This window comes from Rutilus rutilus, assembly GCF_951802725.1.
Source record: "Rutilus rutilus genome assembly, chromosome: 9".
Lineage (NCBI taxonomy): Eukaryota > Metazoa > Chordata > Actinopteri > Cypriniformes > Leuciscidae > Rutilus > Rutilus rutilus.
In genome coordinates, this window is record NC_140223.1 from 41,733,906 (window position 1) to 41,848,890 (window position 114,985).

General features: G+C 43.0%; 5 protein-coding genes across 6 annotated transcripts in view; 2 read left to right on the forward strand and 3 right to left on the reverse strand.

The window, feature by feature from the left end:
- Positions 1-17,984, forward strand: part of smc4 (structural maintenance of chromosomes 4) — a 33,283-nt gene extending 15,299 nt beyond the window's left edge. For both annotated transcript variants that reach the window (XM_084419007.1, XM_084419008.1), the window contains exons 11-24: positions 395-628; positions 1,405-1,590; positions 3,251-3,412; positions 3,565-3,790; positions 5,200-5,279; positions 6,018-6,170; positions 6,246-6,372; positions 8,854-9,043; positions 13,417-13,561; positions 13,646-13,819; positions 14,840-15,022; positions 15,098-15,330; positions 17,076-17,259; positions 17,656-17,984. In XM_084419007.1, coding sequence (XP_084275133.1) covers positions 395-628; positions 1,405-1,590; positions 3,251-3,412; positions 3,565-3,790; positions 5,200-5,279; positions 6,018-6,170; positions 6,246-6,372; positions 8,854-9,043; positions 13,417-13,561; positions 13,646-13,819; positions 14,840-15,022; positions 15,098-15,330; positions 17,076-17,259; positions 17,656-17,814 — 2,436 coding nt within the window. In that variant the 3' untranslated portion in view covers positions 17,815-17,984. The remainder of the gene's footprint in view (positions 1-394; positions 629-1,404; positions 1,591-3,250; positions 3,413-3,564; positions 3,791-5,199; positions 5,280-6,017; positions 6,171-6,245; positions 6,373-8,853; positions 9,044-13,416; positions 13,562-13,645; positions 13,820-14,839; positions 15,023-15,097; positions 15,331-17,075; positions 17,260-17,655) is intronic.
- Positions 17,973-24,549, reverse strand: trim59 (tripartite motif containing 59). Its single transcript, XM_084419016.1, has 2 exons — positions 24,498-24,549; positions 17,973-20,467 (listed from the first exon to the last, which is right to left on the reverse strand). Exon 2 carries the CDS (start codon positions 20,451-20,453, stop codon positions 19,302-19,304), a length of 1,152 nt encoding a protein of 383 aa, XP_084275142.1. The 5' UTR covers positions 20,454-20,467; positions 24,498-24,549; the 3' UTR covers positions 17,973-19,301.
- Positions 24,550-43,271: 18,722 nt separating this feature from the next.
- LOC311297430 (uncharacterized protein) lies at positions 43,272-67,619 on the forward strand (the record flags this gene model as incomplete). Its single annotated transcript, XM_084419678.1, has 8 exons — positions 43,272-43,298; positions 64,040-64,063; positions 64,197-64,496; positions 64,662-64,967; positions 65,555-65,842; positions 66,073-66,393; positions 66,468-66,593; positions 67,435-67,619. Exons 1-8 carry the CDS (start codon positions 43,292-43,294, stop codon positions 67,617-67,619), a joined length of 1,557 nt encoding a protein of 518 aa, XP_084275804.1. The 5' UTR covers positions 43,272-43,291.
- On the reverse strand, positions 61,204-63,211 carry LOC311296364 (zinc finger BED domain-containing protein 5-like). The gene is made up of 2 exons (XM_084418066.1): positions 61,708-63,211; positions 61,204-61,603 (listed from the first exon to the last, which is right to left on the reverse strand). The coding sequence occupies exon 1, from the start codon at positions 63,181-63,183 to the stop codon at positions 61,708-61,710; it is 1,476 nt and encodes a 491-aa protein (XP_084274192.1). The 5' UTR covers positions 63,184-63,211; the 3' UTR covers positions 61,204-61,603.
- Positions 67,620-90,012: 22,393 nt separating the features above from the next.
- kpna4 (karyopherin alpha 4 (importin alpha 3)) lies at positions 90,013-109,166 on the reverse strand. Its single transcript, XM_084419820.1, has 17 exons — positions 108,712-109,166; positions 107,504-107,548; positions 107,311-107,400; positions 107,176-107,205; positions 105,933-105,985; positions 103,399-103,494; positions 103,212-103,297; positions 102,006-102,092; positions 98,682-98,851; positions 97,599-97,643; positions 97,391-97,522; positions 96,579-96,707; positions 95,209-95,313; positions 93,919-93,990; positions 93,676-93,838; positions 92,874-92,968; positions 90,013-91,804 (listed from the first exon to the last, which is right to left on the reverse strand). Exons 1-17 carry the CDS (start codon positions 108,778-108,780, stop codon positions 91,706-91,708), a joined length of 1,566 nt encoding a protein of 521 aa, XP_084275946.1. The 5' UTR covers positions 108,781-109,166; the 3' UTR covers positions 90,013-91,705.
- Between the last annotated feature and the right edge of the window lie 5,819 nt (positions 109,167-114,985).

A 114,985-nucleotide genomic window follows, 5' to 3' on the forward strand; every position in this document is an offset into this window, starting at 1 on the left:
GAACTGACCAGCACAGAGAATATGAAGAAACATTAGGAGGCTGTCCACGACAGTCCTTAATCAATCTGTTTGAGATCGAATTAACGCTAGACGTTTGCTATAAATTAAGCACATCTGAGGACTATTTCTCATCTTTCTCAGTTATTCTGCTTCATTTCCAGATTCAGTCATAGGCTCGTTCTTACACACTAGAGCTCGTTCACACGTGCACTCTTCAAAAACTACGCTTTAAATCTCTTGACAAACTAAAAGACGTAAATTACATTGTTTGCTAAATAAAAGACACAGGTTGTACTGAATGTCAGCTGCTTATTTGGCTCAAGATAAGGATTTAAAGATAAGTCCACATGTCATGCCTCAATGTTTGCTGTGTGTGTGTGTGGTGTCCCTGCAGAAGAAGGAGCAGGAGCTGCTGGAGCTCAGCAAGGCGGTGAACGAGACGCGCTCCCGGATGGACGTGGCCCAGTCTGAGCTGGACATCTACCTGAGTCAGCACAACAGCGCAGTGAGCCAGCTCAGCCAGGCCCAGAATGCCCTGCAGGAGGCCGTGACCACGCTGAGAGAGAGGAGAGCCGCCATCAAGGACCTGCACATCAAGATCCCCCCGTGTGAGGAGCAGCTCAAGAAGGTGACGCTCGGTTTGAAAGAGCTCTTGTAAAAAGGGTCGAGTGACTTGTAGTGTTGCACGATGTACCGGTACTAGTAAGGTATCGCGATACCCTGCTATTAATAACGGTATGAAATTAAATGTTATTAGTACCGGTACTTTAAGAGTGACAGCACTCTAAATAATAAGAGCAGGATTTCAGGAAGAGCAGGTGTGTGTGCAGAGCTCTGCTTCAGTGTTTACATTCACTGAACAACAGAAGCAGAACAGTGAAATATAGACGCGCATCAATATACGCGCAAACAATATTAAATTACTTGAAATAAGATTGGACATCCCAACCTGTTCAGAATTGTGAAAGGTTAGCGAATGTTAACATGATTGATGATAATGTCCATGTTGCAAACATCTCTGTAAGGACGTACACACTGGCATGTGATTATTATTATTTTGTTTAATAAAAGGGAGGGAATGGTCAAAAAGCAGGGCAGGAGCATGCTGGTCAAGTGAGGTTTTAGATTTGTAAAATTAATTTATAAAACAATTGTTTTCAATTACTTAAACTTTTAGTTTTTTCCCCGTGGCATCGATTCAGTATCGGTATCGAGGTAATTTTTATCTGGTATCGTATCGGAGTCATAATTTTGGTATTGTGACAACACTAGTGACTTGTAAGTATTTTGTGACCAACCCTAGGAAAGCTGATGAGACGGCTGCAGAAAAGCTGATGGATCTACGTGGCTTTGGTTGTAAACTGAAGCTGTGTGTGTGTGTGTGTGTGTGTGTGTGTGTTTCAGGACGAGCAGGAGCTGGAGCAGATCTCTGAGCAGGACCGGCAGAAGCGAGCGCAGGTTGGGGACCTGAGACAGAAGGTGTCTGAAGCCAAGAGCTCTCTGTCCAGCAACCGCAGCCGCAGCAAAGTCCTGGACGCCCTCATGCAGCAGAAGCACTCGGGCAAGATCACGGGCATCCTGGGACGGCTGGTACGTGCACTCGCGTTCACCTCAGCCAACCAGGGCTCGAAATTAACTTTCACTCGCCGGCCAATTTGGCTACTAAAGAAACTACTTCTAGCCAAAGAAAAAGAAGAAATTAACCACATATACCACATATATATATACAGTACCAGTCAAAAGTTTGGAAACACTACTATTTTTAATGCTTTTGCAAGAAGTCTCTTATGCTCATCAAGCCTGCAGTAAAAAAAAAAAAAAAAACAGTAATATTATGAAATATTATTACAATTTAAAATAATGTTTCTCTTTTTTAATATACTTTAAAATGTAATTTATTTTTGTGATGCAAAGCTGAATTTTCATCAGCAAGTACTCCAGTCTTTGGTGTCTTATGATCCTTCAGAAATCATTCTAATATGATGATTTGATACTCAGTTATTATCAATGATGGAAACAGTTGTGCTGTTTAATATATTTTTTTGGAATACTTTTTTCAGGATTCATTGATGAGTAAAACGTTAACAGCATTTATTCATAAAAACAGCATTTATTCAAAATAAAAACATTTCTAACAATATAAATCGTTATCATCACCTTTTATCAATTTAACGCATTCTTGTTGAATTAAAGTACTAATTTCTTTAAAAAAAAAATAGTTATTGTTCCCAAACTTTTGAACGGTAGTGTATATTGTTACAAAAGATTTCTATTCTAAATAAATAGTTCTTTTTAACTTTTTATTCATCAAATAATCCTGAAAAAAGTATCTCAGGTTATAAAAAAATATTAAGCAGCACAACTGTTTCCAACATTGATCATAAATCATCATATTAGAATGATTTCTGAAGGATCATAAGACACCAAAGACTGGAGTACTTGCTGATGAAAATTCAGCTTTGCATCACAAAAATAAATTACATTTTAAAGTATATTAAAAAAGAGAACCATTATTTTAAATTGTAATATTTCATAATATTATTTTTTTTTTCTTTTTTTTTTTTTTTTAACTGCAGGCTTGATGAGCATAAGAGACTTCTTTCAAAAGCATTAAAAATAGTAGTGTTTCCAAACTTTTGACTGGTTATATATATATATATATATATATATATATATATAGTTGCAATCGAAATTATTCAACCCCCATTGCAAATCAGGTTTATTGGACTTTTTTTACAGACTTTCAGCTGTTTTCAATGAACAAATCAAACAAAAGCAATTGAAATGGCTCAACATAACAAATGTTTCAAGTGGTTTCCCCAAATTTAACTGAAAATGTAACTTTTAAAGACTTCAAAATTATTCAACCCCTGAATAGAATCCCTCACAACAGCACAGATCTGCAGAACAGGTGTTGTCTCAAGCACACCGGATGCAAATAATCAAGGGCTTCATTAGTTGCACCAGGTGTGCTTGAGCTAGAACACATGAAATATCTGAACAGGCTAGGTCTAGGTTTGCTAAGTGTCACGTTTGACTGCAAGTTAGAAATATGGCTAAGTCAACAGAACGGTCCAAGAAGATAGGGAAGGCACTAAATGTTCCTAGAGACAGCGTTGGAAGCATAGTTTGCGAGTTCAAAGTCAGAGGAACAGTGGTACACTACACTACCATTTGGTGGGTGTTGATTTCAAACCCTGCAGCCACCTAATCATTTCATGCTGTTAAACCTGCCGGCGTCTCAACACAGGGTGATCTGGGAGCCATTGATGAGAAGTATGACGTCGCCATCTCCTCCAGCTGTGGCTCGCTGGATAATATTTTAGTGGACACCATTGACACGGCGCAGAAGTGCGTCACGTTTCTGAAGGCCCAGAACATCGGTGTGGCCACTTTCATCGGCCTGGACAAGGTGGGAAAATTGACGTGTGGCTGTGCTGTTTCCTTCTAAACCTCATCACTAAAATGTGCCAGTATCACATTGCAGAACCCCTTTATCTCACGGCACATGGGAAGTCATGTCCTGTGTGTCCAGTAGTGGTGATGTGTGGTGTTGTTGTGCAGATGAAAGTGTGGCAGCAGAGCATGGGCACCATCTCCACCCCGGAGAACATCCCTCGCCTGTTTGACATGGTGCGTGTGAAGGATGAGAGCGTGCGCCCGGCCTTCTACTTCGCCCTCAGGGACACGCTGGTGGCCAGAGACCTGGAGGAGGCCACGCGAGTGGCGTTCCAGAAGAACAAGCGCTGGAGGGTGGTCACGCTGCAGGGCCAGGTCATCGAGCAGGCCGGTGAGTTTACTCAGGGGTAAACACACACACACACACACACACATCCTGACAATCAGCCCACACGATCCGATACTGATCCTGTATTTACTTCATCATCGTAGAATATCTACACCTCAGAGTGTGTGGAACTGGTGATCAGTCTGTTATGTAGGGGTGCAGCGGATCGCAGTTGATCGTGATTCGTGACCTGCACGGTTCGGCACGCATGTGACTCGCAGATTAACTGCTAAATCTAACCGTCACAGAGTGAAAGTTTATCATTTGGACGCATTTTGTCTTGCCAATTTACAAAATCTGAATGTAGATTTAAATCTGGGGAAATGTTAATAAAAATAAAAGGTAATCAGGTAATTTAATCATAATACTATTGGTTTGCATTAATAATTGCATTTTCTAATAATATTACATGTTTATTTATCGGAAATGTGACGGTAAAGCACTGAACTTGAATTGAGATGTAGACAAAATTGCAGAAAATCTAATTTTTATAGGAATTTTTTTTAATATTCTACTCTTCTTAAATGTACCACACTGAACTGACCGACAGCTTCAGTGATTATTAAAGAAACATGTAATTCAGTCACAATTTGAAGTTTTTTTTTATATATATATATTTGAGACTTTGTGACTTTTCTTACTTTTCTCCTTATATTAGGGTGTGGAAATGGCTAATAAGTCAATAAGTGCTCCTCTGCCGCCATCTACTGGCTATAGTGACAATTTCACGTGTTTTTTTATGTTGTTTTTTTAAGTAAAAGTTTGTTTGCCAGGAAGTGTTAGTTTTACAAATCATCACATTCAAAATAACATTAAAATTGGGTCATATATAGAGATTTGAAGTGCTGGAAAAAGTGTGACGCACTTTATAAAGACATTGAAAAGTACTTGAATTTCACTCCCAAAAGTATGCATGAACCCTGAAATGAATAATGTAAAAACATTTGACTATTTCTGAGAGAATACCATGGTTACAGTTAGCGTTACTACATTATCTCCATGGTGAATGCTGGTGATTTGTGGACTAAAGAGCCTATGATATGCTCGTTCATGGCACAGTGTTTCTCCTGGTTTCCACATCAGGGCTGTTTGATCTGATATATGTGGTTTATAACCGAGAATTCTGTGCTGAATTTGAGCATTTCTCACTAGATGTGTAATATATCAAGTCACTTTCATCAGAGTAAGATGGCGGTTTACTTCCTCTTAATTACACAAAGGTTCATAAACTCTAGCTCTAGAAAATAAAAACCAAAGAAATGTGCATCAGGTGTGCTTTGCTTTACGACCTTTACGAGATGGCTTGAACGCACCAATATTTCTGTGACCGTTTCTTCAAGTTGCGCAGGTATGTGTGGATGAGCTCTCTCTGTCACTGTGGTGTGATGTGCTCATGTTTGTGATGTCCTCAGGCACCATGACCGGAGGAGGAGGGCGTGTGATGAAGGGCCGGATGGGCTCCTCTGTCTGTGCTGAAGTCACTCAGGAGCAGGTCAGACTAGAAGCGCTCACACCTAAACATTTAATAATGGTCTTTTGCTCCCCTTCACCAACCTGTCAGCTGTGTGGACACTAGGGATGTGTTAATCGGCGTGTAATAACACTGGTAATACCGGCATCACCGGCGGGGTTTTTTAAATCGCTCATTTGAAAGCGAAACTAAAATGGCACGTCCTCATGGGCATTCATAGCGGTGCGCAGCAGAGCGAGCGTTTACAATTCATTCTTACCATAGGAATGAACCAAAAACGCTGTCTCAGTTCTGCCGTGGACACGCTCCGTTACGAGTGCAGCTCTGTGCATTTTAGTTTCACTTTCAAATGAGTGCCAATTCAGGTGTGGATTGCTTGAAGAGTTTTGATTGATTGATTGAAGTTTATTTCGAGCAAAAGAAAAGAAAAGAATGAAAATATCAAATAATAACTATATACATATACACATGTGTACCTGTACACACACACACTACAATTTTGATACACGTATCCACATACATTATTTACACTAATAATAGTTGCTCGAAAGGGAGTGGAAAGAAGTATAACTTATTTGCTCCCACCCCCAATTCCTGTAAAGTGTAAATCATATACTGATGCTGAATTTGACACATTCTCGCTCGTAACTTCATAATACGTGCTCGGCGTGTGGAAAATGGCACATCGTTATTTACAGCAGATGCGTACGATTGAAATGAGTCCAGACTCAGGAGCTAGAGATGTGTGATTGTGTGCAGCTGGATAAGATGGAGAGCGCGCTGAGCAAGGAGGTGACGCAGCTGCAGGACTGGCAGCAGAGGAAACAGCAGCTGGAGGAGAAGGTGCACACTGCCCGATCTCAGCTGAGAGACATGAAGAACACGCTGGAGAAGTACACCGCCACCATCCAGGTCAGATCACAGAGCAGGCCCTCGAGTGATGAGACCGTGTGTGAGCCTTCTGTTAACCAGTCCTGTGCCTTACAGAGCCTGACCGAGCAAGAGCTCCATCTCAAGACTCAGATCAAACATCTGGAGGCCAACGTCATCTCTGCCGCTCCTGATAAAGCCAAGCAGAAGCAGATGGAGAAGAGCCTGGAGGGCTACAGGAAAGGTGCGTTCCTTACGCCGTCGTTGTTGTGGGTTCAAGCGCTGAAACCCTATTGTAATAGATACGATTTCCAAGCATCGGCATTCTCCCCTAGAAGTGATCGGGCGGACCGGGAAAAGTTCAAAATCACTCATAACTAATTTTTTGGGTATTTTTTTTGAAAAACCTACTTTTGCAAACAAGTCCTATATTTTTGTCCCGATCAGAATCTAACCAGTCCAACAAGATTCTCTGGAGGCCCTCTAAGGGATGCCAGAACAGCTGTAATTTGTGAACGGAACTCATCATGTGGTCGTGTGAAAACACGTGACGACTGGCGACGTGGTGGTGCATAATATGGAAAAAAAAAATGTAAAAATTGGCTATAACTACACATCCCTTAGCAAGTTAGCATGCGGTGTCGTCTTCCAAGGTGCCAAGACTGCCTTCGAGGACATTCGCGAATCTTGAAAACCATGTCCGCCATCGACCAATGAGGTTTGAGCAGCTGTTAGACAAGGTCAGCGGAGGTCAATTGAAACTAAACTTGCTGGACCTCTTCGACTCACGGCCGTAGACGCCTGTGAGAAATTCAAAAGAAACGGGCGCCATCAATCAAATCGTTAAATATTACCTAAGATTACTTACTTAGATCAGCCTTTCTCAAAGTGGGTGCCGCGGCACACTGGGGTGCCCCCTGACTGTGTCAGGGGTGCCGCCAAAAAATTTCGTAGGCTAAAAAAAAAAAATCGGACATTTCATATATAAATTTGAATTTACATAAATACATTCTTCTTCTTTTTAACCCTTTCGCACGTACGACCACACCGGTGTGATCAGTCTAGGCTGGTCCCTGGAGCACCGGTCAGTGCATGACGTGATCAACTGCTAAATTCAAATGTGCTTTCGCTCGTTGGCTGGAGCTGAGCCAGAGACAGGCGCGCTCAGAGCTGTCATATGTCACAACTTTTCAGTGTTTTCATCCACATAATGTTTGTTTTAGGTTTCAGACATAAGTACTAAAAAAACAATACATTTAGAGTTTGTAAAGTACACACTGATGTCAAAGGAAGAGGCAATAATAATCCTTTCCATTATAATTAGTTTTATTCATATCAGATACACATTGTGTAAGTAACTTTAAAATTTACTCTATTCTTCTCCCAGTTCACCTGCCACTTACTTTTATGTATTTCGGGAGAAGTGGATGAATTCACTTGTTGTAAATCCAACAGATCCGATTCTCTGACCTGCGTCTGCGGCACAAACTAAGATGGCGGTGCCCATCGCGCATACAGCTCAACTAACGCGATCGTTATAAAGGTGTTCAAAAAAACAAAACACTTCCACTTGCATATATTTGACAATCGGAATATCAGATATTTCATGCCATATCTAACAAATTTGTGAATATTTTGAATAAAAAAGGAAAAATGACATAAAAGCAGATCATCATTCATTCAGCTCTGTTGTTGCTGCGGTGTGTCACGTGACAAGCAATGACGTGTCACCATGGAAACCATAAAGTGACACATTCTAAATAACGGTCACCTTGAAAAACTCACGCTGGGGGGTCAGCCAGAATATTTTTTAATTATTAAATTTACGTGTGAAAGGGTTAAACATATGAACGGATTAATAAATTTTAGATTCATTTTAGATAATTTTTTTTTAAGTATTTTAAAGACAGTTTAAAGTATATACATATATATATAATTACCATTTACATTTGGGTTATGCAGTGTTTTTAAATTATATTTTACACTGGGGTGCCTTGAGATTTTATGCACTTTTGAAAGGTGCCCTGACGGAAAAAAGTTTGAGAAAGGCTGACTTAGATTACTAAGCTTCAGATTACTTCAAAAACCAACTTTGGCGAACTAGTTCTAGGTTTTTAGCTCAGCCTCGATTAAACCCCTGCGGAACAATTCTCGGGAATCTCTAGGGCAATAATTATCAAAAAGATGTTGACCTTTGGCCTTTGGATGGCTATAGGAGTGTGGTTTAGGAAATAGGCATGGCCAAGTCTACCCAAAAGCCTCTCATTCCTAAACAAAAACTCGAAAATAAGTGAGAACATGTGACATATGATTCCAAACAAGCATGCAAACTTGTATGGAGATCAGCCCATCGGTAGCTCTATAACTGTTAAAAAGCTTTAAAAAACATATTTCTTTAGTAAATTACACATATTGGCTGTAATATAGTTTTTCTCATCTATAATGTAAGTGGTGACATGCTTGCTAAATAAAACGATCCATTTTTACGCATTAAAGTGCTTAACCCCGATATATTTCTTTCACCCAAAATTGACTTTATTCAGTGGAAACCAAAGTGCTGCTGTGTCTGAATGCCATGAGTAGCTGTGTTAGTGATGACACCTGAGTGTTTAAGGGCTGCTTGTTTGTCTCAGTTCAGCTGAAAAGGCAGAACTTGATGTAGTTCCTCTGACAGACTGAGAGTTGGCTCATCAGTAGATGTAATGATGTGTGTTTTGTGCTGAAGACTTCGAGGCAGCGTCCAGTAAAGCGGGGAAGGTGGAGGCCGAGGTGAAGAGGCTGCACACGCTCATCGTGGACATCAACAGTCACAAGCTGAAGGCCCAGCAGGACAAACTGGACCAGATCAACACACAGCTGGACCAGTGCTCCTCAGCCGTCACCAAAGCCCAGGTGGCCATCAAGACCGCCGGACGGTCAGTCACTGATCATGGGCTTTACTAGTGACGGTTTTAAATGGTTCACTGTGAACATTTGGGCTGGGTATTGACACACATTTCCTGATTCAATTTCATTTCGATGGGATGTAGATCGGGTACAGTAAACATAACATTTTCTCAAAGAAAGGTTAGGGTTACTGGTCAATTTTGAGATTTTGGGATATTTGTCTTCAATAACATGTCTTCTTTCAGACTTGTGGTGGAAAAAAAAAAAAAAAGTCAGAAATACACATTTAGGTCTTTATTTTACTGCACTTCGTCTGTTTGCGTCTGTAGATTTCTCATAAATTCAACAAAAGTTGGCGTTCTTAATCATCACGCTGCTCCGCGATCTCTGTCTGCTCCCTGTCATCACACACACCGCTGGGAAGCTCTCTCTCTCCTGTACAATGCTGTCGGATCCAAATGTGGTCATTTCCTTTTTATCAGCAACCAATCGTGAAAGTAAAAGGGCTGAATGTGCAATCTCATTGGCTGATGATAAATCTTTAAAGCCCATTTTCTCAAAATGACTTTTCTCCATACTTTTCTCCATCTCCATCCAAGTCTGAAATCTCCACTGCAGTAGCACCTATATACACCACACTCTCCAGTCTTGTACCTAGTTATATTATGAAGACATTTACAGAGGGATTTGTAAATATATTATTCCTAGCCTGATTTATGTAACATTTTATTCCAAAAAACATGGTGAAAGTAATTTTTTTTAAGGCTATTGACAGTATATTCTGATATACAAAAGTAGATCTCCATAAATCCCCCTGTATTTTTTTTCCCATCTAATATGTGAACGCAATGAATTTTTTTTTTTAAATATATGCAAATTAGTGCATATTTAAGTAGATATTAGGGATGCACGATAATGCATTTTGGCCGATATTCGATATGCCGATATTTTCAAACTAATTTTGTCCGATGCCGATACCGATACCGATATATACACATTTTCCCCCTGATATATTTACACTTTAATTTTACTGAAGAGAAATCCAAGTCTCTCTCCTGTACTACCTTTACTGTATTACACTCATGTGTTGTAGATAAGGCAATTTACAAGACAAACAAAACAACATTTGATTCTACCATAAATGTATAATTTTACAAATGTAGACAGACATTCACCCCTGAAAAATAGGTAAATTATTTATGCCATTGCCACAGTTTATTTTTAAGTTTAGACATTAAACTTCAGTCCTTAGAAGTAAAATAAATAGAAAAAAAAAATCAAATAATTTTTTTTACATCTTCTACTTGAACAGGTCTACCAAATGCTCCCCTGTTTTCGGTGCTGATGCGGTGGTGACCCGTTCATGTACTGTAACATGTAAGGGTGGCGCTGGCAATAAAGCAGTGTTGGGAAAGTTCACTTTCTACATGAACTAGTTCAAAGTTCAGTTCACAAATTTTAAAATGAACTAGTTCAGTTCATAGTTCATATAGGCCTACTCAAAATTTTGAACTAAGTTCACAGTTCCAAAAATGAACTAGTTCATAGGTCTTTTTTTCCATGTTGTTGCGAGATATTATTTTTCAAAATGATTACCACAGCCCCCACAGACAATTATTTTATCAGTTTTAACACTGAAGATATGCGTCAGATTTTTTCCCATCTTCACATTTACATTTACATTTAGTCATTTAGCAGACGCTTTTATCCAAAGCGACTTACAAATCAGGACTAAATTAAGCGAGTCATCATGAAGAGGCAAAAGACAACAACAACGCAAGAAGTGTTCAGAATACGAAGTTCAGGCATTATTCAGAGTAGCATAAGCATGATAAGTGGGATTTTAAGGGAAAGGTTTTTTTTTTTTTTTTTTTTTTTTTTTTTTTATGAGTTTAGGTGCTTAGGTGCTCATGGAAGAGATGGGTTTTCAGCTGTTTTTTGAATCATCTTCACCGACCTTATCATAAAACTCGTTTAAATGATCATACGACGCCTCCTTGCTGCTTTTTGTTTTGATTTGTAACGTAAGTGATGAGTCGTTCATGAAAGACTCGAGGTGAAGTAATTATTTATGTTCCCTGTAAACGATTTTTGACTGCATTATAATGATTTCTTAATTCAGAATATGATCAAGATTGCGTAGGTGGATGTGTTCGGGGAATTTGCCAGTTAATAGTAACATTTAAAGCCCCTTAAATGAACGAAATGACTCGAAAAAAGATTTGTTCATTTTGATGCACGAGATTGAACAAGAGGTCGAACACGGGTGGCTGGTGTTGCCAGATTGGGTGTTTTTTCCGCTACATATTAAGGGCGGTTTACGGTGGGTTTTAGGTGGGTTTTCGCCTGGAAGGCTTTATAGAAATCTGGCATCCTACTGAACGAAGTTAAACTGAGAGAGCGTGGCGTTCACAGACACCAGAATAAACGAGTTCACAGTAACGTTCATCAGGCAGTAATGCGGTACGTTCAGTTCACGTTCGCCCAAAATATGAACGAGTTCATGAACTATCGTTCAATGAACGCGTTCAGGCACAACACTGCAATAAAGCAACTAAAAGTTGTCACAGAGAAGCGCAAAAGTAATGATTATGAATATGTCAAATATAGCAAGGAGACATTTTAATTGTTTATTAATAAACAAGTGTTTTCTGTGTCGGCTGCAAAGATGAAGTTGACTGACTCGCAAGTAGGCTCGCGAGTCAGTCAACTTCATCTTTGCAGCCGACACAGTGAACGCGCCAGGGAGAAATGCACATTTCGGATTACATAGTTTTCTTTCGTTTTGAATTGTTATGTTTAAAAAATATGATTTCAAACGTTCTGTAGATAATAGATATATTTATCAGGTCTGTGAGGCAAGTAAGCTATATGCTGAGTTTCGTTTCATTTATGAGACGAACTCCAGTTCACGCGCGCGCCTCTGTGTCGTGATATCTATTATCTGGTTTACTTATTATTTATTAGGCTAAATCCAGGCAATTGGTTGACGAAACATTTTTTAAAATTAAGATACAATTAATACAAAACGAAATTCACTTAGAAAGGCTTTGTGCTTTCTGTTTGAGGTCTCTGTGGAAGTTTTAAAGCAGTCTCTATCAGTGCCGCTTTCAGAGCGTTCACGTCTGTAACCGAGAACTGTCACTGTTTTTCCTCATAAATGCGAACACGAAAAATAAAATAAAATGAATATTTTATGCTCTGTGGAGAGCATAGTAGCTTGGAGAGTTTACATAAGTAAGCTACAGGACATCGTCTTTCGAAACATGACCTGCACGAAAGAAAAAAAAAATACTGCGGCATTCTACCCAGCACTTCAGAAAATGCACTTGCGAATGCGTCTCTGTCCCCAGCACATCTCAAACCAAACTGATGCTCATGCTAGAAATGCCTCCACATGTTGGAAGTTTAAGTTGCTGGCACTCATGCTATGTTCACGGTCGTCACGTGCACATAGGAAACACGCCACCCTATCGGCAAGGCTCATCGGCAGAAATATTCATATCGGCCGATGCCGATGATGGTCATTTAAAGCTTTTATCGGCCGATACCGATGTTGTGCCGATATCATCGTGCATCCCTAGTAGATATTGCCTAATTTGCATATTTAAACATTAAATTACAGAAAACTTGTAATACATTTTTTTTAATGTAGGTAATCAGCTGGGAAAGTTTCATGGTGATATCTGCTAGTTAACATTTTTACCCTATTCACCTGTAGTGTCTCGCCTTAAATCTTTGAATCATCTAGTCTTATAACTAATGGCTAAAGAGGGAGTTTGCAAATGTTTTGTTTATTGAATTGTTGTATCAAATCAATATGTAGTTAATATTATGTGACTTGCAGTTTTGTCAGATTTTGCTCTGTTTTGTCAACGAAAATAGTTTAAAACACACAATCACGGCTGAACCGCTGCACATCTCTGAGGAAACATGGGTGCTTCCTTTATGAATGAGTCTGTGTTATCAAACGAAGCTGGCGAGTCAGTGATTCAATGACCCATTCATTTAAGTTGATGAAAACATGATGCGATGCACTTACTGGATTCGTGATCGACTTTCACATGTGACTGGGTTTCATTTACTGCCACGGCCTTGTGGCGCAAATAATATCTGAAATTTATATACAACAGCACAGTTTACTCAAGGGGGCGTAAGTTTTAAAAGGGGGCGTGACCAAAAAAGTTTGAAAAACCTCTGAACTTTAAAGTAAAAAAGCAGATAAAAACATCTCAATTAATTCCAGTTCATGCAAGAAGAGAGTGCTTTTAATCACTTAATGAGCTCTACTGAAACTCACCCTCTTCATGTAAATCTGTGGGATGAGCTTGACTGAGAGGACTGGGTTTGTAGAGAGCCAGTTGATCCGTTTCAGCAGTGCTTCTGTCCTCTGTTGCGGCAGTAACCTGAAGAAGTCTGAGGAGAGCGTGTCTCAGCTGGAGAAGGAGATGGCGGAGAACGAGAAGCTGATGGAGGAGCTGACGGAGCAGCTGAAGAAGCTGGAGGAGCAGGCCGGAGAGATCATGCAGACCTACCAGCAGGCCGAGGTACTTACTGGTCCCATCCTCTGGCTCAGACTGTCAGCACGGCAAGGGCTGAGAGTGTGTGTGTGTGTGTATGTGTGTGTGTAGGAAGCTCTGCCGGAGGTCCAGGAGCAGCATCGCGGCGTCCTTCAGGAGATCAAGGCCCTCCAGGAGCAGGAGCACGCGCTGCAGAAAGAGTCTCTGAGTGTTCGGCTGAAGGTGGAGCACATCGACACGGCCATCGCCGAGTGCCACAACAAGATCCGGCACTGGGAGAAGGAGGTACTGAGCCCACACACACACCTCTGACAACACCTGCAGCAGCACTGGGAATGTGTGTGTTCAGATGTGTTTATATGCAATCTGAATCTCAGCTTATCAATGTCAGCTGCTAATCATTAAACCGGAGTTTCACTGGCCAGTGTAGACGGCATCATTCATCATAACGGGTGTTTTGGAGAAAGTAAAAGCTTCCTCTTCCTATTTTAATCTTGGTAATCAACATGATGAATCGCGATCACAATATCAAGGGCCATTGGCTTTTTTTTAGTGCTGGGCAACGATTAATCACATCCACAATAAAAGTTTGTGTTTACATAATATATGTGTGTGTGTGTGTGTACTGTGTATAATTATTTTGTGTATATATAAATACACACACACACACACACACACACACACACAGCATATACATGCAGATATATCAAATATATACATTCATGTGTGTGTATTTATATATACACAAAATAATATATAGACAAAATAATTACACACAGTACACACACATATATTATGTAAACAAACTTTTATTGTGGATGTGATTAATCGTTGCACAGCCCAGCTTTTATTATTTTGAAGCCACAACAATATGGATTCTCAGGGTCGATACCCATAATTCACCGCTCATGGCCTATACCGATATCTATCATTTTAGGTACCAATATATTGTGCGCTTCATAGTATAATCATAATTAAGTTCCCTAAACACAGTTTTCTTTAGACTAATTTCATAAGAGCTTTAACGCAGATATGTTAGTAACGATGTCTGATATCGAGTGTGTTTGTGTGAACACATGACCTCTGTGGTTTGTCTAGCATCTGTGCTTCTCTGCGTGTTTTAGCCCAGTCCCCTTGTTATCAGTTTATTTGCCCCTCCTCATGTCATCTCCCTGTGTGCTCGGTCTCGGTTGTGTTTCAGTTTGCTGTCGGTCCTGTGGATTCCTCCTCTTTTACCCATTATCGGGTGTAATATAGTGTTGTTTAAGGCGAGTAAAAGCCCGTCTGCCTCCTCTCTCGCCTCAGGCCGGCCGGCTGTCGCTGCACCCGCTGGATGGCTCGCCATCAGAAGAGCTGCCCGCCCTCAGCCCAGAGCAGCTGGCAGACATCGGCAACCCAGACGTCATCAAGAACGAGATCGCTCTGCTGGAGGACCGCTGCACCAACATGAAGCCCAACCTGGGGGCCATCGCGGAGTTCAAGAAGAAGGTGCGTGCTACTGTTCGCCCACCATAGTACTCACCATAGTAATAACAGTGAATGATTGTGTGTGTGTGTGTGTAGGAGGAACTGTACCTGCAGAGAGTGGCGGAGCTTGATGACATCACCACACAGAGAGACGGCTTCAAGAGAGGCTGTGAGGACCTTCGCAAGCAGAGGCTGCACGAGTTCATGGCCGGGTTCAACATCATCACCAATAAACTGAAGGAGAACTACCAGATGCTCACGCTGGGCGGAGACGCGGAGCTGGAGCTGGTGGACAGTCTGGATCCCTTCTCGGAGGGCATCATGTTCAGGTGTCACGTGCTGTAACGCCACACGCTCTACCAGCTAAACTGATGGTGCTGGCCATCACACACTGGCCAACTTTGTAAATGAAAAGAGAAAAGCTTGGCCAAACTCACACGGGTACATACACCTCCTTGCTACGAGACGCATGACAAATGAAAACGGTGCGTTCTAAAATAGGCTCAAAAAGTCAGACATGTTTGATGTCCTCTGACCCGGTGGATTCATAATCTGAAGGTCTGTGCCAAGTATACACACTCTGATTTTCTGTGAAATCCCTGAACTCTGCCCAGTATCTGCAGACTAGCTGTGACTTTCAGCAACTAGCGTCGACTCCTTCAAGAGTAGGGTCGGGAATCAAAAGCCTGAGGTCAGGAAATCGGATACGTGTTGTTAAACTATCGATTCCTTTGTGAGCATTTCAATATGACTTTAAACAGTTCAAGCGTGAGATGACCCGCGCGCTCACATCCTTAGCGCGCTCACAGAAAACGTTATCGTTAATGTTAATCTTGTTCAGAGCAGCGCCAGGACCGGTGTGATGAAAGCGAGGCTGTGAGGGACAGACGGACTGTGTTTTCAATGGGATTCGCTGTACAAAGCTGCTAGATCACTTATTTTCCACAGATCATGTTTGGAGTTTTTTATCTTAGATATTTCAGTAGTTCATCAGCAGATTGGGTAAGCCAGTGGGTAAGTTGTGTCAAAAGGGAGGCCCACTGTCTTAGACTTTGAAAACCTCTGGACTAGACGGTGTCGTGTTAGCGGCCCCTAAGTTAATAACTAATGATCTTCGCAACGGAAGTGAATCAATCAAACTAACTTTAGCTGGACAATAACTGTATTCTAGAGCTGCTGTAAAGACAAACAATCTGTTACTTTAACTTCCTATCATCACTGTAAAGCTGCTTTGAAACAGTCTATATTGCTAAAGCGCTGTATAAATGAAGGTGACTTGACTAAACGTAGGCTCAAAGATGAACTAGTCCTGAACACCAAAGATACATGCCAGTGAAAAACAAGAAACTGTTGATTTTGTGAGGAGAACAATCACGTTTATTTTCTAAAATAAAAATAAAACTGACACTTCAATATTGCAATAAATCAAAGTCGACACAACAACCTCTTAAAAACACTCAAGTGCTCAAGAAGGCCTTGAACCATTATCCTTCAGAAAGGCATCATCAGTATAACGGATAAAGAAAATAATGTTATGTAACATGAAATGGTCAAAGCCTACTTGCACTGGACGTGCTGGTTTCGGCCTCATCTCATATATGAGACGCCTGCGATTGAGCAACGACCCGCTAATGCACTCGCATTCGTGTACATCAGCTTGCTGACGAGTGAAGGCAAAGCACACAAGATATAGTTCCCTGATATCACTACTTATAAACTGCTGCAGAAAAGGTTAGTTGCCGGGCAGAATGTAATGTGTAACTGCATTACTCTTCACAAATGTATAGGAGTAAAGAGTACATTGTACAGTAAAAGTTGCTAATATCTTTGATGCGCAGTAAAACTACAAAGTAGCTAAAAAGATACTTAAGGACAGTAACTAATTACATTTACTCCAGTACTTTACACACCACTGCTGAAGAGATGCGTCCCTCTCAGCCTCACTTTCATCCCTGTCAATAATCTGTGAATAAGGTCTATTGGGTCATTTATCAGTGTGGATCTTCTCTGGTCCCGGTCGGTCCTCCACTGAGCGACGTGTTGACGGCTCTGCTGTTGTCCTGTGTGCTCCTAGTGTGCGTCCTCCTAAGAAGAGCTGGAAGAAGATCTACAACCTGTCGGGAGGAGAGAAGACGCTCAGCTCTCTGGCGCTGGTGTTCGCCCTGCACCACTTCAAGCCCACGCCGCTCTACTTCATGGACGAGATCGACGCCGCCCTCGACTTCAAGAACGTCTCCATCGTGGCCTGCTACATATACGTATGTGCACTCACCACACACACTGTCTTATAGCACGAGCATGATGTTCACTCAACACATCTGAGAGGGATTTCAGTGGGTGGGAGATGTACCAGTTTAAATGAAACACTACTAGAAGACTTTGACTGGTTTCTGCTAGTGTATTTACTGCAGGGCTAAAAACATTATAAAGCAGTTGCAGTGACAATATCGTCCGCATCCTTTCATTAGCCGTGTAGCATTCAGCGTCATCCTAAAAACTAAATTCAGTGCAAGCCTGAAAAAAGTGCGCACTCATCAATAATATGCAGAAAATGAATGCAACAGAATCACTGATTGTTCAGGAAAATCACCATCAGTTACACTGGAGATAAAAACTGACCGGTTGTAACTGTCGTCTTTCCCACATCGTTTCAGGAACAAACCAAGAATGCTCAGTTCATCATCATCTCCCTGAGGAACAACATGTTTGAGATGGCCGACCGTCTCATTGGCATCTATAAGACACACAACACCACCAAGAACGTGGCCATCAACCCCAAGACCATCGTCCTGCGCGAGATCGAGACGGCCTGAGAGATCGCTCCTCTCACAGGTCTATCCCTCATCTTTCTGCTCTCTCCTTTTAACCCCTTTTACATACAGTGACTTTTTACTCTAGTATAGTCCGTGTAACATGCAATGTTATCATGTTCTCACTGCACTGCAGGTGGATGTTTTAATAAACATTAAATTTACTGCTTTGAGTTCTGTGACACGTGTACGTCTTTTCCGCAACACAATGAGCACTTGATGGTTTTGTGACACTTCCTGTCTTAAATAACCAGAAGAAACCTCTCAGTACAGAAGAGTTTTATTCATCTTCAGCACTGAAACCACTGAACATAATCTGAGCGATCAAAGGGGTCAACGTTCATATTCGTATTTCTTTAGGTGACAATTAGTACTAAAAGCAAAGATTGAATGGAAAAATTAGGAATGTACAAACGGTTCATAAAAGTAGGATGAAAAGTAGGTCCCAAATATGTTGAAAGATGTATTCCGGCATCTCATTGTGCTCATGTAGTCAGTGAGGTCCATGCAGTGCCGTCTGATGCATCATGGGTAATGTAGTTTATGTGTGCTGCATGGTTACAGCAGACTGGAAAACGGTACAGCACATTAGCTGTCTGAGCAGCTGGTGTCAAAGGGGTCGTGCCATGAGGAATCAGGATTGCCCTGATCTTCTGAGAGGTCATTGCACTAGAAAAGAAGTTCAAGACTTCAAAAACACCATTTGTTGATGAGTGAATATTTGCACTTCCTCCACATTGTGATGCGTCACTGGAAGATGTTTGCGTCTGACTAGCTCCACACGCTAGCTTCAGCTCATCGCTCCTGTGACTGCCGGTTACTGCTGCTACATCGCAAAGCTGAACTGTAAACTCTTCCAGAATACTTTGTCTATAAATATTGGATTTATGTTTATAGTGGTTTTCAAAACATCCATAACTAATTTATTAAGTGATACTTTTTTAAACTTTGTTAAAAATTGGAGCCTCAAAGAACAAGTGAAGACATAAGCAATGCTGTGACCCCTCTTTCCCCTCCGTGGACTGAATTTTCTGGGTATCCGAGTTTCCTCTGTTACACAGTAGGGGGCGCTATTACACATCTAATGAAAGAGGACAGCATCTCCTGATCACAACACAGGAGAAGCAGAAACATGTGATATCATATTCGTGTGTAAAATAATGTGAACATCAAACATAAATCAACATATAAATCTGTTGTTACTGAACATACTGCCTAATGTTACTGAATGAAATGTCGACTCAGGACTGAAGCTTTGAGGTGTTGATGGACTCTGTGTTTTCATCATCTCTGAATCTGATCCACATGTAGTCTTTGACAAAAACATGATTTTCTCAGATTTTTTGCTCAAAATGTTGCTTTTTTTTTAATGAAACCCACAATGTTTTGTTTAAAAGCAGAGGCTCTGTTCTTTTGATCTACTGCATGTTCAGGTATGTATACAACAAAATGAAATGAGCAAAACAAATGTGTGCAAATGGTTTGTAAGGTCAAACCAGTGTGTTGAGAAAGCTGAGCAGATGCTGGTAGATGTTTCCTCCTAAAGTGTGTAGTGTCATGATGGTGTTGTGTATGGGACAGAAGAGGAGCGGTTCTTCAGCGTGACGGAGAGCGCAGTGATGAACACACAGGCCTGTGAGCAGCAGCATCACAATCATCATCAGGACCGCAGCCGATGGAGACGAGCGGAGACGCCGGCGCTGAGCTCGACCCGCGGCCGGAGCCTGACCGCAGATCTCCGGGACAGGCCCATCGCCCAGTCCTCTGACACTCAGGCCACACCAGTGCTCCTGGAGGAAGGGCTCGGCCCGCGGCGTCAGCGGGACACTGGGGATCTCCGGCAGCGGCGTCCGGATCAGAGCCTCCACTCGCTCCCTCAGCTCACACACCGCCTCCAGATACACCAGCGGACTCTCCTCGCGCTCCACGCCGGAGCTAAGCGCCATCACCGCGCCGTGCTCCTCCTGAAGCCGCTTCAGCTGCTCGATGAGCGGGTCGTACGCGCACGCCAGCCGAACGCTCGCCCGCTCCAGAGCCTGCAGGAACTCGTCCCTCTTCTGAGCCAAGATGAGGTCCAGGTTCTGGAAGAACTGGGCTGTGAACTCGCGGTCGTCCTGGATTAGCGCCTCGCTCCGCTGCTTCTCCAGCTGTAGGCGCTGTGCGAGCGCGCAGACGTCCTCCCAGCGCTCGCCGCTCAGTCGCTCCATCAGCCGGGCCTGTCCCGCGCGCTCCCTCGCGTACGCCGTCTGGAGGTCGTCGATGGCGTGTCCTCGGTGCCGGCCGACGGTGAGGCAGACGCCGCAGATGAGCTGCCGGTCCTGGACGCAGTAGACGTTGAGCGGCTGCGGAGGGTGTTCGGGGCACGCGGGTGAGCGGGGCCGCTGGTACTTCTCCACGATGGCGCTTAGGCACACGTTGGTGGGTAGCGCGTCCAGGCCGTTGGTGGGCAGCTCCGCCACGCTGCGGCAGCTCGGGCACTTGAGCGGCAGGCGCAGCGGACGCCAGACGGACACCTCCACGGACGCCTGCATCACGCTCTCCAGACAGCTCTTGCAGAAGGTGTGTGAGCAGGGCAAGACCCGCGGGTCTGTGAAGAGGCCGTAGCACACCGAACACGTCAGATCCTCCTCCAGATCCTCCATGACGGCGGCGGCTCCTGCGGAGGGATGGGGAAGCGGCATTAGTGCATGTGTTGGTCCTCAGGTTTCATCTGTGTCATGTTTATCTGTACGTTTGGCTGTTGAACTGTCAGTTAACGCTTGATTTTCTTTAAAGGGGTCCTATAATGACCTTTCACAAGATGTTTTCTGATGTCCCCATAGTGTGTATGTGAAATTTTTGCTCAAAATACCCCACAGATCATTTATTATAGCACGTTAAAATTAACTTTTTGAGGGTGAGCAAAAACCAGGGGCCGTATGTATAAAGCCACTCAGAGTAAAATTTTTGTCTCAAGTCTGTCAAAATTCTAAGAATGACGTCATTTTACTTTTATTCCTAGACTTAAGAATAAGTGTGATTCATAAAGGTTCCTAAGTGTCAAGACTAGGTCTCAGCTCCTAAATTATTTAAGAGAGCTGAAGAGGTCTCCTAACCTAGTTAGGAGTAACAAGATGGCAGCAGAGAGGAGGAGGCCTCGCACTTTTCAATGAAAATATGATGTATTGGAGTTACAGGAGTTGATTTTATAGCAATGAAATGAAAGGAAAGAAATAATTACATTGTTGCTGACTGGAAAAAAGCAGCAGTACACCCGATGATGACTTGAGCTCATCATTCCACAGTAAGCAGGCTCTTAATAGCACTATTGTGGCACTGACCAAGCCCAAACACATTAGTGGCTAAAAGTGATGTGCAGAGTTTTTTTTATTGTTTTTTATGACCCTACAAGTTTGCTTATGCTTTACAGTGATAACAGGAAAATAATGCAACAAAGTTAGTTTGGGCTGTACAGCAGCTCTATAAGAACATAGTGCCATTGTACAGCTTAAGTAAGTTCAATGATGATTCATTTCCATTGTAAAAGATCATTAGTTATCTATTTAGTTCATTATACAGCCGCTCTGAGAAAACAGTGATGTCATTGTTCAGCTCAGTTCAGTGACAATGGTGTCAATCAAGGCAGATCAATAATATTGATGAAAAAATGGCAAACTACAGCTACAGGTTTTCATACATTGTCTGCAACATAGTCAGTTATTAATATTTCATTGTCCTCTCTTGTTCATTTGTTTGCCTGCCTTGGCTAAAAATTATGTCTGTACAGTTTGACGTTTCACTGTGTTATCACAAATAAACAATTGACTCCAAGCACAACTACACAATACACGTACAAAATCTTTAACATATTTTTAATACTATTTGAATAAAGGGTGAGTCTGTCAATTTTCCTTGGCCTCACTTTTGGCCAATACTATGTGGCAGTTCTTTGACTTTCCAATTGATCTTCAAATCTCGCAGTAAAATAAAGCCACTTTATTGAGTATTTCGGGCTTTCCTGAGTTGTTGGATCCATTGATGGAACTCATGTTTGCATAATTGCTCCAACTGTAAATGAGGAGACACGCACCAATAGAAAAGGGTTTCCACAGCATAAATACTAATTTGTGATAATTTTGCACAATGCACTGCAAAGCATTTTTTTAAATAAAGTTAAATATTAAAGCTTCAGTGTCTTAATTAAAATTATTTTATTATAATTAGATTAAATGATTGGTGTCATGCTGCAGTGACCTCATCCTTGCAGGGCCAGGCTCACTATTGGCTGATTCAGTGGTTGAGGGCGGCCATTTTGGGTTGACATCATTGTAGTCCTTAGTTTACAACACTTAAGTCCCACTTCAGTCAGCACTTAAGAATCAGTCTTATACTTTACTGAAAGTTGCGTTTAGCTGCTTTATAAAAGTCTCCTACTCTTAGAAAAGTCCTACTCTTTACTAAGTATTTTCTGACACTTAAGTCAAAGCTTAAGACTATTCTTAAGAGCATTTCTTAGAAGTTTTATACATACGGGCCCAGCTGTTTTTGTGTCCCTTTAAATGCAAATGAGCTGCTGCTCCCTGCACAGGGGGCGGAGCTTCAAGAGCGTGCGTGTGTGTGTGTTAGCAGCTCCGATTACCTCGCACGCACTGAACATTTAAAAAAACTTTAAGCCTTTTGTGTTCAAACCGGAGTCAGACAATGATGGAGAGACTCGAGAAGAAGTGACAACATGTAGAAGCAACAGCACATTTCTGAATGGTTGGTGAATTTATGTAGCTGATGTGTAGTTATCTTCTAGTCATTGATTAGCATATTCTGTCATGATAATCTATAAATCCTGTTCCCATGGGCGGGGTTTATGTAAATTTTAGGGTCAGTGATGTCACTAACCCGTGCAAAAGGTCATTGTAGTCTCTACCAGCCGTTTGTTGTAGTCCTTAAAAAGCGATTTCTGTAAAAGAAAATATATCTCCCTTTGCTCTGAACTTTGAGTGGCGTAACTTTGCAGATGTTGTTTATGCTCAAACAGCAACACTAATTTTAAGTCACTTACATTTTAGACGCAATATTGACTCTTTTTGTTCTATTTCAGCAGCGAAAATAGTTCCGAACAAAGATCACAGCAGAACCATCACGCATCTCACAGCAACACCGTGTTTCATTACTGAGCCATTCACCGTTTTGAACGAATCGGTTGAGTCAAAGATTCAACGACCCATTCATAAACAACTGCCTCACTCTTGAATGAATCACCTGTTTGAATGAATCGTTTGAATAATGATTCAATGACTCACTCGTTAAGATGGTCATCTGTCGCCACCTACTGGCGGTTTAGTTTTGTGTTTAAAAGTATCATTCTTTCCAACATTGGTAACAGCCCTATAGTGTCTTATTATTCTAATTAAATTTAGCATAAATTTGAAGCATATATTTAAAATGATTAGGGAAAAATGGCCTTTATAAAGGTTAAGATATCATTATAATTTGTAGATTTAAATCTATGAAAGCTGACTGAACACTGATGAGAACATTGCTTCAGAATAAATTACATTTACAACACAAAGAAAAAAAAAATCAACATTTTCTCTGGATAAGCAAATGTTTTACTCGGACAAGTGATGACTGATTTACTTCTCCTAGGACAAGCACATGAAAGGCGTGATGTCGAGCTCTGAATAAGACTTCTGTTCATCTTCGAAGCGCAAACATGTTTTAATGAATCCTGAGAGATTTCTGTCCCTCCATTGAAAGTTCATTCACTCGAATCCTTGACAGGTTCATGAAGGGATGGTGAAAGTAATCCATATGAGGTGAGCGGCTTAATGCTAAAGTATGGTCAACGCAAGCTCAGGCTTCATTAATACCTTCATTTGTGTCTTGAAGATTAATGAAAGTCATATGGGTCTGGAACTACATGAGAGTGATTGATGACTGAATTTACATATTTTTTGATGAATATTCCTTTAACAAGATTTTCCTTTTTTGTTGGTTTTTAAACGGTCACATAAATTTTGTATTGAGTCTTTTTCAGCCATTTAAATACCTTATCCTGGCCAAAGAGTCTTGTTTATTAAAAAAAAAAAAGATTTTTATACTTTATTTTTTAACACTATCACTATCAGATATTTTATTCCTGTCATTTCCCTCACAGAATGAAGGGTGACGTGAGAGGTGGAGGAAATGACGCATCAATGTCCAAAATGTTAAACTAATTTAATTAGTGAGTGTGAATATTGTTTCAAGAGAGTTCAGTGTCAAAGTCTACATAAAGTATCCATAATTGAAGAATATAAAATGTCTTCTTACATCAGTGAGTTACTGCATGTTTATAAAGCACAATAACGGTGGAAATGTATATTTGTTTGTTTTACATCAACTCGAGATCATGATCAACTGCAGTGCAAAGTGACAACTTGCCCCGGTATGCCCTGCACAGCTGTGTTGAGAACGTGATACAACCGGAAGTCGTACACCGCTTAATACAAGCAAAACATCAATACAGTTACATATCAGAACTCTATGCATAACTTAATTTAACACGGGTACGATGTTTGATGTTGAAAATAACGTGACATTTGAAACAAAAACTAGCAAAAGTTCTTCAAACACCTTCAGCGCGCTATTTAGCATACACATATTAGGACTCTCAAAATGTAGAAACATTTGTATGTCTATTAAAACAGAAATAAGTGCTAATAACTGACCGTCATATACAGCACGAGCCCACCGAAATAAAAACACGACACGCGCATGCGCGTCCTCACTACTTTCCAGTTTCCACCAATCACATCTCTTGATTCAACACGTCTTGAATGCGACGCATGTTGCGTCTTGAGACGAGAAACGTGATTGGTGGAAAGTTGCTATTGAATCCCGCAGTCCGTTTTAAGTGTGTGTGTGTGAGAGAGAGAGAGAGATGAAACATTAATCAGGTATAGTTAATCCTTGCTGTATAATAATACGCCCTCTGGCCAAACTCGACATCACAGCTTTACTAATTCTAAAATATAAGGAATAACTGACTGGGTCTTTGAAAAAACAAAAACGTCCATTATTTTCAATTATTCAGACTTCCGGAATCTTCGGGGGTTTATCCTTAAAACATTTTTGCGTCTAGAACTAGTCTACTTTCTTACCTTGTTTAGAAACAAGGATTAGTGAAAGTGAAGGCTATAAGGTTGCATTCGTAAATTTAATTTGCATACTTAAGAGAAGCTTTGAAAACGTGAAAATCGCCTTTCAAGTGTAAGAAGAAACAAAAACATTTTTTTTGTTACGGTGTGATTGATGGACAGTGAAACTGCAGCTTCATGCTAATGCAAAATACATTTTATCTTTTGGTCTCGTATCTTATGTGTACACTACGAATACAGCGTAGCCACCAATAATTGAAATAAGCTCTGCGTTTTTTTTACTTTCGATAAGAAACAAAGTGTCATCTTTCAAATTATGGCCATTTTATCACGAAATTCAAACAAAAATTTGCGTTTTTTTTTTTTTTTGCTCTCTGACGTGGCGCGACAGATCACATTCGCCAGTTCAAGCGCGTTCACGATCATCTTTTCCTCTTCACTACTAGTTACAGAATAAACACGAATGAAAATATGAAGGTATGTTGAAAGATACGAACCAACTTACTGAAATGTATCTCGTGTGCTCAATCAGTGTTTAAACTGCAGACGTCAATAAAACATCTTGTAAATAATGTCACGTAGCATTTACCTCAGGCAAATCGTCCAGTGTCCACAGCTTGTTCGCCAGAGAAATCAACGCTTTTGCTAAATACATGTACAATATTAGTCTATATATTCATTATATTTTACTTAACCTATTAGTGATGTCTTGAGTTAAATTAAGTCAAGTTCACTCAAAGCCTGCCTTATATGTGCAGTTTACATGTTTGCATACAATGTGATATTTGAGTGTTGATTATTATATCTAAAAATAAATAGCAACTGAACTTAGACTTATATGGGCTCTGTTGTTAACCTTTAATATTATAGTAATGTGCAAGTAAGGGCCCCCTATATAGTTTACAGCATAAGCAGAGATCATTGTCCCTTTAAGAAACTTTTAATTATAATTTCATTCAAAGACGGAGACACACGATCAGTAAACTACTGTTTAATAAAAATAAAAAGGCGTTTTCTCCCACCGAACTGTGATTTCAAAACCGAGGTATGTACCGAACCCTCAGTTTTGTGTACCGTTACACCCCTACCTAGCTATTGATAGTATCCGGCACTATTGCCTAGCAACGTTCATCCCGGGATATCACAGAGAGGCACAAATCCTTCTCCAGAACATTTTCATTCCCTGTTCCTGGCTGGTGGAACGAGCTCCCACCTTCATCTGGAAAGCAGAATCCCAAAAGACAACTAAAACCTCATCTCTTCTGTAAGCACCTAACCTCATCTTCATCACACAAAACCTATGCTTTCACCTCTAATCCCTCAATAGCTTATGCTACTCTAAGCAATGTCTGAAACTTTGTATTTTAAGCACTTCTTGTGTTTATTTGCCTCCATTGTTTGAAATTAACATCCGCCAAATTATGTTTTATTAACAAAGTTTGGGAGGAGCACGTTCAGATAATTAACAGTTAACACGGGTGGAGAGCATTCAATTAATCAACGATAAGAGGTATATATACAACAGACCTACCTCCGTTAATTGACAGATTATCAGCATCTTGGCTCGCCGTTTTGCTATCATGTTGCAACTCCAAAGCTCTTCATCCGACGATGAAACGAACTTCCCCACGGATCCGCCGGCACCAGGACCCCTCCTTCTCCGCCTGACACCGCACCCGAGCCCCAGGACCACTCCTTCTCCGCCTGACACCGCACCCGAGCCCCAGGACCACTCCTTTTCCGCCTGACATCGCACCCGAGCCCCAGGACCACTCCTTCTCCGCCTGACACCGCACCCGGGCCCCAGGACTACTCCTTCTCCGCCTGACACCGCACCCGAGCCCCAGGACCACTCCTTCTCCGCCTGACACCGCACCCGAGCCCCAGGACCACTCCTTCTCCGCCTGACACCGCACCCGAGCCCCAGGACCACTCCTTCTCCGCCTGACACCGCACCCGAGCCCCAGGACCACTCCTTCTCCGCCTGACACCGCACCCGAGCCCCAAGACCACTCCTTCTCCGCCTGACACCGCACCCGAGCCCCAGGACCACTCCTTCTCCGCCTGACACCGCACCCGAGCCCCAAGACCACTCCTTCTCCGCCTGACACCGCACCCGAGCCCCAGGACCACTCCTTCTCCGCCTGACACCGCACCCGAGCCCCAAGACCACTCCTTCTCCGCCTGACACCGCACCCGAGCCCCAAGACCATTCCTTCTCCTTCTGCCACTGCACCCGAGCCCCAAGACCACTCCTTCTCCGCCTGACACCGCACCGCCTGACACCGCACCCGAGCCCCAGGACCACTCCTTCACCGCCTGACACCGCACCCAAGCCCCAAGACCACTCCTTCTCCGCCTGACATCGCACCCGAGCCCCAGGACCACTCCTTCTCCGCCTGACACCGCACCCGAGCCCCAGGACCACTCCTTCTCCGCCTGACACCGCACCCGAGCCCCAGGACCACTCCTTCACCGCCTGACACCACACCCGAGCCCCAGGACCACTCCTTCTCCGCCTGACACCGCACCCGAGCCCCAGGACCACTCCTTCACCGCCTGACACCGCACCCGAGCCCCAGGACCACTGCTTCTCCGCCTCACACCGCACCCGAGCCCCAGGACCACTCCTTCACCGCCTGACACCGCACCCGAGCCCCAGGACCACTCCTTCTCCGCCTGACACCGCACCCGAGCCCCAGGACCACTCCTTCTCCGCCTGACACCGCACCCGAGCCCCAGGACCACTCCTTCTCCGCCTGACACCGCACCCGAGCCCCAGGACCACTCCTTCTCCGCCTGACACCGCACCCGAGCCCCAAGACCACTCCTTCTCCTTCTGCCACCGCACCCGAGCCCCAAGACCACTCCTTCTCCGCCTGACACCGCACCCGAGCCCCAGGACCACTCCTTCTCCGCCTGACACCGCACCCGAGCCCCAAGACCACTCCTTCTCCACCTGACACCGCACCCGAGCCCCAGGACCACTCCTTCTCCGCCTGACACCGCACCCGAGCCCCAAGACCACTCCTTCTCCACCTGACACCGCACCCGAGCCCCAGGACCACTGCTTCTCCGCCTCACACCGCACCCGAGCCCCAGGACCACTCCTTCACCGCCTGACACCGCACCCGAGCCCCAGGACCACTCCTTCTCCGCCTGACACCGCACCCGAGCCCCAGGACCACTCCTTCTCCGCCTGACACCGCACCCGAGCCCCAGGACCACTCCTTCTCCGCCTGACACCGCACCCGAGCCCCAAGACCATTCCTTCTCCGCCTGCCACCGCACCCGAGCCCCAAGACCACTCCTTCTCCACCTGACACCGCACCCGAGCCCCAGGACCACTCCTTCTCCGCCTGACACCGCACCCGAGCCCCAAGACCACTCCTTCTCCACCTGACACCGCACCCGAGCCCCAGGACCACTCCTTCTCCGCCTGACACCGCACCCGAGCCCCAAGACCACTCCTTCTCCTTCTGCCACCGCACCCGAGCCCCAAGACCACTCCTTCTCCGCCTGACACCGCACCCGAGCCCCAGGACCACTCCTTCTCCGCCTGACACCGCACCCGAGCCCCAAGACCACTCCTTCTCCACCTGACACCGCACCCGAGCCCCAGGACCACTCCTTCTCCGCCTGACACCGCACCCGAGCCCCAAGACCACTCCTTCTCCACCTGACACCGCACCCGAGCCCCAGGACCACTGCTTCTCCGCCTCACACCGCACCCGAGCCCCAGGACCACTCCTTCACCGCCTGACACCGCACCCGAGCCCCAGGACCACTCCTTCTCCGCCTGACACCGCACCCGAGCCCCAGGACCACTCCTTCTCCGCCTGACACCGCACCCGAGCCCCAGGACCACTCCTTCTCCGCCTGACACCGCACCCGAGCCCCAGGACCACTCCTTCTCTGCCTGACACCGCACCCGAGCCCCAAGACCACTCCTTCTCCTTCTGCCACCGCACCCGAGCCCCAAGACCACTCCTTCTCCGCCTGACACCGCACCCGAGCCCCAGGACCACTCCTTCTCCGCCTGACACCGCACCCGAGCCCCAAGACCACTCCTTCTCCTTCTGCCACCGCACCCGAGCCCCAAGACCACTCCTTCTCCGCCTGACACCGCACCCGAGCCCCAGGACCACTCCTTCTCCGCCTGACACCGCACCCGAGCCCCAAGACCACTCCTTCTCCACCTGACACCGCACCCGAGCCCCAGGACCACTCCTTCTCCGCCTGACACCGCACCCGAGCCCCAAGACCACTCCTTCTCCACCTGACACCGCACCCGAGCCCCAGGACCACTCCTTCTCCGCCTGACACCGCACCCGAGCCCCAAGACCACTCCTTCTCCTTCTGCCACCGCACCCGAGCCCCAAGACCACTCCTTCTCCGCCTGACACCGCACCCGAGCCCCAGGACCACTCCTTCTCCGCCTGACACCGCACCCGAGCCCCAAGACCACTCCTTCTCCACCTGACACCGCACCCGAGCCCCAGGACCACTCCTTCTCCGCCTGACACCGCACCCGAGCCCCAAGACCACTCCTTCTCCACCTGACACCGCACCCGAGCCCCAGGACCACTGCTTCTCCGCCTCACACCGCACCCGAGCCCCAAGACCACTCCTTCTCCGCCTGACACCGCACCCGAGCCCCAAGACCATTCCTTCTCCTTCTGCCACCGCACCCGAGCCCCAGCCCCGGCTCATTTCTCTTCCAGCTCTCTCCTACAATCTAAATCACAACACTCTCTCTTCACAGCAACACCGATGCCCGTCCCGTCCAGCGCCGTCGCCATGGAACCGCCTCCCGTGTCTCCAAACATCCGCGCACAGATCCTCTCAGAAATGCAGGATGCTGGCTCCAGAGGCGGATCAATTCCCAACTCCAGTACCTCACTATTCAGAACTGATATTCCCATAACCCACCCGTTAAGATCTCTTCTCGACGCATCACTCGACACCATCCTCCAAGCAGTTTCCCCCAGAACCATCCAATCCTACTTGACAGCATGGAGATGCTTCAAAGCTTTCCATTTTTCATGTGACATGCAGTTTCCCAATTTCTCTCTCCTTTCAGTCTCATTTATCTCCTATCTCAACAGCGTTAAGGGCGGCCTCCAATTTTTCCACAAAGTGATTTACGGCGCCCCCTCCACAGAGATAAACAATTCACAAACCTCCCTTCTGATCAAAGGGATTCAATGATCCTAGCCCACCCGCCCTGACACCAGACAACCCATAACGCTAGACCTTTTCACAAAATGCGTTCAGGTTACCAGTCTCTCTATACCACCCGCACACTCGACACTATGTTTATCTTAGCCTTTTTCGGTTTTCTTAGATGCTCTGAGATCGCTATCACCTCAAAATTCGACCCAACCATTTCAGACCTATCAGTACTCGACAGCGAAACAATCTCATACTTAATCAAGCAAAGCAAAACAGACCAATCTCTCGTCTCCAGTCCAACCATAACAAACCGTCCTTGCATACATCCAATTCAGAAACTCACAAGCTAAATCTCCCTTTGAACCTCTTTTTATAGACGACTCCAACACGCTCTTGGTTCCAAAAACATCTCAAGTCCGTCCAAAGTTACATCGGAACCAACCGGTTCCACATCAAAAAAGCCCATCAAACCCTCATCGGCAAAACAACACCGTGAGTCTTGATCTCCCGTCGGACGCCGTGAGGACTCACAGGTTGAACATCTATGCTTTCCATCCGCCGGCGAGGCTTACCCATCCGGTGCCGTGAGTCTTGATCTCCCGTCGGACGCCGTCCTCTGCTCTTTAGCTTTATGGGGGAGTACTCTGGGTTCAATACTTTGGTACTGTTTTCACAAGTAAGGTGTACATTTTCAAAACTCTTAGAACTAATATCACAACAGATCATCAGAAGTGTACTTTTTTCAAACATTTCAGCACATTTTCAATTGTGTTAGTACAATAGACAATATCACAAAGTATCCATTTCACAACACAAAATAACTGTTTCATCTGTTTATAAACGTTTAATTCACACTGCCTTTCATAAAGCTCTTACTATCAAACATTTGATTTGCATCTCTCCTCGTCCAGTTGTCTATTATTTAATCCAACTGATCTTAATGGTTAATCAATGAATCATTTGGGACACCTATATGTTGGAACATATATATTCTATATGTATTGATTCTATAGACAGTTTCTACAGAACTTGTTTGCAATTTCCAGTATGGATTTCCAAATGTAATGCATTGTTTTTACACAAGTGATTTATACTAGATGATAACCACCACTATATTCAAAGTGTGTGTGTGTGTGTGTTTGAGAGTGAGTGAGAGAGAGAGAGAAATTTGCTCTTATACCCCTTTTCCACCAACAAGAACCGGGTGCTGGTTCAGAGCCAGAGCCAAAGCTGGTTCAGAGTTGGTTCGACTGACGAGCTTACTAAGAACCGGTTTGCCTTTCCACCGGCTAGAGAGCCACAACAGAGCCAGATCTTACGTCACTGTATACGTCTCATGTTGCCCAGCAACCGCTAGTGCGGTAGCGCCAAACACAAACACGCCAGGCTTGTTCGAGATGCATCGGCTTCTCGCAGATCGATCGCCGCATGACATCAAAGCACTGCGATAGCGATCTAAAAGCACAAGGAGTCGTATGCTCTCCAAACACTCCCGCAGCTCCGATCGGTCCTCGCCGCTCCGATGCATCTCGAACAAGCCATCAAAAATAACGGACGTTGCAATACTATGGATGCTCATGGGTTTGCAAAAATACATCGGAATCCAACGCGTTCGTGCAGCTCACCGTAACTTACATAGACGGATATTATAATCGAGCTGCTATTAGCTCGACTAGCTGCTATTTAACCCTTAATCGCTGTTTGGGGTCAAAATGACCCCAATGGACTTTTCCTTCATTTTTTAAAAGTGTTACCTTCATCTCAGGGGCATGAAACTCTGTGACTTTTCCTAAATAATCTATCTAAACATGCACAAAAAAACTGGGCTTGATTTGGTTGTTCTAAAGGTGTGTAAAAAAAAAAGTACCTTTTAAGCTGTTTGGGGTCAAAATGACCCCACATTGAAAATGAATGGGAAAATGAAAAAAATGACTTTTTCAAATTTTGTTTGTCAAAAAAATAAAAGTAAATCCATTATAAATCTGAAAATTTGTACAAATAAACCAAGGTCTGGTCCTAGAGCATAAATAAAAAGTAGAACAAACTTTCTATCTCATACACACACACTCACACAAACACACACATGTATGTGACTGCAACAGAGAGCATTTTTACAGAAATTGGCAAATAAAATAAACAAAACTGACATAAATCTAAAAAAAATTACATTTAAATAAAGGTCTGGTCCTAGAGCATAAACCCAAAGTGGAACGAACTTTCTATCTCATACACACACAGACAAACACACACAAACACACACGTATGTCACTGCAACAGAGAGCATTTTTATAGAAATTGGCAAATAAAATCAACTAAACTGGCATAAATCTGAAAAATGTCACATATGCAACATGGAACAAGCTTGCAACCCCCGCCCCCCACACCCACACACACACACACACACATTACAGTCATGTCATAGTGGTGACTTGTAATGTTACTGCAAATGTATGTATAATAATTTGCAAAAGCAAGATAATTCAAAATATATCAGAAAACAACAACAAATTATAACTCTGACAAAACTACATATTTTTTTATGTATTTCAAAATGTTTAAATAAATATTCAAAAAATATATATCATAAAGTTGTGAGGAGAAGTTTAAGTATCAAGAAAAATGAAGTGAAAATGAATGAGTCTCTATGGCCCTCTATTGGATATATGTGGTCATTGCAATTTCTTTCTTTAATTATAATTTCTAAAGTTTTTCCACAAACCAGCAGATGTCAGTATTCTATCCCTAACACATAGAGCAATGTCCAAAAACTATTTAGATTTAATTAAGATCATCATTTAAGTGATTTTTACTTTAAAAAATCTTTTTTCATGAGCCAATTTATGGCCTAGTTATGTAATTGTGCAGTAAATAGGTAAAAAACTTCAAAATTTCCACAAAAACACAGCATAAATGTATAGTTGAGAAGTAAATAAAAAAATGATATATAGTTTTCCATTTAAAAAATGTATATTTCCTTATGAAATCGCTCTTTAAAAGTTTGGGGTCAAAATGACCCCAAACATCTTAAGTGTTATCCTTTTTTAACAGCGATTAAGGGTTAAAAATGGCGGTCACAAGTTTCTATTCGTCTTGTTGGTCACGGTAACCCCGCCCCCAGCCCCTTACGCAAGCGGTTCTTTCTTGGCTCCGTTCTAGACCCTGCAATGATTTGGTGCTACTTAAGAACCAGTTTTACTGGTTCGGAGCTGGTGCTTTGGTGGTGGAAAAACAAAGAACCGATTTGAAACTAGGCTCTGGCTCCGAACCAGCACCAGCTCTGCCTTGGTGGAAAAGGGGTATTAGTGAACAGAGGGAGAGGGAGAGGAAAGTACAGTAACATCACATTGATCAGAGACGCATCAATAGAAGGGACACAGATGGCATCAAATCCTCTGGTTGTCATACTTCATCACCTTTTGATAACACACTAGAACATTATGGATTAAATTACATAAATTAGGTAATCTAAGTGTATTTTCTGATGTGGCAGCTGTAGCCTGTGTTACTGTAATTATTGCAACAACAAGGGTGAATTGAAACATGTATCTTGCCTCGTTTGCTGTTGAATGAACTGATTGTTGAAAGTACTAAACTGAAAGAAGATCATACTGTTGTGTTTCGGTGATTAAACCAAATGTTCTCATTACATATTACAATAATCTTGTGTTTGAAACAATGAGTTTGGATTTTTGTACTGAGAGTTTTGAAAATGTACACCTTACTTGTGAAAATAGTACCAAAGTGAATAAAAAAACTAAGAACATCAAGAGCGTTGCATGAAGTGGCCGTGGACCTACAGTCAGTGAAAGCAAATCAGAAGAGTTTTAACTCTTCTCGGCGCGGTTCCCTTCATCACATGCCTTTGAATGCAAAACTCTGCAGATTCACTTTATTTCACCATTGGTTAATTTGTATATATTACACAAACCCAAAGGACAGGCAATGATTTTCGGGCTACAGATGCCAGAAATAATGCTCGTCTCTTCCGTTTTTGTGGCAAAGATAGCCTATCTAATTACGATAATAATAGTCATTTAAATAAAAAAATATCAAAATAATGACGTTATTTTTACTTAAATTTACTAAAAACGAATTTTTTTTTTTTTATAGACCTATATATGATCTGAAGTAACTAGCTACACGAGTAGTTTTTTCATTGGATAATAGTAACTTTTAAGATTATTACTTTTACTTTGAGTAAATATTTCTATAAGTATTTGTACTTTTACTTGAGTATGGTGAATTGCCCTAATGTGGGACATTTTTTTGCACTTCAGACTTCTGTGACATATTGCGATGTGTAACCAAAACATTAAATCCACACCCAATACCACTTTAGAAACCCCAGGATGTGTCCTAATCAAATCAAAAGAGAAAATTCAGATAACCCATTCATAAGAGAAATTATAGACATATTAGTGCTCTTATTGCAAGTTGTCTGACACAGTCTGCAGCTTCCTAATGTGGGACAGTTGTGTCCCCAATGTGGGACACTGAAAAATCTACCATAAAAGACCAAAAATCACATTGTGGAATAGTAAAATCTTATTTTATTTTAGATTCTCTCTTAAATCTTAGTTAGTAATTCTCTTGGTTATGGATGGATGAAACATGGATAACTGAACATCATCAGACCGATAATACAATATTATCTAGTTCAGTTTACTTAACAACAAACACAGCTTGAACAAACTTTAATTCATAAACGTGCTGTTAACTGTTAAAAATCTGCATGAACAGTATTCTAATATTGCATTACAAGACTAAAACCATGTGAATAACCATGTCTGTCCCACAAAGCCATGCCCCACCACACATTTTTGACTCACTGAAGTACTGTCCCACATTAGGCTAATGATGCTGTCCCGGATTTGGAAACCACATCTCCTAATGTGGGACGCTAGGAAATTTGATAAAAATATAAAATATATAGTTTATACACACAAAGTTACACTATGGACAAACATTTCATATGCATATTAGGCTAAAAAGTAGCAGGATTGCTTTGTTTAAAATGTATTCAACTCCTTAATATCAAATTAGTTAAACCTCTACGTCACTGGCCTTCGGATGGTCTTCACACAAGGTGCCTCCTGTTGGATGATTGCGCCACCCTCAAATATGATTGGATATTTGATAAGTCATGTGATTTTGATCACATGACACCACAGCTTTGTCTAACCCATAGTTTCACTGTCATTCATGTATTTATGGGGGACGTACAAACCCTAGACCTTAGGTGTCCCACATTAGGGCAATTCACCCTACAGTTTGTGGAGACTCTTCCCATCTCTTGTACGTTTACACAACAACTATGTGCTAAAAACTAAAAAAAAAAAAAAAAATCTTTGAACAGATGACGACGTTATCAAAATGATCCCCGTTCACACGGATCCGTCAATCGACTAATAACGCTCTATTATGCATGCCAGGCAATAACTTTGTAACAAACTGTAAAGTACAGTAAAGACCTGTAAAATTATCTGTGAACTTTTCTGCCAGTATTTTACCTTTAATTTACAGGACAGTTTCTTACACCAAGGTTTGAAGCTGGTGTTGTGTTATAGAGCAGAGACACCCCAGCACAGCTGATCTAAACACACACTCGGTGTCAGTGATGCTGTTGTGAAGTGTGACTGAAATGAGGAATATGATGGGGGATCTTCACTTCATCATGCGCTTATGGGGCTAATTTTAGAGAAATTAATTCATTTACATTTACAGAAAATTATTTGTCATGTTAAAAATAGAGGACTTTCAAATGCTGCTTTTGCAATTTCTACTTCATTTTTCTAATGCATGTTTCGCTTCTGCATGTGGAGCGAGAAGCGGGTGTGTTGATAGTCAGAGTACCTGATCTTTCCCCACTATCTCTACTCTCTCCTCCTATGGGCTTCTTGGTGACACCCTAGGGTTCATTTGGGACTATATTTGTTGGTAGAGGAGACATGTACAAACTAACCAGTGGCATCTCTGGCTCTATATCACGTACTCGACCCAACATGAGGACACACACAAACATTTCATCTCAGCACAAAACACCAATAAAATGTTCATGTCATAAAAGTTCAAGAGGCCGTGAAACCGAATCAGAGAACATCACCAAAACCAGTCCAGCTCACACACACACTACAGCCAACAGCACGATAGATGCTGGAAGTGTTGCATTTATCACAATCTAATAGCAAACCAAGGAATCAACAAGTCCTCGTCATCAGTATTGCTTCTGCACATGGAAACAACGTTCTCCAAATCTCCCTCAGTAGTTATCAGAAACTACATGTTGCTGTTGGATTATTCCCGACACTGGATTAGCTGGAGTCCAATCCTGACGTCACATTGACAAACTGTGGGATCTGACTCCAGCTAATCCAATGTCGATCTGACGTCAAATTTTGGAAGAAAATGAAAAATGTCTAAATGTCTAAATAGCAATAGCAACTTTATTTATATTGCGAGGAGACCAGGGTAGGAGTAATGTGTTCATGTGTTTTTATCCCCATTAAAAATCTAGCAGCTGAATTTTGAACTTTTTGTAAACGAGAAATTTGTATATAGTCTATTAATGTACTAGCTATAGTTTATAAACTATTAATTAACTTTGGAAATATTTTATTACACTTTATTTATTATAAAGTGTTACCAAATCTCATAATTGACATGCTCTGAGTGAGTGTTTGTTGGTGAGGTGAGGTGTACACATGGACATTACTGCCTGTTCTGTCCACTCGTCTCGTCAGTAATTCTCCAATGTTTTCCACATGCGATTAAGATTTATACACTGTGGGGAAATGTTGCTGAGTCATTACAGGCTTCCCGACTCCACCTGTGACCCATGGCAGCTGCAGCAAGATGACGTTTTGCATAGTTGTTGCCAAAGCTGTTTTCCTGCTTACAACTGTTTAATAAATTAAACTCCATTCCGCCTTTTTAGCTCCAGCCTCGACCTCCTGCGTCCTCAAATCCATTCCACTCGGCTCATTCAGAGTCCATTTTAATTAAACTCCATTCCGTGTTTTCCAAGCGGCAACCTCCCTGTCTCTCTCCTGAAACCAACACGGAAGTGAATTAAACAGCAGCTCACCCACTGGCCGCTTGAGGCTGGCTGCAGAAGCCAGTCAAATCTGCATCTCCCGCATGCTGAAATGCCCAACTTTACAGCAGAGAAACACATGTTCACAGCCTGGAGCAAAAAGTGGCTTTGGTCTAATTTCATGACGACTGTGAGGGGGGTGAATTTTATAACTCATCCGTTTAAATTATATTAAGCCTTAAAGTTCTGCATAATTAAGGGTGTCGGAGGTCGATGTCCAGATATCGGATGTGTATCGGATTTAAAACCTCATTTGGAAGTGGCTCAGATCAGATGGATCTCGGATGTTGTGTGTGTGTGTGTGTGTTTACACGTGTGCAGCACACAGTGACCGGGTGTCAGATGCGCGTGAAAGATCAGATGCGTGTGTATTACCTGCAGGATGAGGAAGCGGTTGTGGTCCAGGTCGATGCCGTGGCTGCGCAGTAACACACCCACATCTTTGAAGGTGGCCTTCTTGCCGCTGATGTGGTAGGCGGAGGAGTTGTCTTTCCCAGCGGTTCTGGACACATAGAAGGAGCTGTTGGGGATGACATCGTAGTCGTCTCCTTCCTGAACACACAAGACCACAAACACTTTCAGTCCTGAGCGCACTGTGGAGACGGAGAACATCGGAGGATATGCCTTTTGTCTTTGATCTTCATAAGCAAGGCTTTTTTGGCGACACTAGGGCGGTCACGACAGCGAGCCCTCGATTAGAGTCGAGTCCAAGGGGGCAGGGATTTGTATTATTTTGAAGCACCCCCGGACGCCGCCATTGGCTAACGGAACCCCACCTGCAGTTAGCATCCCATTGACTCCCATTCATTTTTGCGTCACTTTGACAGCGAATAACTTCACATCTGAGGCGTTTAAAGACTCCATTTGTCCATTATTTATTTCTAAAGAAACACGAAAATGTATAAAAGGCTCCATTACCTTGTAGCTTACGTTATGGCCCTGTAGAAGCAGTTTTTGTAAAAGTAGGCTAACGATTGCGTCACAGCCACGCGACTCTCTGTCGCACAGTAGGAAATTACCGTATGGACAGGAAGAGAAGCTCGCGGGCAATCGGGGGGACGTCGAGGCAAAATGACAAAGTAATTAATCAGAACACCTACAAAAAGTTTCTCCTGCTCCAAGATCATGGACAGCTCCTCCTCACGCTCTCCGTCTCTGCGAGTTTCGGAAGGTAATGATTCAGATTGATCTTGGCACAGCCACTAGAAGACAGACGGTTTGCTCACGTCACATCTACGTCGTCGAGCTCAGTTTGAGTCTGCGCAGTACGCTGGACCCCCAGGAAGTAAAAGTTTCTAATGGGCTTCACTTTGTCTCCGTTGAATCCAATGGGGTCGCTGTGTCCATTTCTTTTACTGTCTATGGTCGAGTCCTGGAATTAGGGTGGTTGTGTACACACACTGCCAACACACATTTATGTTCAAACACCATATAGAAGTGAATTTTGCATAATAGGAGCCCTTTAAAAAAAATCCTCGATTGCAGTTTCCCCGTGTGGAGCAGGGACGTGCACAGGGGGGTTGCTCAGGTTGCCCGGGCAACTGCCCATATGCCCTTCTCGACTCACTTTGCCCTTCCGAGGGGGAAAAAATAAATAAATAAAAAGTGTTGCAGAAAAAAAAATGCAGAGTTTCACGTAGGCCTAGATAAAAAATAAAAAAAAATCGCAAAGCCTCATTCACTTCCATTCGGGCACCAAAAGTGAAAGTCAGTAGGGGAAGGGGAAGGGCAAACTCTGTTTACGTGGCTGCAGCGCTGCACGCGACCGGCACCTGAGCTGAGCCTGCATCAGCGGCCCTAGAAGGAGATTGTCGCGGTTGTCGGGTGAGACGACTCAACGTTGTCGGGAAAGGTGAGTTTGTGATGTATAACAAACGAACGATCATCATCAGGGTTCCAGACTGCGACCATTTTTTGAGAATGTGCGAGTTAAAAATGTATGTGGTCGCATTTGTGCGAGTGCATGGTCCTGTACTATTCAGTTAAATTCGCGCAATTTTCCTGCATTGAACTTGATTTAGCGCCCGCCAAAGTGATTTTTTGTCCCGCCAAAGTCTTATTTGATCGGTGAGTAACGTTAATGTAGAACTGCTGCGCTTGTGACAGCTTGGGCGCATGTTTAACTGAAAGAACGAGCAGAGAGAGAGAGAGAGAGACTCGGTCGCGCGCGCGCACTCTCTCTCTTCGGAGCCAGGCGAAAGTGTAAACAAGACTTCACCGTCTCCAAACTCAGCGCTGTCTTGCTCTCTCTCCCTCGCACATATTAATCAAAATAAATCGACACGGTCGGAAGTTTCATGTGGAGCATTCTGAGATTTTTTTTTTTCCTGAATTACCGCTGGGTGTGAATTGTGCTAAATAAGTTGCCTTATCTTCTCTGAAAAGCGTTCCGGACATTCAGCTGACATAAAACAAAACTTTAATTAAACGAAAAAAAAAACTATCCAGCAGTGATGAAATGTTTTCTGTGTTGACACAAATCTTGGACGTGTCCATGTCCTAACTGCTGGGATAATCACAACGCGCATGACACGTCCAATTCGCGAACTAATGACTCCTTTGAACCGATTCATTTTAATGAATGGTTAAAATGATCTTTCCAACAGTGAACTCAGTAGATGTATGAATCAGTGTATAACTAATCAGTAACACTTTACAATAAGGTTCTATTTATTACATAAATTACATAAAAAGTACAGTTTGCTTACTCAAGCTTTAAAATAAATAAAACCACTTTTTTTTTTTGAAAAGCATATGACTGTCTACATTTTTCCACACAGTGCTATCAAGAAGAATCGTTAAAGAATCGGATCGATAATCAGAATCGTCAGTGGCATTTTTATTGATAAAATCTGTGTTATTATTAGTAGTAGTTAAGGTGATTGAGTGCTGTATTTCAGTGTTTTACTTCTTTGTATATATATATTTTAATAAAGACCCTGTTATTCTCAGTCCTTCATAGCCCGTGAGTTTTTTCAGGGGTGCCCTTTTTTCAGGTCAGAGCAACTGCCCCTCAAAATTCCTGTGCACGTCCCTGGTGTGGAGTAACCGGCAAAACACCGGAAGCGGCGCGTTCAACAGACGAGAACACACGAGCCGCATTATTACAGGGTTTCCCATACATTCATTAATTTGAAATAAAATTAAAAATAAATTAACCCGGGAGTGACGCGCTGCCAAGATGGCGACGGTCGGCCACGCCCACTTTAGGCTTCAGAAACGGTCTTCAGAAACCTACGGGTGACGTCACGGACACTACGTCCATATTTACCAAGTCTATGGTGTTTTCACATATAAAAAAAATAATAATATCACTAGGCCTATATTAAGTGGGTTTTTTTATTTATTTTTTAGCACTTGTCAAGTCCATCAGTTTACAGGTCAAACTCCATCAGACATAAAACCTGACGGAGTTGACAAAACTGAATATTTTTCCACCTTAACCACGTGTTGGAGCAATTTTGTTTTGTTTTTCCCTCAGTTGTAGCTAAACATATAAAAAATGCCATGATTTATCCCACAACTACACTGCTCAAAAAAATAAAGGGAACACTTTTTAATTAGAGAATAGCATCAAGTCAGTTAAACTCCTGGGATATTGATCTGGTCAGTTAAGTAACAGAGGGGGTTGGTAATCAGTTTCAGCTGCTTTAGTGTTAATGACATTAACAGCAGGTGCTCTAGATGGGCAACAGTGAGACAACCCCCAAAACAGGAATGGTTTTACAGGTGGAGGCCACTGACATTTTTTCCCTACTCATCTTTTCGGACTGTTTTTCACCAGTTTTGCATTTGGCTAGGGTCAGTGTCACTACTGGTAGCATGAGGCGATACCTGGACCCTACAGAGGTTGCGCAGGCAGTCCAGCTCCTTCAGGATGGCTCATCAATACGTGCCATTGCCAGAAGGTTTGCTGTGTCTCCCAGCACAGTCTCAAGAGCATGGAGGAGATTCCAGGAAGACAGACAGCTACTCTAGGAGAGCTGGACAGGGCCGTAGAAGGTCCTTAACCCATCAGCAGGACCGGTATCTGCTCCTTTGTGCGAGGAGGAACATGATGAGCACTGCCAGAGCCCTACAAAATGACCTCCAGCAGGCCACTGGTGTGAATGTCTCTGACCAAACAATCAAAAACAGACTTCATGAGGGTGGCCTGAGGGCCCGACGGCCTCTAGTGGGCCCTGTGCTCACTGCCCAGCACCAGGGAGCTCGATTGGCATTTCCCATTGAACACCAGAATTGGCAGGTCCGCCACTGGTGCCCTGTGGTTTTCACAAATGAGAGCAGGTTCACCCTGAGCACGTGACAGACAGGAAAGGGTCTGGAGAAGCCGTGGAGAATGTTATGCTGCCTGTAACATCGTTCAGCATGACCGGTTTGGTGGTGGGTCAGTGATGGTCTGGGGAGGCATATCCATGGAGGGACGCACAGACCTCTGCAGGCTAGACAATGGCACCCTGACTGCCATTAGGTATCGGGATGAAATCCTTGGATCCATTGTCAGACCCTATGCTGGTGCAGTGGGTCCTGGGTTCCTCCTGGTGCACAACAATGCCCGGCCTCATGTGGCGAGAGCATGCAGGCAGTTCCTGGAGGATGAAGGAATGATACCATTGAAGGGCCACCACGCTCACCTGACCTACATCCAATAGAACACCTCTGGGACATTGTGTTTGGTCCATCTGACATCACCTGGTTGCACCTCAGACTGTCCAGGAGCTCAGTGATGCGCTGGTCCAGATCTGGGAGGAAATACCCCAGGACACCACCCGTCGTCTCATTAGGAGCATGTCCCGACGTTGTCAGGCATGCATACAAGCACGTGGGCGCCATACAAACTACTGAGTACCATTTTGAGTTGCTGCAATGAAATTTCAGCAAAATTGACAAGCCTGCTGCATCATTTTTTCACTCAGATTTCCGGGGTGTCTTTGAATTCAATCCTCTGTAGGTTGATCATTTTCATTTTCATCAAACGATGTGGCATCCTTTCGTTCATAACACATTACCCAGTCCATATTAGTATAGATATCCAGCATGATATTTTTCCCCATTGAGATCTGATGTGTTTTCAAAGTGTTCCTTTAATTTTTTTGAGCAGTGTATTTACAGAAACTATTACACCGGGATGACGGAGTTGACATGTTAAAGCTGTGACCGCAGAGACTTCAACTTCGTTTGTAAAAATGATAAAACCTTCAGGAATATTTTAACAGTTTCATTGTGTTTTGAGTTTATTTCATTGATGTGTTTGTTTCATGTGCTCTAGTTCAGTCTTAATCACCTAGTTAATCTCCTAGTTCCCTGTGTATTTATACCCCGTCTCTCTCAGGTCATTGTTGGTTCTCATAAGTGTAAGTGTGGTTTTTGCCTTTCAATTTAAATGAATATTTTTGAATTTGTTGCATTTTTTTTTTTTAACTCTTTGTTTGGCAGTTTTACATTGTTTGTGACCTCAAAGACATGTTAAATTACAGGTATTCTCCAAGTATAGAGCATGTATTTAAAATAATACTAAAGAAATTATTTTAAAATAAAAGCAACGAATGAACAGATTTCCTTTAGAACTTTTTAATTATTTTTATTTTGATGAATTTCTTTATTTTTAACATAGAAGGGCTTTTGCGTGTAGGACGTGTCTTGTCCCTTATCTCAAGAATCAGTGACGTGTGTGTACAGCTGCTTATTTTGAATTCAGATAGTAATCTGATCAACAACTATTTATATATAGTCTGCTAAATGTATAACTAAGAAGTTTAGGTAGTCTTTGGTAAAAGAATTAGATACTGATTCAAATTGGTGTCTTTTTATTGTGGAATATATATATATTTGGAATGCAAATCTTATCTCAAAGGAACATTTGCTGAGAAGACATTTTCATGGAGACAACGAAAATAGTCTGGGTAAAAAAAAAAAGGATGTTGCATTTTATTGTCTCAGAGCAATTTTTAATTGGTTTAAAAAGTGGAAGTGAATGAGTGTGTTCTGCAGTCTTGGTTTTATATGTCTTGAAAGGAACAGAGATATACATCTATACATCTTAAGTGCGTTTTGAAACAACACAAGGATCACAATGCCAAGACCTCTTCTCACTTTGATGTTGGGTAAATTAACCTTTCAAAATTTGCTCTTCCTATTTTAAATCACAGATCGAGTTTAAAGATTACCATTTCATTATGAAAAAATGTTTCCCTGCATGTCATGTTAAAAGATTAGGAACTGTATTGGCTGGTTTTGCCATCTTTACTCTACTTCTGAATGAAGTTTGTTAATCTGTCATCCCTCAGGTTTTCAGGGAGCTGAAACTAGTGGCTTATGTTTGCTGGTAACTTTAAACTGAGACACATTAATTATCAGGACGTTTGAGTGGGCATGGTTGATTTTGAAAAGACATTATGTAGATATACTGTATATGCAGTCATTATTTATCATTGCTCATTGTCTACACGGCGACAGAGTATGAGGGGGGTAATGGCAAACCTTAAGGAAAATGTGCTTTTAAGTTGCCATGTAATTTCTTGTCTTATAGGCACAAAAGCGGCTTGTACAGGACAGTTCAGCAGACTAAAAAGTAATAACTAAATACATACATACAATAATATACACCTATTAATGTGTTTATTCTTAAGGGCAGATCATATATGTTTAGTTTAATTATAAACACAAATTAGGGTAAGCTTGGAAAAATATATTTATATTTGTTGTATTAATATAACATTTAAGAAACAACAAAGCTGGCTTGGAGGTAAGTATAATTACAATATAAAGTTACTATGGCTGTTATTTTTTGTAAAGTTAGCTACATAAAGAGGAATGAGCTTAATAATTGGAAATGAGCTTGTCCAAACTCATTATGTTCAAATATGCATACTGTATATATTTTGGAGATGAAGGTATTATGTTTTCTTTTGCTTTGTTGTAAATTAAAATGATAATGATAAACTGCGTGATGCAGTCACTCCTACTAGCCACTTTGACGGGTTGAATTTTGTACCAATTTCGGTACTACAGCAAAATCTGTTGGAACTATTTTTCTATTTTTCAATGACTTTATTTATGACGGTAATCATAAGTAAATAATACATATAAGCATTAAAGGCTACATGCTGTTTAAACATAAATATTGCTTATAAAAAAATCCCATGGAGGCGTAGTTAAATCTACTGTACAGTAGCCAGTAGTACAGTAATTATTTCTGTTAATTTCTTCAAGTTAAACCGAACTTTTATTTTGACAGGTTGCCGTGAAGACCTTTGAGTTCCCTTTCGAGAGGTCTTTCCTATTGAGTAAGTAGCTTACGCTATGGGAAAACTCCTTTTCGTGCCCTGACACATCAGAGCCAGCCAGGATGGGTGTGGCCAGAGGCTAAAAAGAGCCCATCGTCCGTCAAAGTCTTTAGATAAAATCTCCTTCAGCGAACCTCCACTTCGCTGAATCACTGTATTACAAGCCATTCGCCGTCGTCGACGAGCATCCAGCGGAACAAGCCCCTGCTTCGCAGGTCTGAGGACACCGGCTTCCTTCGCCGCCTTCAGCCCGCTGTTCTGCTGAGCCATCCGGCGCGCTGTATCCTTTCTTTGCTGTGTGTTCGCCGTCACGACACATTTCTAAAAGAGAAATTTCCAGCGAGGCATTGTTTCAAATGCCTCGCACCAACTGTGCCTCGTGCAGAGGCCCTCTCGTCGGTGGAGACCGTCACATCCTCTGCGCTTCCTGTCTGGGCCGTTACCATGCAGAAGCTGCACTCGCTAAGGGCGGCTGCCCTGAGTATGACGAGATGGATCTCTCCACCCTGCGGGCTCGACTGGCTGATTTCGCCTATGACTACCCCGCTTCCCGCTCTCTCTCCCTTTGCTTGAGCCGCGCAAACTGCGCTGCGTCAGAGCGGACGGTCACGAGCAATGTTCAGCGCCCGCAGCTAGCTTTCTTTACGTTCAAGAAAGCTACCCCAGCCTTGCGCCCAGTTCGCGTGCGTCACTCACCGGCGAAAGGAGGAAAGAGAGTGTTTTAGTCCCGCCGAGGCCGGACCAACCTCCATTTCTCACACATTTCTCAGTCCCCTCTTTAGTTCAGGCGGCTGGAAATGTCAATATTGCAGCAAATGAGCCTGTTATAATACATGCATGCCTGCAAACAAACGCCAGCACAAAACATGATGACGCTCTCTTATCTGCTCACGCTAACTAAAAGCTTACGTCATTTCCCCCTGTGGCTCAGTGGTGAAATCTAAAGCATTCGCGCTAGAGACCCGTGTTCAAATCCCGGCTCTGGTGGCAGATATAAATTATGCTTTTCTCTTCTCTGAGCTTGCGGCCAGCTTTCTTACGTACAGAAAGCGAACCCGCCCCTCGCGCCCTCCCGTTCAAATGGCGGGGCTCGAGTATTTATGAGCGTTTTAAACATATACACTTTTACAGAGACAGACTTTATTCTCCTGTGTTTATCCACACCCCTTCTGTGGCTCAGTGGTGGAATCTGGGACTTTCACGCCAGAGACCAGAGTTCGAATCTCGGCTGCGCTTAATCTTTTCACCAAAGTGAACGAGCTCACGCCGCCCCCGCCCCCTCTTTGGCAGTGTCCGAAGACGGGGTTGGTCGGGCTCAACTTTGACCCCGCCTCCCATGTAATCCCAGCAATATATGCTCCCCTGCAAATATAAGCTGTTCCACATTCCCCAGTACTCTTCTCAGGTGGCTGGAAACGTCGATGTTGCAGTCAATGGGCCTGTTACAAAACACGCTCACCTGCAAACAGACGCCGGTTTTACGGTGACGCAAATAAAGCACAAAAAGGAGCTCTTTTTTGTCTGTGTCATATGTAGGTTACATGCCCACTACAAAGTACGCACCCCTACACACAAACACTGTTCCCACAGTCTCAAACATTCCCCCAGCTCAAGCTGGAAGTTTCATAAAAGTAGCAAGCGTGCCTGCTTTACAACACGCACCCCTACACACAAACACTGTCAACTCGACGCTCACTCTCCCCCCAACCAGCGCGGGAGAGACAATAAACGTAGATTGTGTGCCCACTCTTCAGTGCGCACCTCTACACATTAAAAACTGTTCCCGCATCAGTTTTCCCTCTAGCTCATGCTGGAAATGCGACTATGAGCACGCCCGCTGTGCAGCGCGCGCCCCCACTTATGAGCGCTGTACACACGGCATCAATAGCTCAAGACGGCCTGACGGCCGGGTCCCTATCTCACAGCGGCCCGTCCCCAGCCTTTATTCAACCCCTAGCGGTACGGGCCAGAGCCTGGGAAGCTATCCCCGACATATCAAACTGGGTGTTGAACATAATAAAACACGGCTACTTGTTACAGTTTGCTCGCAGACCGCCGCGCTTTTCAGCCGTGGTCAAAACGAGAGTGAGAAAAGGCGTTTCACATGTTCTCCGCACCGAGGTGCTCAAACTGCTGGAGAAGGGCGCGGTCGAATCAGTTCCCCCTTCACAAAGCGAGTCGGGTTTCTACAGTTGGTATTTCCTCGTCCCGAAAAAGGATGGCGGTCTCCGACCCATCCTAGATCTCAGACACTTGAACAAAGCGCTGAGCGAGCGCCCGTTCAGAATGCTGACGACCAAACCTATCCTCGTGCAAATTCGCCCGGGGGATTGGTTTCTCTCAGTGGATCTGAAAGACGCTTATTTTCATATCCAAATATCGCTTCATCACAGGCCATTTCTGAGATTTACTTACCAGTACACAGTACTACCGTTCGGCCTATCGTTGGCTCCCCGTACATTCACGAAATGTATGGATGCAGCACTTTCCCCCTGAGACAGCAGGGAGTGCTAATACTGAACTACCTCAACGATTGGCTGGTTATAGCACAATCAGAGGCACAGTTAATAACTCACAGATCTTGGATCCTCAGCCATCTAGAATGCCTGGGCCTAAAGATCAACTTTTCCAAGGGCGCACTATCTCCCAGCCAGAATATCTCCTTTCTGGGTATAGTAATAGACTCTATGCAAATGATTCTGCGCCTAGCGGCATCTTTCATGGTGGGTGCCCGCTCCCCCCTCAAAAGATTACAGAGGATGTTGGGTCTCATGGCCTCAGCAACAGCAGTGCTCCAGCTTGGATTGCTGCACATGCGCCCTCTCCAACGCTGGCTAAAGAGCCGTGTCCCAGCTCACGCGTGGCACTCCGGCCACTTACTAATCAGAGCAAATCGCGGCTGCATCAAAGCCCTGACTCCCTGGAAAGCTATCGACTGGTACCAGTCTGGCGTGAGTTTAGGTGTGATTTCGAGGAGAAAGGTGATCACGACAGACGCCTCCAACCTAGGTTGGGGAGCCCTCTACGAGGGCAGGCCCGCCTCTGGCCTTTGGTCAAGCCCAGAGAAGCACCTACACATAAACTGTCTGGAGATGAGAGCGGTCGCTTATTACTCAAAGCCTTTCTCCCATACCTAAAAGGCGACCACGTCCTGGTCCGGATGGACAACATGGCAGTGGTGTCTTACATAAATCTCCAGGGCAGCCTCAGGTCTAACACCTTGCATGCCATGGCCAAGAGTCTCATTCTATGGGCTCAGCACAACCTGCGCTCGCTGAAGGCGGCGCACGTGCCAGGCATTCTGAACCAGGGTGTGGACATGCTATCCAGAGACAAGGTTTCCCTAGGGGAATGGTCTCTCCACCCTCTGACGGTTCAGCTAATTTGGAGCATCTTCGGCGAGGCAGAAGTCGACCTCTTCGCCTCCGAAGACAACGCTCATTGCCGAATATTTTTTTCAAAGAGCACGGACGCACTCGCCCACGAATGGCCGAATCGTCCGCTGTATGCTTTTCCCCCGGTCGCGATGCTACCTCAGGTCATCAAATGGATCAGGGAGAGCAAATGTGCAGTGCTTCTTATAGCCCCTCTCTGGAAGACCCAGCTTGGTTCTCCGAGTTGACACAACTGCTGAAATTGGCCCAATGGCCGATTCTGCTGAGGAGAGATCTCCTCACACAGGTGAACGGGACAATCTGGCATCCCTGTCCTGACTTATGGGCCCTCCACGTATGGCCCCTCAACGGGTATCCGGGTGCCTCCCGGATAGAGTGCTGAAAACCATCACTGAAGCAAGAGTGCCCTCAAACAGGCGCCTCTACGCTCAGAAATGGAGAGTGTTCTCTGGCTGGTGCTCCGCTAGGAACCTGAACCCCCACTCTTGCGAGATACCAAGTATCTCATACTCGCCTTTTTACAGGAGCGTTTGGACGCGGGTCGCACCCCCTCCACGCTCAAAGTATATGTGGCGGCCATAGCAGCATTGCACGCTCCTGTGGCCGGGCAATCATTAGGAAGAAACGACCTTATTGTCCGCTTCCTTATGTCCGCTGTGCCTATCTGGGACCTCTCCACGGTCCTGGAAGCGCTAAAGGGCACCCCGTTTGAGCCACTTCAGTCTGCCGACCTGAAGCATCTCTCGCTCAAAACCGCTCTTTTACTGGCGCTCGTCTCCGTTAAAAGAGTGTGTGATTTACATGCGCTGTCTTCGAGCGCGCCCTGTCTTGAGTTTGGACCCAATGACTGCAGAGCCATCCTTAAGCCAAGGCATGGGTATATTCCTAAGGTGCTCTCCACTCCCTTCAGAGCACAGGTTATTTCCCTAGCAGCTCTTTCCTCACCAGAGGACGAAAGAGACACGAATTTACTCTGTCCCGTCAGGGCTCTCAGAGTTTGTGCTTTTTGTGTGCTTTGGCGGCCGCACTAAGGGTCTCGCCGTCTCAAAGCAGAGATTATCGCGCTGGATAGTTGACGCTATAGCGCTGGCTTATGAGTCTAAGGGCCTTCACTGCCACTTAGGCATCAGAGCTCATTCCACAAGAGGCATGGCCTCATCTTGGCTTGGTCAAGTGGAATACCCATTGAAGAAATCTGTGCGGCGGCCGGCTGGGCCTCACCGTCCACATTTATCAGGTTTTATAACCTACAATTCCCTGCTCTGCATTCCAGGGTACTTTCAGTATGAAATGTGTAAGCACAATACCCCCATAAAACGTGGGCCCGATATTATCCGGTCCTGTTTTACACGAACTATAGTTCATATATATATTATTATTATAATATATACTATACATTATATATCATTATTAAGGTTTGGCCCTCATTAGGCCCACTCCTCCTTTTTCCCTTATGAAGCCCATCACTGACCGGCTTATTGGGTTCATACTTTACTCTTAAGGGCTTCAGGCTTCTTGCCTCAGGCTTTATTAGAGCGAAGTCAAGCACGCACAGCGTTTCAAAGGGGGTTCCCATAGTGTAAGCTACTTACGCAATAGGAGAGACCTCTCGAAAGGGAACGTCTCGGTTACTAACGTAACCATCGTTCCCTGAGATGAGGGAACGAGTATTGCGTAACTTGCCGTGCTTGTGCTTTGGTCAGGGAATCGCTTCAGTCGATTTAACCTAAAGACTTTGACAGTCGATGGGCTCTTTTTAGCCTCTGGCCACGCCCATCCTGGCAGGCTCTGACGTGTCAGGGCACGAATTGCCCTGATTGGACTACGCGTCTGAGCCACCTCATCATAGGTTCATGCAGTTGCCACAGCACAGCCAATGACCACGTTCGCCGCTCATCTGTGTATGCTGTGCAGCTGCACTGCGTTTCAAAAATTTGGCTTCAATATTCTCAAGAAAAGGAGTTTTCCCATAGCGTAAGCTACTTTACGCAATATTCGTTCCCTCATCTCAGGGAATCGAGGTTACGTTAGTAACCGAGACGTTTCTGTGTGTGTATGATATGACGATAGTTTTTTTCTCAAATTAAACGGTAAAATGCTCATGAAGTGGCCGCGTGTCTGCGCCATTCATTCACACAGAGACAAGCAGAACATGCAGGGATAATATTTAAATAGTAGTTTAATATACACAGACACTATATACAGTGGGTACGGAAAGTATTCTGACCCCCTTAAATTTTTCACTCTTTGTTATATTGCAGCCATTTGCTAAAATCATTTAAGTACTTTTTTTTTCCTCATTATTGTACACACAGCACCCCACATTGACAGAAAAACACAGAATTGTTGACATTTTTGCACATTTATTAAAAAAGAAAAACTGAAATATCACATGGTCCTAAGTATTCAGACCCTTTGCTGTGACACTCATATATTTAACTTAGGTGCTGTCCATTTCTTCTGATCATCCTTGAGATGGTTCTACACCTTCATTTGAGTCCAGCTGTGTTTGATTATACTGATTGGACTTGATTAGGAAAGCCACACACCTGTCTATATAAGACATTACAGCTCACAGTGCATGTCAGAGCAAATGAGAATCATGAGGTCAAAGGAACTGCCTGAAGAGCTCAGAGACAGAATTGTGGCAAGGCACAGATCTGGCCAAGGTTACAAAAAAAATTCTGCTGCACTTAAGGTTCCTAAGAGCACAGTGGCCTCCATAATCCTTAAATGGAAGACGTTTGGGACGACCAGAACCCTTCCTAGAGCTGGCCATCCGGCCAAACTGAGCTATCGGGGGAGAAGAGCCTTGGTGAGAGAGGTAAAGAAGAACCCAAAGATCACTGTGGCTGAGCTCCAGAGATGCAGTCAGGAGATGGGAGAAAGTTGTAGTAAGTCAACCATCACTGCAGCCATCCACCAGTCGGGGCTTTATGGCAGAGTGGCCCGACGGAAGCCTCTCCTCAGTGCAAGACACATGAAATCACACCTGAAGGACTCCAAGATCGTGATAAATAAGATTCTCTGGTCTGATGAGACCAAGATAGAACTTTTTGGCCTTAATTCAAAGCGGTATGTGTGGAGAAAACCAGGCACTGCTCATCACCTGTCCAATACAGTCTCAACAGTGAAGCATGGTGGTGGCAGCATCATGCTGTGGGGGTGTTTTTCAGCTGCAGGGACAGGACGACTGGTTGCAATCGAGGGAAAGATGAATGCGGCCAAGTACAGGGATATCCTGGACGATAACCTTCTCCAGAGTGCTCTGGACCTCAGACTGGGCCGAAGGTTCACCTTCCAACAAGACAATGACCCTAAGCACACAGCTAAAATAACGAAGGAGTGGCTTCACAACAACTCCGTGACTGTTCTTGAATGGCCCAGCCAGAGCCCTGACTTAAACCCAATTGAGCATCTCTGGAGAGACCTGAAAATGGCTGTCCACCAACGTTTACCATCCAACCTGACAAAACTGGAGAGGATCTGCAAGGAGGAATGGCAGAGGATACCCAAATCCAGGTGTGAAAAACTCGTTGCATCTTTCCCAAAAAGACTCATGGCTGTATTAGATCAAAAGGGTGCTTCTACTAAATACTGAGCAAAGGGTCTGAATACTTAGGACCATGTGATATTTCAGTTTTTCTTTTTTAATAAATGTGCAAAAATGTCAACAATTCTGTGTTTTTCTGTCAATATGGGGTGCTGTGTGTACAATAATGAGGAAAAAAATGAACTTAAATGATTTTAGCAAATGGCTGCAATATAACAAAGAGTGAAAAATTTAAGGGGGTCTGAATACTTTCCGTACCCACTGTATATCGTGGTATCAGCTACAGACAGTGCTCCAAGTAAAAAGTTAGTCTGAAGCCCCACGCTTAGATAAAAACACGGAAGCGACTTAAAACAGCTGCCTATTAGTGGGTACTGAATGTACCCGGTACTACAGAAATGCTGGTATCGTCACATTTTAAGTACCGACTTGGTACCGAAGTACCGGTACTTTGACAACACTATATATAATATATACATTTTTCAGTTGTAGTCTTTAAAAAAGGCATCTGAAATAATAATAAACTAAGTGCAATGTAGTGTTGTCGAAAATATAGATTTTTCGATACACATTGATACTGAAATATCTGAAACACTCATTTCCCACAGAATAGATGCACGAGCTGCTCTTTCTCTCTCTCTCATCTCTCTGACAGCGAGTGACACACAAACCCGCCTCTCCTCACTTGTTTCATTTGCTCCAGATGAATATTGTTGGTGTTACAGGACTTGAATTCGTGGGATTGCGCTTAGTGCGCATCATTTTACTCATTCCCGCAGATTTTGTGCTCACATTCAAAGTGCGCGCACATAAAGTAAAATGCACACAAAATAATGTCAAAATGCCAGTCTTGGCAAGAAAGAACACAGTCAGTTATGTTTTAAGTGAACGTAAACAATTGAGAAAGAAAACGCATGTGTAACAGGATAATGGATCTGTGCATCAGGTCTTAAAGTGACAGCAGATTATGAGATAATATTAAAAATATCTATATGGCCGTTTTTGCCTATGGTATGAATGTCAAAACTGTGGCCAGTTTGGAAAACCAAAGCAAAAAAGTTAATGTCAAGCCCTGGAAACAACAGATGGTTGACAACAGAGGCGGACTCTAGCCTAGAAGCCTTAGATCAGGGCTATTCAATTGGCGGCCCGCCAATCATCTCCATCCGGCCCGAGGGCACCCCAACCTCCCTCCTCCTCTTTTCCTGGCGGGGCAGCTAAATTTGTTTAGATATGCTCCTGGCCGCAGTGGTGCCTGCAGCTATACGGCTATACGCACTGTGTGTGTGTGTGTACCATGAGTGCTCCGACTGACCTGAGAAACGCTTCGAAACAGTCTGAATATTTCAGCAGTTATTGCTGAAGCAGGTGTGTTCCATATTTCTGATGACTGAACCAGCAATACCAATAATTTGTACATTAATCATTCTTTGGTTTGATTATTTCCTTTCCATGAATTGGCCAATCACACTTGCATAACAGTCTGAAACTATTCAGATTTGTTCGGACCGCTCTGTCACTGAACCATCTAAAGCGGTTTCTCAGTCAGTAATAACAAATAGAGAACAAATAGCGATGTGCGTGGACCTACACTATATTTCAAAAAGTTTTGTGACGTCTGCCTTTACATGCACATGAACTTTAATGACATCCCATTCGTAAATTGTCCAAAATGTCTTGGTATGCTGAAGCATTAAGAGTTCCTTTCACTGGAACTAAGGGGCCATTCCCAATCCCTGAAAAACAACCCCACACCATAATCCCCCTCCACCAAACCTTACACTTGGCACAATGCAGTCAGGCAAGTACCGTTCTCCTGGCAACTGCCAAACCCAGACTAGTCCATTGGATTGCCAGACAGAAAAGCGTGATTCATCACTCCAGAGAACACATCTCCACTGCTCTGGAGTCCAGTGGCGGTATGCTTTACACCACTGCATCTGATTCTTTGCATTGCACTTGGTGATGAATGGCCTAAATGCAGCTGCTCGGCCATGGAAACCCATTCCATGAAGCTCTCTACGCACTATTCTTGAGCTAATCTGAAGGCCACACAAAGTTTGGAGGTCTGCATGCGCTGACCCCACTCTGTGATTTTACATGGCCTACCACTTCGTGGCTGAGATGCTGTTGTTCCCAATTGCTTCCACTTTGTTATAATACCACTAACAGTTGACCATGGAATATTTAGTAGTGAGGAAATTTCACAAATGCCTCATCACAAGATGGCCACCGCCATTCCAAACTCTCCTCCCAAGATGGCCGCCGCCATTCCAGAGTCTCGTCCCAAGATGGCCACCGCCGTTCCAGAGCCTCATACCAAGTTGGCCGCCGCCGTTCCAGAGCCTCATACCAAGTTGGCCGCCGCCGTTCCAGAGCCTCATACCAAGATGGCCGCCACCATTCCAGAGCCTCATACCAAGATGGCTGCCACCGTTCCAGGGTCTCATCCCAAGATGGCCGCCGCCGTTCCAGAGTCTCGTCCCAAGATTGCCTCCGCCATTCCAGACCCTCGTCCCAAGATGGCCACCACCATTTCATTGTCTCGTCCCAAGATGGCCGCCACCATTCCAGACCCTCGTCCCAAGATGGCCGCCGCCACACTAGAACCTTGTCCCAAGATGGCCGCCGCCTTTCCAGAGCATCGTCCCTAAGATGGCCGCCGCCATTCCAGAGCTTGTCCCAAGATGGCCGCCACCATTCCATATACCCATACTGTTGGCTCCACCCTGGTCTCCCAAGCTGCCGGCTCTGCACTGGCCACCTAAATGGTCGGCTCCGCCCTGGCCGCCTGAACCACCACCGCCCTGAAGGCTTCCACCTCCATTCTTTCACAAATGTTTGTAGAAGCAGTCTGCATGCCTAGGTGCTTGATTTTATACAACTGTGATCATGGAAGTGATTGAAGTGAACACCTGAATTCAATGATTTGGAGGGGTGTCCAAATGCTTTTGGCAATATAGTGTATTTCTCAAAGCCCCTCCAAAGCCTGTAGGTTCTCCTCCACTCTTGTGGCGAAGACCTATAGAGCTGCGGGGCAGGCAGCCACCTCATTGCATGCCATGGCCACTCTACAGGTCTACCAGGCCCAGATGCTCAGGGACATGCATGAGGGGTGGACTGACCCATGGCTCTTCGATAAGCTGCGTGCCACCACTGACCTTGTTCTCTGAGCGACGAAAGTGACTGCACGCTCCCTGGGTCAGGTGATGTCCACATGTGTGGTCCAGAAGAGACACCTGTGGCTCAACCTGACTGATATGCGGGAGGCCGAGCGAACCCGTTTCCTCGACACCCCCATATCCTAGGCTGGCCTCTTCGTAGGAGCGGTCGAGGACTTTGGCTAGCAGTTCTCGACCGCCCAGAAGCAGACTGAGGCGATTAAGCCTCCAGCCGTCGGCACAGAATCCTCAGTCTACTCGCCGCCGTGGGGCGCCCTCCCGTGGCTCCCGCCCCTCCTTCACCCGGGCCGCGTCGTGGAGGAAGCCGCAGGAAGGTGCCCCCGGCCTCTCCAGCCCCATGCCCCGCTAAATGCCAGGCTAAGCGGCGCTCCTGAGACGGGCCGCTCAGGGATGGCTGTTAGTTGTCAGATAGCTGTCAGGAGGTGGTAGCAGGGCCACTCCTTCCCCCGGTGGAGGGCTGGGGGAGAATCTTTTGTTCTCCACTCCCCGCTGCTCACTCTCGGGTGGGCAGCACCCCAATGTGGTTAAAGAAAGAACTGACACCCCCATCCCTGAGCACACAGAGTTCTCGGACCATAGTGCGTGCTGCCCTCGGGTCCCGCCACTATCATCCCCCTCTGTCACAGAGTTCTCGGATGACAGTGTGTGCCGCCCATGGGCCTCGTCACTCTCGTCCCCCTCTGTCGCCAGACCCCTGGCAGACCAGACCCTGTAGAATGCTGGTCCTTCCCTGGTTTCCTCTGTCAGGAATGACCGTGACTCCGTGACCGTGACCATGACCGTGGCTAATGACCGTGCCCCCACACCGGGCCGCTATGCCACCCACGTCCGGGCCGGTCATTCTGCTTCGCTGCCCCACTGAGGGGATGTCCGGTGGGTTACGGCCAATCCTGGACCTGCGCGTCTTGAACCGCTCCCTTCACAGGCTGCCGTTCAAGATGCTCACGGCCAAATGCATTTTCGAATGTGTGCGGCCACAGGATTGGTTCGCAGCGATCGACCTGAAGGACGCCTACTTCCATGTCTCCATTTTACCTCGACACAGACCATTCCTACGGTTTGCTTTCGAGGGGCGGGCATACCAGTACGCAGTTCTCCCATTCGGGCTAACTCTGTCTCCTCGCGTCTTCATGAAGGTCGCCGAGGCAGCCCTTGTTCCTCTACAGCAAGGGTCGGCAACAGGCAATATTTTCTGGCCCGCCGGATTATTTTGGAAGTCCGTTTTATTTAATTTTTTTTTTTTTTTTTTTTTTTTTAGCCTATTTTTATTTTACAATAACGGTTTACAAATAGGGCCCCGTGAATCATTCGTTCAATCGTTTTTTCAAATTAACCCCCCCCCCCCCCAAATAAAAACAACTTGTTTTTTCATTATTTATTTCCTGAACTAAAATGAAAAAAACTAATAACGACTCGTTTTCCGATTTTCTGATTGTGTGCTCAGATCAAAAATAGAAAAAATGAATGACGGGTTTAGACAAATTTTAATTTTGATTTTTAATTTAACACATTAGCAGACATATACCAATGAAATCATTTTAAACAGATCAAGTACTATTGTGGTAACAGATTACAGCCATTTTAATAATGTGAATAGCAATCATGCTCTCCTGTATGTCTCATACGCTTACAGTCCGACTTTTGAACTTTTTTCATTATTATTTATTCGGGTATAACACACCAGGCACGGCGTTATGTATGGAAGTTTTTTCCTAACATAATTAAAATGAAAATGAAAATGCTTAAAAAGATCAAATAATAAATCAAAGTCTCAAAACAACTGTTCAAATGATAAATCAAATGGTCAAAATATTAAATAATAAATCAAATTCTCAAAATGGCTGCACAAATTATAAATCAAATGCTCAAATGCAATTTCATTTCCTCATTCGGATTTGATTTTTCATTTTCATTATCAACCCAGTATAAACCTGTCATAATTAAATCTATAAGTCAATGCTCAAATCATAAATCAAATGCTCAAATTATAAATCAAATGCTCAAACGCACATCGCAAATGATAAATCAAATGCTCAAACGGAAGCCGGAAATGATAAATCAAATGCTCAAACGCACATCGCAAATGATAAATCAAATGCTCAAACGGAAGCCGGAAATGATAAATCAAATGCTCAAACGCACATCGCAAATGATAAATCAAATGCTCAAACGGAAGCCGGAAATGATCAATCAAATGCTCAAACGCACATCGCAAATGATAAATCAAATGCTCAAACGAAAGCCGGAAATGATAAATCAAATGCTCAAACGGAAGCCGGAAATGATAAATCAAATGCAAATGAGGAATGTCAATCAAGTAGCGTGGGCGGAGCTTTGAGACAGAACGGGCTGGGGTCAGGGGGGAAGGAAGTCGACCGGAAGTTGAAGTCGGCCGCGTTCCGCCATCTTGTAGCAGAACTTCACCTGCAGTTAGCATCCCATTGACTCCCATTCATTTTGGCGTCACTTTGACAGCGAATAACTTTACATCTGAGGCGTTTAAAGACTCCATTTGTCCATTATTTATTTCTAAAGAAACACGACAATGTATAAAATGCTCCATTACCTTGTAGCTTATGTTAAGGCCCCGTAGAAGCAGTTTTTGTAAAAGTAGGCTAACGATTGCGTCACAGCCACGCGACTCTCTGTCGCACAGTAGAGAGATTACCGTATGGACAGGAGGAGAAGCTCGCGGGCAATCGGGGGGACGTGGAGGCAAAATGACAATATAATTAATCAGAATACCTAGCAAAAGTTGCTCCTGCTCCAAGCTTATGGACAGCTCCTACTCACACTCTCCGTCTCTGCAAGATTCGGAAGGGAATGATTCAGATTTCTCTTGGCACAGCTACTAGAAGACAGACGGTTTGCTCACGTGGTCCGTGTAAAGCTTTGCTCGGTTTGAGTCTGCGCGTCAGGAAAGGAAGTGCTAAGAAATCGCTAAAAATGGGCTTCACTTGTCTCAATTGAGTTCCAATGGGGTCGCTGTGTCCATTTCTTTTACTGTCTATGGCTGGGGTACCTCAGCCGCTATCTGTGTACATTACTGTGTTTACCTCATCGGCCCTGGAGCAGAGCTCATTGACAACAGGTGAAGCAGTCGATTCAATAATTGACAAGGTAAACACATTTTCAGGTGACACCTTTTATGTTCCCTGTATGAAATAAAAATGAATAAATATGACTAAAACCATATATTGCTATTATTACCTTCTTTATTATTTTTCACATGCAAGATATGGGTGCAACATAACATTCTAATCATTATTAATTAACATACAATTTCAGAGGGCACTAATTAAATCAATCAATTAATCAAGTTAATAAATGGTGTTATAAATTGGGGAGATGACCACACAACATTGCCACCTGAATTTCTATTTTTGCTGTCACATTCCAATAATGGATCCAAAAATGTATGAAGAAAACATGAGCTATAAAACTCAAGGCACATACCCATTTGGCATAAAAAAAAAAAAAAACTATTCTAAATTATAATTATTCTAGACAGTGCAGATAATAATTCCACATACAGGAGTAAGGTATAGTGATATAACAAGACTTGATACAAACAAAAAGCCCATACTTGTCCATGGACTATAGCTTTCTTATAATGTATACTTGCCAGCAACTTCATCAAAAATAACCTATCCTGCAATTTCAGTTTAAACGAGCCTATTTCTTTCATTGGGCCTTCAGAACCTCTTTAAACCTTAATAAACATTGCACTGAAATACATTTGAAAAGAAAAAGGTGGATTGAATTGACAAATGGGGAAAAACTCGCTTCGAATAAAAAAATTAAATAAAAAAATTAAAAACACTTTCAAGTTTCGGAAAAAAATATAATACTTTTTAAACCTTTCGGCTTCCCGTACATTCTGTTGTGCTTCTTGCTCGTATTCTCGTATTCAGTTCTGATGGTACGTATGGTAACTCGGAGTCGGCATCTACGCATGACTTGTAGGCTAGTATGATTGCCTAAAGGGAACAGAATCGACTGCTTCACCTGTTGTCAATGAGCTCTGCTCCAGGGCCTCTGCTGCATCCCTTAAAAGTTTAGTTATTAAACTTTTGTCCATTTTATATACAAAAAAATAAAATAAAAAAAATAAAAATCGATGTCGTCGATGAGGTAAACACAGTAATGTACACAGATAGCGGCTGAGGTACCCCGGCCCGTTCTGTCTCAAAGCTCCGCCCAAGCTACTTGATTGACATTCCTCATTTGCATTTGATTTATAATTTCCGGCTTCCGTTTGAGCATTTGATTTATCATTTTCGATGTGCGTTTGAGCATTTGATTTATAATTTGCGATGTTTGTTTGAGCATTTGATTTATCATTTTCGATGTGCGTTTGAGCATTTGATTTATAATTTGCGATGTGCGTTTGAGCATTTGATTTATAATTTGAGCATTTGATTTATAATTTGAGCATTGACTTATAGATTTAATTATGACAGGTTTATACTGGGTTGATAATGAAAATTAAAAATCAAATCCGAATGAGGAAATGAAATTGCATTTGAGCATTTGATTTATAATTTGTGCAGCCATTTTGAGAATTTGATTTATTATTTAATATTTTGACCATTTGATTTATCATTTTAATAGTTGTTTTGAGACTTTGATTTATTATTTGATATTTTTCAGCATTTTAATTTTAATTTTAATTATGTTAGGAAAAAACTTCCATAGTTATGGGTGCATTTTCTTAAAAAAATATATATAATCCTTTTAATATATTCTAATTTTGTCAAGAATGATAAAAAAAATCGGCAATAAGCTCATAATTTGTGCTAATATAGTCTAAATGTATAGTTTTAAAAACAGTTTTAAAAAGCTGGTTACAGTATGTCTATTTTGATGTTTCTACGCAAGTTCAGCAGACATTGAGGTTCGGGTTTGTTCCGATCAGAGCATGTGAATATTCCGCAGGGTTGCTCGCTCAACCCAGAATGATCTGCTGGTACCAAAATATGTGGAATAAGGGCTGCCTCCGACTAATTTTTTATCTAGTCGACTAGTAGTTGTTCATTTAAGCCATTCGTGGACAAATCGCCCCTTTATATTAATTTAATTACTGAGGCTATATGATAATGAGCGTTTAATATAGCCGCACTCAAGCTCACAACCGCATGCATAAAGCTTGCCACAAAGAACCGGTAAAAGTAATGATTATGAATGTGTCTAAAATAGCAAGGAGACATTTAATTATTTATTAATAAATTGGTGTTTTATGTGTCGCTGCAAAGATGAAGTTGACGAAGCGGACTCATGAACGCCAGAGAGAAATGCACATTTAATATGGATTACATATTCAGAGAGTTGCCTATTTCTTTTGGTTTTGAATATTTTCGTTTAAAAGTAGACATTTCAAGCTTTCTATAATAGATAGCCTATATTTCTCAAATCTGTGAGGCACAAGCTGAGTTTCGGCGCCCTCCAGTTCACGTGCAATGCAAGTGATAGTGCTGGCGCCTTATTACATTGTCTGCTATATATTTGCTTCTTATTTATTAAATACAGGCAATTGGTTGATAAAACATTGATCAAAATTAAGATACAATTTATACAAACCGAAAATCTTTTAAAAAGAGACTTTCTACAAAACAAAACTCATGTTTTACCCAATCCATGTCTCCAGACATATTGCGCATCTCATGATGTATCATATCTTTCTCATACTGCATGCTCACTTTCATAATCAACATTGATTAAATTAAAAAAACATAAAGACGTCACATATTTTCCAACTCAGCCCTCGGCCCTGTTGCAACAGTCGTTGTTTAGGTAGGCTACCTTAAACGCGCACGTCCAGTCTCAGAGTCATCGCTGCAACCAGGAGATGAAGAGAGCTGATATCCACATCACCTAGCACATCTTTGTCTCTGCCACCCCAGGATGGTATAGCACGACCAGCGCCGTTGCTTGGAGGGCGCCAGCGCCTCTGCCTCTCAGCGCCTCTGCCTCGCGAGAAGATGATAGCCCTGAAGACGCCTAGCAATGGTATACCTTTAGTGGTAGCTAACCTTTAGTTAAGTTATGCCTTAAGAGTCATCGTAGCGTGCTAAGAGAAAACGTTATTGGGAAACGCAGCCCAGGTATGATGCCTATGACGCGTAATGGAGATTCCAAAGCGCTCTTCTTTGGTCAGAACCATGGAGAGCGATCGCGGATAGGTCCGTCCTATGCACCGAAACTTTTTACAATGCAACAGAATATTTAAAGAGCATCAAGCATTTAAAATCGATATTATGTATACGCACAGATAATATAACAGTATATTAGTCAGTCAAGTTTATTGTCAGACTGTAAGCGAATGAGGCATGATTGCTATTCACACCTTAATTAAAATGGCTGTAATCTGTTACCACAATAGTACTTGATCTGTTTAAAATGATTTCATTGATATATGCCTAAGATGTTAAATTAAAAATCGAAATAAAAAATTGTCTAATCCAGTAATTCATTTTTTCTATTTTTGTTCTGAGCACAATCAGAAAACCCGTCGTTATTTGTTTTTTATTTTTAAATCAGGAAATAAATAATGGAAAAACAAGTCATTTAAAAAAAAAAAATTTTCTGGTTTTAATTTGAAAAAACGATTGAACGAATGCTACACAGACCCATCATATTCCACGATTATATACCTACTGCGGGCGCAAAACAGACAAAGAAACACCAGAACAACCATTTTTGTAGCAATTTTTAATGTCGTCTTTCGTCTTTTAAATCGGAAATAAACACAAAGTTGCTTGACAAAAGATTGGATAGCCTATACTAGGCTAATTCAAAAGAGGGGTAATTATTGGACGAATAAAACACGTAAGTGTGGCAACAGCAGCTTAACAGTAGCACATATTTTGGCCACGGCGCGACACACATGAACAGAAACAAAAACAAAACTATTCGGACAAAAGCGGCCTTAAAAAAAACGGAACATGGATTATGGACACACAACGGGAGGTCGAGGTGCAGAGGTCTATCCACCTGAAACGACATGAAGAATAATATTTCAGAACAATTTTAGTGCCATTTAAAATGCAATCTGACAATTAAATATAATTTGCTATTGATAGGGTTAGGCTACTCACTTAATGTGAAAACTGGCATCTTTCATTCGCCACAATGCTTCGGATGTCTGGTGTTACAGTTGTCACTGAAATCCGCAGGCAGTTCTCAAGGTTTTTGTGCGTCATTCGATTCCTCTCATACGTCTTTATTGCATTCATTGATGAGAAGGCAGACTCGCATGTATAGGTGGAAGGGAACATTGTCAACACATAAAACGCAAGGTTCTTGATTGTGCTGTACTCCTCTGAGCATGCCACCCAAAAGGCACTCATGGACTCTGCAGATCTGAATGCATCTTTGATCAGAGAGGTTGTTTGAAAATCAATTAACTCCATCTCAAATTTAGCCTCATCCAAGGAAGGGACGATTGTTTTGACCAGGGTGGAGAGTTCTCCGCTAGGTCGGGTTGTGAGAGGGTCACGAACAAAAGCAATTACTTCATTCGGGACGGAGAAGTCCTCCAACCTAGAAGAGAATTTGGCTCGGAGTTGCTTGATGAAGTCTACCATCAGTCCTGTCACTCGTCTTGCCTGTGTTTTTAGAGTACTAAAATGTAGGAGCCTGCCAGTTGATATGTCGGACTCTAACAACCCCAGCTTGACGGTGAATGCTTGGAGCTTTTCAACCATGTCCACGATGGTTTTGTCTTTTCCCTGTAGCTGCATGTTAAGATGGTTTAAATGGCCAAATATGTCAGCTAAAAATGCAACATTGGACATGAACTTCTCGTCCTCCAAAAAGACAAGGTGATCTGCTGCTGCCTTACTCTTGCTAGATATAAGGAATGCCTTCACCTCACCCAGTAGCGCACAGAAGCGGTCCAACGCTTTGCCCTTGCTTAGCCAGCGCACGTCATTGTGCAGCAGCAGGTCGTCGTGGGTGGCCTGCTCTGAATCTGCCACAAGCTGTCGAAAAAGCAGATGCTGGGTGCTTGATGTACCCCTGACAAAATTGATGACACGCATGACTTTATCCATAACTGCCTTCAGCTCACCACTGAGCTTTGCACAAAGTACACTCTGGTGGATAAGACAATGCAGCCCATGCATTTTGGGGGCGATCTCCTTCAACCTGCTCACCAAACCTCTGTGTTTACCCACCATAGCAGGGCCCCCATCTGTCACGAGTAGGTTGACTTTCTCAAATGACAATAAATGGCGTTCAAACACTTTTGACAGTTCAGTGAATATAATATCTCCAGTGGTGTTCCCCTCCAAAGGAATAAGAGACAGCAAATCTTCCCTAAACTGCTTCCCATCAAAATACCTGACAAAGACACACATCTGGGCAACATCTGTGTTGTCAGTGCTCTCGTCTATCGCTAAGGAGAAGTAATTAGCCTTATTGAGATCACTGATAACGACTCCCTGCACAGCATCAGACAATGCCTCTATGCGGCGAGTAGCGGACCTTGCAGAAAGGGGCACCTGTTTGATGGAGGCAATGATTCCATCCATGGACTTGTCAACAGCCAACTCCTCCAACACTGCAACCATCACTTCTTTAAAAAGCTCTGCGTCGGTGAAAGGCCTGTTGTTTCGTGCGAGCAACCAAGACGCTTTTAGAGACGCACTTGCCGCTTTTTGTTGCGAGGTGAAACCTGATCCTGCTACTCTGAGCATAGCCGTGTGCCGTGACCTTGATGGGGTGATTGATGATGAATCTAGCTGGATAGTGAAGTCATGCTGTAGAGACGGATTGGCAGGGAGGACGAGAAGCTCAGTCTTTGCCAGGTTGAGCTGCAGGTGATGTTCCTTCATCCATGCCGAGATGTCCGCCAGACAACTTGAGATCCGTGGAGCTATTGTGTACAATAACATTGTAAACATGTTATTTTTACATGAACACATCTACTAGTTTAGCTTTTCCCAAACTATATTGCTATACTGAGATGAGTAAAAATCGACTGAAATATGTTGAAATAAAATGTCTTTGTATAAGCAACTTATTAAACTGCAAATTAAGTTTAATAAAAAAAAGAGCAGATTATAAGTCACTGGTGACTGTTGGTGGATTCAAGGGAATTAGACAGAAAAAAATTTCACTGTCATACTGTATAAATATATAGTTATTGTTTTGCTGTTCATGCAAAGGTTCCTAGAGGGATTGATTTCAAGAACACAAAACACATGGAAGAGTATTTTATGGAGTGACGCTCCTGTGAATTGTTTTTTGAGTTTATTCTGTGCTATCATTCTGAAGTCATCTGTTTTGTCATCACTGAGACATATCTATCTGTCTGTCGGTTATTGCATTGAGTCAGTATGTGTTTTGATGTTGTTGTTTTTGTTGATTCATTCAAATTGTAAGTCTACAATGTTTTAAAAATGTTCCTGTTTTTCATCTCAACAGCCAGTGCTCTAACATCTGTAACTGGTAAGTAACAGACTTGTTTTAATGTCCGTTCTCATTCTAGTTGAACAACGACAGTTTTGGCTAGTTTGCAAGTCTGCATGTTGTAAGATGTCAGTTGCATCACAATGGAGTTATTTTTTCTTTATTTTTTTAGGAGATTATAGTATTCGACTGGTAAATGGTAATAACGACTGCTCTGGAAGAGTTGAGATCCTTTATAATGGCATATGGGGGACAGTGTGCGATGATAGCTGGGACATTGATGATGCTACTGTGGTGTGCAGACAGTTGATATGTGGAAGAGCTGAAAGTGCACACGGAAGTGCTCATTTTGGCCAGGGAAGTGGTCAGATCTGGTTGGATGATGTGGGATGTACAGGACGTGAATCATCCCTCACACAGTGCTCACACACTCCGTTTGGAACACATAACTGCGGTCATTCTGAAGATGCAGGTGTTGTCTGTGTAGAAGGTAAAATCATATTTGTTTTCCTCTAAAGTAGAAAACTAATGAAAACAATAAGGACTCCTAGCAATGTCAAACACATACAATACACAGATAGACCAGAGAATAAATCTTTAATCACATTGTACTTTAATTTTTAATGCCATCTACCAGACACAAGGTTGGTCAATGGGTCTGATTCATGCTGTGGGAGACTGGAGATCTATTATAATGGCCAGTGGGGAACCGTGTGCGATGATGACTGGAACATGAAAGATGCTGCTGTGGTGTGCAGACAGTTAAAGTGTGGATCCGCCATCAGTGCACCTCATAATGCCGCCTTTGGTCAAGGCAGTGGATCAGTCTGGATGGATGATGTCAAATGCCTGGAAAGTGAGGGAAGCCTCGCACAATGTTCACACAGTGGACTAGGAACACATAACTGTAATCATGATGAAGATGCTGGTGTTGTTTGTTCAGGTAAGCTAAATCTTTAGAAAAATTATTTTGGATGAAATTACTCTGTTAAACATTTTAGAGTGAAATTACAGTATATTCGAGGTTAGTGCGGCATGAATAGATTATGCTGTGGAGTTGTTTTGATTTGGTTAATGCTTAAATAATACTAAAACAATAATACTATTTGTCAAATTCATTCATTTGAAGTCATTCTGACTTGGCTATAACAGAAATTTGAATATGAATGCAGAGGCTCCGAGATCCGAATGAAACACTAATCACCATTATGGTGACTTCAAACCAATTGCAGTTGTAAAGAATTACATTTATTACAGTGGCATGATTAAAGACAACATTATAATGTGAAACCACTGTAAAACGAGCAGTGAGTTACTGTGACGTCAGAATCATTCTGCTGTTGATTCACAGACATTTGTAAGAAAATGAGCCAGCATGCATTAAGTACATTTCTGACTACAATCATTTATTGTAAAACAATACTTTTTAATCATGTGAATTCATGGCAAATTTTTACAACGTACATTAAAACTTTAAAGTTGATTAATTAAATGTATTATTTATATCACATTGTCTTATTTCTTTTACAGGTGAGCTGCAGATGCCCACACTTTCCCTGATCTCCACACATTCAGTTGTGTTTCGTGGAGAAAATATCCAGTTCAGATGCACAACACCTAAACCAAGATGTAATGTTAATGCTGAATTCCAGCTCTTCATAAACGGACCATCTATATCCTCCCAGAAACATGTATCTAGTGTGACTTTCAACATTGTTAATGTAGACGTTTCACATCAGGGCAACTACAGCTGTCAGTACTCATACCAAAACAACACTATCAAGTCACCTTGGAGCAACATTGCTAAAATCACTGTGGGTGAGTACGTTCAGTCTTGTCCCGCTGCCTACATCATAGATTAAATGCATTAGTTGAATGAAATTGAGTTCACTCATGAATTAATGCCTCTCCTGCATTTTGAAAAAGTTTAATTTGGGTCATAACGATGCCGTTCTTTATTTGTCTAAAGCTTCCTGAATTTGTTTATACCCGAGGCCCCTCTACTTCTGATTCTATAACCATATTAATGTATTCTAATTGTTTTCTAGTGGACTTGCAGCAGCCCAGCATTTCCCACAGTGCTCTTGATGGATGGTTTGATGTGGGGCCTCAGGGGCCAGTGATCACCAGGGGCCACAGTTTCACTATCATCTGTTCCACTGAATCTCATTATCCTGGAGGCTCCTTCTACTTGTTTAGGGAATCGAATATCGCCAGGAGTCAATCAGCTGTCAATAACTCTGCCTCCTTCTCCTTTCCTGAGGCAGATTATTCACATGAGGGAAACTACAGTTGTGTTTATGAAATCAGTGTGTCCTCTCGCATCTTCCGTTCATCTGCCTCTGAACTGCTGGTCATCACTATCACAGGTATTGATGTATAAGTTTAAAACAAGCTGGACTGCTGGTGATGAAAGTTTAACTCAAACACGTGTCTCTCTCAGCCTCCCTGCTTCCTGTCATTATTGGTGTGGTGTCAGCTGTACTGCTTTTATTGTCTGCCCTCATAATCATCCTCCTGGTGAAAAGACGACAAAAGGAAACTCCTATGAAGTGCTCCTTTAGAAAAGGTAACAGAGTTTGCATTTTATAAAAGTCAGACAATATCTTTTTAAACTCTTTCTTTTATTGTATTCCAGTGTCACTGTCTTTTAATTCGTGCCTCTCACCTTCGAGTATACAAAACGAGCCAATGGCAAGAAAATGCCATGGGTCTGCGGAATTTGCACAGCGTAAGTCCGCCCCAAGTCGTGGGTATATAAGGAAGTACGCTGGCAACATGCAGATATGTTTTCGCTTCGGAGCCAAGAGTTCTCTTCACTCCTACAAGCCATTCTGAATCATCTTCCTCTACGAGACGAGCAGCTCTTCAGTGTGTTGGTGTGACGGCACGTTCCAGCGAGATTGCATTGCCTGCTGCTGATCTGTGCAGTGATCTGCCGACAGTGTGTGTGTTTCTCCCTGGGCGCTTTAGCACTCTGCTGAGCTTTTTCCTCTCTCTAAAGAGGGGATACTTTGGCTGGTGGCCAAGGTGATCTGAGGGTTACGGTGTGGCATAATACTGACGAGCATTCCTTGGGCCACGCCCCCCTCCACATCGCAAACCGTGGGGCTTCCGTGTGTGCCTGGTTCCTCTCGGGGACCCAGTGTTTTCATTCAGGGCTCCAGCAGATGGTGTCATGTCACTCACAGCATCACAAGGCGGGCTTGATTCCCCTGGAAATGAGGATTGTGTGTCAGCGTTAGTCGAGTCAGATCCAGAGCTGATGGCCATGCTTTCCCGGGCAGCTGAAAGCATCGGTTGGAGTGGCGCCGCCCTCCCCACGAGAGCTGTAGGCTTACGATTGGTTCCTGGGCGCGTGTTGCTCTACAGCACTCGCTCCCAGTGCCTTTCTCCCGGATGTGCATCAGGATCAGGATCATCCGCCTTCGCTGCACTCGATTGCATGGCGATCATGGGCTGTATGTTCTCTGTCACTGGTGTGGCACAGGCATGCAGTGCTGTGTGTCGCCTTCACCTTCGAGGCAGTGCTGACTCGGGAGTTCTGTCAGACCAGGCCGCCGTGGAACGCTGGTCCTTCCCTGGCCAACACTGACAGAATGTGGAAACTCGACCACGCCCCCATGCAGGGACGCTATGCCTCCCATGTCCGGGCTGGTCAATCCGCCACGCATACTACTGACCTCGCTCTACGGGCAACATCGGTACCTGCGTGATCCCTGGGCCAGGTGATGTCCAGGAATGGGCTCAGCCAGATTGATGTGAGGGGGTCTGGGAATTCATACTTCCTGGTTCTGGGGTTGCAGGAGGGCGGCACCGCCCGTCTCCGCCCCTTAGCCGGCTAAATGCCTGGCTAGGCAGCACTCTTGAGACGGGCGGCTTGCTCGGCAGTGTGGTTGAGGACTGCGCCCAACAGTCTTCGACCCTCCCCTGAAGCAGACTGAGGCCTTCTGCACCAACGGTCATCTGTCCATGCGGTCTCCTTAGGACATTATGTCATATACTCTCATTGACAAATGCGGAACAATTAGTTAATGCGTTCATGACCTCAAGGCTAGATTATTGTAATGCTCTACTGGGTGGTTGCCCTGCACGCTTAATAAACAAACTACAGCTAGTTCAAAACGCAGCAGCTCGAGTTCTTACCAGAACCAGGAAGTATGACCATATTAACCCAGTTCTGTCAACACTGCATTGGCTGCCTATTAAACATTGTATAAATTTCAAAATATTGCTGATTACTTACAAAGCATTAAATGGTTTAGCTCCGCAGTACTTGAGTGAGCTTTTAACGCATTATAGTCCTTCACGTCTATTGCGATCTCAAAATTCCGGCCAGTTGATAATACCTAGAATATCAAAATCGACTGCTGGCGGTAGATCCTTTTCCTATTTAGCACCAAAACTTTGGAACAGTCTTCCTACCATTGTCCGGGAAGCAGACACACTCTGTCAGTTCAAAGCAAGATTAAAGACACATCTCTTTGACCTAGCATTCACATAATACATTATATACTTCTATAATTCAATGTTAGGCTGCATAGATTAGGTCTGCCGGAACCGGGAACACTTCCCATAAATCCTGATGTACTTGTTACATCATAAGAAGAATGGCATCTACGCTAATTTTAGTGTCTTTGTTTATCCCAAGGTTTTCCCACAGCTTGCCGGATCTAGGCCGTATCCAGATCTGACGAAGGACCTTCGCCTGGACCCGATGACAACGCAGTGCTGAAATGCCAACTAGTCTCTCCTTATGGAGGATCCCTTTCCCACTCTACAGATAAAGCGTTGTCGGGAAAATTAATTTTGCGTACTTACCCCAAAGTGATAAAATAAAATTCTGTATCAAAATTTATAAGGAAAGACCAGTACTTTGTTTAGGCTTGGTTTGTAGGGAATTACAAACCTGCGCACATATATTCAAACGCACATACCTATAGAACCGATTCTTAATGCGCATGTGAACGCCATCAGCGTTTCTCACAGGTTCGCGTTTAAAGTCTGTGTAGAGAGAATGGTGTTGTCTTAGCGGCCCCTAATTTAATAACAAATGATCGTTGCGACGGAAGTGAATCAATCAAAACTAACTTTAGCTGGAAAATAACTATTAACCCTCTGGGGTCTGAGGTGTTTTTGGGGTCCTTGAGATGTTCTGACATGCCCTGACATTTGTGTTTTTTTCAGTTGCTTATAAACATAGTAATGGCAAAAAAAAATTACACACTATTTAGCACAAACAGGGCTACCATAATATGTGAGCAACAAGAATGTACATGTCTGCATTTTTGAGAGAATAATGTTTATGCGTGGTTATTGAAAAAACTAAAAACTAAAGTTTCTGAAATAAGACCACAAAACACATACTAAATATGTGCCAATAAGACTTTTGTCTAATGGATGTCATCGCCTAGTGTTTTTTCTTCAAAATTATGTGAAAATCACCCTGCCTAATCCTTCACATAACACAATACATTGATTTGAATTTTGCAAAGCACTTTCTGTTTGGAAAGGCCATATGCGGAGTGGGCGTCACAGATCATGCATATTTAGTGGTTCACACCTGAGGACCGCATACTTAATGAGCCATTCATTCAGGTGAGTCACTGAGCCACAAGAATGCAAGAGCAACAGTTGGAAGCATCTCAATTCTTTTTTATTTTTCCACATATTGTGCTTGCAATTTGGCCTATAATAGCCAAGGAAAACATGTAATTGTGCAGTTAATTCTCATACTGTATTTTCAGTTTTGGAATATTTATCTTCTCCCCAAATTTGTCACTAATAAAACACAATAAAAATTATTTAAAGAAAAGGCTTATATTTACCTTTTAATAGTTTGTTTACATCTACCTTGTAAATATTTAAATAAACAACAATTCAAGTGTAATCTTTCTTTGTACAAACTAAAGTATACATTTTATCATACATATTTCAAAGTTAAGGATTTGATTGATTATTTGATTATTTTTGACAAAAAAATTGGCAAAAAAAAGCTTATTTGAGGTGGCAGATATTTTACAGTAAAAATGTATAATCTATCCAAAACTAATCAACGAAATGTTGTCTTTCATATGTCTGTAACATAGGTCTTTCATTTTTATTATAAGGAATATAAATGCTAAAATGCTAAAAGGAATATAAACGAGAAAACACAGCCCCTCACAGGTTTGCGCCGTGGATTCCCGCGAGTCAGACGCGGATACTGTGTTTGTTTTAGGCTCGCGCAGTCTTCACTCGGACGCGCGCTTCAATCCGTTGTGGAGACTCTCTTTTCGTTCCAGTGAAATTACAAAACAAAATACACACACACACATGTCTCTGCCTGATATACAACCACTGATAAACATAATCTGATTTGACAAAAAAAATATATATATATATGAGTGCAGATTCGAACTCAGAACCTCTGACACGCTAGGCAAATGTTCTACCACTAGACCACTGGAGTACACGTATTTACTCACGTGAAAACTCGGTGTTTACTCGGCGTGATCAATTCGCTCTTGAACATGCTGCCGTTCGTCTGAGTTACAATCTTCCTCTGAGGAAAAGCCAAGGTGAGTTATTCCTCGCTGTCCAGAATCATCTGAAGAGCGTCTTTACCGGAGAAACGCGCCATCCTCTCTAAACGCGATGAACTATCAGTGAATCTGATCTGATGAAACTTCGTGTTTTCAAGGCATTGATCGGGGGGCGGGTGCGAAGCATAGATCACCTAAACTATTTACCATGTCAATAGCGCCGGGGGCGGGGCGGCCTCAGTTCATTATAGAGATAATTAGGCAGAAGGAAAAAACGGTACCTCTCCTTGCTTTCAAACGGATTACATGAGTTGAAAACATTTGTTTTTTTTATTAATTACTTCATTTAAAAGAAGATATTTCAAGCTTCATAAAGACACATATCACGTGCCTGTGTGAGAAGTATTCGCTGAGTTATGATTCATTTTCGGACGCGTTTCAGAATGGACTACACGGACAGAGAGAAGGCAGAACTCGCTCCGTGATTATTTTTCTTAATTTGGCGAAAAGCACAACACTTTGTTTTTATTGTGAGTATACAGAAAAATAATACACATTTAACAGAATCGATTGATGTATGAAACTCCTATGGAAAATCAAAGTCAACAGAGTATTTATGAGTTTCTTTTACACTGATAAAAAAAAAGCGAGCTGGTATCGCCGGCGATACCGCCGACCTCAGGGGGTTAAAGAACCGCTATAAAGCCAAAACAATCTCTGTTACCTTAAATTACACGTTTATCTCTGTAAAGCTGCTTTGAAACGATCTACATTGTTAAAAATGCTATATAAATGAAGATGACTTGACTTGACTTGACTTAGTCTACTTTCCGCCGAGGCCTCCTCCCTGCGGCTCCTCCCCTCGAGCCTTCACCGGCCCCGAGCAGGAGGAGGATGCAGGAGGGCGGCATTGCCCGTCTCTGCCCCTTAGCTGGCCAAACGCCGGGCTAAGCAGCACTCTCGAGACGGGCAGCTTGGAGTTAGGGCTCAGTTCTTCTCAGGAGCTGGTAGCAGGGCCACTCCTTCCCCCGGGGGAGAATCTCTAGTTTCAAGAACTGATGCCCCTTCCTCCGAGCCCCAAGAGGCTGTGGATGACAGTGCGCGCTGCTCACGAGCCTCGCCACTCTCGTCCCCCTCTGTCGCCAGAGCACGCCCCCGTGGAACGCTGGTCCTTCCCTGGCCTCCTCTGGCAGGACGCGGCTAATGACCGTGCCCCCGCACCGGGCCGCTATGCCACCCACGCCTGGGCCGGCATTCCGCCTCGCTGCACCACCGAGGGTACGTCTGTAGTCCGCATGACCCCACTGGTATAGTTCTTGGGAGCCTGGCTAGAGCTTCCCAGACTGTCCCGCTGGGTCGTGAGGACCATCAGGCTCGGCTACGCAATTTAGTTCACGCAGTCTCCTCCCCGCTTCAGGGGAGTCCGCTTCACTATGGTCGGTGGCAATGCCCCTGTCATGAGAGTGGAGGTCGCCACCCTACTGGCGAAGGGTGCGATCGAGACTGTCCCTCCAGCCGAAATGTACGGTGGGTTACGACCAATCCTGGATCTGCGTGTCTTGAACTGCTCCCTTCACAGGATGCCGTTCAAGATGCTCACGGCCAAACGCATTTTCGAATGTGTGCGGCCACAGGATTGGTTTGCAGCGATCGATCTGAAGGACGCCTACTTCCATGTCTCCATTTTACTTCGACACAGACCGTTTTTTTTTTCGGTTTGCTTTCGAGGGGCGGGCATACCAGTACGCGGTTCTCCCATTCGGGCTAGCCCTGTCTCCTCGCGTCTTCACAAAAGTCGTCGAGGCAGCCCTTGTTCCCCTCCGGGAACACGGAATTCGCATCCTGAATTATCTCTACGACTGGCTGATCCTAGCTCACTCTCGAGACCAGGTTTGCGAACACAGGGACCTAGTGCTCCGGCACCTAGCTCGTCTGGGCCTACGGGTCAACTGGGAGAAGAGCAAAATCTGCCCCGTGCAGAGGATCTCTTTTCTCGGTATGGAAATCGACTCGGTCGCCATTTGCGCGCAGCTTACGAGCGAGCGCACACAGTCACTGCTGACTTGCCTTCGTCAGTTCGAGGGCAAGAGTGCGGTTCCACTGAAACTATTTCAGAGGCTCCTAGGGCATATGGCATCCGCAGCCGCAGTAACGCCGCTCAGATTGCTTCATATGAGACCGTTTCAGCTTTGGCTTTGCGATCGAGTCCCGAGGTGGGCATGGCAACACGGCACGCTCCGAGTCCCAGTGACTCCGACCTGCCGTCAGACCTTCACCCCGTGGACGAACCTCAGTTTTCTACGGGCCGGAGTGCCCTTAGAACGAGTTTCCCGGCATGTTGTTGAATCAACAGATGCCTTCACCGCGGGCTGAGGCGCCATGTGCAATGGACATGCCGCCATTGCCGCACATCACGACGCAGTTGATGGTAAGTCTCTGGGAAAGCACGACCTGATCATCAGGTTCCTGAGAGGAGCGAGGAGACTGAATCCTCCTCGCCCTCCTCTCATTCCCTCTTGGGACCTCTCAGTGGTGTTTACTGCCCTGCAGAGAGCTCCCTTTGAGCCTCAGCAATCAGTGGAGCTTAAGTTCCTGTCAATGAAGACAGCGCTCCTGGTTGCATTGGCCTCCATCAAGAGGGTAGGGGACCTGCAGGCATTTTCGGTTGACGAAGCGTGCCTGGAATTCGGGCCGGCTAACTCTCACGTGATCCTGAGACCCAAGCCTGGATATGTACCCAAGGTTCCCACCACACCCTTTCGAGACCAGGTGGTGAACCTGCAAGCGCTGTCCTTGGAGGAGGCAGACCCAGCCTTGGCACTGCTCTGTCCAGTACACGCCCTCCATGCTTACGTAGACAGAACGCAGTGTTTCAGGACCTCAGACCAGCTCTTTGTCTGTTATGGTGGGAAGCTGAAGGGAAAGGCTCTCTCCAAGCAAAGTTTGTCTCACTGGATAGTGGACACCATTGCTTTGGCATACCAGCAGCAAGGTCGACCGTGCCCCCTTGGTGTACGGCCCACTCCACTCGGAGTGTGGCCTCCTCTTGGGCTCTAGTACATGGCGCCTCGCTAACAGACATTTGTAGAGCTGCAGGCTGGGCGACACCTAACACATTCGCGAGATTGTACAATCTCCAAGTGGAGCCAGTTTCTTCTCATGTACTCGCTTCAACCAGCCGGTACTAGATTCTGCTCAGGTGTCTTCGCTTGCTCGCCATTCCTCTCCACGGATGGGATAAGTGCGATTATTCTCCTCAGGTGAGCCTCCCCGCAGGCCCTGAGTTCCTCCAGCGCTATTGACTCCAATGCCCTAGTTATGCCACCGGCAGCTTTGCGCTTGGCTAGGTGCCTCCATATGCATGGTTTCCCCTTTGGGCGACCCCCACATGTGTATTTCCACTGTAAGCCTCTCTGAGCATGTGTCTTTCCCTCGGCAAGCCACCTTGCCACCCCTGGGGTTGAAATATTCCACCTGCGGCTGGATACCCCAATGATACTCCATATGCAGCCCCTACGGGTCATATGTGTATTCCAAGTTTTGTATACTCGAAGGTGAGAGGCTTTCTAAGCGAAACCCCATTTGTCGTCACTGACGTAATGTCTCCGTTCCCTACTCAGGGAACTAGGGTTACATACGTAACTGAGACGTCTCTTACTCTATTGAACAACTTCCTCTAATTTTGTCCCTTCATCTCTATGCAGTGTCACTTAGGTCCAGTGAATTCATTTGCAGGTGCATCCAGTGACAAGAAAAATGAAGATGAGGAGAATGATTATGAAAACCTGGAATTGAATGATTAAAAACGTGGTCAATGTGATCTTTACAGGGACTAGAAGTGTGGTAGAAAAATCTGATGATAACATTTATGAAAGCTGTTGTGATGTATACTAAGTGAACCCAAAATACTACACTTAATAGGGCACCAAAACAGATTAAATGCAGTATGGCCTTGATAGGGATCATGGATTGAGAAATCAAATTTCACTTGATCTTTAGATATATAGGGTACAATGGGGCTATGAAAATGTAAAATGTAAAAATTTACTTTTCACTACTTTCATAGTGTATGATTGCAGAAAAAAATATAAGTTTGTATTGAACATTGATAGAGCAACAGATTTTGTGTGAAAATAAATCGTAAAAGTGGTTTATTTTGTTAAAAAATCTTATAAGTGTATATATGAGGTGGCGAGGAGGGTCTTTTACCCTACAGACACGGGGTTAAACCAGCACGGGGCAAAATACACACAGTATTGATACAAATACTTCAGCTATAATAGTATTTTTTTAATAATGTCTAAGTTAACACTTGTTCAAAACAATCACTTTAGCAAAGTTTGCACTATGTACGGTTTATTTTGATTATGGTTTATTTTGTTCAATAAAAATAAGATCATTACAATATTTTAAAAGTATATATTAAAAATTAAGAAACAATTAGCTTGAACAAATCTGAAAATCATTAACAAGACATTTGTCTCAAAATATATTCAATAATTCTAGAAACTCTCATTTGTTAATCAAATCTACAACATTTTAAAAACATTCAATATTAGATCAAATTAGCACTGCTGTTCGCGATCAGTCAAGGATCAGCCAAATCTTGAATCTTGAAAAGCAGATGTTTTGTGCTGTGGCACGTTTTTGTGCCATCTAGTGGTTTAGAGTAAAATAAAATCAAAGGTGCCTTTACCCAGTTGAGCCTTTAGCCCCGTTGTATCCTACATTTAACTCTTTCCCCACCAGCATTTAAAAAAAAAAATAAGCCAGCATTTTTTATCATTTTCACAAAAATGTCATGTTCTTTTTGTATGAATGTCTAAACAAGCAATATATCAAAGAAGCCTGTCTTATTCTAGCTTAATGCATTATTTTTTATCAACACTTTTATGTGGGTAAGTTTCATAAAAAGCAACATTTTGAACAAAAAGCTGAGAAAATATGTGGTATTTCACACATTCTATGCATTTCTGTTTTGTCTGTCTTTCTATTGTCAACATTTCTAATCATTTCACTCTGTCCCCTGTATTAAAGTGCCCCTATTATGCTATTTTAAAGTCTCCCAATTTTGTTGTGCATTAATTAGAGTAACAATGTTTAATAAATTCTCATGAATTCAACAGAAAAAGTTTAAATGGTCATTTATTAGGTTGTTAAGCTTTAAGAAAAGTCTACCTAGTGGGCAAGAGTGCGCAGAAAGAAAAAAAAAGAGAAGAGAAATGTGATTGATTCCATGTGTATGTAATGAATCTATGTGTAATCCTGTTCATAAACTTCAGTAAACAGTTTGTTTTATTTTAATTCAAGTCGTCAGTGGTCATTACTGCTTGCTAAGAAGAAAAGACACGCCAGAGAGCTCCTACAACAGGTTTACATGCATCAAAGGTCAAAACAGTTTCATTTTTTCATTATATACATTGCACATCACCACATTTTTCAATGATTCACAGATGACTTGATGGATAAATCAGTCTCTCAAAATCCCTCCTTTCCGTGAGCTACTCTGCTTTGATTGGCCAGATGGCCCAGTCTGTTTTGATAGGTATACCGCTTACAACACCTGTCGGAAACAAAAACGGCCATTACCATAATAACTTCAGCTCTGTCCGGAGGCTTCATAAAGCTCAGCGATTGTACAGTAAAGACAGTAACGATGATGTTGATTTTACCATATCAATCTGAGCGTGAGTCCAAAGATGAAACATTGGAAGAACTAGTTATTTAACCCGAACCTCCATCGCAAGGACGACTCGAGCAGGACGTTTCTCAGTAATACACGACTCGGTTTGTGGTGCATTATGAGATGTTGCAACTGTAATTCCTCACCATCAGCATTAACAAGAGTATGACCATCAACAAACCCATGTGTATATTTCTAATTCATTGCAGTGTACAAGCGGGAACTGTATCAATAACTGTGCATACATTAGCAGAGCACTAACGTGAATGACTGATGTAACAAATGTTTGTAAAACATATCTTGCTCCATCCTTTATCTTTACTCTAAGTAGTAAGAACGACAGACAATCGGTATTAATGGACACAGTTTTAGGTAATAGTGGCCCACAGCTGCTTAGCAGAAGTATTTAAGTAAGACAGGAATAATGTGAGTTAGCCGGAAACGCACATAGGGAATCATGCGGCGCGGGATTACATTTTAAAGTATAACTGTGCGTTCACACCGGACGCGAATAGCGCGTCAAATTCGCGCCTGCCACGTCTAGTTATACGCTTGACCACTTTGTGTCCATTCGCACGTCAAAAGACGGTAGCGGTCAGAACTCTGGTGTACTTTGGACGGAGCGGGCGGTCTGACTGACAATAGCCCATCCCGACACCTTTTGACAGCGTATCCGCACTTAATTCTGACCACCTGTAGGCTACACCTAGCTCTGAGGGGCTGTTTGGTACTGAAATCATTGTCAGTCAACAACATTCTTTTTTTGCAAGGATGTTTGAAATAGTTCGGCAGAAAATAGCCTACTTCATTTGTCAGTAGGGCAATATGATTTTCGTTTATGTTGCTTAGAAATTTGAGTGATAGGCTTTGTCATATTTAATTTATGTTATTTATATTTCATACATTTTTTCTGTGGCATTTTTTTCTCTGCTGACAGTAGGCCTACAATGTTAAAATAGCCTAATATTTATATTGACAGACCTCCTTAAACCTTAGGTGTGTATGTGTATGTCCCGAATAAATAATAATAAAAAAAAGGAATAAAGTTCAAAAGTCGGACAGTAAGCGAATGAGGCATGATTCACACCTTTATTAAAATGGCTGTAATCTGTTGTTACCACAATAGTACTTGGTCTGTTTAAAATGATTTCCTTGATATATGCCTAAGGTGTTAAATTCAAAATAAAAAATTCATCTTTTTGTTTTAATTTGAAAAAACGATTGAACGAATGATCCACGGACGGTGACGGACCCATCATATTCTGCGATTATAGGCCTATATAAGAATATTTAATTTGTATCCATAGACCTACTCTGTGTAGCTGGCCTGCCATCTACTGGCTAAAAAAAATATTGGCCCGTGGCCAAAGTTACTTGCCGACCCCTGCTTTACATGCTACTCTTGGGAGATATCATTAGGAAGCATGGCATTGGTTTCACTGTTACGCTGATGATACTCAGGGCATCTTACTCATCTTACACCGGGCGCAATGCAGAGCCAAGCGCGATGCAAGTGTTTTTTGCTAGTTTCAGTCCGACGCAGTTATCATTTTCACGTCCTAGCAAATGCATTTGTGCCCATCTGTGCGCCCATGAGCATGCTGGTCTGAAAACGAGGTGTGTTTTGGCGCATTGTTGGTGCATTGCTATTTTGAGGCAACAGAAATAGACTGCGCCACTGACCGACTGAAACCTGGTCTCCTCTCTTGGCTCTCAACGAAGGCGGTCGCATTTTCTTCTCCTCCTCCCCCTTACCTCCCCTGCTTTGCTCCTCTCGTCTCGTCTAGTCTACTGTCTTGTACTTTGAGAGACTCTCTCCGCACTGCTCTCCAAACTAAGAAATTATGGATTTGATCAACTGGTCTCTCAACGCAATTGACACCATCTTCTCGACGAGAAGCTTGGGTTCGGGGGAACCTGACTGCCCTGCCGGAAAGTTCGCAGCTGGCTACACGATGGACGCGTGGGAGAGGTGGCGGGTCGTGTGTCTGGCGGTTCTTTCCGTGGAGGACATTGAAGATATCTACCTATTCAGAACCATGATAACAGGTCTTCTGCTGATTGGATTAGGCATTGCCCTGGTTTATCGAGGAATTAAGAAAATATGCATGTATATATATATATATATATATACAGATATGCAATCCCCCCCACCCCCTTTTTTCTCCTCATCTCTCCTCATGTTATGCTGTATTTTTTTCCTCAATCCCCCATCTTCCTGTCCTGTCTACCCCCTTGTCATATTGTATGTATGTTTGTATGGACAGGTTGATGGCTAATTTCGCTGGTACTTGTGACTAAGTGACAATAAAGGCTACTACTACTACTAAAGTCAATGGCGCAATATTTGTTTTGTTATTTAATGAGCGCGTCAGTAATGTGCGCCTATAGGTGGGTCCACAACGCGCGTACACTCTGCTTATCAAACACATAGGGAAGCAAAGCACCACACAAACATGCCAAATATTAAAAATAAAAGGATTACAATGTAAAAGATTATTATTGTGTACATAAAGATATGGTTGAATCCGGATTGTCCCGTAGATGGTCTGCTTGCGCACTTTGACCTCGCGCACGAGCAGATCTGTTTGCGTTCTGGAGACGCGTTCGGTCTTTCCAATATCAAATTCCGTCATGTAAATAGCGAATCTGCCATGGCGCGAGCACAACTGGCATTTAAAGGGAATGGGAGATGAGACTCTGATTGGTTTAATGCACTTAAATCCCAAAACACATCCATTACTCATTATGAGAATAGGGACAACCCTTTTAGACCATGCGCCGGGAGCACCGACCATTTTTCCTGTCGTTAAACTAGCAAAAGTGGATTCGGACACGTCCTGAGTGAACTTGCGCTTTAGACCATGCGCTTAGATCGTTAAAATATGGCCCTGCGTGTTATGATCCCGTTTCAAAGTTAGGCTAGAGGATCGAGGGGAACGTAACAAGATGAAAGGAAAGGCCAGCACTAAGGAACACTCCCAACCATAAAAAATCAACTGCAAATTTAATTTATTATGAAAAGGAATTGTAACAGTAACACATTAAGGTTTCAGGAGGGGGCAACGCCAAAAATAGTCTACCTAAGTTTTAGATCTAACTAACAACAAAAAAATAATAGCACTTCCTTGACTCCCTAACTTTCCCAAAACCAGGAGAAAAAGGGTTAACAAAAGACAATGGCACCCTCCTCCCTTAAAGGGATAGTTCACCCAAAAATGAAAATTCTGTCAGTAATTACTCACCCTCATGTTGTTCCAACCGCGTAAGACCTTCGTTTATCTTCGGAACACAAATTAAGATATTTTTGATGAAATCTGAGCCTTGTCTCACTCCTCCATAGGCTGCTAGGTGGCCCAAACTTGCTGGCCCAGAAAAGTTATTAAAGAGATCGTTAATATAGTCCAAGTGACTCCAGTGGCTCAAGAGAATACTTTTTGTGCGCAAAAACCAACAAAAATAACGACTTTATTCTACTATTCATTTCCTTCTCTCTCGACCTCTAGTTGGTTCGCACTAAAAACACTACAAAAACACTACGAGGCCCAGAGAGAAGGAAATGAATAGTGGAATAAAGTCGTTATTTTTGTTTGTTTTTGCGCACAAAAAGTATTCTCGTCGCTTGATATACTTAAGATTGAGCCACTGTAGTCACTTGGACTATATTAACGATCTCTTTAATAACTTTTCTGGGCCAGCAAGTTTGGGCCACCTAGAAGTCTATGGAGAAGTGATCCAGCACTTCACAAATATCTTAATTTGTGTTCCGAAGATGAACGAAGGTCTTACGCGATTGGAACAACATGAGGGTGAGTAATTACTGACAGAATTTTCATTTTTGGGTGAACTATCCCTTTAAAAGTTACAATTTTAACATTCAGGGTAACAAAATAATAAGAAAAACTATCAAGCAGCTCAATAATATTGAGAGTTGGGGTTAACACTCTAGGCAGGAGCACGATAACAATACTGACTGGAGCACTATCACAGTTTTCACCATTTAACACTAGGTGTCAGCCGGATCCGGGCCGTATCCAGATCAGATGGTGGACCTGCGCCTAGACATGGCCATAACGCATCCCTGAAGTGTCAGCAGAGATTGTCAACTAGACTCTCTCCTGTGAAGTCCTCAACGACACGACAGCCAGTGGCACTGATCTAGGGTGACCACCCGTCCCGCGTAGCGCGTGCGCGTACAGCGTTTGAAGCCCAATTCATGCGTCCCGCAAATTGAGGCCGTGTCACGCATAATCAATGCTTGCTCATCCGTAAAACCCCAAGTGGACCTCTAGGTTGAAAAATCCTCGAGCCCCAGGCAGCCAAACGAACATTACTTGACAGTTCAGCACACTACTGCTGCCACACCCTCCCCTCAGTTGAACTGCTGACTAGGTTGTTGTCATGACAGCGCACGCACGCGCATAACAGACACACTGGGAAGGAACTTTTAGATGCGCGCGCGCTTTCAATTCCAACTCGAAAAATGGAGAAAGAGAGTCAGTCTGAGGCACTGCCATCAATTAAAAAGAGAAGGTGTGCGTACAATAAAGTCTGGGAAAACGAATATTTGTGGCTGAAATGTGTTGAGGGGGATAGCGAGAGGGCGTTTTGCGACCTTTGCAAAATGTCCTTCTCAATCGGACATGGAGGGGAATACGATGTCAAACGACACAGACTCACGGAGACTCACAAGAAACGTGTCCAACAGAAAGAGACATCCAAATCTATGGATGCTTTCCTCCGACCTAAAAACGACTTTCTAGCTGACAAAGTGACTGCTGCAGAGGTGACGAGTGTGTATCACACTGTCCAACACGCTACATCATATCGAGCAGGAGATTGTGGCACAAAGCTAGCCCCAACGATTTATCCGGACTCGGACATTGCCAAGAGGATGGCCTGTGGTCGGACGAAGGCAGAAGCCATTGTCACAGATGTGCTTGCCCCTGCCTCCATCGAAGATTGCTTGAAAGTGCTCAGAAGACCACTGAATGAGCAACGAGAGGCAACAACCAAAGGTAAAGTTAAAGTTATGTTCATGCCATGGATGTAACATTGTTGTGTATTAAACAACCGCTATAAAGCCAGAACAATCTCTGTTACCGTAAATTATAAGCTTATCTCTGTAAAGCTGCTTTGAAACAATCTAAATTGTTAAAAGCGCTATATAAATGAAGATGACTTGACTTGACTTGACTTGTGTGTTAGCTATTTGTCTAACGTTAGTTAGCTAATCATCTTCTTCTACTACTGGTATGTTAAAAGTCAACTTTTCCTTCAGTTCACTGAAATTGCATCAGTAGCTAACGTTAGCTAACATAATGCTGCTCATCCGTGCCTTCGTGAAACCAGGCTCTGTGTATCCTTACATGATTGTGAGCAACATTTCACTATTCGTTATCTCTTAAACTAAACAAACAAAAGCAACTATAATTTTTGAATATGTATAAATATTTCTATAGATAATATTTATATAAAATCAATAATGATCAAAACAGTAAAGCAGTATCTTGTATTTTTATAATAATCTGTTTTTAGAGAATCTCTTTTAAGTTCATCCCATCTGTGTGTCTCCACAGCCCACACGCCATTCTTCTCAGTGGCTTCAGATGCCTCCAATCATGGGACCACCAAGCTCTTCCCACTGTCAGTGCGTTACTGGACGCCAGACTTGGGAGTACAGACGAAGGTCCTTGATTTCTATGATGACAGTGATGAAACATCTGCTGCGATCCACAACCAGATAGTCACCAAGCTGGAGGAAAACGGACTGGGACTAGACATGATATCTGCGTATTCAGCTGACAATGCTAGTCTGAATTACGGGAGATACAACTCTGTCTTCCAGAAACTGAAAGAGAACAACAATTGCATTTTGAAGGCAAACTGTGTGGCCCACATCATTCACAACAGTGCAAAATACGCAGGAGATCGGCTAAATATCGACATCGAAAATGTCGTCAACAAGACCTTTAGCCACTTCTCCTCATCTGCCAAACGCATTGAGGAACTTAAGTCAATTTACACCTTTGTGGAGATAGAGTACCAGTCCCTGCTTAGACATGTGCCCACAAGATGGCTGAGCTTGTGGCCTGCAGTGAAGAGGCTTCACGACTGCTGGGCTCCTATCAAGACCTACTTTCTCTCATTGGGAGAGGACCAGTGCCCAAAGTCACTATGGCGGCTGTTCAAGGATGACCAGGATGGTGAGGGCAACCCCCTTGATCTACAGGTAATTAATTTTAATTGCACTCAACTTTTTTTTTTCATCTAAATATTATTACATGAAACAGGGATTAGAAAAATGATGATAATGCAAACAGTGCCAGCACACAGGATCATTGACTCTCCTTACTTCTTTTAGGTTTACCTGTCCTTCCTCAGCAATGCGCTGAAGATTTTCCACGACACTGTGCTGGTGCTGGAGCGAGAAGATGGGACTGTCTGTGAGCTCTACGATATGATGTTCACCCTAAAAACCAAGCTACAGCAACGACAGAGTGATGGTTTCTTTGGGGCCCAGACGGGTGTACTCCTCCAGCAGTTTCCAGACAGACAGGCAGCTGTGCTCAGAGAGGACATGTGCAACTTCTACCAGTCCTCTCTCACCTACCTGGAGCAGCGCTATGACTTCTCAGACTCCAACTACCAGAAGAAAGTGGCTAGCCTGGCACTAAAGAAGAGCCCATTCAACTTCTCTGATCTCTGTGAAGCTGTAGAGGTCCTGCAGCTAAGCAAGAAGTTGGACATGGATGCGCTATATGATGAGTATTGTGTCGTTCTCCCACACCAACAGACCATCGTGCAGTCTGGAGCTCCAGTCGTGGAGAAGTGGGCCACCTTACTCAAACACACACACACACCAAACATGACAGCATTAGCTTCTTTCCTCTTGAGTGTACCAATCACCAATGCTTCAGTGGAGAGGGTCTTTTCACTGATGACAGGATGCTGGACGGACACAAGGAACAGATGTTCGGTAAACCTCATCAAGTCAGAAGTCCAGGTGAAGAGCAACTTCACATTCAGTTGCAAGGACTTCTACACTTATGTAGTGAAAGAGAAGGTTCTCCTCAATGCTGTACGCTCCAACAAGAAATACAAGTTCAAGAAGAAACCTGAAGGTAAGAAACCTAGTTAAGACCCCATTTGTCTAAGATGAAGTTTGATTGATTTTAAACATTGGTGGACTGTCTACAGGGGTGCAAATGTGTTACTTTTAGGAAACAGTAGACTTTTAGGTCAAAATATGTCATTGTTTTGCATAGGATTGTATCTTGGCACCTTTTTGTATAGTTGTCACCTTGTGATGATGATGGGTTTGCACTCTGTCTATACTGGAAAACCATTTGGAAGCTTATCATAAAAATGAATGTTGCTTTAATTCTGTCTCTTATCTTTCTTCCTTATTTGATTCAGATGCTGGTGAAAAGGTTTGAGTCCTAAAGGTGTCCCCAAAGTCCTAAAGTTGTCCCCAGAACACTGAATAGGTCCTTTTTTTCCTGCACCTGCCTTTACTAACACATGCAAGTTCACCATCCTTCCTCCACCTTCTCGTTCCGTGAACCTCTGGAGTTGTGAGTTAAGACTTATTTTTTTTTAAACTGTTCCTGTGGTGTTGAGCAACTACAATTCCTGTTGATCCTATAATTTTATATTATAAATGATTTAAAGTGAATAAATTGTAATGAAAAATAAATAAAATTAAATAGCTAAAGTAAATCGTAAGTGGAAGTGCATCTGTCAATTCATTGAATGTTCAAAATATAATGAATCTTTATTTAGAAAAAAAATACACATTGGTTGGCCTATTCATGAGCATACATCAGCAATTACACATGTTTAGGGGAATAGGGCATTATTATTATACCATGTAAGGTGGTATGTGCTAGAAATGGGTAAACCACTATCAGTGAGTCTGCCCGTCGGGTGGGGGCACCGCCGCGCCAGGCAGTGTCCCACATTGTCCCTCAGAAACATACCCCTTGTCCCCCCTTGGGCTTATTAGCAGGTGGTCACCCTACACTGATCCCAACCCGTCAACTCAACTAACCCGTCTCAATACTGGCGTGATGAATCCGATCTTCAACCAGCTGGAAATAGAAATTATTTTGAATATTCCAATCCTAATCTGACTTCTGACCTGTAATGCTGCCTTTGTTGGCCAGAGGAGAACAGGCCCACCGACTAAGCCTTTTTCCCCTCCATTTTTACAATGGAAATGAATCAACGATGAACTTAAACTGGACAATGACTTTCTTCTAGAGCTGATGTACAGCCAAAACAATCTTTATTGCAATAATTTCCTGTTATCACTGTAAAGCTGCTTTGAAACAATCTGTAGTGTAAAAAGTGCTACAAAAAAGAGAGCCCATAGTTTCTGTTGCAACATCAAGTTCTGAGCTATTGAATATGCTGAGGAGTTTAGACAAATCAGGAAGATTATTTACAAAGCATCTTTAGTGGTAGAAGTGGTAATTCTACCATATTTGTAACAGGGAGTTTGTTTTGGAGCCTTGGCTAATTGATGTATAGCCTACACGAGACTAGATAATGATCTGACATGGATATTAAAATCACCAAGGACTTATCTGCACCCAGTACTATTTTTTTATAGAAAATAAGGCAAAAAAAAAAAAAAAAAAGGCAAAGCAAACATTTAATAAAAAAAATTAAAAATAAAAAAATAAAAAAAAGTTACTCACGGCTCATTTTGAGAGGAACCATACTAAGGGATACTATAGGCATGTGTTGAAAGTGAAGAGGGGAATTGTGTGAGTGTTTTGGGGAAAGACCAGCCACGTATACAGCAAAAGCCACAACCTTCAGGAATGGGGAGCCTCTGTTTGTTGGTGAACGGAAACAGCAACAGCTCCGATAGGGAAGATCCAGATGGTCGTCAACCCTACTGGTGTTTCCAAAGCTCCGCGCTGAAGAAGCTGTTATAGTGGAGTGCCGTGCTCTCCCGCATCCGCTCCAGCGGTGGCACAGCGTTCTACCAAAGTCCTACCCGCTGATGAATACATCGCCACCCAGCTGTGTGACAATATGTTCACCTTCTTCCTTCGATATCTTTTACCGTTCCTCCGTCAAACTACCAGCAACAGTTCTTTCATTAGTGCTGAGTTGTTGGCATTCGGTTTGCCTTGAGGCTTCACGGTTCTCACCTCGTTGATGCTCATGGAAACACAACCTACACGTCTGTTTAAGCACTTTCTTCTCTCCCTCCTTTAGTTTAAATTCCTCCTTTTTATACCATTGCCTCATTTCATGTTTTTCCCAATTTGGCAACGGAAATGGTGGAGATTAGATTGATTTATTTGTTTTTTTGGATTGTTGTTTCAGCTCCGTCACAAGTAATACTGAAGATATTACTATCTAGTAATACTGTTTTACCCGAGTTTCTGTCAAACACAGCACATCTAGGCTATGGTTTGTGATTATATCATTAACAGTAAGTGCTTTTGAAGAAAGGGATCGAATATTCAGCAACCCAAGCTTTATCATTCGTTCATTTACATTATATCTGTTTTTTATTTGTTGAACAATACAAATTGTACCTTTAGATGGGTTTGGGAGTTTTTTGTATGTCCTAATTCGGGGGACACAGTCTCTATATGATGATATCTAGGTGAAAGAGGCTCTATGTGATGGGATTTATTTGACCTTGGTGACGTGCGACAGCTAGCAGACGGTCGGTTAAGCCAGTCTGTCTGCTTCCTGACCTGAGCCCCAGATTGTCATGTTTGAGCTCTAAGACTGTTGCTGAATCCTCAATCGCCCCCTAAACTCTCAATCGCTATTCCCTATGTTAGTCCACTTATACAGTTCACTTGAAGGAGTAAATGAAAACGAGCGAGCGAAATCGGACAGCTGTTGCGCGTACATCGGCTGTACACTCGTTATGTGGGATAGAATGAGTGCACTCAATAACGTGCACTATGGTTCTGGACGCCACTACAAACGGCTGTCCCTTCAAATATTGCCCTATTTGAGGGTATAGGGGGCGATTTTGGATTCAGCCTATGTGACATTCTACTAGAGAGAAGAGCACCACCTCAGGAGGGATGAAGACCATCTCTTTTTAACAAGTCAGGTCTGCCCCAAAAACTTTTCCAATTATCTATAAAACATGTTTGTTTTTTTGCAGCCAGCCAGCCGTTGAGCGAGGACAATCGGTTACGCATCTCGTCACCACAGCGGAAAGGAAGGGGGCCAGAGCAAATTACAGCGTCTGACATCGTACTTGCGAGTTCACACACCCTTTTCAATGTAATTTTTAGACTGGCGGAGTCGAACATCATTAGTGCCGACGTGAATAATAATCTTAGAGAATTTACGATTAGCATTAGCCAGCACTAAATTCACTTTGATGTCAGGCTCTATGGATCCTGGCAAAGCAACTTCAAAGCAATAACTAGGGCACTTTCAACAGGTGTTTCATTGAGTGAGGAGAACCTGTTTATTGTTGTAATCGGAACGGAAGAGTGGTGTTTTGTCCTGCGACTATGCCGTCTCACAGTCACCCAGTTGCCCTGCTGCACGGGCTCTACAGCCGGAACCGAACAATGCAAGCAGTTTAAAGCCCTTACATTTTTACTATCCTCAATTTAAGTTTGGATGCACGTCTCCAACTCTGAAATCTTCTTTTTCAACCTTCCCTGCATTTATCACATGTGAAACCCTCACCACTGACAGAGAAGGCTTTGTTGCACACGTTGCAGGCAGTGCAGGTGACAATAACAGGAGAAGGGCAGTCTAAGCAGACATATGCACTTTTCCTTGTGGCAGAGAATTGGTGTACTGCAGGTATTTGGAAATCTAAGCAATTCTTGCTGTCACCATTCTCAAGTAAAGGATTTGGACGTTGACTGGTGCCCTTTTATATGTTAATGACATTAATTACGGAGATCTGAAACCATTCAGCTGCACACAATTTCAAGAATCAAGACCTTTAAGATTGATTAATTTTACATCTGGAAGATGTTTTTTTTTAGCGCACGTTAGTTCTCTGAATCACATGTACGTACATTGGAGAAACTATCGTAAGATTAAATGTAGGGGCGGTTTTTACGCTACATTTTATAAATGAGGCCCTATGTTTGTTGATTCTGTAGCAGTATTCCCTATGGCCAGCTATAGTCCATATGCTGGCACGAGCTGGATGAAATATTCTGAATTATATCAACCCATAATCTGACTTGTGATGCAGCCCTAATCATAATCACCACCTGTTTGTTTAACTGATCCCCGGCTGATCCTGGTTTCTCCCAAGGATGGAGTTTGGGTTCGGGTTCGTTGCCATGTTGCCTCTGGCTTTTACTATATCTTTATATGGCAGAAATAGTAAAGGCAGTACGCAGTTCATCCATGTAGAATTCAATATGGCGTCTTCTCTGATCAAGGTCTATTTGCTGCTGCAGAATTTGCATCAAAACTTTGAGAAACTGTAAAAGAAGCCGCCCTCGATATTTTACTAGAATCCAATGATGAATTAAGAGAGAAATTGATAAGAATATTATGTTGGTTAATATTAGGTAAAGTTTTAGTTGCAGTTTAAATTGGTAATATTTTTTTATTTGTATTTTAAATGAAACAAGTAAAAACATTTTTTTTAAATTAATATAAATATATATATATATATATATATATATATATATATATATATATATATATATCCAAAATACCATGTAATTCTGTGTATAATCATAATCCAGAAATATTACCTTAAACTAGATCAATAAAGTGTGATGACAAACTTGACAAAGTCTGAAAGTTTGAAATAACTCGAAGTTAAGATTTTACTCGACATTTTATTGATTTCAATAACACGTTCTAGCACACTGCTGACATATTCGAACAAGTCGATAGCATTTAACACAATGTTAGCATGTTTTATCAAGTTGCTAACATGTTTTAATGGGATTCAGCAAGTAGCAAGCATGTTTCTAGCATGGTTTTTTGCTAACATTCCTAGCATAAGTTAACATTGCTAACGTTTTAACGTGTTGCCAACATGTTTCTAAAGCGATTTAAATTTGCCATCATGACTTAACACATTTGCTAGCATGTTTCTCAAACATGATTTAACACATTGCTAACACGTCTACCATGAATTAACGTGTTGCTAACATGTTTTAATACATCGTTAGCATGATTCAGCACGTCGCTAACATGTTTCTGCGTGTTGACAGATGGATAAAGGGTGGATGCAGGTTAAATACTCAGCAAGAGTTGATGTTTGAAAATTGAGCCCCTCAACCAGACTATGGGATTTTCCTTAGTTTTGATCAGGTTTAGGGAAAACCGTAAGTCAGATCAGCTAGAAAAGACTCCGACCAGGCTGAAGGGTGGATGATCACAGCTAGAGCGCATTAAACTCAGAAATATGGTCTCAGGAGTTGATCAAGCCAACGTTAAAAATGCACAAGCACCTCTATTATTCCCAATAAAACCACAATGAACCTGATATAAAACAGCATTACCTGAATTATCCTCAGAACACAACCTTCTTCCAATTCAGAAACTTTACTCGTTACTTTCATTGTGGAAAACTGGCACACTGAGAGGAATAACCATGAGGGGCCTCATTTATAACCGTTGCGTACGCACAGACCAGGCCCTGAGAGAGGCGTACGCCACTGCCGACGCATAAGGTGTGATTTATAAAAACAAACTTGACGGGAAAATTAGCGCACCTTCACGCAAACTCTGACCCATGCGTACGAACGCTTAGGAGATGGAGCAGTTTGGCGACACCGATGGTGAGCTGGAGTTAAATGTCTTCTTGGTCATTTTTAGACAGAAAATCTAAAGACATATACAGAAAGATAATACAAAATATAATTTCACTCGCCAAGCCTATCACTTGAAGCAAATATCCATCCCTTCTTAAGTGTCCGCGAATAGTTTCGTGCAAATAATGCCCATCTGTTTCCATTAAAAATATAAATCAATTAAAAATACAATTCGGCCAGTGGAAAAGATTGAGAAAAACTTTCTCTGAAATGATTTATGTATTCAAAAACAAGGCAAGGATAGGCAACTACATGATTTTTATTAACGTAATGCGTCTTTACCGTTAAACGTTATCACGTGGATGAATAATCATATGCAAATGATATGCAGATGAGGATCTGCATAGTAAAACTAGGCGTTGTAAGCTCCATATATGGTTATGTCGGGGTGGAGACGCATGTGCGCACAATCTTCCGCTGACTGGGATTTATAAAGGGAATTCTGCGCAGGTTCTGGCGTACGAACGCTTTTTATAAGTCTGAATATTTTTTTGCGTACGCCATTTTTGGCTTTCGGGCGCACGTACACTTTTAGTAAGGTTCCTACGCACAGTTTTATAAATGAGACCCCAGGCCTTAAATCCAGCGCAGTCCCGATGAGTCTCAGAGATATAAAGAGACATTCAGATCAAACCTGAACACCACTGAAACTCTGATCAATATTAGTTAGGCTCTCGAAGAAACAAAAGAAAAATTAAGATTTAATAGCTAAACACAATAGCTTACACTTAGAAACATAATTACCGTTTATATAAGATTAATCTTCAATGTTATAGTGTATAGGAAACCTGTTCAAAGCTCTATAAAACGCAGAACACTTTGATTTGGATGGGGTGACTTCACTTCAATAGATTAGTGACTATATGTTATGTGTTTGTTTGATTAGTGACTAGGTTTCATATACAGAGCAGCATTTCCTCGGGTCAGAGGTGAGTTTGAGCACTCGATCAGATGACGGACAGCTGAAGAGAGGCACCACTGGGACACATTTGAATATTTATTTGAATAGGTACAGAGCCTGTGAGTCCATGTCCAACAGGATAGGTACACCATCTATGTTTGTCTTCTTTTTGAAACTACATATTTGCAAACAAGGAATGCCGCTGGGGAGGGGGAGGGGTAAAGAAAACATAATAATATAGCCATCGAGAGGTTATGCAAAACAAATTTAGCTCTACAGTTCAGAAACAGAACGGATGGGAAACAGCGCTATCAGTCCGCATCTGCTGTGATATTGCTCAACACTGAACATGGATATCTACAAATAAAGATGGACTGTGTTTGAGTGGGAGTAACTGCCCATCTTTGCTAATGTTCACACACCTCCAAATGTGCACAACGCTGTAGAATTGCTCGTCGGTCAGGAACAGTGAGGGGCTTCAAATGGGAAGAAAAAAAAACCGATGGTCACAGAAACGTTACAGTAGGTACTTTGTTTTTAAAAGAAAAAGAAAAAAAAAAGGTTTACACTTACGAAACTAAAACCCACTAAAATTAACTATGCTGCAGTTTAGCACATGCAAAGGATATGCGTCTGAACCCCCCCCCTGCACACATGATCACGTGACCCGCTCAGAGGAGGGTCCGAAGTGTTTGTGCAGAGGTACCACAACAGTACATGTATTTACACCAGCACTGGGAAATTAAAAGCAGACACGAGGGATAGACGGAAAGAAAACAGGCGTAGGGAGAAACGCACACACTGGGAACAAAACGCACATCCCCGACCGATCCTCCTCGACGACTCCACTCAGTCCAGTGTCATCAGCACTAAATCAGGTTTAAAAGGAAAAGGGGGGGAATTAAAGTCATGACATTGTCTTCTTTAGATCGCTGATGCCGAGTCAAGGTGATTTTTTTAATCTTTTTTAATCCATTTAGTCTCCTCTCTTCCGGGCTACTCCACAATTTGCCGCTGAATTGGTCACCTTCCACACGCCGGTTGATTTTTTTTCCCCATGTCGACTCGTTACATTCAGTCCTGCATTTCACCAGTCAGTCAAGCACACACACACACACACACACACACCATCACGTCCATTCACTTGCGCACATGCAGCACAGAAACGTTAGCGTGACGCCGCTAGCGTACGGGAGAGGGCTCTGGTCTGCTGGGTCCGTTCTCCAGCACGTCAGATCAACCCCTCAGGGGTCATTCACACACACTCACTCACACACACACACACACACTCACGCACTCCTCAGAAGTGTGTTCGTGTCTCTTTGTTGTTGATGAGGTCCTCAATTATTGTCCTTACCTCAGATTGCTAATGTGAGACGTCTTGGTTACTCCCATTGGTTGGGTTTGGTTTTGTTGAAGAGACACACGCCAGGCAGTTTTGGTGAAGTTTGCTCCGAGCGCGTTCGGTTTAGATGGTGGTGTTTTGAAACGCAGTATTCACCCACTCACTCTCACTCGCATCGCATCCACTCAAAGCCATCATCATCATCATCATCATCATCTCAAACGCCGACGGGACGCTTTCCTTCGGGAGGAACTCCACTCAATTTCTCTTGGGTTTAGATGCAGCTGGATCCCATCAGCCAAGCACAACGGACCTAATATTTATCATCATCACACTCTCTCTCTCTCTCGCTCTCTCTCGTTCGCTCTAATTATTTTTAATGTTGAACAGAGTGCTGCATCACAAACAAAACTCCAGGTGTCCCGTGGCGTCTAGAACTGGAACCCTTCTGCTGGCACGTTGGTGGGAGAACTGAAGTTGTACGTTCCTCCTTGGATGGCTTCGGGAACCAGGTTGGAGTCCTCGTCGATCTGAAAGAGAGAAGCCAGCGGTTCAGCGAGTGACTCGGGTTGGGGATCGTTTGAATTATAACGATTCTGATTGCTTTCTAATTACGATTCCAATAAGGTAAAAAAAAAAAAAAAAAAAACAGTTTTAGATATTCACATTTAGTCTCATAGCAAAACATTTAACCTGTTACTCGTTGCCAGTGCTTGGATACTCTGATACTGTGTTTTTAATTCATACCACTAGCCTGAGGGCGCTATAAGCACAATAATAGTCCATATATGGAACATGAAGAAGAGCCATGACCATGTGACATTCCAGGACGTTAAAAATAAAGTCATTTGACATGGTCTTGAAAAACATTGAACTAAATCCAGAGTTTTGGACTTATTATCTTCAGATTTTAAACATAAAATGTTTAGACATGTGGCTTTAGCTGTAGTGCATTTCTAGATTGCTACAGTGCCAACTTCAATTATATTTTCATGAGGATGTTTCATAAAAAATAATTTCTAATAACTTTACAAAACTTTGAAGCTATTTATAACAATTTTTTTCATTATGACAATAATTAATTCTACATTTACAATAAACTGCCAGGTGTCAGCTTTCAAATGAGATCATACTTGTGCTTTTAGTGCAAAGGGATCATGAACTGTATGTGTTTCAGTTTGGGTATGTCATTTCTGGGGATTTTTCAAAAGTGGGGTTGCAGCTTAACAGGTTAATAAAATAAAAAAAGCTGAAATCATGAACAAAAGTCAACAGGCTGAAGAACTCTTACGTTACTGAACGCTTGCCTGTGGTTTAAACATACCATAGAAAATTAACTAGCCGAACTAATATACATTTCAAACATTATTAAAGACAAACACTCAGTGAGTGTGAGTGAGAGAGAGAGAGAGAGAGAGAGAGAGAGAGAGAGAGAGAGAGAGAGAGAGAGAGAGAGAGAGAGAGAGAGAGAGAGAGAGAGAGAGAGAGAGAGAGAGAGAGAGAGAGAGAGAGAGAGAGAGAGAGAGAGAGAGAGAGAGAGAGAGAGAGAGAGAGAGAGAGAGAGAGAGTGAGAGTGTGTGTGTGTGTGCAGGAACTTACATCATCAGATGAGAAGAACTGATCGATGATCTCGTAAGCCAGTTTGTAGATGTCCTCATTCTCATGGTTCTGCAGCTGCTCGATTTTCTCCAAACCTGAGCAACAAATGATGATTAAGATCTTCAAAAACGCTTGCAACCACAACAGGACCTTCATGAACCACTTCCTTTCAACAAGTCAGTGAAAGAAGGCACTCGACTAACCCGAGGTCGTCAAATTAAACTAGAACCGTTTCACTTCTTATGAATATCATGCCATTTTTGCAACCTATTTTACACAAATGTCTAAACTGAATGAGCGGGATTAAACGGCTTCAGTAATGACTTCAACTGGCAGATGTAGTTGAGGTGGAACAGGCCAAAGGTCAACATGTTCAAGTAGGGCTGGGCGATATTGAGAATTATTGCGATATAATTTTCCTCTATAAAATTAACAAAAGTTTGATAAGTGTGTGATATTTCTGTTTATGCAGGCGCCTATAGTGATGCGTCACGCCACATTAAAGCTGCTCTAAGCGATGTTGGGTGACGTCACTTCTTGTTGACGTGTGAAGTATTGTCAAACAAAACGGAGGCTAGCTCGACCCTCCCTCCTCCTCATCCCGTCCCCTCCCCCTCCCTCACGGGACGAACATGTGCACCGTTACACCCCTAATTACCATTTAATCAAATGTCAAGGATACTAAATTAGTTGTGTTACATAAGGTACACTGAGGTTAACCTCAACAATGGGCCAGAGCTGGGTTTTTCAGTCCGGTTTGAATAGTTACACCCCTAACACACACACACACACGCTCTCTCACCTCCGCACTCCTCGATGAGGTTGGCGATGGTCTCGGCTTCATCGTCGGCCATCTTGAGGATGTTACTGAGGCCGTCCAGCACGACCTGCACCACCTGCGCGTCTTTGACCGTCAGCAGGTTACAGAAGGGAGGAATCACCTGCTGCTGGATCAGGTACGCCACCTGCAGGACGAGACGAGAACACACGTGAACACGCCGCTCCTCTCACACACACACACACACGTGTCCGGCGAGCGGCTCACCTGATCCTTTCTGCCGCTGATGGTGAGGTTGCTGATGGCCCACGCCGCCTCCTTCTGAGTGCCGAAATCTCCCTGTGAGAAACACACCAGTGTGACACAATGAGCCGCTTCACTGGGGTCATGGACACACTTACATCAGTGATAACAGGAGTGCAACAATCACAGTTTATTGCAATATATGTAAAAAAAAAAAAAGGGTTCAGACAGATTTAACTTAGCATCAAATATGGTAAACCCAGATCACCACATTTGAGCTTCCACGTCTAATTATTAATGAATTAAATAAAGTACTTTAAAGTTTTAAATATCATATTTTATTAAGAGCACAAGTGTCTAAGGTCCAGGACCCACACCATGCAACACCAAATTTAGCATTAGAGTGAACCGTACTTGTTGGCTACGCATGCACTGTAAAGTTCAGGAGTGACAACATTTACACACAGGAGTGAATCTCTTAAATGACCGTTCCACGTGTACAGGCATGACTCGCTCCCAAAACTGAGATGACCGACACTGTGGTCACCATAAGGTACACTATTTTAATTATATGAATCAAGGACTATATAGTGTTATTTTACATTTGATTATTCAGTGTCTGTGCCTGAAAACAAAGTACTGCTCATGTCAGCCGTCTTTTTCTATTGCATTTATCTGTGCTTGTTTATTATTCTCTATGCTGATGCACTACCTTACAAAATCACTCCAATCATATTGGAAATATTAATTCTTTAAAAGTAGAGCTATTCAATTCATCAGGCCAAACTGTTTTCAAATGCATCAACTAATAGTTGTTCGGGGGTGCGTTTCCCAAAAGCATCGTTGGCCAACTATGATCGCAACTTCCACTGAACTCTATTGGTGACGACAGAACTTGTGACCATAGCTGGCTTTAAGAAACGCACCCCAGGTCGGAGCCGTACACACAGTGCAGAATGGTTGTAGAATGAGGTTGTCACTTCCGTAAGTGACTGACCTCATGTGACACGAGTGTGTCGTTACAACCCTAAGTATATTTTCATTACTTCAATGAGCTCATTGTTTCTGCCTTAAATTACTACATTGTTTAAATTAATACATTAGCTAACTGTGATTTTGTATATGCACATTTCTGAAATGCATAACTTAGACAGTTTCCTCTGATAACAGATCACGGTGGACTCATGCACTTTCTGTAAAGCTGCTTTGAAATGATGTGTATTGTGAAAAGCGCTATACAAATAAATGTGAACTGAACATTCATCATTCACTGATCAACACTAAAGTGCATGTGGAAGAGTTTGGGTCACCCACCTTATCCAGCAGCAGAATGATCATGGGCACTAGATTGGCGTCGATGACGGCCTGAACCTGCTGCTGGTTCCCTGCGGTGATGTTGGACAGGAACCACACGGCCTCCTGCGGGAGCAGAACACACACACTCAGCACAGCAGCATCAGGGCTCATGACGGGGGTCACGTGTGTGACGAGCGAGTGGATCAGATCTCAGGGCGAGCGTGAGGTGCACAGGCCCTGCTGAGGCGGAGACGCTGGCAGAGGAGCTGAGGGTGAGGATGATGATACTGAGGCTCTAATCATCGGCCAGGCCGCGGACAAGCCTCGCGGGGAGCGGCCCGCCTCAGATGCACTCCTGTATCAGCACTGGTGTGTATGACACCCGCACCCATCAGCCACTCACACACACACTCACACATTACTCTGAGCTGAACATTAAACACATGCTGATCTAACACTATTCAGGCGTCACTCGTGCCAGCGCCACACCTCAGCTGTCATCATATCATACGCCATGACATTAGTTATTACAGAAGTGCAGGGCTCGACATTAAGCCGTTTCATGTGCTCGTCCTTCAGACAAGTGGATCTGCCGTTCACTTAGAGTAAAACATGTGCTTGTCTAGGAACTTTATTTTTTGTGTGTTGTAAAAATAATTTATCCTGAAGCAATATTCTCATCAGTGTTCAGTCAGCGTTGATATTTAAATCTGCATATTTATGAGATTTTAATCTTTATAAAGGGCATTTTTTCACAAATCATTTTAAATATGGTGCATCTTTCATTTTAAATTCTAAAATCTGAACAAATTAGAATAATAAGACACTATAGGGCTGTTACAAATTTAATTAAGTACTTTACACTGAAAACTTACAACTGCTTTAAATAATGTTGAGATTTTTTTTTCTTTTTTTTTTAATATACAAATAAGAAATGGTGGAAAGAATGAAACTTTTAAAGATGAAACTTTACCATTTTACCATAACTTTACCAGTAGGTGGCAGCAGGTTACCAGTAGGTGGCGGCAGGTGACCGTCTTAATGACATTGAATCACTCATTCAAAAGATTTGTTCGCATGTTAACTGAGTTTCTTTGAGCTGCACTCATTTGTTTCCATTTCTCCTCATGAAGCGGAGCGATGTTCAACAGCACAACCTCGTTACCGTCACTACATTATATATTATATTATCATTCACGATCAATCGCCACTTATGTGTTTTGGTGATTCCCTAGTTATTTTTGTGTCATTAACGTTTTAATCAGGCTACTTGAGTGCCAGAACTCTTAAAATCCTTTCACTGTCCCTTCGAAAAGCCCACTTGTCCCAGACAAGCGTTAATGTCGAGCCCTGGAGTGGATCCTGACATTGTCCACATTTCCGGTTACCTTGTTGATCTTCTCTTTGGGGTGCGTGAGGAGTGCTGGGAAGTGACCCAAAGCATCACAGTTGAGCACCACCTGAGTCTGTTCATCAGTTCCCGTCACGATATTCCCCACGGCTCGCAGCGCTGCCGTCTGAAGCCATAAAGCAGACCGTTATATACAGGCATCACACGCTAATCGCTTTAATGAGTGAAGAGGAAGACACAGGGTTCGTACAGGTACTGGAAAATCTAATTACAGGACTAAAGCAATACTTTAAGGAATGCAATCAGAGATCTCACTAAATCAAACAATATCTTTATTACCTTTAAATAAAAAAAAGGTAAATAAAAATAAACCAATAAAACAAAATGGTACAACTAAAGTGCAGCACATGCAATGATTTTGGTATCTTTAACCATTGAAAGGATACCAAGACTAAGATATCCATTTCCATATTCAAACTGATTTTTCCCCACATGAATATATGATTGACCTGAAGACTGAAAGCTGTATCATATACTTGGATATTTATATGAGCAATATCAAGCTCAAAGCAATGCAAAATGGCTGTATATCTATATCAGACGGGTTGCAGAGTTGATTTTGCGTGAAAAGATTGTTTTATCGATCAAATTAAATACTAATTTCACATATTGTCTTTCAATAATTCAAGCACTTAAGACCCTTTTCATAAATATGGCTGTTTTCAAGGGTTTTCCAGGACTTAAAGTGCTTGAATTTGACTTTTTGAAATTTGAGCACCTTGTACGAACCCTGACGAGAGTACAGGTCGCATCTCTGAAGTCACGTCAATACAAAAGGCTCTTCCATACCTGAACTTTGACCTCCTGGTGGCTCAATAAGGGGACGAGGTACGGTACGATCCCGGAGTCGATGACCATCTGGATCTGCTCGTTGCCCGCGTCAGTGAGGTAAGACAGCGCCCAAACCGTGTCCACCAGGATCTGCACAGAGCTCAAAGTTAAACCTGTGTGCCCACATGACACCAGTTGCAGCCAACATGACCAGAGCAGCACTTACGTTGACGTCAGTGTGGTGAATGAGCACGCACAGCGCAGGAAGAATCTGTGTGAAGACAGACAAGAGATTAGCCCAGTTTACACCAGCAAACAAACTAGGTTTACGTTTACAGAGAGTGAAAATCCAATCATGAAGTGTCAATTGCAGTCTCCATTTACAATGTTTGACAGCATCGAGCACTAGAAGTGACCACAAACATGTCTACTGAGGGCACGAGTGCAAATGGGGTTTCATTCCTGACTGAATCTGCAATTACAACGGCTTCAACAGCTTCGTTCAGAAATGCAGTGCAAGTGCATTAAACGGTCTTGATTTTAATTGACTGTTAAAAGTTCAATTATCTCACTTTAAATTTTCAATATTATCGCCAGCTCCTGCGAGGACTTCAGATGCACCAATGCTACAATTTTCTACATGTCATAATCATTTGTTAGGAAACATGTATTCATTACTTCAATGAGCTCATTGTTTCTCATATAATGCATGTGTCCACATTACAATTTATCATAGGAAACTGTCTAAGTTAAGCATTTCAGAAACGTACACATACAAACCACACAGCTAGCTAATATATTAATTTATGTACATTTCTGAAATGCATAACTTTGATCTGTTTTCAGAGGTAACTGTCTCTCTAAATTGGATTGTGGACTCATCGTTTCAAAGCAGCTTTACAGAAACGCATATGTATTGTGAACACAGCCCTGATGAGAAGTGTACTGAGTGAGAGAAAGCAGCTCGCAGGACATTTAAACTTGCCAACTAGAATCAGACATATTTTTTTTTGTTTTCACACATTGTTTAATGTTTAAACAAAGAAAACCTTAAAGATATAACGTAAGCTTGTGTATATTGCCTAATTTTCAGCTCATTCAGAAATGGTGACAAAAACTTAAAATAACGTCTTTCTCGTTAAACATCATTTAAATAAACGAATATTCAATTTTTAAGAGCTCAAATATTCGAATGCAATATTTTTGAAAAACGCCCATCCCTACAAGCGACCCGATCTCTCGGCCCGTGGCAGATGTTAGCTGTTAGCAGCTAGCAGTGAAACGCCACAGACACACGTCACACTCGTACCTCCTGGATGGTCTCCATGGGTGGCGGCGGGTCCTTGTGGCGGCACAGGTTGACCATGACCCAGGTGACGTTGCGGAGGAAGGTGATGGGGATGGAGGGGCTGATGAAGGACAGGAGCGGTTTGACCACACCCAGACTGATGACGTAATCTCTGCACTGAGGACCATCACCTGTAACACACAGCGATCATCATCATCATCATCATCATCATCATCATCATCATCATCTCAGCCTCTGATCACAGCTACACCAACATGACCCGGTGTTTGACATGCGACAGACAGCTTCAGTTAGTGCTGGGCGGTCATACCAAAGTTTATTTTGTTATGATATGAATTTTTAATATACCGCAAGACCAGTGTGGTGGAGTTTTAACAGATAAAATAGTAAACTGTATTAAACTAACCATGTCTCTAACATCTAATCTAACTTCCTTTTTCAGGCCTAACATGATAACACTTTGAAACACGATGTACTAAAACATTCTGTCCTGTGTTTTTGAATGTTGTATGTTGTGTTGCCATACCCCTTTGACTTTGGCTGTGAGGGTAAAAATAACAAAAACGGGAATTGAAACTAGACCGATGACTAGGTTAGAACCTTGTGATTAACAATGAAGTAATCATTAAAACAAAGTTTGCTTTACCTGGTAACAGAAGGGTTTGTCTATGAAAACCAATCAAATTCATGTAATTTTGCCATACCTCCTTATTCTATAAAAACTGTTGTATTTGTGTTAGCTGGTGGGATTCTCAATGGAATTTGTCTGAGATCCTCCGGCCTTGCTTCTTCTTGGGGGAGATTCTCTGAGAACTGCTCGAGAGATCATCTGGCCGTGATTAAAGCATTTGAAGGACATTTGCTGGGGTCTGTTTGTTGATTATTCCTGCGCAGGAAGTTAGTTAGTTAGGGGAACAGGTATTAGCACCCAGCCGCCGTCGATGTGTACACGCGCTAGAGTATAGGATTAGCATCCAGCCTACGTCAATGTGTAGACGCGCTAGAGTATAGGATTAGCATCCAGCCGACGTCGATGTGTAGACGCACTAGAGTATAGGGTTAGACTCGGCCGATGTCGATGTGTAGACGCGCTAGAGTATAGGATTAGACTCAGCCGACGTCGATGTGTAGAAGCGCTAGAGTATAGGATTAGCACCCAGCTGATGTCGATATGTAGACGCGCTAGAGTATAGGAATAGCATCCAGCCGACGTCGATGTGTAGACGCACTAGAGTATAAGGTTAGCATCCAGCCGACGTCGATGTGTAGACGCACTAGAGTATAGGGTTAGACTCAGCCAACGTCGATATGTAGACGCGCTAGAGTATAGGATTAGACTCAGCCGACGTCGATGTGTAGAAGCGCTAGAGTATAGGATTAGCACCCAGCTGATGTCGATATGTAGACGCGCTAGAGTATAGGAATAGCATCCAGCCGACGTCGATGTGTAGACGCGCTAGAGTATAAGGTTAGCATCCAGCCGACGTCGATGTGTAGACGCGCTAGAGTATAGGGTTAGCATCCAGCTGATGTCGATGTGTAGACGCGCTAGAGTATAGGGTTAGCATCCAGCTGATGTCGATGTGTAGACGCGCTAGAGTATAGGATTAGACTCAGCCGACGTCGATGTGTAGACGCGCTAGAGTATAGGGTTAGCATCCAGCCGACGTCGATGTGTAGGTGCGCTAGAGTATAGGATTAGCATCCAGCCGACGTCGATGTGTAGACATGCTAGAGTATAGGGTTAGACTCCGCCGACGTCGATGTGTAGACGCGCTAGAGTATAGGATTAGCACCCAGCTGATGTCGATGTGTAGACATGCTAGAGTATAGGATTAGCACCCAGCTGATGTCGTTGTGTAGACGCGCTAGAGTATAGGGTTAGCATCCAGCCGACGTCGATGTGTAGGTGCGCTAGAGTATAGGATTAGCATCCAGCCGACGTCGATGTGTAGACATGCTAGAGTATAGGGTTAGACTCCGCCGACGTCGATGTGTAGACGCGCTAGAGTATAGGATTAGCACCCAGCTGATGTCGATGTGTAGACATGCTAGAGTATAGGATTAGCACCCAGCTGATGTCGTTGTGTAGACGCGCTAGAGTATAGGGTTAGACTCCGCCGACGTCGATGTGTAGACGCGCTAGAGTATAGGATTAGCACCCAGCTGATGTCGATGTGTAGACATGCTAGAGTATAGGATTAGACTCAGCCGGCATCGATGTGTAGACATGCTAGAGTATAGGATTAGCACCCAGCTGATGTCGATGTGTAGACGCGCTAGAGTATAGGATTAGCACCCAGCTGATGTCAATGTGTAGACATGCTAGAGTATAGGATTAGCACCCAGCTGATGTCGATGTGTAGACATGCTAGAGTATAGGATTAGACTCAGCCGGCATCGATGTGTAGACATGCTAGAGTATAGGATTAGCACCCAGCTGATGTCGATGTGTAGACGCGCTAGGGTACAGGGTTAGACTCGGCCGACGTCGATGTGTAGACATGCTAGAGTATAGGATTAGCACCCAGCTGACATCGATATTAGGTTTAGGGAAAAATCTACGACACCAGTGTATGTCGCTTAAACAGTGCTGGGAACGCTGCGTGACACTGTTTGAGAGGGTCTTTTCACTGTTCACTGGTGATGCTCAGATGTGTTACTGAGACGGTGAAGATGGATGGGTTAAACTATAATTGATAGCTGTTAAATTATATTACAGTGTTTCCCATACAGTGGTTCATAATATCAACACTGCACGCCACAAATAGATTTTCCAAAAGGCTTAGACATCATTGAATAAACATGAGCACTGACCGTTACAAAGTCAGAACACGGCGCGGGTGTTTTTATATGAATGTGTGTTTGAAGGGAACTGACTGTCTTAAAGTTTTGATGTTATTTTCATTTAATTTAATCTGGCACCTCTTTGTAAACAGCATGATATTGTGGGGCCTTGCAAACCTGTATCAATACTAGTGTGGGATTCCTCTACAATATTCACTCATGACAGTAAAATGGGGCATTCTAAGTCAATCTACTGCAGTATTTCCTCTCAATCAGTAGAAAATGTGGTTTACCCTCAGACACGCTTTATAAAAAAAAAAAAGAATTTTATATACCATGAAACCGGTATAATATTGACAAACACTCATATAAATGATTGGTCACACCGCCCAGCACTAGCCTCAGTCACTCCGCTCCATGAGTGTGAACAGACCACATGACACTCAGGATGCGACCGGTTGACTCGTGTCAAATCCCATCAGCTCATGATAACGCTCCAGTACGGAGAGCAACTCTTGTGTGGACTTCATCACTTACCGATGATGTTGCCTAAAGCCCAAACCGCCTGCTCACACACGTTCTGATGAGGGGAATGCAGCAGCCGCAGGAACAGAGGAACCGCATCTACACACACACACACACACACACACAGAGATAAGAAAGACTAGCAGATGGAGTTTGTGATGAGCTGCATCTACAGTGAACCGAGAAGCTGACAGATACATTATAGAGCTGTAATAGAGCTTATAGAGGACCTAGTGCTTCGCTCTGAAACACAGTTGAGTCTACATATTGAATTAAACAGCAGCCTTTTGAAACCTTGAGCACTTGGTTAACGGACACTCAGAGAACTTCTTTAAAGGCCCCGATACACCAGGCAACATCGTTAGATCCCCCGAAACTAGTGTAAACTAAACTCTACTGTACAAGTTATATATGTCTGTCAAGTTAAACCAAACTTTTATTTTGACGGGTGGCCGTGAAATCCTTTCGTTTCTGTGCGTTTAACATGAGGATAGTTTTTCTTCTAATTAAGTGGTTAAATGCTCATTAAGTGACTTTCAGAGCGGATCTAGAGTCTGGAGATGAAGTTCATGCATTCGTGTCCTCATATAGGCAACAAACAGCATGAGCGTCACACGTGCTTCAGTGTGTGTGTGTGAGGTAAATGAAACTGCGCGTCGTCTGCACCATTCATTCACACAGAAAATGTAGGATTCGTATTTAAATAGTCTTTTTGCAGTTTAATATTCACACACTAGTCTTTATTGCGATTTGATTTCAAGTGTAATGAACTGCTATATCGCAAAAACCATAGCCGCTAAAGTTACTACATGGAGTCCATTTTTTCTGTGAATATATTTTGGGCGGGCCGCCCCCCAGAACAATGGGAGGGGAAACACTGTCTCATCAGTGTGGGCAGAGTCAGATGTTCACTAACAGTAACCACTTTGTTTTACCCCTAAACAAAGGACGAAAAAGAACTCCACCTCGAGTATACCAGGGCCTTAAAGGAGCCATCACCAGCTGATTTCTTTTGACTAGTCAGCCAACAATACTGATGTTCCTCTGTCAGTTTCTGCTACTTCAGCACGTGAGCTCAGATTAGTGTGTGAAGTAGTGAAGGCGGCATAGAGAACTTCATTGAAAACCGAGACATTTCTATTTCTATATAGAATCTATTTTCTGTAGAAAGCCGAGACACTTGTGTCCAGCTCTTGAAGGAGCATCAGGGTAACGTACTGGACTGCACCACGGCCTGCGTCTGCTCAGACGTGCCCGACGCGATGTTGGTCAGAGCCCAGGCCGCCTCGAACTGCAGAGACGGGCTACACAACACACAGAGAGAGAGAGAGGGAACACATGAGCACGAGAAACACACACACACACAACATAAGAGCGCCTCACACTCGCAGGACACGGGTCTTACTTGTCGTCTCTGTCCAGACAGTGCACCAGGATGGGCAGAATCCCAGACTTGATCAGGTCGTCTATGGGAGGGTTGCGGTCGCTCGACAGAAGCTTCCTGCAGGACGAGCAACAGGATTATTACCTCACACAAGTTAAAAGCGAGTCACACACTACAGGAAGCTCTTCTAAAACTCTGGAATCTATTGCTTCTTTTCCCCAAATCTTCACTCACGTCTCACCCATTTTCGCAGGGCATTATTAACGTTTCTTCCTTGGGTTCGCTTTTAAGCAGAGGTGGGTACAGTATCCAAAAAATGTACTCAAGTACTTAAAGTAATATTTACTCAAAGTAAAAGTAATAATCTTAATAGTTACTTGAGTAAAAGTATCCAATGAAAAAACTACTCAAGTAGCTAGTCAGATCATATATAGCTTCAGATCATATATAGGTCTATATATATATATCATGATATTATTTAGATATTTTTAATTTAAATGACTTATCATCATAATTAGATAGGCTATCTTTGCAACAAAAACAGAAGAGACGAGCATTATTTCTGCCATCTGCAGCCCGAAAATCATTGCCTGTCCTTTGGTTTGTGTAATAGTAACTTATACAACTACATTTGGATTATTAGACGATGTCGAAATAAAGTGAATCTGTAGAGTTGTGCTTTCACATTACCGCACACACACATTACCGCGGGATGGCGGGTGTTAATTTCATAAACTGTGGACAATGGTGGCTTATTTAATGTATAAATTTAGGTATATGTCCAAAAAACGGGTAATGTCATACTTTGTAGTAGTGCTATCGTGGCGTAATAACCTGTTTGGTTGTAAAATGTATTACCTGAGTGAAATTAAATCGAATGTGTCGTCCTGTGGAATCATTCATTCACAGACAGCTTACGAAGATGTTCAACTAATAAAGATCTTCATCGCTGGCAAACAATGATGCACTTGCAGATTTGCTTTCACTGACTGTACTGTAGGTCCACTTCATCCAACGCTCTTGATGTCCTTAAATCTTCCTGTTACGACTCCGAGTCGAGTGTGAATTGAACGCTTCAGACGATTCAGCGCGTGCAGGAACTGAACAGATCATTCAAACTGATTCGCGAACCGATTTAGACAGATCTGCCAACTTGTTTGATGAAGTCTTTGAACAGAATCGACTCAAGAGTGATTCATTTGTGGATTGAGCATCGCTCATAGCCAAAAAAAAAAAAAAAAAAAAAAAAAAAAGCAGATACAGCACACTTGATATAAACTACGCATTTAAAGCAACACTAAGGAACCTTTCCTCTTCGGTCCCCCTACAGGTTGGAAGCGGAATTGTCCATTACTGCTGTCGTAAATAATTTAGCCTACCGTGCTGTTTATCCAGCACCGGCTTTGAATGAACGATGTCCACAGACAAGGTAGAGTATTTTGCATGATTTCATGAAAGCATGATGTATTGCAACATCAGAAATGAAGAAAAACTAAATGACTATTGTAACGCTTGCCGTAAAGCAAGTCAAATTTGTAGTTTTCTTATGTCTCATTAGAACTACAGAAACGCGACCCGGTTTGGTAAACTTGCATAGTGTGGATATAGGGCTGCAAAGCGAACCCAGAAGTGCCGTTCACCCTGTTACGACTTGATGAACCACTGAGACGATTTTGGAAACATTATTTTAAGGTAAAAAAAGTTGCTTTAACAACATGTATTGCATTAAAATAAAGTAACGAGAGGAACGTCGCCCAACGTAACGAAGTAAAAGTACAGTTTTTACATTAGAAATGTACTCGAGTTAAAGTACCCACATTTAAATCTACTCTTAAAAAGTACAATTTTACCAACAAAACAAAACAAAAAAATACTCAAGTAAATGTAAGGAAGTAAATGTACTGCGTTACTACCCACCTCTGCTTTTAAGTAGGCCCATTATATTCACATTCATTACTGTGGTAAAGTAGAAACGCTGTAGGAAAGATAACCTACCTTTTTACTTGCATGTAAAATTCTTTAACACAGTTTGTGCTTGTTATACTTCGTCGAGTTTATTACACAGGTGCGGGTGATTTTAGTTTCGCTTTCTCTGGCAGCGCAAAATCAGGCATAGCTTAAAGGGATAGTTCACCCAAAAATGAAAATGCTGTCCTCATTTACTCTCCCTCATATTGTTCCAAACCTGTATGACTTTCTTTCTTCTGCTGAACACAAAAGATGATATTTTGAAGAAAGTTGGTAACCAAACGACTGATGGACCCCACTGACCTCCATAGAAAAAAAATAAATAGAAAAAAAAATACTATGGAAGTCAATGGGGACCAGCAACTGTTTAATTACCAACCTTCTTCAAAATATCTTCCTTTGTGTTCAGCAGAAGAAAGAAAGTCATATAGGTTTGGAACAACATGAGGGAGAGTAAATGAGGACAGCATTTTCATTTTTGGGTGAACTATCCCTTTAAATGTCTTGCCCTCGTGGAGAATAAAACTCACTCTTCAGACCTTTTACAACAAGTAGAAAACATCGATGATGAATGGGCCGTCACTCACCTGGCGGCCTGAACGGCGCTGAGCTGAACGCCCTGGTTATCACTGGTGGCATTCTGCAAACAACCATCACACGCCTCGTTATATGAAGACCAACAGCAACATGTTTCAATGCCCTGCACTAGCCATTTCACCAGAGCAACAGCCACTAGGGTGAACCTCACGAAACACCTCCAGCATGTAGTCGACGGAGTGAATCCAGAGGTTCAGTGTAACCGCCTTCGACAGAACGCAGAGCGCGCCGGGAGAATCTCACATGCTATCGGAAGCATCATAAATGCAAGTTTCCTAGTGGGATATTTGACACGAGTGCCCTCTCAAGTCGTGTTTACCATCGGGAAACTGAGATAGAGTTTTTGGCGGAGGGGAGAACGATTGCTGCAGCGACTTTTTCCACAACAGCTAAAATCACCTTGTCTTGCCACTAAAGTACTACATATTTACAAATATGAATAATCATTTGAAGCGTATTGAATGCTTTATACACAGTGGATATAGCCAGTATTTGACCGACAATTCCAGAATCGTCATCAAGCTGATTATCTAGATAGCGTGGTGAATGTTTACACTTAGGCTTTAAAGTGATAGTTCACCCAAAAATTAAAATTAGCCCATGATTTCACTCACCATCAAGCCCTCCTAAGCGTTCATGACTTTCTTCTATCAGACGAATACACTCAGAAGTTATATTTAAAAAAATGATCACACGCGTAGAGTGAGAGTGAAGTTTTGAAAAGTTGAAATCATAAATGTGTTAGATGCTGCACTATTTCCACATAACATCGTCAGGATGTGGAATCTTTACTTTTTTTTTTGGGAGATTTAAAACCACAAACATGATGTTGTTACACTGGGAAACCTAAAACTTTTAGGATTTTTGTTTTAAGGTTAAAAACATTGAGAAAATGGATCAGAACTATGTAAGGTACAGCACTATTTCCATGTGAGGATGTGAAATCGGTCCAAAACTATTTATTTTTTATCAAATCAACCTATTTAATGTAACACTGGGAATCTAAATATGAAAGAAAAAGAAAGCAAAACAAAACAAGTCCTAAAACTGGTTTCATTTTCATTATACAAGAATCTACTTCTTAAATTTATTATAGAGGAAATAAGAGCCAGACATGCTTCATGAGATTCACTCACTCAAAACACTTCCCATTTGTCAATCATCAAAATAACATTGTGCACATTTTTAATTTAAACACTATTTAAAAAAAAATATAAAAAATGCATGACTTACCTGCACAATAGCTTCAAGCGAAGTGTTTTGCTATTGAAAAAACAAACAAATTGTTACAGCAATAATTACTACAAATTCAGTTCAGCATTAAATCCTGAAACACAGAGACAAAGACAGAGCAGTAGTTGTTCTTACGGTCCTGAAGTCCCCGTCGGCGTCAGAGTCGTCACAGATGTCCTCGTGCGGGACGTTCCTCCGCTTCAGCAGGTGCTCGTCTCTCTTATTCTGCAGGAGAAACACACCAGCTGTTCAGGTGTCCACACACACACACTGCATTTACAGTATAAACACTACTGACCTGTCAATCAAACACTTGAGCAACTCTTACCTTTCTGAGCTCCACCACCACTTCTGTGCGCTGTCTTCTCATCGTCTGTACAGGAGAAACCAGAAGCATCATTACTGATCATAACACACACACCGTCAGTCTACAGATGAGCCACACGACCTGCACATTTTAGCTATGAGGAAACAATCAATCTACATGCACTTCCAGCTCTTCATGTCATCCGATCTCATATCGCCTCAAAATTAAAGACGTTATTAGATTGTCATATTATTACACTTAACACCTGGATGATACAAGTGTGTTAAAAGTACAAATCACAGCATTAAAGTCATTCTTCACTACCTGAATCCAGCACAAAGCCAAACAATAACCTTAATTACTACTTTAAACACGTTTAGACGAGAGTTCTGACCAGCTTCACTGGCTTAATGCTAATCTTCTATAACACCGTGTCGTTTTTCAAGGTTTTCAGACTGACTACTTAGTTGTTGGAAAGGGTGTTCCTCAAGGTTCAATCCTGGGACCTCTAACGTTCTCTATTTAAAATAAAATAAAAATAAAAAACAACCTCAAGTGTGCTCTAATTGTTCATTACATCTTTATGCCGACGACACTGTTATTAACAGCACTGATTGGGATGTGTTACACACTCAGGAATCTCCCCAGGCTTGTTTAGCCGAGAGGCGCGGTGTTTTGATGTGCGCAGGGCGCTGTTCGCGTGAATGTGATGCGGTAAAAGAGAGAATAACTCCTGGTAACTCTCACACACACACGACACGATGGTTCCGACCACAGTAAACACACCGCCTATTAATAATCTGCCCTTTTGAGCGCTTTCAGCCCGAGCACGCAGCAGAAAGGCGTCTGGAGGATGTTATTGTGCAGCAGGCCGAGCTCATGCTAACACTCACTGCAGGACTCACACACGATCGCCACACACACACACCGAGCCCAGAATCACACATCACGACCCATCCGAGCACATCTCTGCGCTTGTTTTAAAGACTGATGACAAATACACACTTTAATGGAGAGCTGCGACGCGCGTTAGCTTAGCTCGAGGCTAACAGCGAGCTAGCCGCGCGGCTAACACCTTAACATCACAAGTTCGGCTGATTCAACCTCTCTATTCTCGCATAAACGCTCAGATCTGAGCACGCATCGTGTTATGAGAGCTCGAGAGCGGAAGATTGCGCGATTATTCGTGAAGTGTCTGTAAATCTGCTCGACGTCACACGCGTCTTTACCTCCAGATCGCGCCCTTTATTCTTGAAGTTCTTCAGCCGCTGCTTGTCCAGTTTCTCGCTGTCGCTCATGTTTGCCGATGTGTGTGGATATAATCTTTAATTTAAACGTATTTGCAGTTCTCTGGAGCTGAATGTGTTCGCTCGGCTCTTGTAGACACCGGAATGTTTTATGCTAATGAGGCGCGGTGTATGCTGGGATTGCCGGTGGAGCGGCACCGCCTCACGAGGCGTGCGGAGAATAACGGGGGAGTGCGGGACGCGCTGTGTTATAGCACTATTGTGTGATCGCGTCGCGTGCGCGAATGAAGCGATTATCTCTCTGTGTTTGTGAACGGAAAAAGCTTCTGGAATCGCCGACAAGAGAATATATTTTGTAACGAATCTGTGTCTGCAAGCGACTGACGAGAGAAACGAAGCTTTTCAAAGATTCGAATCAATTGAACCGATTGCGTCGCAAAATGATTCACTGTTTCGAAGCGTTTGAATCGCACACGCTGGTGACCCCTGCTGATCAGAACAGTGCAAAACATGCATAAAAACACCCATTGCAAATATTTTATTCAAAGTAAAAATCTGTCAAATGCAATTAACTAATCATCTAATAAGATTAAATATCAAGTGTCTGTTTAATATGTGTTCTTTCATGAATTTTCAGACTTCAGATCATCGCCCCCCCAGCGAAGCCCCGTTTTACTGAAATCACGTGACTTTGGCAGTTTGACACACGCTCCGATCCACTGATTCGAAACGACAGATTCGTAAAGGTTTCGTGAAGCGTGTTTCGAAAGTGCCCATCACTACGCAAGCAGTAAAACTGTTAGATTTTTTCATTTAAATAATTTCACGACTGTATTTAATTTGCCGATTTATTATCATTATTATTAACAGTATTATTGTTGTTGTTGAAGTTGTCAGGAGGTAGTGTAATGTCTCCGGCAGGTGGCGCTCTGCGTTTGACAGAAAGCCCAAATTCACCTTTGCCAAAACCTGAGACATTGCTGGGAAGGAAATAAAACGAGACGGCAGATTCGCCTCTCTCTCTCTCTCTCTCTCTCTCTCTCTCTCTCTCTCTCTCACCTCGAACTTATGTTGTTTATTTTTCATCTGTATTTCCCTGTTTTAAACCGTCACTCTCCCCTGGCATTTTATCTTCTGTTTATCTTGTTTATTGCTTATATGATCATTGTATAATCCCAGCTAACAGGGAACATACCCAGAACTAAGGTTCTTTTAAAGTTGTGTATTGAGTTATTAGTTAAGTTAAGTTATTAACCATTAGCATAACATAAGTTAATAAAAAATCTTGCATGGGACAGGAAGTTATTAAAAATATAATTCAAACGGTTTAACAGAGAAAATATTGAGATGGTTTGCATTTACATGGTTGATTTCATAAGCATGCTCTAGTCTTGCTCCCGGGTAACTTACCACTTGGATTTTGTCATTGTCTAATTTGGACAAATTTGAAAGGTTTGATGCCCCCAGGAAAAGGATTGTTTTTTTGGGGGGGATAAGGGACCAATTCTCATATTTGTTTTGAGAATGTTCTTGCCTTTCGAAGAAGTCAAAGGCCTGGGTCCTCGTCTCTGTCTTGAGTTTGGGGGTTGGTAGTCTAATTTGTTCTGTTAAACTACCTCCAGTTTTGGCTTTTCTAAGGGGCCATTGTGGCATTGGTGTTTTTTTCTGGGTTTTGATTGGATTTGTCACCTCTCGTCAAGCATGAACTGAAACCCTATTGTAATTGTAAGGATTTGTAAAACTGATCATGCAGGCCAAACCGTAAGGCCTAGAGACTTGAAACCTGGCCAGATGGTAGGCCTCAATTTGGGGAGAACCTATCAGAGTATGACCCCGATTGGCCCATAGGTGGCGCTACAGCAACCAAAAGTACAAAATCGCTCATAACTCTTAGATAACCGTTTGTCCTAGACTCAAGTGTCTTACACCACTGTGATCCCTGGCTCAAGGCGGACAAAATGTGTATCTCCAATTTCGATTCAGGCAAGAAAAATGTTCTATGTCGAATTTTGTCCAAAACCTACCGATCGGAAACAAACCAGTCTAGGACAATTCTCTGGACTCTCTAGATCAATAATTATCAAAAAAAATTGAACTTTTGCATTTGGATGGTTATAATAGGGTGATTTATATAATGGGCGTGGCAAAATACACTCAAAAGCCTATAAATCCTAAATGAAAACTCCAGAAAAATTTTTTCTGGAGATCGGACCATAGGTGGCGCTATAACTGTAAAAAAGTTTTGACAACCATATATTTCCTATGGTAAATTGCCTGTATTGGCTGTAAATGGACTTTTCCATCTATTATTTCAGTGGTTAAATGCTTGCTAAATAAAACTTAAAGGGGACATATCATGCCAAATGCACTTTTTTAGCCCTTAAATGCATTTTGTTGTATATTTGGAGTGTTTAGAAGTACAGAAAATATGAAATTATTCTCTTCAGGTGCTTCGTTGATATCTTTATATTCTGGTTTGGTCATATTTTTCAACCTGTTCCGATTTTTCTGTTATCTATGATGTTTTTTGAACTATTACGTCACAGTATTTTTATTTCTCGCTGCAATTTTGTAGTCCAAGCTAAAGGATGCAGAAGTTACGAGAGGGTAAGTTAAAATGTTCGGTTGTTGGATGTAGTAACCCACACGCTTCATTACACCGTCTAATGTAGATGAACTGCCGCGCTTGTGACAAGGGCGCATGTTTAACTGAAAGAACGAGCAGAGAGAGAGACCCGGTCGCGCGCGCGCGCTCTCTCTCTCTCTTCAGAACCAGGCGAAAGTGTAAACAAGACATCACCGTCTCCAAACTAGACGCTGTCTTGCTCTCTCTCCCTCGCACATATTAATCAAAATAAATCGACACGTGGTAAAAGGTCGGAAGACCAAAGTTTCATGTGTAAATACAGTACACACCAGTGCGATACATCCATATGAAGACGTTGTTCTACAGGTTCGTCGTCTTCATTTTCATCTCGCTCCGGCTCCGACTCTGGCTCGAACATGTAAGGCTGGCTGGACAAGTCTTCCGTTGTTGACATTTTGTTAATAACGTGTGAATAAAAAGTTTCTGTGCCGCTAGATAATTGTATCTCTGCTATCAAACTACAAAAATGGCCGAACGGGGTGGAGTTGAACCTCTGCAACCTGGAGAGGGGGCAGGGTATGAAGTGTCTCAATTGTATTTAAAGAGACCGCACCAAAACGAGTTGCTCTCAGACGCACATCAGAAAAGGGGTAGAAAAGGGGCCTGTGGAGCTATAATAATGAAGAATTCAGACCCAAGCATTGCAGTTCCGCTTTATACAGACTACAAATGTATGATTTATATGTAAAAAGGAACAATTTAAAAGCATGATATGTCTCCTTTAATGTCTTAAATTCTTATGTGCTTAAAGGCCATAAATGCTTGAACCCTGATAAATGCTGCTTGCAGCTTTAATTTTTCTTGTTCCTGATGCTCTTTTTCCTTCTCCTTCTCGGAGCTAGAGTTCCCTTGTACTTCTTTGACTGCTGGTTCCAAATTATTCGGCTCGACGATTGGGTAGAATATCTCATCGTCCGAGTCCGCCGTTGCTCCCATGATGAAGCCGCCTTCCACCGCTGGTTTATGTTTCTTTGCTACTGGGTGTTCATCATTATTAGGATTCTCTGGGGTTTCTATTATTTTATGGCAGCAGGTTTGTTTGAGGCTGTCTGGTGTCTTTTTTGTGTTCATGAATGTTGTCACTGCTTGTGATGCCAGTTCGATCGTTGTTTCCTGTAAGGTTTTTAGTTTTTTTCTCCCCCATTTTATCACTACCTGCCAGGCCTCTTCCCACTGGCTAGGATGGAGGTCTGGGTTCTTTCGAGGCATTCAGAATAGGGGTCTTTAAGGATGTCTAAACCAGAAATGTAACCAGTTGCGAGCATTTGCGTAGATCCACAGGCTTGTGGTTTCATTCATGTTTGATTGCCGTACTTAGGTTTTCTGATATTTTCTCTAGCCGGCGTGGTTTGGTATTCTGTGAAACCCATTAAAACTGCAATTTTTATTCCCAGGGCCATTTAACTATAACATTTAAATAAAATATTACTTTTATTAACCAGATGGTGGCATTTTCTGGTGGATATATATGGTCAGGCATGAAGTAAACACTAAACGGAGAAGGGTATGGGCTCTGGCAGTGTTTAAAGACTGGTTAGTCCAAAAGAATATGTCAGCAGACTTTGATAGTTACGGGGAAGAAAACCTGAATCAGATGCTGCGATCATTTTATGCATCCGTTAGGAACGCAAACGGAAAAACGTACTCAATTTCAAGTTACATTGCGATTAGGTCTGGGATATGTCGCCACTACACGACAAGGTTTGATATAATGAATAGCGCCACATTTAAATCCAGTAACGGGGTATTTAAGTCTGTCATCAAAAACCTCCGCAAAAACGGGAAAGACGTAAGCCAGCACCACCCCCCCCCCCCATCACAGCCACAGATTTGCGGCTCCTCAGGTGTTCAGAGTTGCTGTCTCCCAACACAGCGAGCGGACTGGTCCGAAAAGTGTGGTTCGACGTCCAGCTGCATCTGGCAAGAAGAGGCAGAGAGGGCAATCGAGACTTGAAAAGTGACTCTTTTAATTTAAAACGCGATGAGAATGGCATCTCATTTCTCTCGCTCACAACGCTGAGACCAAGAACCACAAGGATGCCAAAGATCCATGTAAAGAAAATGACAGGGGGTGCATCTTTGCTTAGCCTGGCAATCCCAACTGCCCTGTAGCTAGTTTTAGAAAGTATGTATCCCTTTGCCCTCCTGAATGCGAGTGCTGTCTACCTTCACCTACTAAAAAAAGACCAACAGCTACTGAACAGTCAAGCAGTGTGGTACTCTCGTGAGCCCATGGGACACAATTTCCTTGGACAAATGTTACCCCAAATCAGCCAGACAGCCGGGCTTTCAAGGAGATATACAAATCACAGCTTGAGGAGCACAGCTGTCCAGCTGCTCTCTCAGGCTGGTCTTGAGAGTAGGGAGATAAAGTCTGTGACTGGGCACAGATGTGAGGGCAGCCTGAAGAGCTACTGGGCTCCCACCATTACAGATAGGGAAAAGTGGAGCAAGATCCTGTCTTCCAATCCAGGCAACGGCAGCAGATCTGGTGAGAGCCTATCACTACATATTTTATGCAGTTTATGATCGCTACACAGTAACTTCAGCCGTAGTGACAGAAGACTGAAACATTGAGGTGACCGAGCCTTTGAAATAGCAGGCCCCAAATTATGGAATAGCCTACCATTATCAATTAGATTAGAGTCGTCAGTTGCCACTTTCAAATCAAAGCCTTAAAAGACACTTTCTTAATGCTGATCTTTAATCTACTTTCTTAACCTGTAATTGTATTATATTCAATGTGTTATTTATTCTAGTATGCTTGTAATCATCTTGACTGCTCTTGCAATTTTACTATATCCTTGTATTGATTATTTTGTCCTGTTCAGCACTTTGGTCAACCATGGGTTGTTTTTAAATGTGCTCTACAAATAAATAATGAATGAATGAAAAAAAAAAATTATATTGTAACAGTGTGTTTCCATGTGTGTCAACTACAGCGCCTGGAGAAGGAGCCTGAATAGTAAGAGCAAGTAAGAGCCCGGATAGCTCAGTCGGTAGAGCATCAGACTTTTAATCTGAGGGTCCAGGGTTCAAGTCCCTGTTCGGGCGATCAAGCCTCTTTTTTTGTGTAGTTGTGTAGTCGTGGCCGAGTGGTTAAGGCGATGGACTAGAAATCCATTGGGGTCTCCCCACGCAGGTTCGAATCCTGCCGACTACGTTTGATAGCATGCGCCTGCTTTAGGTTGTAACCTTTTGGAGGCCTTGCTAAAACCTGGTTAGGGTGGTCTTTGCTTCACTTATCGAGACAGCCAGCATGTCTGTCTGTGCCACTAGCACTTTTAGCCAGCGGTGGAGCTTCAGCAACCTGATGGATTGAGGTTCTGTCCCTGACCATTGTGCCTTCGATAGCTCAGCTGGTAGAGCGGAGGACTGTAGGTGGCAAGGTGGCGATCCTTAGGTCGCTGGTTCGACTCCGGCTCGAAGGAGGTCTTTTTCACACGCAAACATTTCCTTGGCCGTTCTTCTCGACGAGCCCGTCAGCGCTTGAGTTTGTAGTGCGGCATTTTGCAATCACGACCGCCGCTGGAGAGCAAAAGCTCATTCCCTGACCAGGAATCGAACCCGGGCAGCGGCGGTGAGAGCGCCGAATCCTAACCACTAGAC

What these genes read in the sequence shown, in the direction of transcription:
- kpna4 (XM_084419820.1), bottom strand. Translation starts at nt 108,780, where the DNA reads ATGAGCGACAGCGAGAAACTGGACAAGCAGCGGCTGAAGAACTTCAAG. An exon ending in CGCTTGAAGCTATTGTGCAG is followed by an intron (nt 105,986 to 107,175) that starts GTAAGTCATGCA and finishes GGTTGTTTGCAG; the next exon opens with AATGCCACCAGTGATAACCA. An exon ending in GGCTTTAGGCAACATCATCG is followed by an intron (nt 98,852 to 102,005) that starts GTAAGTGATGAA and finishes TGTGTGTTACAG; the next exon opens with GTGATGGTCCTCAGTGCAGA.
- trim59 (XM_084419016.1), bottom strand. Translation starts at nt 20,453, where the DNA reads ATGGAGGATCTGGAGGAGGATCTGACGTGTTCGGTGTGCTACGGCCTC.
- LOC311296364 (XM_084418066.1), bottom strand. Translation starts at nt 63,183, where the DNA reads ATGGTTGCAGTGTTGGAGGAGTTGGCTGTTGACAAGTCCATGGATGGA.